At 45.3% G+C, this 143,374-nt stretch overlaps 3 protein-coding genes and 1 pseudogene across 9 annotated transcripts in view; 1 reads left to right on the forward strand and 3 right to left on the reverse strand.

The window, feature by feature from the left end:
* Positions 1-4,108: 4,108 nt before the first annotated feature.
* On the reverse strand, positions 4,109-49,239 carry Pde6d (phosphodiesterase 6D). Its single transcript, XM_036173258.1, has 5 exons — positions 48,747-49,239; positions 8,760-8,848; positions 7,894-8,019; positions 6,838-6,943; positions 4,109-4,680 (listed from the first exon to the last, which is right to left on the reverse strand). The coding sequence occupies exons 1-5, from the start codon at positions 48,794-48,796 to the stop codon at positions 4,599-4,601; spliced, it is 453 nt and encodes a 150-aa protein (XP_036029151.1). The 5' UTR covers positions 48,797-49,239; the 3' UTR covers positions 4,109-4,598.
* On the forward strand, positions 48,753-79,918 carry Cops7b (COP9 signalosome subunit 7B). Of its 7 annotated transcripts, XM_036173253.1 has the most exons (10): positions 48,753-49,540; positions 49,652-49,695; positions 50,167-50,221; positions 57,177-57,354; positions 61,125-61,200; positions 69,569-69,657; positions 72,208-72,264; positions 72,345-72,547; positions 74,776-74,881; positions 78,244-79,918. In XM_036173253.1, exons 4-10 carry the CDS (start codon positions 57,193-57,195, stop codon positions 78,400-78,402), a joined length of 852 nt encoding a protein of 283 aa, XP_036029146.1. In that variant the 5' UTR covers positions 48,753-49,540; positions 49,652-49,695; positions 50,167-50,221; positions 57,177-57,192; the 3' UTR covers positions 78,403-79,918. The 7 variants fall into 7 exon arrangements, with proteins under 7 accessions (XP_036029146.1, XP_036029145.1, XP_036029147.1 ...); XM_036173252.1 differs by having other exon boundaries at positions 49,652-50,221; XM_036173254.1 differs by lacking the exon at positions 49,652-49,695.
* On the reverse strand, positions 79,208-81,521 carry LOC118573359 (annotated as a pseudogene).
* A 58,934-nt stretch (positions 81,522-140,455) lies between these two features.
* Positions 140,456-143,374, reverse strand: part of Nppc (natriuretic peptide C) — a 4,279-nt gene continuing 1,360 nt past the window's right edge. The window contains exon 3 of the mRNA XM_036173496.1: positions 140,456-140,966. The gene's annotated coding sequence lies outside the window, so the exon portion shown is untranslated. The remainder of the gene's footprint in view (positions 140,967-143,374) is intronic.

Genomic DNA, 143,374 nt, shown 5'->3' on the forward strand with positions numbered 1-143,374 from the left:
TCTGTAGACCAGGCTGGTCTTGAACTCACAGAGATCTGCCTGCCTCTGCCTCCCAAGTGCTGGGACTAAAGGTGTGCGCCACCACCTGGACACTGTTTGCTTTTATAGCTCTTCATGCTTTTATTCTTTTATTTTTTATTTTTTTCCCTGCCATGTATGGCTGGCCAGAAGAGGGAGTTGGATCCTCTGGAACTGGAGTTAGAGAAGATTGTGAATCACCATGTAGGTGCTGGGAATCAAACCTGGGTCCTCTGGAAGAGCAGCCAGTGTTCTTAACCACTGAGCCATCTCTTCAGCCTTGGTTGGTTTGTTTTTTGAGACAGTGTTTCTTGTGGTCCAGGCTGGACTTGAACTCCTGATCCTTTTGCCTTTACCTTCTGAGTGACAAAGAACTGTCAATGTGAGACATGTGCTCCTCCCTCTCCCTCTCCCTCTCCTTCCTTCCCCCAACCCCCACAGGGTTTTCCTGTGCAGCCTTGGCTGTCCTGGAACTCCCTCTGTAGATCAGGCCGGCCTCAAACTCACAGAGATCCGCCTGCCTCTACCTCTCAAGAGTGCTGGGGTGAGGTGTATGACACCACTATCCAGCCAGCCAGTACCCTTCTTTCTAGGATTACACCTAAGTTTGTTTTTCAAAAATTTTTAGGTATTTTTTATGTGTGTTTTTTGCCTGAATATGTGTGTGTGTGTGTGTGTGTGTGTGTGTGTGTGTGTATCACATGTATGCCCTTATTTTTTTAAATTTTGTGTATGTGAGTGCAGGTACCTGTGGAGATCATATGCATCAGATACCCTGAGCTGGAGTTCTAGGCAGTTGTGAGGCGGCCAGTGCTGGTGCAGGGAAGAGAACTTGGCTCCTCTGCAAAAGTATTACTCTATTTTAACTGCTAAGCTATGTCTCTAGCCCTCTTATTTTCAAAAATATATTTAGGGCTGAGGCCGTCATTCAACAATTGAACACATGCTTAGCATAAGACCTATCCCTAGCATCTTAAAAAAACAAAACCAACCAACCAACAGCCATGCAATTTGGTGGGCTGAGTGAGCAGACAATCTCTCAACTCTGTTCGTCCTCGGGACATCTCTTCCTACAAATCCCCATCTTATGAAAACCATCTGTCACATTCTCCTCCTGATGGGGTTTAGTCATCACAGGCTGACACAGAGCACAGCCTCTTACCGATTTAATGGTCTCTGAGTGTGGCCTGAAGGTGGCATTCACTATGCAGGCCAGACTCAGTGCCTGGTACATTCATCACCACAAAAGACCACGTGGGGCCCTCAAAGATGCTTGCTGCCAAGCCAAACAATGGAAGTTCAATCCCTGGAACCCACTTAGTGGAAGGAGATATCCAGCTCACTATAGTGATCTTCTGACCTCCACACTGGTGCACACACACAAAATAAATGTTAAAAACTTAAAAAGAGCCAGGGGGTGGTAGTGCACGCCTTTAATCCCAGCACTCAGGAGGCAGAGCCAGGCCTCCTGTGAGTTCCAGGTCAGCCTGGTCTACTGAGTGAGTTCCAGGACAGGCACCAAAACTACTACATGGAGAAACCGTCTTGAAAAACCAAAAAACCAAACAACAACAAAAAACCCCAAAACAACAACAAAAAACCCACTCCCCCCAAAAAAAAACCTTAAAGAGGACAATTTCAACTGGTGTGGTGGCTATACCTATAATCTTAATAGGAGGGAGGCAGAGTTAGGAGGGTGATGAGTTTGAGGCCAGCCTACATAGTGAGTCTCTAAGACACTGCCCTATAAAACACAAAAGCAATACCCCCAAAACTTTTTTCAAAGGGCTTAAAATATTGGCAAGTAACATCCTGGGGAAAAAGTGAGAGGGTTTACTGCACGACACATAGTGAAGCTGTGCCAAATTTCCTCCAGAGATCTGTTCTCACCAAAATCTGCCCAAGGCAGTATGGTCTGGGATTCCCTCCTCTCAACAGTGGCCTGAGCTAATTCTTCTCCTCAGTTTGCACAGGACAGAAGTGGGTCTGCCTCTGCCCAGGAGCACACTGCAGAGACCTGGGCCAGCCTGGGGCCGTCCTCATGTATGCTTCTGTGTCTCTAGCAGCTCAACAGCTGCACTAGCATGTCCCACATAGTCTACAACTGTCTACACCAGCGACCAGCACGCTTTCTTTTTCCTGCAATGCTGGGCACTGAACCCTTGGGCTCTACTGTTGAACACAGCCCCAGCCTGAGGGGTGCTTCTATATGCAAGGGTGTCACATCACATACATCAGGAATCAGACTCTCCGGGAATCTGAGCAAGTAGCTACCAATTTTGACAAACCAGTGGCCACATTCTGTGCCAGGCTTTGCCTACATGTTTCTTCTAATAAAGTTTCAGAGTATCCAGAAAAAACTCAAGCCTTCAAGCAACTGGGTATCAATTCCAACCTCAGTCTTCACTCATGCTATAAAAGCTGACCTGGGGGCTGGGGAGGTGGCTTCCTGGGTTAAGAGTGCTCTTGCAGAGGATCAGAGTCCCATCCCCAGCATCCATATCAGGCCTGTAACTCCAGCTTCTTTTAAAGCTGATGCTGGGGTATAGTCCTGCAGCTCTCATGAGCTCACCCGTGGTCTGTGTTAGCCCCTCCTCTCCTCCACCCCTCATTGTCCTGCTGTCCTGTTGGCTCAAATCTCATCCCATGGTTGTGTCCCCACTGCTGTCTCAGGCTGTCTCTGAACATATATATTCTACCCTAGAGACTTTCAAGAATGACCGGGATCTAATTCTTTCTGTTTTTCTCAGAGAAGCCAGCAGAGGATTCAATTTGAATGTTTTGTCTGAATGGGAGAAAGGAGAGGCATTTTCTTTGGAGTCAGGGTCTCAAAATTGCTACATAGCTGAGGATGACCTGGAACCGATCTCTGCCTTCGCCTCCCATGTGCTAGGTGAATCATCATGCTGGCCCTGGGGAAGTATCTTCCAGGAATTACTCTCTCCACTGCCATGTGTCCAGCACTAGTAAGCGTTCCCTGAGGGAATTCTGGGGAGCGTGTATAGTTCAGGAAAGCAGAGGAGAGATAGGGTTTCAAGAAGACAAAAGGAAACCTTCATCCAGTTATCCAGTTTCATCTTTTTCCCCGTGTGTGTGTGTGTGTGTGTGTGTGTGTGTGTGTGTGTGTGTGTGTGTGTGTGTTGAGGGGACAGGTCTCTTGTACCCAGGCAGTCTTAAACATACCCTGTAACTGGAGCTGACCTAGAACTCCTGATCTTCCCATCTCCCACTCTGGAGTGCGGGGAATTAAGGTGTGTCCACCACACCTAGCTACATCCCTGGCCCCTCACCCTGTTTTTCTAATTTAGTTTTGGATATTTAAGAAAATAATTCACTAAGGTAGGGATGTAGCTCAGTTGGTACAGTGCTTGTCTAGCATGCACAAAAGCCTGGTTTGGAACCCCAGCACCCCATAAACTGTATGTAATATCATACATCTGTAATTCCAGTACAGAGAAGGTAGAGATAGGATCAGAAGTTCAAGGTCATCCTTGAAGCTACAGCCAGCTTGAGGCCAGCCTGGCACTGTACTGAAACCTTGCCTAAAAAAAGAAACAAAAACCAAGCTTCCCAAGATAATAAGACAAGAGAACTGTCCCTCAAAGTTGCTGCTGGCGCGCACAGAATGATGGTATCTCCTCCTCACCACTCATGAGACGGGGGCTAGGAAAGACGGTGGGAACCTGGGAACTAGGCTACACCAAAGAGCCAGGTAGTGCCCCCGGCCTCAGGTCTGCCATTCTGGTGTCCAGACAACTGGAAATGGTTAACATTTTGTAAAGGAGATTGAAGGTTATTGTGGCCCAGAGTTGAGTCTCTATCAAAGAACTCCTTCTGGGTTTTTGTGTCAGACCCCAGAGCACTGGAGAAGGATCTGTGTTCCTCCCACGCCGGTTTCCTCTGACGTCATCTTAAGCCTCTGAGCCTCGCGGTGTCTCCCCATCACCGTCTTCTGACGTCCACTTCTGGAAGCAGTGGAGGCTTTGGGAATGAGAGCTGTCTGTCTACTTCTGGAGTGAAAGAGAGTTTGTAATCCTATAATGTGAGATTCACAGTCCAGAAAAGAAGAGAGAAGGAAGCGGTGCCATGCTAAAGACTGTAGGAATAGTTTAATGCTTTAATTACATTATGTAATAATAATATCATCGTCTATTTTACAAGTTAAAGGTAGGAGAATGTATGAAATAGAAGTGGTAGGAAAAGAACTAAATGGGTCAGAAAGGTAAATTTTTTCAAAACCAGAGGCCAAAGAAAGCCTGTAGGGCCCAAGGAGGTGGGGCAGGTGACAGACGCAGTGTGGCTCCTGGTATGGGTTTGTCCCCATGCTCGCACCAGGAAGGAGTCAAGGCTTGTCCCTGCCCTTGGCTGGGGTTAGGAGTTTAGTCTTGTCAGTGAAGATGGAGGTTTTGGGAGAAAAAGCCAACTGGCTACCTATACAGAGCTGGTTTCCTGGTGCCACAGGTAGGTTCTGTATTGAAGGAATCAGCTGGAGTATCAAAAAAATCAAATGTGTGGAGGAAAAAAGTAATGCTTCCTCCTGCCCCCATTCCAAATTCTTGAAGTGCACACAAGTTCCTCTCTCAGACATAGAAAAGCCTCACCCTGGACGTGCTGACAAGGAGGTCGTCGTCAAAGAACTTTGTCTCTATGATGACATTGCCCCTGTGGAGAGAATCAGAGGGCAAAGACACTGAGTGCCACAGGCCAGGGCACCACTTCCACAGATGGTGTCTGTCCATCTGGGCTCTCTGGGCTGGGCACACGTACCACCTAGAGCCTTAGGTGGGCATCACAACTTGTTCAGAGTCAGGTGTGGTGGTGCACACCTACGATCCCAGCATCCACAAGGCCGAGACAGGAGGATCTGAGTTCAAGGTTAGTCTGGACTATACAGTGGGCTATCTCTGAATGGAAACAAAGCCAGGCATGGTGCTGCACACCTTTAATCCCAGCACTAGAGAGGAAAAGGCAGGGGGATCTCTGTGAGTTCCAGGTCAACCTGGTCTATATGGTGAGTTCCAGGCCAGCCAGGGCTGCAAAGTGAGACCCTGTCTCAAAACAAAAGCAAAGCAAAACAAAATTAAAAAGTGTTGTCTATGTGGGTTAGATTCTTACATGGTGTTTAACTTACGTGACTTGTTTGTTCCCATCAAGCGCAGAAGTCAGAAATAAGAGTATGTCTTTGAGCTGGGTGGTGGTAGCGCACACCTTTAATCCCAGCACTTGGGAGGCAGAGCCAGGAGGATCTCTGTGAATTCGAGGCCAGCCTGGACTACAAAGTGAGATCCAGGACAAGCTCTAAAGCTACACAAAGAAACCCTGTCTCGAAAAACCAACCAACCAACCAACCAACTAAAAAAACAAACAAACAAAAAAACAAACAAACAAACAAACAAAAAACCACAACAAAAAAAAACCCCAAAACCAAAAGAGTCTGCCTTTGTCTTGGCATATTAATGTCTTGGCAGAAGCTCTGCATACAGTTCCCATGGACACCTCTGGCTGGGTTACTAATGGGTGGCTGCAGGTCCTGGGTCGACCTTAGGGAAGCATTTTTTCCTGCAATACTAAAGCAGACAGCTAAGGTAGCTTGCCCTGCGTACTCTTCCTGACTTTGGGTAGTAGCACTCCGCTCTTCCTTTGTGAACAATCCCCTCTTCTAGTCTCTGGGTCAGCTGAGTGACCCCTCTCTCACCTTGCATAGGGGTGTCACAGCATTGTATCCATGTCATCAGAGTCCTTCCTGAATAGCACCCTCCCTCAGCTACTCCTTAGGAAGACATCACAGACACCTTCCAAGCTTCCAGGTCTCTGCTTGGTTTAACTCAAGTCAGGGTTTGTCTCTGTGGTTTCCAACCACAGAACCTTAAATGAGGCACCTGCACTATGAGGATGTGGCTAGATGGTTATTCCAGTGGCCCATTCTGTTTCCTTTTTCCTTTCCTGGCTGTGCCAGAGAGGGATCCTAGAATCTCGTGCATGCCAGGAAAGAACATTCCCACTGGGCCATAAGTGGCAGTACTCCCATTTATATTTGCCATACCAAATCACCTGAGGGTTTTTAAAAATATCTATCTATCTATCTATCTATCTATCTACCTGCCTATTTACTTATTTATTAATTATTTATTTATTACACATACGACATTCTGTCTGCATGTATCCCTGCAGGCCAGAAGAGGGCACCAGATCTCATTACAGATGGTTGTGAGCCACCATGTGGTTGCTGGGAATTGAACTCAGGACCTCTGGAAGGAATCAAACTTGGGTCCTCTGGAAGAGCAGCCGGTGCTCTTAACCTCTGAGCCATCTCTTTAGCCTCTATATTTTATTTTTAAAAATAGTTATTTTAAGACTGGGTGTAGGGTTGGGGTTTTAGCTCAGTGGTAGAGCACTTGCCTAGCAAGCGCAAGGCCCTTGGTTCGATCCTCAGCTAAAAAAAAAAAGACTGGGTGTGGTGGCACATGCCCTTAATCCCAGAACTTGGGAGGCAGAGATAGGTAGAACTCTGTGAGCTCCAGGCCAGCCTGGTCTACGCGGTGAATTTCAGGGCAGCCAGGGCTACCACAGAGAAATCTTGTCTCAAAAACAAGAGAAACAAACAAACATATTATCACCCAAAGACAAGTCTTCAGGTGAATTAGAAATTTAAAATGTGGTTATTTTTCACAGGACAAAAGTCAGTAACTTTTACACAGCCCTGGGGATTCTGCTCTTATTCTCTCTAGCTCTCTGCCTGAGAACAGGGCCAGGAGCCCCACCTGCCTGAAAGCCTGTCTTGGACACATTTTGAAGTTCCCTGAGAGAGACCTCACTCACGTTAGGACGCTGGCGGGCATCATCTGGGACTCAGGCGCTGCTTCTATCAAGGACTGCCAGGTGTTTGTGGAGTTAGGGATCACAAAGCCGAACTCGAAGAACCACTCTGGAGGAAGAGGGAGAAACCAGTGAGCGGGTGCTGTCTGTGGGCATGGGGAACCATAGGCTATTTGACCCTCTCCTTAGAGTGCCTCTTCCTATCCAGAACCGTGAAAGGAGCCCATCAGATACCTCCTAAACTAGAGACCTACTAAAGGACACAGGGACCTTCACACACTCTCTTCTGATTCATGCCATAGACTTCTTCTTCTTTTTTTTTTTTTGTTTTTTTTGAGACAGGGTTTCCCTGTGTAGCTTTGTGCCTTTCCTGGAACTCACTTGGTAGCCCAGGCTGGCCTTGAACTCACAGAGATCCACCTGCCTCTGCCTCCCAAGTGCTGGGATCACAGGCGTTCACCACCACTGCCTGACATTCTTTTTTTTTTTTTTTTTCTTAAGACAGGATTTCTCTGTGTAGTCTTGGCTATTCTGGAACTAGCCCTGTAGACCAGGCTGGCCTCAAACTCAGAGACCCACCTGCCTTTGCCTCCTGAGTGCTGGGATTAAAGGTGTGTGTCAGCACTGCCCAGCTAAGCAGTACTTTCTTAGGAGTAGCAAGCCGCGCACTAGAATAGAGGTAGAAAGCCTTTGGAATTTTAGCTTTATAGTGCCTACGTGTTCTCTTACATTTCGAGAACTGAATGCAGGGCGTCCCTACTAGTTACAGCCTATGATGTGTAGGTACAGCCCTCAACTGCACTTCATCATAGCTGTTTCTTCCAAGACCACACTGTAATACCACACCAGGTACAGGATAGGCACAGGCACTCAAGTTTCCAGTCTCAGAGAGCTCAAAGTCCCTTTTGTGTCCAGTCTTATTTTGTTGTCACTGGGGTCCCCAGTGTTGCAGAATGTAGAAATTCTATTAGTGATCAAATTAGTATTCTCAAAGCATTGCTTTGCCTTTTGCCCCTATTCTTCTACACTCTGGTTCTAGGTACACACGTAGCAGAATACCTTCTAGGCATTGCCCTTTGAAGTAAACTTTTTGTTCCAGGCGGAATTTTTCCATTTGCTCTGCAGAAGAAAAGTTCAGTTCTCGAGACACTGCCTTGCACTTGAGGATTTTCTTGGGCACACGGGCTGATGAGAGAGAGAGAGAGAGATTGGTACCCTTCTAAATGAGAGCCACAGGACTACGATGCTTTAGGTTCCCGGGAGTTCCTTTGGCTGCCTTAGAGAACGTGTTATGTTTATGAAATTTCATTAAATGCCTTGGTAACTGCATTACATTCCAGCTGAAGGCAGAAATCTAATGGGTCAACACATGACATGTTGCCAAGGAACACAAGATCTGGTGTCTCTATAGGCCTCACCTAGCTGGTCTTGGCAGGCTCAGGCTGGGAACATCCCCTTTCTATGCAGGCTGTGTGGGTGCCTTCTCTATATTCTGATTCCTTGAAATGCTTTACCTTTTCTTTTTTCCTCCAGAGAGATAAAAATGAAAATTTTCTTTTGGAAAAAGTTTAAATCTTAGCTTACAGCTTTTCTTTTCTTTTTTGAGACAGGGTCTCATGTGGTTCAGGTTGGCTTTGAATTGACTACACAGCGGAGGCTATCCTTGAACTCTTTATCCTTCCATCTCACTCTGCAAAGTGCTGGGATTACAGACAGCAGGCACCACATCCAGATCTGGGTGTGGTCCAAAGCTAAAGTGGATTTGGGGAAGTGAGAGAAAGCAATGTTGTAAAAGCGGAACAAGAAGTGTTCTTCCTGGTTGCCAGTGGGGCTCACCTGTCTACTGGCTGTTTACTTAGCTCCCTGATGCCAGGGTCTGTTCTGGCCTTGGGCACAGCTTGTGCACTCAAGGGGCTGCAAAGTACCTTCATGCTCCACACCAGGGACAGACAGGTCTTCTGTTCCTTGCCAGAGTATCTTCCCTGTTTCAGCATCCCGAAGGTTCATCCAATTTCTGATCAAATATGATTAAGGAAAAGTAAGGCTCCAAGAGTGACTGACTCTGACTGTGCAGTGGAGGGTCTCACTTTGCTCTATCAACTCTGTTTACTTTACAGCAAGTCTGTCAAACTTCCCATGAAAGCAGGTAAGTATATGCAGGAAAGTCCAAAAGATACCTAAAGGAAGAGACAGAGACCGCCAGAGAGATTTTTATCTATATCATCTCACATGAGGATTCAGAACAAAGGGCTTCGATATAGCTCAGTGGTAGAGAGCTTGCTTATTAGCATTTTCAAGGCCCTAGTTCAATCCCCAGTATTGGGAGGAAAAAAAGAACTCAAAGATAGCAATGAGAAACTGTAAGCCAGGGCCAGAAAAATGAACAATGAAAAAGAAATTGTAATGTGTCAAAGGAATCTCATCAGCCAAAATAGTAATAGACATACAAGGTCAGATAATAGGGGTCCTGCCAAAGACCTGAGTCATACAAACTATAATGAAGATCACAGCCCTAAGCCTCACTCACTAGCATGGGACTCTCAAATAACCTTCAGTGTCCTGCTTTCAAATGTGAGTGGACAGCCAGGGACGGGAACTGATTCCACAGGTCCAAGTGCTTGCTGCAGGGGCTTGACAGCTTGAGGTTGATGGCTGGATGTTAAGGTCAAAGTGCAGAACAGACTCCCCAAATCTGTCCTCTGACCTCTCTGACCTCCACAAAAGTGTTTTGGCATACGTGCGCATGAACATGAACACGAACACACACACACACACACACACACACACACACACACACACACACACACATACCAGCCAAGAACCATCAAAAAGCAAGAAGACAAATTTTACTATGAAAAACAAACCAAAACAATTAAGAGAGAACACGGACTACAGATTAAGATGAAAAAGAATATAAAAACTAATAAAAAGATAGCACTGGAGATGGCTCAGCGGTGAAGAGCACTGACTGCTCTTCCAGAGGCCCTGGGCTCAACTCCCAGCACCCATATGGCAGTTCACAACCGTTTGTAACCCATTTCTGAAACTTCCCATCACAAAACATCAATGCACATTAAAAAAAAAAAATGTTTGCCATTAAAACAAAAAAACAAACAAACAAACAAACAAACTTTTGTTTGCTCCCCTACCCTACCCCAAGACAGGGTTTCTCTGTGTAGCCCTGGCTGTCCTGGAACTCACTTTGCAGACCAGGCTGGCCTCAAACACGCAGAGATTTCTGCCTCCCAAGTGCTGGGATTAAAGGCGCATGTCACCAATGCCCAGTTCCAAATAATCTTTAAAAATGAGTAAGATGGCCGGGCAGTGGTGGCGCACGCCTTTAACCCCAGCACTCGGGAGGCAGAGGCAGGCGGATCTCTGTAAGTTCGAGGCCAGCCTGGGCTACAGAGTGAGTTCCAGGCCAGGCACAAAGCTACACGGAGAAACCCTGTCTCGAAAAACCAAAAAAAAAAAAAAAAAAAAAAAAGAAAGATGATGTAACTCAAATGATATAACTCTGTGGTTCATGGCTGCTACAATTTATAGACTAGTCAACTAATAATCTTAGTCAAAAAATGGCTTCTAACTTACACGTTTTCTATGTTCTGTGTTTGATAAGTTGAGTGATACAGAACAACAACAACAAGACCACTAGAAAACAAAGTTTAGTGCCAGAGTCAAGAAAGCTAAGGCAAAGGTTGGAAGAAAAGTTGAAGAAAGCTGAATTTGAATGTGACTTCGGTGTTCACAATTTTAAGTACTAAAATCTGCCTCTTATCCCTGTATACATGAGAAAGCGACTCCTTTCTAAGATGGGGAACAACTCAAACTGTTGTCCTGTCAACCCATTCTGAGCTCAGATTCGGCCTAGACACCTGGAGCCCCACATCTTCAGGAGATGCAAAGGCCACAGTCATGCTCAATGTACTCACGACAGCAGCATGCACATCAGACTGTCCTGGAAACTAAAAACACAACAAACACAAATAACAGTTATCTCTGCAATTCTTTTTTAAAGATTCATTTATCATGTACACAGTGTTCTGCCTGCATGTGTCCCTGCCAACCAGAAGAGGGCGCCAGATCTCATTACAGATGGTTGGGAGCTACCATGTGGGTGCTGGGGATTGAACTCAGGACCTCTGGAAGAGCAGGCGGTGCTCTTAACCTCTGAGCCATCTCTCCAGCCCTTCTCTGTAATTCTTGACTCACAGGCAGGAAAGACATTCTTAGCAAAAAACTACAGCCAGAAAAGCCTTAAAGAAATAGTCCCAGCTCAAGCTGCATCTGATGAGAATATACCCCTGGCTCAGGTCAGCAAGAAAACCTTGGGATGCAAAAGGTTTATTTCTACTATTTAAAAAAACATATCTATATCTATATCAATAAGGTTAAGAAAAAAGAGGCGCTAGATGGTGGTGGTGCACACCTTTAATTCCAGCACTTGGGAGGCAGAGGAAGGTGGATCTCTAAGTATGAGGCCAGCCTGGTCTACAGAGCAAGTTCCAGGACAGCCAGGGCTACACAGAGAAACTCTGCCTCAGTTAAAAAAAAAAAAAAAAAGAAAGAAAAAAAAGAAAGAAAGAAACAAAAATGAAAAGAAAAAGAGGCCATGAATTTGAAAGAGAGCAAGTAGGGAGGAACACAGGAAGGTTTGGAGGAAAGGGAAGGGAGACATGATGTAATTATATATAATGTCAAAAAATAAAATTGCTGGCTGGGCAGTGGTGGTGGCGCATGCCTTTAATCCCAGCACTCGGGAGGCAGAGCCAGGCGGATCTCTGTGAATTCGAGGCCAGCCTAGTTTACCAAGTGAGTCCCAGGAAAGGCGCAAAGCTACACAGAGAAAACCTGTCTCAAAAATCAAAATAAATAAATAAATAAATAAAAATAATGTGTATGTTTGTATGTCTGTGTGTAGGATATCTCCACTGGGGTTAGAGTTAAAGGTCACAGTGATCTGCCTGACATGGATGCTGGGAACTGAACTCAGGTCCTCTGGAGGAGGACACCTGTGCTCTTATAGTTTTGGTTGTGAGCCTAGTCTTTAATGGCTGAGCCATCTCTCCAGCCCGAAACCTGTGCTCTTAATGGCTGTTAATTCACCACACCTTACTTGTAATTAGGTATTTGTGTGTGGGCTTGTAATACAAGTGCAGGCGCCAAGATAGGCCAGAAGACATTGTCTCTCTTAAAACTTGGAGTTATAGGTGGCTCACAACTGCCTGTAACTCCAGTCCCAGGGAATCTGGCACCCTTTTCTGGCCTCCACAGGCACTGCACACACAGTATGCACATACATACATGCAGGCAAACACTCAAACACATAAAATATTTTTCTTGGTTAGCTCAATATTTCTTTCATATACCTACCCCAATCTGAAAACTGCCAGTGACTAGATCAAGTGTTTCATTCCACAGTCATGGAACTTGTTAGATTGAATCTACTATAAACAATAGAAACCAGAGAAATATAGGAGAGTCCTATCCAAGTTGGGCGGTGGTGGTGCACACCTTTAACCCCAGCACTCGGGAGGCAGAGGCAAGCGGATCTCTGAGTTTGAGACCAGCCTGGTCTACAGAGTGAGTTCTAGGACAGCCAGGGCTGTTTCACAGAGAAACCCTGTCTCAAAAAAGAAAAAAAAAAAAAAAAAAGAGTCCTATTCAAAGGTGGTAGAGTGGAAGCAAGTAAGGCTCCTTCAAGTTCTGTGGCTTTAGGAGTAAAAAGAAAGGCTGGGCCTCTGGAGGGCTAGTTTCTCAATGTCCTGGGTTCCCAGGGCTTGTTCTCAGAATTGATGGACACACACACAGACAGACAGATAGACAGAGACAGGGACAGAACTACCCCAACAAGCAAACACACTGATTCCCAGGCCTGAAATCTGAATGTGCAGAAGGCTGAAGCAGGATTGAGTGTCAGGCCTTGTCTCAAAAACAAAACAAGCTAAAATAAAAACCAACCAAATAAAAATTCCCCAAACACTGGCTTCCAAAAGTGAAAGACAAGATCTGATGACTGATCATCTGGTTGAAGACATTTTTGCTTTGGGGCTGGAGAGATGGCTCCGCAGCTAAGAGCACCGACTGCTCTTCCGGGGGCCTCAGGTTTAATTTCCAGCGCCCACGTGGCAGCTCACAACTGTCTCTAACTCCAGTTCCAGGGGTCCAACGCCCTCTTCTGACTTCAGTGAGTCCTGCATACAAGTGGTGTGCAGACATACATGTAGGCCAAACACCTATATGCATAAAATTATATAAAAAAACCAAACATTTTTGCTTCAACAGCATTTTGTTACGCAGAATTTTGAGAGACAAAAAATGACCTGAGTTTTAAGGCTCAAAGGTCATGTCACCTCCAATCTAGAGAGAGGATTAGGGGGACAGGCTTAAAGGAGGGGTGCTGGGTACTATTTATAGCACCACCCTCTGGGTCAGCCAGGCCATCTCTTTTAAAGGCTGCCTGGTGTTTGTAAGGAGGATGCGCAGAGGAGTACTCCTTTGCTACTGGAAGATCCTCTTGTTATTAGGACTCCCTTATTCGGGACCAGCCAAGTAAAATGCTCTCACATGTAAGTGCACTAACAGCTTTAAGATACGCTTCAGGGCTGGTGAAGGTGCTCGCCATCGCACTTGATGATCTGAATTCAATCTCTGGGGTACATACATACATATACAAACACAAATACACACACAAATAAAAAAAAACAAAACATTTTAAGTTTCAGAGTAAAATGATAAATTTCAGAGTGAAATCAAAGCTTGCCAAGTATTGAGCCTCCAGAAAGATTAAAAAAGAAAGAAAGAAAGCAAATAACAAGAAAGAGTGGGAGGCTCTTAGCTTAAAGGGAAGGTTTTATGAATCTTTTTATGTTAAGGAATCTATGTGGGGGCTGAACAGGTTGCTCAGTGGTTAGGTAAGAGAACTTCCTGCTCTTGCTGGGAGCTTGGGTCCTAGAACCCACATGGTGGCTCACAAACATCTGGAGTATCAGTTCCAGGTGCTCCACGGCACTCTTTTGGCCTCCACAGACACCTGGACACATGTAGTACACATGCAGGAACAACACTCGTGCATAAACTAGAAGCAAACAGGAACTTAGATGAGCTAGTACAGGAGCTGGAGGCAGAAGTGGATGCAGGAGGCAGTGATGAAGGAGGCAGAAGTGGATGCAGGAGGCAGTGATGAAGGAGGCAGAAGTGGATGCAGGAGGCAGTGACGAAGGACGTACAGAGTGGAAAGGGAGGCTTGGGGGCTGGGAGAAACCAGAGGACCTGTCAGAGGAACGGGGACCAGGTCCATTTCTTTGAGAGATGAAAATGAAGGGAATGAACTAAAAGAACTTAAAATATCATCTAGCAACCACGTAGAGGTTGGGGACGAACACTCTGGTTCCAGGAGTCTTAGTTTTAAATGGAAATGGTCAACATCAACTTCTCTATAGTAAGCAGATTGACTGAATATGCCAGAACCTCAGTGGCCAGTTGAAGAAGGGAGAATGAGAAGTTAGAAAAGGGAAGAGTAGAGCGAGAAAAGAAACATGCTCCACACACGAGGGAGCCAGAAAGACGCAATGGGAGGAGTGAGGGATGGAGGATTGGGACGATGAAGGCAGGACGCCCGTCTACGATTCAGAATGGAGACAGGGCCAGGACAGAAGAGAACCAAAAGGAAGTCTCGGGAAGTCTGCAGACCAGATTGCATATTTCTTGTTTATTTTTATGCTATTTAAGTATTATATGATTGTCTTGGTAGGTAAGATTCTTGGAATGGGCAGAGGACTCCTCAGAAAACCTTAACAGGCAGATACTCACAATTCCATGTAACTTATCATGTAAATTGTGCCACTTTTATTTTATTTTATCCTTGCTAGGTAGACCAGGCTGGCCTCAAACTTAATGATCCTCCAACCTCTGTCTCCAGGGTGCTGGATTATAGGCATGAATAACATTCAGCTAGAATTTGAATAGTAAGCTATCTCCTTAAAAGTATTTGAAGCTGGGGTTGGGGATTTAGCTCAGTGGTAAAGCACTTGCCTAGCAAGCACAAGGCCCTGGGTTCGATCCTCAGCTCAAAAAAAAAAAAAAAAAAAAAAAAAAGTATTTGAAATTGCCAGGCGGTGGTGGCACACGCCTTTAATCCCAGCACTTGGGAGGCAGACACAGGCCGATTTCTGTGAGTTCGAGGCCATCCTGGTCTACAGAACAAGTTCCAGGACAGGCTCCAAAGCTACAGAGAAACCCTGTGTTGGATCCCCCTGCCCCCTAAGGAGGAAATATCTACATAAAAAGTCTCAGGCTTTTATTTGTGTTAGGAGGAACAGATGGAGACCACAGGGTATGTTACTGTATAGTCACAAGCCAAGAGAGAAGTATGAGCGCACTACAGCAGAGCACCTGCCACACAGCAGTCATGGGGTCTTTAACCCAGCCTAGTTTTAGTGTATTTAAATACAGTAAAATTTAAATACATTATTTTAGTGTATTTTGTATTTAGTTGTAAATACAAGCAACATATAAAACCAGGGTCTTCAGGTTGGGACAAGATTACACAAAATGCTTTAAAAAGCATTTATATATTATAGAACACACTGCAAGTGTGGGATACTATAGTTATTTAGTATTTAAAACTTCCCAAAGAAGTCACCGAGCATAGTAGGCCATGCCTTTAATCGCAGCAGAAGCAGGTGGATCTCTGTGAGTTAGGCTAGTCTAGTCTACATAACAAGTTCCAGGACAGCCAGAACTATGTAAGAGGAGACTGTCTCTAATCTGCCTGTGATTTCAGCTCCAGGTGATCCAACAAGCACCAGTTGACACACATACACATGACTGAAAATAATAGTAATAAAAACAAACAAACGGGTTGGGGATTTAGCTCAGTGGTAGAGCACTTGCCTAGCAAGCACAAGGCCCTGGGTTCGGTCCTCAGCTCAAAAAACAAACAAACAAACTCAAAGCCCCCTCCTCAAGGAGATCAATTATTTTCAAATTCACCTTATTCTGTCTTTCATTTGCTGGGGATCAACGGAGCAGAAAATGAAAGGCTCTTGCTATGCAGTCTTGATTAGCCCAGAACAAGGGCTAGCCTTGAACTTGTGACAACTGTCCTGCCTCATGGGTGCTGAGGTACTAAGTGTGTACTAACATAGTGTGTACTAACATACCTGGGTTTAATCTAGCTTTAATAAAGTAACTAAAAGGTGATTTTAGTGTTTGGTTTTGGTTTTATGCATTCAGTTCCTCGCAATTCCCAGAAAACCTACTGTGGTCCTCCATGTTGTTCATGTTCGTTTTCATCCTGTCTCTCGTTCTCATCTACTGAAGAGTACAGGAGTACAGTTGAGAGACTTTGAACTTTTTTTTGATTTTTCGAGACAGGGTTTCTCTGTGTAGCTTTGCGCCTTTCCTGGATCTCGCTCAGTAGACCAGGCTGGCCTCGAACTCACAGAGATCCGCCTGGCTCTGCCTCCCGAGTGCTGGGATTAAAGGCGTGCACCACCACTGCCCGTAGACTTTGAACTTTTTAGAGACTTTATTTTCAGAGAGAGAGTTCTGAATATTTTAAAGAAACTTTGGACTTTTAAGTGTTTGAATTTTTAAAGAGCTGGAATGTTTTATATGTGGTGATGTTAACATCAAAATGAGATCTTGGGGACAAGAAAGGAAAGGGTAAGTCTTAATAAGTGCTGAGCTTGTGTGTCAAGCTAGTTTTTACGTCAACTTGACTGGCTGTACCTTGACCTCTGTACCTGAAAGGAGGAACTTCAGTTGAGAAATGCCTCCTTAAGACGGGGCTGTAGGCAAGCTGTAGGGCATTTTCTTTTCTTTTCTTTCTTTCTTTCTTTCTTTCTTTCTTTCTTTCTTTCTTTCTTTCTTTCTTTCTTTCTTTCTTTCTTTCTTTTCCTTTCTCTCTCTCTCTCTCTCTCTCTCTCTCTCTCTCTCTCTCTTTTTGGTTTTTCGAGACAGGTTTCTCTGTGGCTTTGGAGCCTGTCCTGGACTAGCTCTGTAGATCAGGCTGGTCTTGAACTCACAGAGATCCACCTGCCTCTGCCTCCCGAGTGCTTGGATTACAGGCGTGAGCCACCACTGCCCGGCCTTCTTTCTTTGTTTTTATGTGTATGAGTGTTTTGCCTGCATGTAAGTATGTGCACCATGTGTGCCTGATACCACAGAGGTCAGAAGAGGGTATCAGATAGTTGTGAACCACCATATGGATGCTGGGCATTGAACCCGGGTCCTCTGGTCTCAATCTTTCAACCACTGAGCCAACTCTACAGCCCCTGTTAATTAGCTAGTTCTCTTAATTAGTGATTGATTTGGGAGGGCCATCCCATTGTGGGTGGGGCCACCCTTGGGCAGGAGGTCCTGGGTTCTATAGGAAAGCAAGACATGAGGAGCAAGCCAGTAAGCAGCACCCCTTCATGGCCTCTGCATCAGGCTCTGCCTCCAGATTTTTGTACTTCTTGAGTTCCTGATCTGCCTTCCTTCAATGATGGACTGTGGTTCCAAAGTGTAGGTCCAATAAACCCTTTCCTCTTCAAGTTCCTAAACTGCTTCTGTTTTTTTTTTTTTTCCCCCCCCAGACAGGGTTCCTCTGTGTAGCCTTGGCTGTCCTGGAACTCTCTTTGTAGATCAAGTTGGCCTCAAACTTAGAGATCCACCTGCTATAGCCTCCCAAGTGCTGGGATTAAAGGCATGTGCCACCATGCCTGGCTTGGTCATGGTGTTTTATCCCAACCAGAGTCACCCTAAGACACCTGCGAAGGCCTTGTGGCTGATGCAGTTTAGAGACAAGTGGCATATTCAGGCACCAAACTCCTTAGCTCAAATGACCTCTCCATATGTCCACACTTTTTTTTTGGCGGGGGGCGGGAGGTAGTGGCTTCAAGACAGGGTTCCTCTGTGTAGCCTTGGCTGTCCAAGAACTTTCTCTATAGACCAGGCTGGCCTTGAACTCAGAGACTGCTTGCCTCTGCCTCCAGAACGTTGGGATTAAAGGTGTGTGCCCCCACCACCCGGCCTTTTTCTTCTACATTTATTTTTCCCATCTGACCCTTCAATAAATTGCATTATCACTGCTTACAGAGAGCCCTTTATGATAAGCACGCTCCTACTTTCAGGGTCTCCTTGTACAGCAAGACAGAACTGTCTGTATCTGAAACTACTTCCAGGATAACACTAAGCAAACGACCAAAAGAGCCCACAGGTCTATGGTAACTTCATGGTGTGGCCTCTGTCACTTTGTCATGTTATGTCCCTCTGCTGTGAGTCAGTCCCAGGGGAGGGCTATGGAGCTGGTTGCTTCTGACTGGAAACAACAGCAGAGGCTGTGGATTCCCTCCCTGATCGGCCCCTGGAAACAGCGAGCCAAACAGCAGAGGAACCCAAGCAGTTGGATAGGCCCTGAAACTGGCAGGTGCTGTTTGGCAAACATGGAAGTATCACTGAGAGAAAGGGAAGAAGGAAATTCTGTAGATCTGGCTTGGGCAGGGAACTCTACAGAGTCCCTTTCTCACTTATCTTTGCTCAACTTCTAACCCCCTCCCTTCTCACTTAACATTCTTTATTTAAAAGATCTACAGAAGCCAAGTCTGAGTCTTTCTCCAAGTCTGTAACCTGTGGTCACCAATGAGCGTGTGGGACAATGACAGGGCACGGTGTCATTTATTTCTCCTTGAAGCCAGGCGTGGTGGCAAAGGCCTTTAATCCTAACACTCGGGAGGAAGAGGCAGGAATCAGAGTTTGAGGACAGCCTGGTTGACAGATCGAGTTCCAGGATAGCCAGGAACCTTGTCTCTGGAAAAAAAAATTCTATGTGTGTGTATCTATATAAAGTTGCTGGATGTTGTAGTACATAACCTATATAAATCTTAGCTCTGGAGGTTACGTACGGAGATTATGTCTCAAACAACCAAAAGCTGGCCTGGAGAGATGGCTCTGTGGGGTAATGGTGCTAAGCTATGAAAGCCTGTGACCCAAGATCAGTCCCCAGAATTCACATAAACCTCGGAGGAGAGATCCGACTCCACAAATTGGTCATCTGACCTCTACAAGTATGTCCTACCACAAACACCTGAGCACATGCTTAAGCACACATGCACATAAATGTAATTTAAAAAGTTATGCTAGGCCGGGCGGTGGTGGCTCATGCCTGTAATCCCAGCACTCGGGAGGCGGAGGCAGGTGGATCTCTCTGAGTTCCAGGCCAGCCTGGTCTACAGAGTGAGTTCCAGGACAGCCTTCAAAGCTACAGAGAAACCCTGTCTTGAAAAAACAAAACAAAACAAAAGTTATGCTAGGTATGGTGGCATATACCTTTATTCCTAACACTGGGGAAGGCACAGCTGGATCTCTGGTTTACACAGCAAGTTTACACAGCCAGGGTGACATAGTGAGACCCTGTCTCAAAAAACCAAACAACAACAAGAAAGAATTTTGGAACCAGAGAAGAGGGCTCAGAGGTTAAGAGTACCAGCTGTTCTTGTTCCCAGGACCCATACACGGTGACTCACAATCATCTGTAACTCCAGTTCCAAGGGATTGACACCCTCTTCTGTTCTCCATGGACACCAGGAACACATGTGGTGCACAGACATACACAGAGGCAGAAAGACCCATACACAGAAAACAAACAAAAAACCAACCAAACAAAAACAACTAAAAATTTCCAAGGAGAATGTATTGGTTTATTACCTGAGTAGGCAACTTTAATTTTGAAAGTACTTCAGAAAGTAAAAACAGAAAACCTGTAAATTAAAACCATAAAGTTAAGTCAAATGAAAAATGAGACAAATATTTGGAACGTTACAGGCGAAGGGCCAGTACTTTACTGTGAGAACACTTTCATGAGAAAGAATAGCATGAACATTAGGCAAGACATGGGGGAAGTGCAATTTCTCCTGTTGCAGTGAGGGCGGGCAGGTGGAGCAGGACTTAAAATGGAAATTTTTGTGATGTGCACCACTGCCCAAAGCCACTTTTGGGGGAGTGGTATCAGAAATGACTGTGGCCTGGAGAGGCTGGCACCTGGGGGTATAGTAAGTTTATAGCAAGAGTAGTTATGATCATTTGTTAACTGTTCTTAAGGTGTCAGTTGACTAAAGAGAGTAAACTTACTTTGGTGCTGAACTTCTCTTTGTACTTTCTCTCTGGCTGTTGAATGACCTCCCTGTGACTTTCCTTCCGAGACAGTATCCCAGGTCCTGACATTTCTCCCAGAGAAATGGCTGTTACATTTCCATATCACCTTTGGGTTTTTGCAAGAACTCCTAACTGCTTTTGTTCCTTCATTCTTTCCATTTCAACCCAGTGCCACCAGAATACCCCTCCCCACCCCCGCCTTGGGACAGGGTTTCTCTGTGTTGCCCAGTCTGCCCTGGAACTCTCTCTGTAGACCAAGCTGGCCTCAGACTCACAGAGATCCACCTGCCTTTGCTGGAATTAAAGGTGTGAACCAGTACCACCCAACTCAGTGACAGAGGAGGCATCAGATCCCACTATAGATGGTTGTGAGCCACCACATGGTTGCTGGGAACTAAACCCAGGACCTCTGGAAGAGCAGTCAGTGCTTTTAACCTCTGAGCCATCTCTCCAGCCCCAGAATAGTCTTTCTTAATCATCACCTGTCTAATGCTAATTCAATGTTCAGATCCTTTCAATGCATTCCCTGGCCCTTTCTCTAGATCAGGTCTAGATTCCATAGGTCAATGCCCTTGACTAAGTTGTTTCTACTCAGCTCAAAAATTATCTGTTCTAGCCAAAGATGGCTAATCACTGAACAGTCTCTCTCTCCATGTGAGCTCCCTAATCCTTTTTATACTTTCTTCGTGGGGATTTCTCACCCTTTCTGTTCTCTCCATTCATATTCCAGGGTTCTTTCATGTTCAGCTCTACTTTATCTCTTTCATCAGATACAGCAAAATGTGGAGTTTTAGCTCTGGGTGCAATCATAGCTCCACCATTTAACAGTTTTGTGATTTGGGAGTTTTTTTTAATTAAAATTATTACTGTGTGACAACTTTATACTTCTCTCCTTCCACCTCTGTGAGGGTTAGAGGGACTGAACTCAGGTTGCCTGCCTTTTTAAAGCAAGTACCTTTACCCACTGAGCATCTCACCAGCTCCAGGCCTTAACTTATTTGACTTTTTAAAAAAGATTTTATGTGTATGAGTGTTTTGCATGCATGTGTCTTTGCACCATGCATGTGTCTGGTAAGAAGAATGCATCAGATCCCCTAGAACTGGAGTTAAGAATGGTTGTGAGCCACCATATGAGTGCTGAGACAAAAACCGGGTCTTCTGCAAGACCATCAGGTGCACTTAACCACTGAGCCACCTGTCCTGCCCCTTAACTTTTTGATACTTAGCTTGCCTAAACTCTAAAATATAATAAATATATGACTTTTGTGCAAATTAAACAAGATTCAATGTATTAAAGCTAATGAAAGTCTGGGGATGTAGCTCAGTGACAGAGCACTGCTCAGTATATGCTAGTTCTTAAGTTCCAGCTCCAGGACCGCACTGTTCAAAGCAAACACTAAGAGTGCCTGGAACACAGAGCGCACTCATTCACACTGTACCGAAACAAAGCCTGCCTTATTAGCTTGTCCAGTTATTTTTCTCTTACATTTAAAATCTAACATTTACATTCTAAATCTTGTTTCATACTTTATGCTTATCTCTTTAACAGATGCTGTACTAAACTCTGAATTAAATGAATTACAAACACAAAAATCTTTGAGGTTTTTATTACCTTTAGCTTTAATTTCTGGACAAGAAAATTAAGCTTTGGAGATATTAAAACTTTACCAAAATCTAGTGAGCAGTGGGAGGAAGATGAAGTGATACTCTAGGCTGATTTATTTCCAAGTCGAAAGTCCTAGGATCTCTATGAATTAGCGTCAGGCAATCCTAATGGGCCCGTTCTCTTATTCTTCCCTTCCAGGATTTCCTCAGGGAGAGCTGAGCACCGTCACCAGCTCTGGCTCCAACACTACTCCCCAGACAGCCAGAACCCAGGTTTTCCTCCAGGGAGTGCCATTAGCCTTTGACTTTCAGAAAGAAAGCATCCTGGAAGCCCTGCATTTTGTTCCGAGAAAGATCAGTTCAGGGTCAGAAATGCCACTGGGCATCAAGATGAAGCCCACGTTTCTATTGGCAAAGAGTGCTCTGTCCTTCCAGTTTCATGAGGGAAAGGGACAAGCCCTTGTTAGAGCCAAGCCTCCTGAGGATGGATGAGGCCAGCTTTCCCCAAAGCGACATCTCAAAGAACAAACCTCCAGAATCGGGCAAGCAGACCTGAAAGGCATGGGAAGAACGGCCTCCACTCTACAGAGTCTGATCTGACTCATAACTACATGTTCCTAGAACACTTTCTGAAATGAAAGGAACATGAAATGAAACTGTCAGATAATATATCTATGTTCGGGGCTGGAGAGATGGCTCAGAGGTTAAGAGCACTGACTGCTCTTCCAGAGGTCCTGAGTTCAATTCCCAGCACCCACATGGTGGCTCACAACCATCTGTAAGGAGATCTGGCGCCCTCTTCTGTATACATAATAAATAAATAAATCTTTATAAAAATATACCTATGTTTATAAACATATCGACTTCCAGTCAGAAGTCAATATTCGGGACATATAGATATATATTTATAAGCAGGCATGCCAGCCTAGCTCTCTCTATATATACCTATACCTATACCTATACCTATATATCTACCTATCTGTCTATCTTAGCCAGGGTCTTACTATGTAACTCTGGCTGGGCTGGCTGGGAACTCACTGTGCATAGCAACAAGCTGGCCTTGAATTTACAGAGATCTGCCTGTCTATGCCTCCTCACGGTTGGGATGAAATACACACACACCATCACACCCAGTTCAGGTACTTATAAATTTCCAAGCTTTGAAAAAAAAGTTTGGAAAAACATGGTGTCTGAGCTAAACCTCTCAAAATATTTGAAGTCTGAAGCACTCTTCCAAAACAGTCAACCAAAAGAAAGTAAACCACAGTAAGACCAAATAGCAATAAAAAAGTAAGATTTCCTTGTTGAGGAGAATCAAATGCTTCAGAGATAGAAGACAACAGGTTCAAGTTTTTGGGAATTAAATAAACATGGCTTTGATGTCCTGTTTCTTTTCTTTCAGTTTATTTGAGACAGGGTCTTTCTACAAAGCCCTGGCTGTCCTAGAACTCACTCTGTAGACCAGACTAGCCTTGAACTCAGAGATCTACCTGCCTCTGCCTCCAGAGTGCTGGGATTAAAGTTCTATCACCATCCAGCAAGAACTGTTTAAAAAAAAAAAAAAAAAAAAAAAAAAGAGCTGGGTGGTGGTGGCACACGCATTTAATTCTAGCACTCAGGAGGCATAGGCAGGCGGACCTCTTTGAGTTAGAGGCCAGCCTGGGCTACACAGTGAGCTCAAGGAAAGGCTCCAAAGCTTACACAGAGAAACTCTGTCTTAAAAAAAAAAAAAAAAGACAAACAACAAGCAGGTTATGTGTTGCACACCTTTAATCCCAGCACTAGGGAGGCAGAGGCAGGCAGAGCTCTGATTTTGAGGCCAGCCTAGTCTACAGAGGAGCTCCAGGGCAGCCATGGCTACACAGAGAACCCTGTCTCAAAAAACCAAACAGAATATCAAAGTTTTGACAGAATTTTAAAGTTCCAAATTTTCTTCCATTTTTTTCCCTCTTGAATTCCAGAATACTTGCCTACTTTACAGTTGTTAAACCCTTACTGGTATAAAACTATGATTGGTACAAAAAAAGGCAGTAGTAATCCTGATTTAAAATTGACCAAGTCGGGTCGGGGATTCAGCTCAGTGGTAGAGTGGGGGGAGGTTGACCAAGTCATGTTGTTAAAGATTAATTAGGCATTTCACTCATCGAGCATTTACTAAACAATTATGAACACCGGGTTCAGGACCAAGGCTGTGATTACTAAGGTATGATCTGAAAGCACCAGGAAAGAGAGTAATTACAAAGCGATGTGAGAAGCATGATCTCTAAGAGAGGCTCGCACAAAGTGCCATCTTTGGCTGGCCTGTGAGGAGGCCTTGTGAGATAACTATCAGTGTCTAAAACAGCCTCTGAGACTAAGTTTCCCCTCACTAATCTGTATCACCTTTCAGGCCTGTGCCACACCCGGGTATCTCTTCTTTTCCTGATTTGCATATCTGGACAAGATAGCCAAACTGATAGGGCTACAGTTTCAGGTAAGCACAAACTCAGACCAAGCATGACTCCAGCTCACATCTTGTCTACGCGTCATACAATAGGTACAGCTGGACAAGTCTCTCTGTATTAAAATGTAGACTCTTTCTTTAAAAAAGAAGCCAGGCAGGGTGGCTTATGTCTGTAATCCCAGCACTGGGGAGGCTGAGGCAAGAGGACTGTAGTGAGTTTTGGTTTTTTTTGTTTGTTTGTTTTTTGTTTTGTTATTTTTTCAAGACAGGGTTTCTTTGTGTAGCTTGGCTGTCCCATAACTTGTTCTGTAGACCAGGCTAGTCTCAACTCAGAGATTCACCTGCCCATTTCCTAAATGCTATGATTAAGGCATGGGCCACCACTGCTTGGTGAGGACTGTTGTGAATTTTTTTCCCCCACTTTGGTTTTCGAGACAGTGTTTCTCTGTGTAGCTTTGCGTAGGCTGGCCTCGAACTCACAGAGATCCTCCTGGCTCTGCCTCCCGAGTGCTGGGATTACAGGCGTGCGCCACCACCGCCCGGCGCGACTGTTGTGAATTTAAGGCCAGCTTGGACAGGGAGTTCTAGTCCAGTCTGCGCTGCACAGTGAGAACATGCTCAAAGCCTTTTACGCTTTTCTCCAACCCCGGAACGAGCTAAGGCTGCCAGCTGTGCTGACCATGCACTTAGGAGGCTGAGGCAGCAGGTTCCCAAGGTTCTGCAGGAGAGCTCTGGGACAGCTCAGTGGGTGAAGATGATTGCTGTGTAAGTCTGATGACCTGACTTTGGTCCCGAGAACCCATGTGAAAGGCAAAGAGAACTGACTGTCACGGGTGTGCTGTGGCACACCCTCACAATATACATAATGCATGCTTAAGTACACACAATAAAACCAATTTTCTGGAACTGCACATTTCTGAGAAGTGTGGAACCAGGGCTTGTATATACTCTACCACTGAGCTACACGCTCATCTCAAAATAGCTTTATAAGTAGATCATTGTTTCTTTTCTTTCTTTTTTATTTTGGCTTTTCAAGATAGGGTTTCTTGGGCCGGGCGGTGGTGGTGCACACCTGTAATCCCAGCACTCGGGAGGCAGAGACAGGCGGATCTCTGTGAGTTCGAGGCCAGCCTAGCCTGGTCTACAGAGTGAGTTCCAGGAAAGTCGAAAAGCTACACAGAGAAACCCTGTCTTGAAAAACAAAACAAAACAAAACAAAACAAAACAAACAAACAAAAAAAGGCAGGGTTTCTCCCTGTAGCCCCGGATGTCTTGGAACTCAATTTTTAGACCAGATTGGTCTTAAACTCAGAGATCTGCCTCCCTCTGCCTCAAGTGCTGGGATCAAAGGTGTGTGTCACCACAACTGGCAGCACATCAGTGTTTTTGAGGCTGACACTTATTTCTAAAGGTTTGCCAAACCCTTATCCTTAATTCCTTTTTTTTTTCCCCTGTGCCAGAGCCCTCTGCAAGTACTCTATCACTGAGCTGTTTTGATGTTTAGCATGGAATTTTCTAGATTTCTATGTTAGAACTCAAATTATGACACATTTCTGTTCTTGAACACTAAACTAAGGACCTAGAAGGGAACATTAGAAACACAGTTCCCCTAATGACACACAGGTGAAAATCTAAAGGTCATTAACCATACCTGGGCTGGGGATATAGCTCAGTGGTATAGCAGTACTTGCCTAGGGAGTGTGAACACCCAAGTTCAATCCTTAGTACTGCAAACAATAACAATAGAAAAGAAAAACTTCCAAACTAAACACTTTTGTTGGATGTAGTATAATACACTTATTATCCCAGCAGTTAAGGTAGAAATCAGGACTGCGAGAACATTCCTGCTTACATAGCAAGTCTGAGGCCAGCCTTGGTCACATGGGACATATTTAAAAATTTTGATGAATATCAATGGTTCAACCCTGGCTGCTTGTTACAATCAGAACTTTAAAACTCCCACTCAAACCAATCAAATTACAATCTCTGGAGGCAGAATGCAGGCATCAGTCGTTTTCAATATTTGCCATATAGAAGCTGGAGAGATGGCTCAGTGGTTAACAGCACTGATTGCTCTTCCAGAGCACCCGGGTTGATGCCTCTTCTGACCTCAACAGGCTCTTGAACTTACACATTCAGGCACATACACATACAATAAAAATAAATATTAGCTGGGTGGTAGCCTACATATACCATAGGCAGGTAGATCCCTGAGTTCAAGGCCAGCCTGGTCTTCAGAGTCAGTTCAGTACAGCCAGGGCTACGCAAAGAAACCCTATCTTGAAAAACAAAAAGCAAAACCAAATAAATACATATATTTAAGATGCCCCATATGATTCCACTGAAAGCCAGGTTGGGAACTACTAGTTGACAGGAGTTTTTCCCCTCTCTGAGCAAAGGTGATTTCCAGTGGGGCTGAAATCCCTTGAGTACTGGGGATTGATCTCAGAGTCTGCAGTATGCTAGACAGGGATTCTACCATTGACTGAGCTAGCAACCTTATCCACTTCTTTATCCTTACCCACAGTTTATTTTGAGACAGGGATCTCCCTAAGTTGTCCAGGATGGCTTGGACTTGTCACACTCCCGCCCCAGCTTTCTGAGCAGTAGTAGGTGTGTTACTGGGCTAGTGCTGGCTTTCTTAAACTCCTATGCTCATACAAATCACCAGATTCAGTGGGTCTCAGTTAGGAACCATGGTTCTGTATTTCCAACCAGTTCCCAAGTGAGGCTGAAGCTAATATCCCAGAAGCCAAATTCTGAGTAGCTGTGTGGTTCTGGAAGGAAAATTATCTTAAAGAACAGAAAGAAACAACATTACAGTCACTGAAGTCCATCCCACCGGACAGGGAGAGAGGTCATGGTGGATGAACAGAGTGGAGCTATGGAATAAAAGATGTTTCTAGGAAAAAAGATTTTAAGGGATCAGAAAAGTTTGGAAGGGCATATTTTTCTGAGGGAGCATAGAGAGCAGTCACTGTGGTTTTGTTTTTTTTTGAGCTGAGGATCGAACCCAGGGCCTTGTGCTTGCTAGGCAAGCACTCTACCACTGAGCAAAATCCCCAACCCCTTTGAGGGTTTTATACTTGTGTATAAAAAGAAGGGTAAGATGGTATGGGGAAGAGGAGAGATGGGCAGTGAGAGAAAATGATCGAATGTCCAAAAGCACAGAAAAATGCATGCCCTTGGTTATCAAGTTGGCAAGGTATAGAGGAGTCCTAACTAGTAAGGGGCCTGCAGGAACCTACTCCCTGTCAGAAATGTATCTGGGAAACAGTCCAGCTAGTTAATCAACTGAAGACGGGCTAGACTAGCAGCTTCTTCATTCTCCCTCCTGAGGACATGGAGACCCAGGAGCGTAAGTCCCCTGGCAGTGCTCTGGGAGCCAACAACAAACTGAGAACCACTTCTCTTTTGTGTGCAGAGAGAACACCCAGAAGCTCAAATGCGGGTCCCTTGGCAGCTTCCAGGCAACATGGCCTTCTGTGAGTCTCTAAGCTTCTAGGGATGCTTCACTGGACTACAGTAACCAAAAGAGGAAGTGCCCACTCTCTGGGCTTTTCCATGGAAATTGGGAATGCTTAACATACATGTATAGAATAACACATGGTGTAAAAATGCTTGAAAGTACCAAAGGTATTTATTCCTTTAATTTCTTCTTTCTTTTTTTCCCCTCAAGATGGTTTCTCTGTGCAGTCCTGGCTGTCCTGAAACTCACTCTATATACCAGGCTGGCCTCAAAGTCAGAGAGCTACCTGCCTTTGAGTGCTGGGATTAAAGCTGTGTGCCACCACTGCCCAGCTTCCCCTAATTTCTAAAACAATTAAGAAAACTTTCCTGAAAAAATATCCAGAGAAATTACATGACATGGTTAGCACATGTTATTAAATAGTCCTGATCAAATGGGCCACACCTAAGCAAATTTCTGTTTTTTTGTTTTTTTGTTTTGTTTTGTTTTGTTTTTATTTTTGGAGACAGGGTTTCTCTGTGTAACTGTTCTGGCTGTCCTGGAACTCCCTGTGTAGACCAGGCTGTTCTTGAACTCACAGAGATGCACCTGTGTCTGCTTCCTGAGTGTTGGGGCTGAAGGCATGTACCAGCACTGCTCAGTGCAAATTTCTGTTTTAATGAGCAGAAGAAACTGAAAAAGAGAAGGAATTCTGTTATCAGGTGATCTACCCTATGCATTTCTTTGATGATAAGAATCCTTGGCAGAAACAGACATCTTTCAAGTTTCTACTGACTATATAATGATGGTTAATAGGTACTTTATGTCAGCTAAAATGCTACAAGCTTTATCCATATTTATAAGAATCCTTAGAGTCCTACGAAATAGGCATTATTATTATTATTATTATTATTATTATTATTATTATTATTATCTTTATTTCGATGAGCTGCTTTTGGTTCCAGGATGAAAGTTCAAAGGTTTCAAAACTAGTTAGCAGTAAAATTTTACTTATTTATTTCTGGTGGGAGAGTCTCCCATAGCTTAGTCTGGCCTTGAACTTCTGGTCCTTTTGCCCCTATCTCCTCAGTCTTTGATTACAGGCATTAAACTACAACACCCAGTTTTAGGTGGTGCTGGGGACTGGACCCAGGGCTTCACTCACGCGAGGTAAACACTAAGGCAGGAGATTAGCTCTAAAGGCGGCCCTCACTCCTGACTCCAGCGGCTGTGTCTGTGTCTTTACACCACCAGCCAGCCTGCAGGCCACTGGTCCTGGAGAAACTACAGTGCAGACTCTGCTGCAGCAAAACCAGCACAGGAGGCAGCTAGACAGACAAGTCTGTCCACACTGAACACGCCGGGCAAGAGAGTGGCAGCTGCAGGGTCCTGGGTCCCTTGGTGAAGACAGGCCCCCAGAGCTAAAAAATTGATCCAAGTAAGAAATGCAAGAAGACCCCTAAATATACCATGGGAATGGTTCTCTGATCCTTCCTGATGCCATTCTTTTGGGATATGCTTAGTAGAGAATACTATGAAATTACTGAAGCTGTACAAATTCACACAGGTAACAAAATTCTACTCATGGCAATAAAACTTCCTTATTATAAGCTATACTTAAATATTTGAGTTTAAATATTTCAAAGTATCTCCTTTGAGTATTATTGTGTTTGGTGTTTAAATAGTAGTTTTCTGGCTTTTTATACACTGAATAAGACCATGAATTTATTTCATTTCAAGGGGATTCAAGAACTTACAAGTTCATTTTTAAACTGAAGATTTAATGTTGTAAAACAACTTGAAATTACTTTAGTTGACATAGAGGTTTGCTTATAACGAAGATTGTGGTGAAAATGACCTCTTAGTCTATTTGGATACTGTTATGAGAAGATAAAGAGAGAAGAAATCTCAGGAGAAAAGCATCTGGCAGAATGGTTCCGTATCTGAAGCCACGCATGGCCAATCGTAGGTCTGCCATAGAGAGCTAGTTCAGATAAGCAAGTGGGCTCTTTTTGCACTCACAGCAAGCACTGAGAACCCTAACTGCTTCTCAGGAATCCACACAGGGACAGACTGCATGTGTCTGTCTGGTTAAGAAAGTCACAGGGATGATGTTAAGAAGGATGAGAAAGTTTCCTGTGGGATAGCAGTCTGCAACCTTCACCTTCTCAATCATCTCCTCCCAGTCCACACTTCCACTCTCCTACCTGGTCCTCTACCACGGCCATGCTGTCTATCTCATTCACACATTCATTTCCCAGACATGGACAGTGATGTTGCTGTGCACTCAGATTGTCGTCGGTAGACTGGTGTTGATCTGGGAATTCATTTGCCACACATTTATGATTCGGGTTTTTTTTTTTTTTTTTTGGATTTAGGGTCTTACTATGTAGATCTGGTCAGCCTGAAACTTGCTAGGTTGACTAGTCTGACCTTGAACTCACTGCAATCCTCTGCTGTTGCATCTTGAGGATTGCAGACAAGGCAAGCAGTATTAAAAAAAAAAATGAATGGAGGGACTAGAGACAGCTCAGTGGTTAAGAGCACACGCTGCTCTTGCAGAGGACTAAAATTTGGTTCCCTAGTACCTATATCAAGTGGCTCAAAATTACCTGTAACTCTAGCTCCAGGGGATTCAATGCCCTCTTCTAGCCTCCATGGGTACCACACGCATGTGTATAAACCCACACTCAGACATACATGAACATATAACTGAAAATAAAAATAAATCTTTTTAAAAAATTAAAAATTGGGTGCTAGAGAGATGGCTAAAGAGTTTACAGCATAGGCTGCTCTTCCAGAAGATTCCTAACACCCACATGGTGTCTTACAACCATCTGTATCTTCACAAAGTTAAACAAGTGGCCAGGGCAGGTGGTGGTGGCGCACACCTTTAATCTCAGCACTTGGGAGGCAGAGCCAGGTGGATCTCTGTGGGTTCGAGGCCAGCCCGTCTACAGAGCGAGATCCAGGACGGGCACCAAAACTACATGGAGAAACTGTCTTGAAAAACAAAACAAGGGGCTGGAGAGATAGCTCAGAGGTTAGAGAGCACTGGCTGTTCTTCCAGAGGTCCTGAGTTCAATTCCCAGCAACCACATGGTGGCTCACAACCATCTGTAATGAGATCTGGCTCCCTCTTCTGGCTTACAGGGATACATGCAAACAGAACACTGTATACATGATAAATAAATACATCTTTAAAAAAAAAAAGAAAGAAAAACAAAACAAAACAAACAGAAAAACAAGTGGCCAGGGTCAATGGAGCACTGGACCAGACAGTACTCTGGATGGAGGAGATGGCAGAGCCTGGGCTCAGTGGCTTTCTCCATTATCCAGAGTGCTGTTTGTTCCAGTGCACCCCTGGCCACTTGTTTTAACTGCATTGTAACTCTAGGGGATCTGATGTCTTCTGGCCTCTGTGGGCACCAGGTATGCACATGGTTCACAGACACATATGCAGGCAAAAAACCCATACACATAAAATAAAATAGTAATTAAAAAAAAAAAAAAAACTAAAAACTAATAGAGCCGGGTGCTGGAGGTGCACACCTTTAATCCCAGCACTTGGGAGGTAGAGGCAGGAGGATCTCTGTGAGTTCAAGGCCAGCCTGGTCTACTGAGAAAGAGTTCCAGGATAGCCAGAGCTACACAGAGAAACTCTATCTTGAAAAACCAAGAAAAAAAATTAATGGAGACTTAGTAGAATAGTTGGAGATTCTAAAAACCCTTTTCATCTTTACTTTGTATGTTACCTTTTTAATAATTTGCCAAAAACATCAGCTTATGAAGGATAAGAAGTAAAAAGAAAAGCAGATTTTCCTCTAGCAATATGGTTTAAAGTAGCACTATTCTGGGTAATAGGAAAACTAAGACTTCTGTTCTTAACAAGGTCAGTCTAGTCTATGGTAGTATCTAAGGAACACACAGAGTTCAGGCTTTGTAAGTAGGTTGAGAGAATATTAACTAAAATTTATTTGCTTGTGTGTGTGCATATGTGTGGAGATTAGAGGACAATCTGCAAAAGTCAGTTCTCTCCACTCACTAGGTAGGCCCAGGACTGCTCAGGTTGTCAGATTGGCAGCAAGTTCCTTTACCTGCTGGCCATAAAGAGAATTGTATTCATTCATTTATTTTTTGAGACAAGTTTCTCTATGCAGCCTTAGCTGTTCTGGAACTTACTACATAGACCAGGCTAGCCTCAAACTCACAGAGCTTGCTTATCTCTGTTTCCTAAGTGCTGGGATTAAAAGCATGTACCACCATGCCTGACTTTTTTTTTTTTTAAACAAATAACCATAGGTTAAAAAGACAATACACAAGACAATAACGATAGGGAAGTAGTGCCAGTAAAAAAGAGGACAGAAAATCACAGGCAACAGGAGGGTAGCAGGTTAACAGGCCGCTATAAACCAGTGAAGGCAGAAAATGGAAGTCTGACTGAAGAAAGTCAGTGAGCCCAGGCTCCGCCATACACCCCATTCTCCAGAGTGCTGTTCCAGTGGTCTGCTGATTCTGGTCAACTGTTTTATTGCATTATAGTAGCTATCTGTGTGTTCCACCCAGGTTTATTGATCATCTTCACTTGTGGCTCAACACAGTAACACTCAAATTTGTGTTGAGCCACAAGTGAACATCAAGAGCAAGTCAGATGGCTGACGAGAATTCTTCTTTAGGTTAACAAGCAGAAAGCAAGGCTTACTAAAGAGTGTCTAAGGACCAGACCAGGGCAGCGGCTCACTGAGGGATCAGCAAATTGTAGATGGGACAATAAGACTGGTGTGCCATAAAAACTAACTAAGGAGGGATGGGAGAGACAACTTAGCAGTTAATAGCATACACTGCTTTAGCTAGGTGGTGGTGGCACACGCCTTTAATCCCAGCACTTGGGAGGCAGAGACAGGCGGATTTCTGTGGGTTCCAGGCCAGCCTGGTCTACAGAGTTCCAAGGCAGCCAGGACTACACAGAGAAACCATGTCTCGAAAAGACAGGAAAAAAAAAAAAAAAAAAGTGCATACTGCTTTGCAGAGGACCAGAGTTCAATTCCAAGCACACACATCAGGAAGCTCACAATTGCCTATAACTCTAGTTATTAGTTCTAAGAAGCCTCTTACCTTTATGAGTACCTATACACACATGTGCATGCACAAATACACAAAAACATTTTAAAGCCAAAAACCCTTGAACACTCACTGACTCTAAAGAGAAAGCCAAATAAGTCAGCTGAATTGTAGGTAAAACACATCAGAACTTAAAAGCCTTTCTGCATTAGGCCTGAATTCATGACTTGGCAGAGTACTTGTAAATTATATATGGGCATGTGGCTCTGAGTAATTTCAAGGGAAGTAGGTTTTTTAAGGCAGAATGGCTGACTAAGCATATAATGATATATGCTAATGTCTACCATTGCAGACCAAAGCAGTATGAGGCAAAGCTTCCACACCAAGGTCACTGGCCTGAAGAAGACCTTTCTGCCCATTTCTTTGGGGTGCAGGCAGCTGCACCAGCTGGCAGTGAACAAGGAGGCTTCCATCTGGTAGTACCCTGAGCATTTTCATTATAGGAGTGCTTTTCTTTGCTCTGCTTTTCTACTTTCTGGTGGGGAGGTTTTCTCACCTGAACTTCTTCGTTTTCAAGCCTGCTCTGTCAGTGCTTCATGCTGCTGCTGCCTCAGGGTTTGCTACATACGGCAGGCCCTTCCTTTAGTATAGGCTTTTGGGATTTATCTTGTTTTTAAAATTACTTTATGTGTAGTGGTATTCTGGTTGCATGTATGGCTGTACACCACGTGCATGCCCAGGGTGGTACCCGAAGAAGACTGAAATGGGTCGGATGATCTGGAACTGGAGGTGCAGATAGTAGTAAAGCTACCATGTGGAAGCTGAGACTTGAACCTGGGTCTTCTAGCAGAGAAGCCACCGAGCCATCTCTCCAGGCCCCAGTCCCACTTTTTTTTGGGGGGGTGGTTTCAAGACAGGGTTTCTCTGCAGCTTTGGAGCCTGTCCTGGAACTCATCTGTAAACCTGGCTGGCCTCGAACTCACAGAGATCCGCCTGCCTCTGCCTCCCAAGTGCTGGGACTGAAGGCGTGCACCACCGCCAACATACCTGGCTAATTGACACATATTTAAACCAATTTTTTCTAAATAATTTCTCAGCAGTGTTCACATTTATAGGAGACATGATGAGAAAGTATAACAAGGTCCCTGAGAACCCAGGCTTCAGCATCCTTGAACTTAATACCCAGTAACAAGCAGTGATATCACTGTGAAATAGTACTCTGGTTCTGGCAACGCTACTGTGCTTGGAAAAGAGACAATCAAAATCCAGACTGCCCTGGGAAACAGAGCAGGTAAGTAATTTAGTAATGAGAAGGAGATCACCACTTGAAACATAACATAGTCTTCTCAGTAGCAAAGTCAAACAAAGAAACAAACCTTTCTTTTTCTAGAGTCCATTATTGTACTGATCTGCAGTTAAGACCCTAACCTGCCTCAGACAGGCCAGAAGAGACACATCTGAAAGGCTTTTAGAGACGAACTTTGCCTTCTTTGCACCCAGCACCTCCTGATGAGAGAGACGACAGCGGGCCCCCTTTCAGGGGCATACCACCCAAAGGTTACTATCCTTTCACCTTATTTGGAAGCATAGAAATATATTATTGAATTCCATCAAAATCTACATTCAGGGATTCTTGAACTTCACCTAACTTTTTTTTTTTTTTTTTTTTTTAAAGGAGCTACAGTACTGAGAAGGAATCAATGTCCTTAAATTATAACCGTTAAAAAGATAAAAGGAGGGGCTGGAGAGAGGGTCAGTGGCAAAGAACATTGGCTATTCTTCCAGAGAGCCCGGGTTCAATTCCCAGCACCCGTAAGGCAGCTCAAAACCAGTATCTGTAACTCCAGTTCCAGGGGACCCAACATCCTCACACAGACATACATACAGGCAAAATACCAAAGTTCATGAAATAATAAATCTAAAAAAGACAAAGGAGAGGCCAGTGTGGTGGCTCACAACTGTACTCAGCACTTGGGAGGCTGAGGCAGGGGGATGCTGTTAGGTCCAGGCCAGCTTTGTTTCCCACCTCAAATAAATACAGAGATGGAAAGTGAAAGATGATCTTGTGTTCTTCTGTTTTCACAAAGACAATTTGTAAAAGCAATTCTAAACTTTAAAGCAAAGTTGAGTAAATGACTACTATGACAACAGGAGGCATTTAAAGAGCTATTGCTTTAGAGTGGGATGGCCTAAGTTCATAACATCCTTGCGAGTCAAATGGAGCAATCGTCAGCTGTGCTTCCAGATAATCAGTGGCCAACACACAACTGGACAGCTGAGAGTGGTCCTCCCTTTTCACTAGCCCTTTTGACTTCTTCAGGGAGGGCATCCCTGGCTTCATGCATGCTAGCGTACTGCTCTGCTACTGAACTTGACGCGTTCCCCACCCGCCAGTCACGACAACTTTATTTAAGCTACTTCCTAAACTTTGTTTTCTGTCACCAGATTTCTTTCTTTTTTTTCTCTTTTTCTTTCTTTCTTTTTTTTCTCTGAGACAGGGTTTCTCTGTACAGCTTTGCGCCTCTCCTGGAACTCACTTTGTAGATCAGGCTGGCCTTGAACTCTGCCTCTGCCTCCCGAGTGCTGGTATTAAGGGCGTACACCACCACCGCCTGGCCCAGATTTCTAGAATAATACATTTTTGCTGACTTTATTTCCTCTATTATCCATCTTCTAATATTGGCAGGTTATAGTTAATCTTGTTTCCTTTGATAGTATTTTTAAGGTCACTACTGATGTATAAGCCGTCAGACTCTCAGTACAGTCTCAAATATTCACTGAATGAAATTTCCAGCACTCCAAGGACTTTGGATTTTTATGCTCCCTTGCTCAATTCCAAGTCTCCTCCGAACTGTTCATGCCATTATTCTGCTGTTACTCCCCAGCATCTGAAAGACTGAACTCCTTAACACCTACTTGTATCTTTCAAGATTCTATTTAGATGACAATTCTGAAGCCTTCCACAATGCCCCAAAAGGAATCATTCTTCTGAGTTTTTACTGCACTTATGATAATACTCTGCACTTATCACACTGTATCCTAATTGTTATTCTTTCCATCTGCCTTATACAAGTCTCAAGGAGGTCAGAGGTTGATGTTAAGTATATTTCTCAATCACTTCATCTTATTTTTTGGGACAGAATTTTTCCATGTAGCCCTGGCTGTCCTGGAATTCTCTATGTAGTCAAACTGGCCTTGAATTCACAGAAATCTACCTGCCTCTGCCTCCCAAGTGCTGGGATCAAAGGGGTATATAATTTGCCTTATTTATTTATTTATTTATTTATTTATTTATTTAGGTTTTTCGAGACAGGGTTTCTCTGTGTAGCATTGTGCCTTTCCTGGAACTCACTTGGTAGCCCAGGCTGGCTTCGAACTCACAGAGATCCTCCTGGCTCTGTCTCCAGAGTGCTGGGATTAAAGGCCTGCGCCACCGCCGCCGCCACCACCGCCGCCGCCGCCGCCGCCGCCGCCACCGCCACCACCACCACCACCACCACCGGGCTCGCCCCCTCTCTCTCTCTTTCTTTTTTGTTTTTTGTTTTTCAAGACAGGGTTTCTCTGTGTAGCTTTGCGCCTTTCCTGGAACTCACTTTGTAGCCCAGGCTGGCCTCGAACTCACCTGGCCCTGCCTCCCGAGTGCTGGGATTAAAAGCGTGCGCCACTACCGCCCAGCCAATTTGCCTTATTTTTAAAGACAGTCTCTTCCTGAACCTTCTGGAGCTCACTAACTACCCAGACTGGCTGTCCAGTAAACCCAAGGAACCCTGTCTTTGCTTCCTCTGAGTAGGGACTACAGCTGTGTACTACTGCATCTGGCATATATATGGGCCCTGGGGATCTGAACTTAGGTCTTCTGTATGCTTATAGGATAAGCACTCTACCAACTGAGCCATCTCCCTAGCCCAGAGGCCATTTTGTTATGTTTGTTTGCTTTGTTCTGAGACAGAGTCTTAATTATGTACCACTGGATAGCCCAGAACTTGTTATACAGACCAGCTGGCCTTTACCTCTGGAGTGCTGATATCACAAAAATGCACACCACACCCAGCTAAGAAATCTTTGGACATGAAGACGTGTTTATGATTTTTACATTTCTTGGGTTCAGCAGATGACATGCCACTTACAGCTGCTGTAAACAAATGAAGCAGAATTCAGGAAGTGGCTACACAAAGACTTTCTCCACTTACTGTGTAGAAGACAGCTCAGGAGCAATGAAGGCTTACTTCTCACTTCTAGCTCCATGGCAGTGCTCAGATTGCTCTCCCTTAATCTTCTACATGGCATGACAAGAACCACGCCTCCAACTGAATTCTCTGCTACCCACTACTTACAAATATACTGTTGCCGGGCAGTGGTGTTGCACGCCTTTAAGCCCAGCACTCGGGAGGCAGAGGCAGGTGGATCTCTGTGAGTTCAAGGCCAGCCTGGTCTACAGAGCAAGATCCAGGACAGGCACCAAAGCTTCACAGAGAAACCCTGTCTTGAAAAACAAAACAAATATATATACAATTTTATATATATGAGTATTTCACTTGCATGTATGCATGTACACCACGTGTTGCCTGTGGAGGTCAGAAGTTGTCAGATTCCCAGGAACTGGAGTTACAGATGGTTGTGAGCCACCATGTAGGTGCTGGGAACTGAACCTAGGTCCTCTGCAAGAGCAGTAAGTACTTTTAACCACTGAGCCATTACTCTAGTCCTTACCACATTAAAAAAACAATCAGAAAATTATAGAAAGCATAGGTGTGGTAGCACATGCTTTTAATCTTAGTAATCAAGCTGATTTCTAAGTTCAATCTGATCTATACAGCAAGTTCCAGGCCAGCCAGGGCTATATAGTGAGACCTTATCTTAAGAAAACAAAACAAAAGGCTATGGTCTGTTATATTCTTATATCAACTGCTGTGGGATGTCAAATATGTTGCTCTGATTGGTTAAAATAAATAAAGTGCTGATTGGCCAGTAGCCAGGCAGGAAGGATAGGGTAGGTGGGACAAGGAAGAGGAGGAGGTGGAGAATAGGAAGGCTGGGAAGAGAGACTGCCAGCCGCTGCCCGGACAAGCAACATGTAAAGACACTGGTAAGCCACAAGCCATGTGGCAAAGTATAGATTAATAGAAATGGGTTAATTTAAGATGGAAAAAGTAGATAACAAGAAGCCTGCCACGGCCATACAGTTTGTGAACAATGTAAGTTTCTGTGTGTTTACTTGGTTGTGTCTGAGCATCTATGGGCCTGGCGGGTGAGAGAGATTTGTCCTGACTGTGGGCCAGGCAGGAAAACTCTAACTACACTCAACCTATACTTAAAGGAACCTTTTTTTTTTTTTTTTTTAAGAGTTTTTTGAGACAAAGAAAGTTTCTCTATGTAGCCCTGGCTATCCTTGAATTCAGAGATCCGCCTGCCTCTGCCTCCCAAATGCTGGGATTACAGGTGCGCCCCACTGTGACTGCCCATAAGGTAAGATTTCCGAGTGAAGTGGAGACAACATGACTGTTTACAAGGCCGTCTTCTAAACACTGCCGCTACACACTCATGTATTTACGCTGAGGCCCAAGGGGATCATGTGAAGCACTTTTCTTTCCCTTAAATAAGATGGTTTAGGTTGCACATCTGAAGACTACTTCCTTGTGGGATACATTCTGTGAGTAACTTTGCTGTAAAACCTAATGGCCTATATTAGATTTGAGTAACAACCTCCTATATATCATCATGATCCAACTTGCTAATTGTATTCCTGTGAGTAGTCATTTCTTGACTACAGAATGTGTAAGATGTGAAAAAAAAAAATGTGGAATCAAGAATATACCCATTTGGAGCTGGAGAGATGGCTCAGTGACTAAGAGTGTTGACTGCTCTTCCAGAGGACCATGTTCAAGTCCCAGCATCCAGATGGTAGCTCACAGCTGCTTGTAACTCCAGTTCCAGGGGATCTGACATCCTCTTCTGACCTCCACAGGTTCCTACATTTAGGTGTACTTACACATACACTCAGGTGTGTGGGCAAATACACATACACAATAAAATAAAATATTAAAAAAATATACCTATTTGCCACTTAAATACTTTCTGGGAAGTATCTTTTTTCCCCGTCAGGCAACTAGTCATTAAAAACCCCTGAATTTGAGAGCTGAAGAAAAACTAAAAACAATATACAGGATATAAGTACAAAAGAAAAGAATAATTCACAAATGGAATATGAATCTGGGGACGAGAGAGATGCCCAGCAGTTAAGAACACTGCTGCTCTTGCAGAGGCCCAGGCTTGGCTCCCAGCACCAACATCAAGTGGCTCACAACTGCCTCTAATTCCAGGTCCAAGGGACCGGACATCCTCTTCTGGTCTCTGCGGGTACCAGTATGCACATGGTGCACATATATACATAAAATATAAGTAATTTAAAGAGTGGAATTCTCAGAGATGGGGAGATAGCTCAGTTGGTAAAGTGCTTGCCAGGCAAGTGTGCAAGAACCACATAAAAAAGCTGGGCATGATGGCATAGGCTTGCAATCCAAGTGCTGGAAGAAGGAAAACAGGTGGCTCCTGGCCACCTAATGTATGCCAACTGGTGAGTTCAGATCCTGCCTCAAAATAAACAAGGTAGACTAAGCCTGAGGATCAACTCCTCAGACTGGCCTCTACCTGTGTTCACACACATGTATACCTGCATACTTGAACACACATGCACAATCTTGAGTAATACAATCAATGGAATTATAGTCCACTCATGACTAACAATTTCTCAGAGTCCATGCCTGTCCCAGCTAGTTTTATGTCAACTTGACACAAGCTGGAGTCATCTGAGAGAAAGGAGCAACAATTGGAAAAATGTCTTCATAAGCTCAGGCTGTAGGCAGGCCTGTGGCACATTTTCTTAATCCGTAATAGATGTGGGTGGGCCCAGCTCCTTGTGGGTGGTGCTATCCCTGGGCTGGTGGTCCTCAGTTCTACAAGAAAGCAGGCTGAGCAAACCATGAGGAGCAAGCCTGTAAACAGCACCCCTTCATGGCCTCTGCATCAACTCCTGTCTCCAGGTTCTCCCCTGCCTTCTTTCAATGTGGAAATTGGAGTGAAATAAATCCTTTCCTCTCCAAATTGCTTTTGGTCACTGTTTCATTATAGCAATAGAAATCCTAATTAAGACAATGCCTGAGGAAGAAGCTACCCATCATAATCTACAGAGAACACATGATTAGACAATCTGTGGTCAGTGTTCATTGGTTTTATGGCTAGTATATTTTGGTTGCTCTCCAAGAATTTGACAGATTAAAAAAAAATCGTTTTAGGAAATCATAAACATCAGTATTATTTCTAAAACCTGGACTAGGCAATTATTGTAGGCAACACTGACATGGGCAATGTTAACATTAAAGAGAAATAAAATATTCTACTATTTCTTTTCTTTTTGGGACAGGGTCTCTCTATGTAATCCTAGAATTCTGGAACTTGCTATGTAGACCAGGCTGGCCTTGAACTAAAGAGATCTTCCTGCCTCTGCCTCTGCCTCTGCGTGCTGGGACTAAAGGTGTGCACCACCATGTCTGGCTTTTATTTATTTTGAGACTGTCTCACTGTAGCCCAGGCTGGCTTGAACTTGCAGCGACTCTCAGCCACGCCAGTGTTACAGGTGAGAGCTACCACACCTACCTAAGAGTATACTCGACCTAGTAAGGAAGCCTACTGAATAAAGGGAAGACGCAAAGACGATTTTTGTTTGGTGGTAGGAGTTGAACCTAGGACCTTATACAGGCTAGGCAAGTGCTTTACCACTGAGATACACTACCCAGCCCTAGGCAACTCTTTTTGGCTGGAAGCAACTGAAGTCAAAGACCAAAGCATAATAAGAGGCTACAGAGGCTTCAAGACCAAACTCTGGGAGAAAAGCAAGGGAACAAGTTCAAACTGTATCATTTTTTTTTTTAAATTTTAGCTATCTGCCATCAATTAAAATGGCATTAAAAAAAAATTTATTTATTTATTTATTTATTAATTAATTATGTATACAGAAGAGGGTGCCATATTAACTAAATTATTTCTTCAGACCCAAAAGGGAAAGGTTATAGTTCCTTAGATCAAAGCATAACCGTAGTATAAAGACATTACTTACATTTCAGAGGATTAAGTAGCTTTATAGTCATATTAGCACTAATATTACTATTACTTTTTTGAGATTGAGTCTCTTGCAGCCCATGGTGACCTTAAATTCAATATATAGCTGGGATGATGACCTTGAACTTCTGCCTCTCCGTGCCCTCCCCCGCCACCGTCTGGAGGGGACTTATAGGCCTGTGCCACCATGCCCGGCTTTTGTGTATTGGAAATCAAACCCAGGGCTTCATGAACACCAGGCACACATTTTATTAACTGTGCTACAACCCCAGTTCACTACTCTTATTATTAATAATTATTAATAGATTGAATAACTGCAATTAATATTTATTACTATATGCTGGGTACTATGTTAAATTTAAATTTCATCTAATTCTTGTAACAATCCTCTGAGAATATGAGTTATGGAAACTGGGGCATAATGAGTTGAAGGTCATAAGGCTTCAGGTAGCATGTCTGAACCTACAATTTTACAGTTTGCTCTATCTGCATAGCAGTTACACACAAAATTTTGATAGTTGGCAAGTACTCTCTATAGAGGATACACACACACACAAGAAAGCAAAGCAGTGTTCCTCTACCTCCAAAGTTGTTCAAAATGAGTGAATGTTCAATAAGAAGGCAGTTTTAATAAAGTTGAGTATGCCAGGTGGTGGTGGTGGCGCACGCCTTTAATCCCAGCACTCAGGAGGCAGAGGCAGTCAAATCTCTGTGAGTTCGAGGCCAGCCTGGTCTACAAAGCGAGATCCAGGACAGGCACCACAGAGAAACCCTGTCTTGAAAAAAACCAAAAGAAAAAAAAAAGTTGAGTATGTCTTCATTTATTCATTTTTTTTCTTCTGGGAAGTATCAATGCATTCTTTTTCTACTCTGAGTCAAATGTTTATTTTCTTAATTCATATTCCATCTGAACATTATATTAATATCTAGAGTATAAATAAATGGAGATAATTAACTAACTTAAAAAAAACTACATAGTTGGGCATAGTCTTTTAATTTCAGCACTTTAGAATGCAGAGATGAGGCAGAGGCAGGAGACTCTCTGTGAGTTCAAGGCCAGCCTGATCTACATAGTGAGTTCCAGGACAGCCAGGGCTATGTAGAGAGACCCTGACTCAAAACAAAAACAAAATTCTATATTACCTTCTACACAGACTCTAAAAAGGAAATTCCCAGGGGATTAAAGATAATAAAATCATAAAACATAATCTTCTCTGGCAGTCTTTTTCCTTATATTAAAAAAAAAAACTTTAAAAACTCTGGTTTGGCAGCACTGAGCCATCTCACTGCCTCCCTCCATATTAATTTATTAAGGAACACATTTATGCCAATGAAAAAAATTACTCAAACAGGTAAAATAATATAGAAGCCATATGAGAAACCTAGTAGCATAAGAGTACTATGGTGAACTCGGGTGTAGTCTCAGCCATTTGGGATGCTTAAGAGGGAGGGGTGTCTTATGTTAGGACTAGCCTAGACAACAGAGAGACCCTGTCTCAAACAAAAAGGCACTATGATAAGTGTATGTCATTGAAGGCAATTGACAGTACCTATCTTTGGAAATTAAGAACATGATAAACTTGAGTAAAAACATTTCAAAACAATTCTCTACTTTTTTTTTTTTTTTTCTTTCAAGACAGGGTTTCACTGTGTAGCCCTGGCTGTCCTGGAACTCACTCCGTAGACCAGGCCGGCCTCAAACTCATAGAGATTTGCTTGCCTCTAACCTCCCTAAATGCTGGGATTAAAGGCATGAGACACCACTGCCTGGCTAATTCTCTAAGCTTTACAAAATCAAGTAACAGTAAACATTAGTCACATTAGCAAACTACACTAAATATATTAAAATACTGTAATAAAATGTAACAGTAAAATAAGACAATATTAAAACAATTTTTTTTCAGTGTTAACCCAGGCTTTTACTGGCCTCTTTTCATTTTATTTTAAACTTTACTTTGAGACCAAGTTGCCCTGGAAGGCCTTGAACTTTCAATGCTTCTGTCTTAGTCTCTGAGTAGCTGGGATTACAGGCTTGAACCACCAGGCCTAGCTAGTAATATCATGTTAAAAATACCTCTTCTAAACAGAAATAAAGGGGAAATCATTCATTTTGTAGCCCTCAAGTATCAAGTACCCTGTGCATAACAGCCACCCAACAGACCTTTGTTAGATGTAATAAATGGGGAAATGTGGGATTCATAATCTATCAGCTGTTTAAAACAATCAAATGCAAAATCTATGCAGAAGAATCACATAAAATCCCAAAATATTTTATTCATAATTTTCATTTACAATTAGGAAATGTTTTTTTTGTTTTTTTTTTTTTTTTTTTGGTTTTTTTCGAGACAGGGTTTCTCTGTAGCTTTGGAGGCTGTCCTGGAACTTGCTTTGTAGACCAGGCTAGCCTGGAACTCACAGAGATCCACCTGCCTCTGCCTCCCGAGTGCTGGGATTACAGGCGTGCACCACCACCGCCCAGTTGAAATAGAAGATTCTTAATGTGCACTGTATGAGCTGAAAACAGGTAAGAAGGGATGGGGTAGAGATGCTAAGAAAACGAAATCCTGGTATTTTACTTTTCAAGTAACATAACAAACCTTCCATGAATTCTCTCAGTTACAGCTGAGTTTTGCAATATTTATGCTTACTGGATATGTAAGTGGACATATGAGCAAAGCTTTGTATGAATAAAAGGGACACAAATATTTATGACTTTATAGATACATACTCATGTCATGACAAGCCCACTGAAACTATATTAAACCATACTGTGAAACTAGGTGATTATCCCAAGCACAGAGGTATGCATGGAGCAAGAAATAAATCAGTGAAACAATATTCTAAAAGTAAACCCATGTCTTATGGAAGTTTGTTATTTGACAAAGACTGTTCCAAAACAATGGAGGAAGAGTGGTCTAAGTAGCCAGTAAATAGTACTGGACAGCTGGCTTTCCAAACAGCTTATTCTTTTTGGTTTTTTGGGTTTTTTTTTTTTTTTGAGCTGAGGATCGAACCCAGGGCCTTGCGCTTGCTAGGCAAGCACTCTACCACTTTTTTTTTGTTGTTGTTGTTTGTTTTTTTGAGACAGGGTTTCTCTGTAGCTTTGGAGCCTGTCCTGGACTAGCTCTGTAGACCAGGCTGGCCTCGAACTCACAGAGACTCACCTGCCTCTGCCTCCTGAGTGCTGGGATTACAGGCGTGCGCCACCACCGCCTGGCTCCCCGCCCCCCTCCCCGAGACAGGGTTTCTCTGTGCAGCTTTGGAACCTTTCCTGGAACTCACTCTGTAGCCCAGGCTGGCCTCAAACTCACAGAGATCTGCCTGCCTCTGCCTCCCGAGTGCTGGGATTAAAGGTGTGCGACACCACTGCTGGGCAGGTAAAGTATTTTTATGAGCTGAACCAGAACATGAGGGAGATCTTCCTAAATAAGACAAAAATGCAAAAGTATAGATACATTTAAAAAAATACTTAAAAAGAATTCTGTTCGACCAACAAAAAGGAGATAAGCCAGACACGGTGCCACAGGCCTAGAATCCCAGTTTCCAAGAGACTTGCTGGGGCTATAGAATGAATCCAAGGCCACTCTGGGCAACTTTAATGTGACTTTGCCTGTAAGTAAAAATTCCAAAAAAAATTTTAGGGAGATACAATGGGCTGTTAGGGAAGAAGTTACTGTTTTCAGTGATGTAGTCACTGAGGAATTACTCAGACACCAGTGGACCAGCGGAGGACTCCACAACCATGCCCACTGGACAACCCTGGTTAAACCCAGTGAGTAAGTCACAAAGCAACTTGGTGGGACTTGATGGGAACAGGAGGGAGAAAAGAGAAGCTGGGGAGGAATGTGACTACTATGTATTCTATACATAGTATAAATAAATGAGCTGGGAGACCCTTAAATGGCAGAGTGTTTGCCTAGCATGTGATTCAAGTGTTGCAGAAACAAAAACCCAAAACTAAAACCACAAAAGAAGATCTGAAAAGTATACTATTACAAAATACTTACAATAGATACACTAGGCAAAAGTCTAATGTGAAAAAATATAAACAACATCAGAAAGTGGCAAGAAAAACAAACCATAGTAAAATGGGTAAACTAACCAACAGTTCCGAGAAGAAAATCGAAAACTGATTGGCAGCTTCATTGATAAAAACACTGCCAAGACGTAAGGTGTGCATTAGGTGCTTTTCCACAGGTTTAGCTATCAATTCATTTCATGTCACAACAGCTCTGAAGACAGACACTGCTGTTACAGTCCTGCGCTCTACCTAAGAAGGCTGAGGCGAAACTACTCAGGAACGCAGGACTAGAACCCAGGCAGGCAGGTGTAGCTCCTCAGCTCAGTATAGCCTTCCTCTGCCTTGTTTTGAGATGGTGCCTATAATTTGCTATCTAAATCAGGTAAACTAAGCTGGCCTCAACTCAGAGGTCTGCCTGCCTTTGCCTCCTAAGCACTCGGGCCAAAGGTATGTGCCACTACCCACTAGCGAGTATAGCACTTAACCACGATGGTGCATTATTTTTCGAGAGAGCTGGAGATGCAGGAATACAAATTTTAAAAAGATATACTTTTCTAATGAAACAAGATTTTCAATAAAAAAAACAAACAAGTCAATGTGCAAGACTGAGTACTGTTGGTGGGAGAATATATATGTTTTAATAGTGATGTGGCACTTTGAGAACAGCCTCCAGAAGCTCACATATTTGGTCACTCACTAGTTTGTAGAACTGTTTGGGAGGGTTAGGAGGTGTGGCCTTGTTAGAGGTGTGTCACTGGGGGTGGGCTCTCTCTGCCTAGTATTTGTGGATTAGATGTAAGCTCCAGCGCCATGCCTGAGTACCTGTGCTCTCTAAACCTCTATAAGCCCAACACCCTTTCTTTTCCAAGTTCCACTGGTCATAGTGACTCATCACAGCAACAGAAAAGTAATGACAAGTAGTAAGCACAAAACCTTTTTCAGAAACAACTGAAAACAGTTCAGAAAAAATTGCAACAAAAGCTGTCACGTGATCAAGTTGTTTCTAACATAAAACTATCTTTTAAAAAATAGGGGTTGGGGATTTAGCTCAGTGGTAAAGTGCTTGCCTAGCAAGCGCAAGGCCCTGGGTTCGGTCCTCAGGTGTGTGTGTGTGGGGGGGGGGTCGGCGATGACAGCAGAAGCCTGGGTGGAATGTGGTGGCAGCAGAGGCAGGCATATCTGTGAGTTTGAGGCCAGCCTGGTCTACAGAGTCTCCTGAAGTTGCCAGAAGCCTAAGTCACCTGCCTACGCATTCAGTTTTTAACCATACTTGGGCACAAACCCAGCCTGTGGAGGACAAATCACCATCCCTCACCTACCGCTATATACTCTCCCTGCTTTAGTTCAGGCGTGTAGCTTCTCCGGCCTCCATCTCTGGGACTGGAGAACTACCAGGAAGTTGCTTTGCTCAAATAAACCTACTGTTTATTTCGGCTTGATCTAGCTCATTGTGTCGGCAGCGAAACCTATTACTGGGCTACAGAAAGCCTATTACTAACTTCTACGTGGCTGCTTCACTTTGTTTTATAATTCAATCAGCTCAGGTCGAGCTCCCCTGAAAGCCTGTTCCCGAAGCACTAACATCACTACTTAGTGGCCAATTCACTCTTCTCTTTTCTTTTTGGTTTTTCAAGTCAAAGTTTCTCTGTGTAGCCCTGGCTGTCCTAGACCAGCTCTGTAGCCCAGGCTGGCCTCAACCTCACAGATCTGCCTGTCTCTGCCTCCTGAGTCCTGGGACTAAAGGCGTACGCCGTCACACAAGGCTTTAAATCTTTTCTGTATCTGCCCTTTAACCTTTTTCTCAACATGTCCATGTCAAGAGTAAAGGGGACATGTGCAATCTTTTCTGCTATGTTCATTTATTACAAACATTTGTTTTTAGCAGTGCTAATTATAATCTGACAAAAGCGTTGCTTCTGGAATTTAATTCCCCACAGCCTATGGTTTATTATCCACAGCATACACATTAATAATATAAATTATTTAAAGGAAAAATAAAGGTCATGTTATAGCTTTTCTAACACTTCAGTCATCCATATCTGCTTAGGCGTTCCATTATAAAGACAAACAGAACCGTACAGGAAGCTATAAAAAGTCCTACTAAACTTCACTATCTAAAACACTGAGGTGTATCATGAATGGCAATATGTAAGGAGATGCAGCCTTCTGTTTTTAAAAAGCACAGCGGGGCAACTCACTTTCCAGTCCCCTCCCAGCTGCAGGGAACTGTTTCTTTTTTTCTCAATACACGCTGCTTGCTTGCCCTTAACCAAACCAACGGAACCTCAGTACATTAGTTTTCCCTCCAAGAATTTTCATTTCTGCACCCAGAACTTCCTCCCTGGTGCTGTGGAAACCCAAGGCCTTGTCTGTGCTTCCAGTCCACTCCCCCACCCCTTTTAAGACTGTGGTGGGGTTGGTCCTTTTTCTTTTTTGGAGCAAGGGTCTCACTCTATAGCCTAGACTGGTCTTGAACTCAAGACAATTGCCTGCTCCAGTCACTAAGTGCTGGGTTATGAGCAGGATCTATCACGCCTGCTGAGCACTCTAAATTCTACTGTCACCCTGATGACACAGAGATCCACCTGCCTCTGCCCCCTGAGTGCTGGGATCAAAGGCAAGTGTCACCATGCCCAGCCACCCTTGGTTTCTGACTATGACAAAGCAATTAAATAGTGGAAGAGATGAAATGGGTCCTGTCTTTAAACAACAGGTTGCTCAGAGAACAGTGCTTTCCTAACCTCCAGGGGAGGAAGGAGCTCAGTAAGTGATGGCTACATTTCACTGGGGGAGGAACTTATGAACATTCCATACTGTATGGAAGGGGTGTATGCAGAAATTAAGGTCAGCAGAATGTAAAACTGGAACACATTTCACCTCGTTCTGAATCCTAGTACTTCCAACACTTTGGAGACAAAGGCAGGTGGATTTCTATCTGAGGCCAGCCTGGTCTGCAAATCGAGTTCTTGGTCAGCCAGAGGTGCATAATGTGACACTGTCTCCAAAACAGAACAAACCCTGCAAACCTTCCTTACGATAGAGAGAGGTGACCAAAGTCACACTACAACAGGCCCGAGGCAAGTGCTTCTTCTCTGCCTCCTCACTTTGTTCCTTTATGAAGGAGGGTCTCCCGCAACTCAGGCTGGCCTTGAACTCTCTAGGAAGCTGAGATGACCTGAATTTCTGACCCTCTTGCTTGTATCTCCCAAGTACTGGGGTAATAGGCATACAACACCATGTCCACGGAGGCAATTGTACCGTGTCCTCAACACAGGGAATTGTAAACAGCTCCACCATAATACAGCATTAAACACAGCATGCCAAGGAACAAAGCCAGTTTTGCCAGGAGTCAGGTCAAAACCAAAGTACCTCAAGGTATCTCTCACACATGCTCATGCTCCTCATCTTGCTGGAAAGAGGACTTGAGTGGCTGAGGAGAAAAGTGACCATCCAACGCTCCAAAGGCCAAGAAAGTGTTAAGGTGGGGGTTGGTCTTGGATTTCCCTTTCCCCACCTCCCCACTACTCCAGCCCTAGAAGGAGCCACAAGTGAGGAAGCGAAGTTGTGTTAACAAGACGGGGGGTTGGCGGTGGTTGGGTGGGGGTGTGTGTGGAGTGAGATGGGGAACCCAAGAGCGTGTACAGTTATCTCACACAAGGTCACTTGCTTGGAGTCACTTTCCCCTGCTCCCTGATGGGCTTCCCGCCAAAGATGCTCCAGGGCAGGCTCGGAGGCCAGCCCGCCGCACGCCCTCGGCCCCCTCCCAGCCTCGCAGCCCCGATCAGCCCCCAGGACGCTGGTTTTCGGGGCGGACACCTCGCGCAGCCAGGTCCCAGGGCTCCTCCGCCTCCGTCCCCCGGGGCTCCGTCAACGTCCCCTTCCTCCCTCGGGGCGCCCCTGTGCCCGCCTCCCGTCCGCAGTCCCTCCCGGGGGGCCCGGCACGCCGTTCCTCTCCTGCCCCCTCCGGCAGGCGAGGTGGCCGCGGCGCCCACCTGGCGCCCCCGCCGCGGCCCGGCTCCGCGGAGCCCCGGCCTCCTCCCCGGCCCGCCCCGGCCCCGCCCCTGCTCCCGGGCGGATACAGTTTGAAGCCTCTCAGGATATCCCTGGCCCGCTCGTCCTTGGCTGACATGATGCGGCGCCTGCCGCCTGCGGCCCTCCCACGCTGGCTCGGCGGGGCCTCGCAGACGGTACTCAGGACCCGAGACGGAGCCGCTGCCCGGCCGGACCCCTCAGGCAAGCAGCGGTGGCGGCCAGACCCGAACCGGCCTCTCCCTCCCCTCGGCTCCCGCTTCTGATCCCTTCGCCTTCCCTCTAGTCGTGGAGCTCCCGCCCTGAAGCCAATGGCAAGCCAGCCTCGGCGATTGGCATTCCGAATAGCCAATAGCAACGCTCAGCGGCTTCGCTCGGGGACGGAGAGCGTCAGTGGGAAAGGCCCTCCCGGAGGAGTCCCGGAGGACTGGATTTTGTTCCTGTTGTTGCCTAGAGTTTGTCCCAGCGGAGCGGTGGCTTGAAATCTTCAGAAGCTCGAGGCACCTACTCCGGTCGCCGGGCACACTAGCGGTCTGAGACTATGGCAGGCTGCTCTGTGCAAAGTGGCAGAAACTACATTTCCCAGTCTCCAAGGGAGTACGCTATCCCAGCTCACCGCTAGAAGCCAGGGACTACAAATCCCAGTACAATCTGCGCTCGGTCTTTCTAACTTTAGGCTCCAGTGTGCCGCGTAGTGTGCGCAAATTTGGAATCCTTTTTAGGGTTGGTTTCTGAATCCGGTTTCTTGAAACCCGGCGGGAAGGTCCTCTTTCTCCCTGGAGACATGACAGCCCACCGACAGTTAACTTCTGTTTACAAGGAACTCAGAAGTCGGCAAACCATGGTAAGACTGCAAACAACTAACGAACCACAGATGGAAAGATAATAGAACAAAATAACTTCCTCAAATAGTGCTAGTTTATTAGTCTGAGGTGCATTTTTACTTGTTTTACAGGGTTTATGTTGTGTTTCTGCTTCGGACTGGGAGAGCTAAGGATTGTATGTATACTCAACGTCAGTATAGGAAGACTTAAAAGAGTTTGCCAACCCGATAACTTTTTATCTTTAATTTTTTAAATATGAGGAAATTGAGGACCAGAGAGGCAGACTGGCCGCAGATCACAGAAAGTTGAGAAAGTTAGAATTTGGCTTTAAGTCTACTGACCTGTAGTCTAGTCTCTTTGCACTACACTGGGGAGGCGATATTTTTAGCAGCATGACAATGTGATTGTTTTTCCCCTTGAACAATTTTCCCAACTAGAGCAATTCAGAATAGATAAGCATTTATTTGGTGGGTTTCCTGAAAGGAGCAATAGTGTGAGAGTGTGATAGTCTCAGTCTAGATACGTCTTGCTATTTTAACTTGATTTTTTTGTCATTCAATTTAACATTTAATATGATTTTCCCAGAAAACAGGGAAAGTTGTTTTTATCCCTCTGTTTCTTTAAAGACGCCCATGTCCTTCCGTAGGCTTTCTTTCCTGTTCCTGTTCCCATTTGAGGACCCACCCATTTTTTCCTTTCAGGTAATTCAGCAAACTTCTTCCTTCCTTCCTTCCTTCCTTCCTTCCTTCCTTCTTTCCTTCCTTCCTTCCTTCCTTCCTTTTTTTTGTTCAGGTACTGAGTTAAGGGAAAGGTATGACACTGTCATTTGGAAGATACATAACTGTTTAGGGAGATAAGGAGATTCAAGATGGAGTTGATAAGTGGCACAAAAGAAAAGACATTAGCTGAAGTGGAAATGGCATTTTAACTTAAAGCAGTGGTTCTCAACCTGTGCATCAGTCACAGCCCTTTGGCAAACTTCTACCAAAAATACTTATAGCTGGGCGGTGGTGGTGCACACCTGTAATCCCAGCACTCTGGAGACAGAGGCAGGAGGATCTCTATGAGTTCCAGGTCAGCCTGGTCTACAAAGTGAGTTCCAGGACAGGCGCAAAACTACTCTCGAAAAACAAAACAAAAACAAAAAATACTTACATTGCACTTTATAACAGTGGCAAAATTACAGTTATGAAATAGCAATGAGGGCTGGAGAGATGGCTCAGAGGTTAAGAGCACTGACTGCTCTTCCAGAGGTCCTGAGTTCAATTCCCAGCAACCAAGTGGTGGTTCACAACCATCTATAATGAGACCTGGCACCCTCTCCTGTATACATAATAAATAAATTAATAAAATAAATAAAAAAGAAATAAGGGGTTGGGGATTTAGCTTAGTGGTAGAGCGCTTGCCTAGCAAGCGCAAGGCCCTGGGTTCGATCCTCAGCTCAAAAAAAAAAAGAAAAGAAAAGAAATGAATCTTTAAAAAAATGAAAGAAATAGCAATGAAAATAATTCTATGGTTAGGGGTCACTACAGCATGAAGCACTCGGAAGATTGAGAACCACTGACTTAAAGGGTGAGAGTTTTTCCCTCGTGTTACATTTTTTTAAATCCTGAGTTATCTTTGTTACTGAGCTGTGACATACATTCACAGAGAAGATATATATAACCATCAAAATCACCCAAATCAAGATGTAGAACATTTCCAGCACTTATTATGGCCTTTCCCGATCAGTACTGAATCCTCATATCTGGAGGTAATCAACCACTCTCTTGGTTTACGGCTCCTAGCTTTTTGTCTGTATTTGAATTTGTATGTAGATTTCACTTAAATGTGATTATACTGTGTGTATAGTATATGTCTGGCTATCTTGTTAATCAATATTTTTGTGTTTGTACCATTTTTTTTCAGTTGGTAAGTTGTATGTATAAACTCAGAGTTTGGACATCTGAGTTTTATCATTGACAGCGAAACATTCTGAAGTGGGCATTCTTGTATGCTTCCCTTTGTGGACATGTTGCATAGATTTTAGGGGAAAAAGTTGTTAATCTTGTAGACCATGCATATGGTCAGTGGTAGTAGATATTGCCAGTTTTCCAAACTGAGGCTTTTGCTCACTCTGTAGGAATGTTCTAGTTGGTGTTCATTCTTGTTAACACTGGGTGTTTGCCATAAGTCATTTTAATTTTAGCCATTCTGGCTAAATGTGGTATTTTGTTAAAGTATGCATTTCTATTTTTCAGATGTTGACGATCTTAATTGCCTATTCAAATGGTGTTTTTGTCAAATGCGTAAAGCTTTTGCCCGCTTCCCCCCCCCCCCCCCAGACAGGGTTTCTCTGTGTAGCTTTGTGCCTTTTTCCTGGGACTCTCTTTGGACAGCAGGCTGGCCTCGAACTCACGGAGATCCACCTGGCTCTGCCTCCCGAGTGCTGGGATTAAAGGCGTGCGCCACCACCGCCCGGCTTGCCCACTTTTTATAATTAGGCATTTGTCTTCCTACTGATTTGTAGTTTTGGTTGTTTTTTTTTTGTCGTCCCTCCCCCCCCCCCCCCCCCCCAGACAGGGTTTCTCTGTGTAATAGTCCTGGCTGTCCTGGAACTTGCTTTGTAGCGCAGGCTGGCCTCGAACTCACTGAGATCTGCCTACCTCTGCCTCCCAAGTGCTGGGATTAAAGGCATGCACCACCACCACCTGGCTGATTTGTAGTTCTTTATGTAGTCTTGTAGATTTCTTTTCCTGACATATACTTTGCAAATATCTTTTCCAAGAATGTGTCTTCATTCTCTTACTAGTGTCTTTTGAAATACATATTATCTCTTTCTGTATTAGTGTTGGGGATTGAACCCATGATCTTGCATGTGCTAGGCAAGAGCTTTACTACTCACTTACATTCCATCCTTAGTACAGATTTGAAAAAATGTTTTGGATTTATTTATTTTATTTTATGTGTGGGATGGAGAGATAAATGGCTCAGCCATTAAAGGCTAGGCTCACAGCCAAAAATATTTATTTTATGTGTATGAGTGTTTTGCTTGCATGTGGGTATGTGCACCATATGGGTGGTTGGTCTCCTTGGAGGTCAGAAGAGGGTGTCAGGTCCCTTGGAACTGGAGTATGGATGGCTGTAAACTGCCATGTGCGTGGTGGGAACTGAACCTGGGTGGAGCAATGGGAGCTCTTAACTACTGCACCATCTCTCCAGTCCCATTTTATTGTTTCTAGAGAAAGAGAAAGTTATTAAGTACATTGTAAGGGAGCAGCAGGCTGGCAATAATGAAAGTGCTGCCTGTAGCCAGACGTGATTAATATAATAGGGTAGTTTAAGTTTGCTCTTTCCATTGAATTTAAGAAACATTGAGTATATGGTTAATAGAATTTTTTACAGGAAAATATGAGAGAAAGACATTGTAAAAATAAAAAAGTATGGGCTGGAGAGATGGCTCAATGGTTGGGAGCAGTGGCTGCTCTTCTGGTAGACTTGGGTTCAATTCTCAGCACCCACATGGCAGCTTACAACTGTCCCATTTCCAAGGGAAAAAAGACTATTGGGCTGTCTCCCTCCAGTTCATAAAGTAACAAACAAACAAATAAATAAGACTGGGAGGAGGGGGACTAGAGAGATCCGCCTGCTTCTTGAGTGCTGGGATTAAAGCCACATTGCCTCCAAGCCTGGTGTCTTCCAGGGTTTTTTTGTTTGTTTGTTTGTTTGTTTGTTTTTCGAGACAGGGTTTCTCTGTGTAGCTTTGAGCCTTTCCTGGAACTCACTTTGTAGACCAGGCTGGCCTCAAACTCACAGAGATCCACCTGCCTCTGCCTCCCAAGTGCTGGGAATACAGGCGTGTGCCACCACCGCCCAGCATCTTCCACATTTTAAAGGTACAAAAGAAAAACCAAACAAACAAACAAAAACAAAACCAAAAAACAAACAACAACAAAAAACCCAAACCCAAATATCTAGTTTTTCTTCCCCAATCTATTCTTTTCTATGCTTCCAATCTTTCTCATGGCACTTGATAGACTGGAGCTTTTTGTGGACAGTTGGTTTTTGTGATCATATAACCTTCTGTAATTCCTGCTAGAACAAATAGATATTTAAAGTTATTTATTTGCCTGCATGTATGTCTGTGCACCATGCACATGCCTGGTGTCCCTAGAGACCCGAAGAGGGCACCAGATCCCCTGGAACTGGAGTTACAGATGGTTGTGAGCTGCCATGTGGGTGCTGGGAATGAACCTGGGTTCTCTGGCAGAGCGGCCAGTACTCTCTCTGCAGCACCTAGATGTTAATTTAAAAAAAGAATGAACTGGTTGGTGCTAGATTTCTTCATTCCTCTCCTTTCTGATGTGTGTATTCTAATGTGTAATAGGTAGAAAGGACTTTTCATGTCTTCAGGGTCTGAAAATCTGTGTCCGTGCACTCCGAAGAAATCTGTTGAACTATTTAATTTCATAGCAGCTCTTGGCTATCTCGGTACCAAATGCAATGCCATGAAAGATGTTATGCTTATAGAACCACTCATTGTTTGCCCAACTCAACTGCTTACAATTTATTTTTACTTAATTTTTTTTTTTTTTTTTTTGGCCGGGCGGTGGTGGCGCACGCCTTTAATCCCAGTACTCGGGAGGTAGAGGCTGGCGGATCTCTGTGAGTTTGAGGCCAGCCTGGGCTACAAAGCGAGTTCCAGGAAAGGCGCAAAACTACACAGAGAAACCCTGTCTCGAAAAACCAAAAAAAATAATAATAATTTTTTTTATGTGTATGGGTGTTTTGCCTGCATGCACGTCTGTGTACCACATGTGTACAGTGCCTGAAAGTCAGAAAGAGGGTGTTGGATCCCTTGGAACTAGAGTTCAGACAGTTGAAAGCCACCATGTGGATGCTGGGAATTGAACTTGGGTCCTCTGGAAGAGCAGCCAATGCTCTTAACCTCTGAACCACCACTCTAGCATGCATCAACTGCTTAAAAATTTAAAGACATATTTATTTATTTTTAATGTGCATGTGTGTGCTTGAGTGTAGAATGCACACCATGTGAACACAGTGTACGAGGAAGCCAAAGAGGGCATTGGATTTCTCTGGAACTGGACTTCAGGTGGGTGTAAGCTCCCACGTGGGTGTGTGCTGCCATGTGGGTGCTGAGAATCCAACCTGAGTCCTCTGCAGCAGCAAAGGCTCTTAACCGCTGAGCCATCTCTCTCTAGTCTTCCATCTGCTTATTTGTAAACAGTTTCAGAATAGAGGTTAAGAACATTATCTTTGGCTTCCATGAGTCTGCATTCCAACATTGCCACTTACTGACTTGAACTTGTTAGCCTTAGTTAGCATATCAGAAAATGAGAATATTTTATACAGATCACAGTTTTATGAGAATCTGGCAAGATAAATATGGACATCTGTCACATAGAAAAATAGTTCAATAAATAGTGTGTCAGAATGCCAGGCAGGGTAGCCGCAGTTGCCTGAGGGCTCACCTGTAAAGAAAGTTCAGCCAAAGGGGTGCAAAATTTTTGCCCCAGGGTAGTGATGATGACAGCCACTATAGAAGCCCTAGAATTACCTAGGCCACATTCCTCTCCGCGGGCGTTATGCTTTACTTGCCTTTCCTCCCAGTTCTGGGGCTGCAGCTGGGCAGGGACCCTCTTCTCCCGCTTCAGCCTCACTCTAGGTGGGAGGTTGTGAAAGGCTAGCGGGAACATTGTGTAGGCGGAACTCGAGTGCAGGGGTGGGAGGCTTCCGGGGGAACAGCACCGGTGACGGGTCGGCGGAGACAGAAAAGCGCCGGACGCCCGGCCGATCATGGAAGCTTGACAACCTGCAGGCAGGCTCTGGGAGGCCGAGACACCGGCGAAGAGGACAGAGAGTCGGCGCAGACAGGTAGGGGACAGCAAGGGCGCAGGCCCCACTGGTCTTGGATGGACCTCCAGCTTCGCTCCTGCAGGCTTTCCCAAGAAAGCCGATGGCCACGCCGCCCCGCCCCCGTTGCAGGACGCCGGGAGGTCCTCACTGTGCTGGTGGCTAGGAGCAAGCCCATCAGTCCTGACGTTCATTCTAGCTTGCGACTGTCATCTTCCACGCGGTAGCTGCCCTCGATGCGCCCCTTCCCACAGAGGCTGTTTCCTTTGACCCCTTTTGGCTCTTCAGAATAGCGTCTTCCCGAGACGGGCATTCATCTCCACTCCGTCCCTATCCGCCTCCTCGAGGAGCTTCCCACTTCAGAAGAAAAAACGTCGATCATCATCTTATTCCATCCAGGGTATCCCCACAGACATTGCTCTTGAGATTGAGATCTTTCAGAGGCACCTCAGTTTCTTCCCATCCCCAACACCCTTCACACCCTGCTCCTTTCACTTAGTCTCTTGGCTGAGAGTCCACCTGTCTTTTCAGTTGTGTGTGTTTGCAGGGTGGAGAGGGACCAGGTTTTGTTCCTCATTTTATAACTTAGTTTTCTTCTCATCTGTCTTCTTCCTGTCTTCCTCTCCTTCTCCTTTTCTTCTTCCATTCCTCAGCTTTCTTTTTTTCTCCCCAGGATTTTGTTTTCTATTCTCTCTCTTTCTCTCTCTCTCTCTCTCTCTCCCTCCCTCCCTCCCTTCCTCCCTCCCTCTCTCAGTTTTTCGAGATGGTTTTTCTGTGTAGTTTTGGATCCTGTCCTGGATCTCACTCTAGACGAGGCTGGCCTTGAACTCACAGAGATCTGCCTGGCTCTGCTTCCTGAGTGCTGGGATTAAAGGTGTGCGCCACCAACGCTAGGCCACTTTTTCTGTTTGTGACAGGATCTTCTTAGGTAACCCTGGTGAGGCAACATACTTACTTTTCCTAATATCCTGAAAGGGCTCGTCTTTGAGGTTTTTTTTTTTTTCTTCGTTCACACACACACACACACACACACACACACACACACACCTTTTCTTTCGTTTTGTCACTCTTCAGTGTGTATCATTTCTGGAAGAAAATTTTATTTGGGATTCCTTTAGTGCCCGTACACTTTCATCATATACTGTATTATACAGTTGTTGAACTCTTCTGTACCTAATACCTTGACGATGACAATACAATATCTGCATTGCAGGTGGTAGAAATGGTTCAGCTGTTAAGAGCATTGGCTGGCTGGGCAGTGGTGGCACACACCTTTAATCCCAGCACTCTGGAGGCAGAGGAAGATGGATCTCTGAGTTCGAGGGCAGTCTGGTCTACAAAGCGAGTTCCAGGACAGCCAGGGCTACACAGAGAAACCCTGTCTCAAGACAAAAAAAAAAGGAGCACTGGCTGCTCTTTCAAAGGACCTTTAACTCCAGCCTCTGGGGATTTGATGCCCTCTTCTGGCTTCTGTGGACACCAGGCGGGAACATGGTGTACATTCATATGTGCAGACAAAATGCTGTCATAGAAAAAAACTAATTAAAAAGCAATATCTGACAGGGCAGTGGTGGCACACGCCTTTAGTCCCAGCACTCGGGAGGCGGAGGCAGGCAGATCTCTGTGAGTTTGAGGACAGCCTAGTCTACAGAGTGAGTTCCAGGACAGGCTACAAAGCTACACAGAGAAACCTTGTCTCAAAAAACCAAAACCAAAAATGTCCTTGCGTCTGACCCAGCCTTAAATCCACACTTTGGAAAGGAGAAGGTAGTAGAATGACTGGCCTGTTTTCTTTTTGGACAGATCTCAAGACTGGAGAATGGCAGGTGAACAGAAACCTTCAAGCAACCTCCTAGAGCAGTTTATTTTATTAGCCAAAGGTACCAGTGGCTCAGCCCTCACCACTCTCATAAGCCAGGTGCTGGAGGCTCCTGGAGTATATGTGTTTGGAGAACTGCTGGAGTTGGCCAATGTTCAGGAGGTAAGAATAGTTTTCAGACAGTGTCAGTCTTCTCTATGCTATAGCTTTCTGATTCTCCAGGTTTCCAGCAAATTTCAGCATTGACTGTGGACTTGTTTGGTACCCTGGTAATTGGAATTGGTGGGGAGAGTCTTTATCCAGTGTTCCCTTAAACTTGGATAAAATCAGATTGTGTTGTTAGTTATCTGAAAGACAGTAAGAAGGTACGAATGATGTCGACACAAGTAGTGTTGTTTTATTGTTGGAGTCAGTTTTGGTCATTGTACATTAAAAATGAGATTTGTTGAAGAATAATGGGATGTAAAGCAACTTATGCTTCCCAGTCTCTGCTTCTCACTGTAGACACGGGTTTTGTTGTTGTTGTTTTTATTTGTTCTTTTGAGAAAATTACAGATGTATTTGTGCATTGGAGGGAGCTCTCAGAAGAGTCAGTGTGTTGGTGGGGCAGGATCTGTGCCCTCTGCCATCACAGGCTTCTGCCTGTGTAGGATGACACTCTCTGTGTGCATGACCACTGTCTGCTGACCTAGACCAAGATACTTCTTGTTAATCATTTGCTGGATGCAGCTGAGGGTGGCCCTAGTGTTCTTGGTGGTAGTTGTCTGCCTATAGGATGTGTTGGCATTAGTTAGGTAGTTTACCTTCATGGCCACATGACACCGTTGCTATCTATTGTCAGCTTTATCTCAGAGCCAAGTGTAAGCTGAGGTGTGAGCCTTCGGGTTACAGGGCTCAGTACTGTATGTTGGCTTATTTCTCTTGATCAGGAAACTGGAGTTACTGTGACTGCCTCACAGGTGGTTCTTCTTCCTGTGATGACCAGAGGTGGAAATGAGCCACTTTGTTGTTGTTGTTGTTGTTGTTGTTGTTGTTGTTGTTGTTTGTTTTGAGACAGGATCTTGTCTGTGTTGAGGCCTTTAAACTTAGCATGTAGCTTGAGATGAGTTGAAATTCCAGTACTTCTGTTCTGGGATTATAGGCATGTACTACCATATCTGGTTTTATTTGGTGCTGAGGATTGAACCTAAGGCTTCATGCATGCATGGTAGGCAAGCACTGTACCAACGAGCCACATTCCCAGCCAGCCTGACTTTTATTTTGTTAATTGTAAGAGTTTTTTGTTTGATTGGTTCATTTTTGTTTTTTTTTTTTTTTGTTTGTTTGTTTTTTTCAAGACAGGGTTTCTCAGTGTAATCCTGGCTGCCCTGGATATCACTTTGTAGATCAGGCTGACCTCAAACTCATAGAGATCTGCCTGCCTCTGCCTCCTGAGTCCTGGGACTAAAGGCATGCGTCACCTCTACCTGGCCCAATTGTGAGTTTTATTTAATGTAACTTGCTTGTTATACTAAGGTCTGTGAGAGTAAAATCTTTTGTGCTTACCATTGCTTCCTTGGGCTGAGGACGTAGCCTGACACATAGTAGACTTTCAGTAAAGATTCAATCAATAATTCTTTGAGGAAGATTTGAGAATTAGGCTTTTTGTTTTGGTTTAGTTTGGTTTTTTGAGATTGACTCTCATGTTTCCTAGGCTGGCCTCGATCCTGTTCCTCCTGTTTCCATCTGCCAGGTGCTGGGATTACAGGAGAGTGCCACTGTGTTTGGCTAAGCTCATTTTCCAGTAGAAAAGCTGACCAGCTGTAATTGTCTCTTCAGATTCATGAAAAACCTGAATGAGCATGCCAAGTCATTGTTTTTGTGACTGTTGAAAACTGGCTAAGAAGAAATGGATGAAAAGCAAGCTGGCGAGACCTTACAATTTAGCGAGTCAGGGAAGTTTTGGAGTGCCTGCACTAGAGGAAACAGTCTATTCCGGCTAGCTTTGCAGTGTGTGAAAAGTGGGGCTACATTCAGTGTTCTTTACTGACTTCTTCCACTCTGAAATGGCAGCTTGAAGTATATAGGGTGCTAACACTCTCACGTTGGTGCTTGCTGGGCCTTACCAAGTCACCTTCTCTGCCTACTGTTTCTGTTGTCCCTGTCTTGAGCCAGGAAGAAGCTAGTGGCTTTTCAGCATTCTGAAATGATGAATGTGGTTATTAGAACTCCTTTTTAAATTTATTTTTTATTTTTTTATTTTTTTACATTTTTATTTTTATTTTATGTGTGTTGGTGTTTTGCCTGCATGTATGTTTGTGTGAGGGTTTTGGATCTTCTGGAACTGGAGTTACAGACAGTTGTGAGCTGCCATGTGGGTGCTGGAAATTGAACCGGATCCTTTGGAAGAGCAGTCAGTGCTCTTAACCTCTGAGCCATCTCTCCAGCCCCGGGAACTCCTTTTTAGATAGCTAAAATAGAATAGTGTTGTTCCTGTTTTGCTTTATGGAATTTGGTAAGTTGGAAGACTTGGTGAGTGTGTGTCTCATTGAGGACTCACCTACGGTATTCTGCATGCTAAGCAAGGGCTCTGCCTCGTAACCATGTCCAAGCCCTCCTTTTACTTTTATTTTGAGCCAAGGTCTTGCTAAGTTTCCTAAGCCTGTAGCTCAGGCTGGCCTGGAGCTTCTGATCTTATTCCTTTAGCTTTACAAGTAGCAGAGATTACGGGCCTGTGCAAGGTGACTCAGCTGCTCTCTGCAATTTTTCCCATGGATATCATTTTGCCACCAACATAAGTGAAATAAATTAATGAACGTTTTTATTTGGCTCAGGATAATAACTCTGTTCCATTATAGCCTTTCTGTCACATGTTACACTGTGCTAATATTGCCAGGGTTCATAGTTCATATTTAGTGCTGAAACTTGGAACTATCTATACAGGTTGTTCAGATTTGATTGATAGTGGGTGTCATCGTACTAAGTTGGGGGCTGGCAAGATGGCTCATTGGGTAAGAGTGCCACAGAAGCCTGATGACCTGAGTTTGATCTCTGAGAACCTTTATAAGTGGTTCTCAAAGAAAATAGACTCCATAAAGTTGTTCTGTGAGCGTACACATGTGCATTGCAGACATGACCGCACACACATACAATACGCACATCATGCACAACAACAAAAGAAATAGACATGATACCAAGTTGGTATGTGGACGGGATTACCACACTCTTGGTTTTCATTTGAGACAGGTTCTCATTTGCAAGTAATCCAGGCTGGCTTTGAACTCAGTAGGTAGTTGAGGGTGATATTGAACTTTTGATCCTCCTGTGTCCACCTGCTGAGGAAGTGCAGGCCTGTGCCACCATGCCCAGTTTATGCAGTGTGGATTGAACCTAGCTCTGTGTGCATGTTAGGCAAGACTCTCCCAGTCTTCAGTATTTGTTTTAAGGCAGAGGACTTGAAGTGCCTCTAGTGCACAAAGCTTTGTGGTGGAGTGGCTGGCAGGGGCAGGAAGAGGGGGAGGAAGAAGAAGAAGCTACTTGAACATCATTTTTTTAAAAAAATATTTATTTATTATGTATACAGAAGAGGGCACCAGATCTCATTACAGATGGTTGTGAGCCACCATGTGGGTGCTGGGAATTGAACTCAGGACCTCTGGAAGAGCAGTCGGTGCTCTTAACCTCTGAGCCATCTCTCCAGCCCCCTGAACATCTTATATGTTGTGCAAAATGTCTTCCTGAGGAAGGAAGAAGATTCACTTTTGGACTTAAATAACCTTGTTTAGTTTTTCTCCAAGAATCAGAAGTGGAAAGGACCTTCGGAACTACCTAATCAAATAGTACAGAAGAAATGGCCATGACATCTTTGGCATTTGGTCACATGTCCTGTATCAGAATATTGAAGTGATTAGTGGAAATTTGTTGTGTGGTGAACTTTTCTTGTCCTTCTTCAGCTTGCAGAAGGAGCTAATGCTGCATATTTGCAGTTGCTGAACCTGTTTGCCTATGGAACATACCCGGATTACATAGGTGAGTTGGATAAGATCCTTCAGAAGATTTTAAGAAGTTTGTCTGAACTGTTGAGCTGTTTGTAGGGTGTGGGCAGGGTAGGCAGGTCTAATTATTGACTTGACTATATCTCTATCTTCTGTGCTCTGAAGGTAATTTCATGGAAGGATTTCCCTGAAAACCATGTCCTAGGCATAAAATGGGTTTTACGTGTGTGTGTGTGTGTGTGTGTGTGTGTGTGTGTGTGTGTGTACGCGCGCACGCGCACGCGCGCCTGTGAACAGAGCCCTTGTTTATTTCCCAGATCAGCATCTTGAGAACTAGTGTTTGTAGGACACTCACCTAGCAAAATAATCCAGTGTTTTGGTTTTTTTAGACAGTCTTACTATGTAGCCCTGGCTGGCATGGAAAACAGGCTGGCCTTGAGCTCACAAAAATATACCTACTTCTGCCTCCTGGAACTAAAGGCATGCTTCATCACACCTGTTCAGTGTTTTAAATATTAAATTCTTATTTTGCTGTATTTGTTTTTTGAGAAGGGTTATGTATAACAGGCTGGTCTTAAATTCAGAATATTCCTGCTTCATTCTCTTGAGTGCTGAGATTATAAGGATGAACCACCTTGCCCAACTTGATTGTTACCAAAATAAGATTACTATATTGTGTAGCAGGAATCTTAAAGAGTCTTATTAATAAAATCAAACCTGAGGCCAGTTATTGGGGTGAATACTGGAAGACAGAACAAGCCACAGCTTCCTCACCTTGCCAGTTCCTCAGCTGACCCTGTTTCCTCAGACTGTAAGCCTTTCAGTCCTCATCCAGAATGAATCTCAGCTGAACTGTGCTGCTCAAAGCCTAAAAGCTTAACTAGCCAAATGCTTCTAGTTTCTGGTCCTCATGCCTTATCTATCTTTCTGTTTTCTACCCATCACTCCCTGGGATTAAAGGCTCACTTTCTGAGATTAAAGGTGTGAGTCACCATGCTTGGCTGTATCCTTGAACACACACAGATCCAGGTAGATCTCTGCCTCTGGAATGCTAGGATTAAAGGCTACCACTGTCTATCCTCTGTGTTTAATATTGTGGCCGTCCTGTTCTCTGACCCCAGATAATTAGCAGGCACAATATTTCGGGGAACACAATACCACAACATTGAAGAGAATTTGAAAAATAATAAAATGTTATAGACCATGAAGTCACCATTAGCATTATGATGCTAGGTGTTTTCCCCCCTCATGCTTGTTTTGGGTTATATAGGATAATTAGCTTGTGTATGCAGTCTCATACTTTGCCTTTCCCAAGCCTTTGCCCAATCCATATTTAAGATACTTAATTTTGTTTTTAAGTCAGGGTGTTGCTGTGTTGCTCAGGCTGACTTCTAACTCTGGATCCTCCTGCCTCAACCTCCCACTTTCTTATCTTACAGATATGTGCCATCATGTCTACATTCATTTTTTCTATTTCATAATAAACCACTGTACCACTGAGCCCGTTTGCATGTTATTTATTTATTTATTTATTTATTTATTTATTTATTTATTTTTGGTTTTTCGAGACAGGGCTTCTCTGTGTAGCTTTGCGCCTTTCCTGGAACTCACTTGGTAGACCAGGCTGGCTTCGAACTCACAGAGATCCACCTGGTTCTGCCTCCCGAGTGCTGGGATTAAAGGTGTGCACCACCACCGCCTGGAAATGTTTTTATTTTCACTTTTTTTGGGTAATTTTTTTCATGCAATTTTTTTTTTTTTCTTTTTTTCAAGACAGGGTTTCTCTGTGTAGTTTTGGTGCCTGTCCTGGATCTTGCTCTGTAGACCAGGCTGGCCTTGAACTCACAGAGATCTGCCTGGCTCTGTCTCCCAAGTGCTGGGATTAAAGATGTGTACCACAACCTCCTGGCCGTACAATATATTTTAATCATATTTTTTCCCTACCAACTCCTCCCAGATCCTTCCTACCTCCCTATCTACCCAACTTCATGATTTCTCTCTCTCTCTTGAAAATAAAAAAATAAAAACCAAAGTAAAAACAGAAAACAATAAGACAAAAAATAAAAAGTAAAACAAGGGGGCTGGAGAGATGGCTCAGAGGATAAGAGCACTGGCTATTCTTCCAGAGGTCCTGAGTTCAATTCCCAGCAACCACATGGTGGCTCACAACCATCTATAATAAGATCTGGTGCCCTCTTCTGACCTTCAGGCAGGACACTACATATATAATAAATAAATCTTTTTTAAAAAAAAAAGTAAAACAAAACAAAAACAAAGCAAAAGGCTCTCATCAAAACCATGGTGTCCATTCAGTGTTGCCTCGCACTCCTGGGCATGGAACCTGCCCTGGAGTACAGTTGATGTGCTCAGCGACACGCCATTGGAGAAAACTGATTTCCCTTCCCCTGCAGGTGTCACTCACAAATAGCTTCTTGGTTAGGGGTGGGACCTTGTGTCTGTCTTCCCTCTCAGTGCTGGGATTATGTCTGGTTGAAGCTTGTGCATGTTTTGTGTCTGCTGTCACAGTCTCTAGGTTGATGTGTACGTCAGTCCTGTGTGTCTACTACTTCTGACTCCTGCAGTCGTCCCCATCCTCTTCTGCACAGATCCCTGAGCCTGGAGGAGTGATGGGGACCGTCTCTCTGGACTGTTTACACGCTGTCCAGCTGTGGGTCTCTGTGTTAATTATCGTTTATTGCAAGAAGCAGCTTCTCTGATAAGGGCAATTTTTGAATGGTCTTAAATTATAATCTTAAATCAGGAGGGGGCTGGCAAGATGGTTTAGTAGGTAGAACACTTGCTGTGCAAGGCTGACAACTTGTGTTCAATCCCTGGAAGCCAGAGTCAAAGAAGAGAGCTGACTCAGGAAAGTTGTTCTTTGACCTCTACATGCACACCATAGCATGGCTATGCTCACACTCACACATTATACACACACCCACACAATAATAGTCAATAAACGTTAGGAAACTACGTAATCAGGGGTGAGGTTCTTACATATGCAAATGTTACCTTTATTCAGCCCCGCCCTCCCCCCCCCCCCCCCCCCCCCCCGTTTCCAGTGAGTATGAGGCGGTGGTTTTTAGTGAATCCACAGAGGTATACAACCATTATCGTGGTATGACTTGGGAACATCTCTGTCAAAGCCAAAATATGCCCTTCATCCCTTAGCAATCAGTCCCTATTCCTACTGTGATCACAGGTAGCTGCCACTCACTCATTCTAGGTCTGGCTTCTGTACCCAAGCATGATGTCTGGAGGGTCAGCAGACCTCAACCCTTGGCACCATAGTCTTGCTCCACTTGATAGATGCACCATGTGATGCTCTTCACCAGCCAGTGGATCTTTGGGTTGTTCTCATAGTGCTTAAATAAAGGGATGGGTGTGTGGCTCAGTGGTGGAGCTCTTGCTTAGCATGCACAAGGTCGGTTCCTTGAGTTGAGGAAGCCAATAAAAGGGTTAAATATGATATGCCTGGCCTTTTCTTTTTTCTTTTTTGAAATTAAAAACAGGTTATAATTCAAGAGACCAAGGTTATTTGAAACTGGAAAATATTTTCTCTGTAGAAAATAGTAAAAATGATAACATTTCCCAATAAGCCCTTTTAAGCCAAATAATAGCTGAATTATACATATAAATATTGATTAGCTGGGCGGTGGTGGCGCATGCCTTTAGTCCCAGCACTCGGGAGGCAGAGCCAGGCGAATCTCTGTGAGTTCGTGGCCAGCCTGCGCTACCAAGTGAGTTCCAGGAAAGGCGCAAAGCTACATAGAGAAACCCTATCTTGAAAAACAAACAAACAAAAAAAGACCATTGGTTTCTTTTACCACATGGTGGCTCATGACCATCTATAATATTGATTAGATTCTGAGATACAGAAGAAACCTATCCTCATCTGTTCAGAGAGCTATGTTTTACTTAAGTTGTGTAAGTGAGATTCCTATTCATCTTCCCTTTCACTGTTTGATTTACGGCAGACATTTTTTCTATAGGCTAATCCATATTCTAAAAAGATTTTAGCCTCCCCTTCTGAAAGTACAGCCAGTGTTTTCTTTCATCAGCTTGATACGGTACAAATTCTTAGCCTAATAGTGAAATGCTCACTAAAGCTTGCCCAGTGGTTGGGCAAACCCAAAACTTGTTATAAGCCACAGTCATCCTAGGGTCCTCCTTGCTAGGTAGCTTCCCTGGATCTGTGGGTTGCAGTCTGATTGTATCCACTTATGAGTGAGTACATACCATGTTTGTCCTTCTGAGTCTGGATTACCTCACTCAGGATGATATTTTCTAGATCCATCCATTTGCCTGCAAACCTCATGCTGTCATTGTTTTTCTCTGCTGAGTAGTACTCCATTGTGTATATGTACCACATTTTCTTTAATCCATTCTTCAGTGGATGGGCCTCTAGGTTGTTTCCAGGTTCTGGCTATTATGAATAATGCTGCTATGAACATAGTTGAGCATCTATCTTTGTGGTATGATTGAGCATTCCTTGGGTATATGCCCAAGAAAGAGTGGTACGGCTGGGTCTTGAGGTAGATCGATTCCCAGTTTTCTGAGGAACTGCCATACTGACTTCCACAGTGGTTGTACAAGTTTGCACTCCTACCAACAGTGGAGGAGTGTTCCCCTTGCTCCACATCCTCTCCAACATAGACTGTCATTAGTGTTTTTGATCGTAGCCATTCTGACAGGTGTAAGGTGATATCTCAGAGACGTTTTGATTTGCATTTCTCTGATGACTAAGGATTTTGAGCATTTCTTTAAATTTCTTTCAGCCATTTGTGATTCTTCTGTTGAAAATTCTGTTTAGCTCTTTAGCCCATTTTTTTAATTGGATTGTTCAGTATTTTGATGTCTAGTTTCTTGAGTTCTTTATATACTGTGGAGATCAATCCTCTGTCAGATGTGGGGTTGGTGAGGATCTTTTCCCATTCTGTAGGCTGTCTTTTTGTCTTATTGACTGTGTCTTTTGCCCTACAAAAGCTTTTCAGTTTCAAGAGGTCCCATTTATTAATTGTTACTCTCAGTGTCTGTGCTGCTGGTGTTATATTTAGGAAGTGATCTCCTGTGCCAATGCATTCAAGAGTACTTCCTACTTTCTCTTCTATCAAGTTCAGTGTAACTGGATTTATGTTGATGTCTTTGATCCACTTGGACTTGAGTTTTGTGCATGATGACAGATATGGATCTATTTGCAATTTTTTACATGTTGACATTCAGATATGCCAGCACCATTTGTTGAAGATACTTTCTTTTTTCCATTGTACAGTTTTGGCTTCTTTGTCAAAATCAGATGTTCATATATGTGCAGATTAATGTCAGGGTCTTCAGTTTTATTCCATTGGTCCGTATTGTTGATTTTTATTCCAGTACCGAGCTGTTTTTATTACTATAGCTCTATAGTAGAGTTTGAGGTCAGGGATGGTGATGCCTCCAGAGGTTGCTTTATTATACAGGATTCTTTTAGCTATCCTGGGTCTTTTTTTTTTCCATATGAAGTTGAGTATTATTCTTTCCAGGGCTGTGAATAATTGTGTTGGGATTTTGATGGGGATTGCATTGAATCTGTAGATTGCTTTTGGTAAGATTGCCATTTTTTTACTATGTTAATCCTACCTTCCATGAGCATGGGAGAACTTTCCATTTTCTGACATCTTCTTCAATTTCTTTCTTCAGAGACTTAAAGTTCTTATCAAAAAGGTCCTTTACTTCTTTAGTTAGTGTTATCCCAAGGTATTTTCTATCATTTGTGGCTATTGTAAAGGGTGATGTTTCTCTGACTTCTTCCTCAGCCCTTTTATCGTTTGTGTATAGGAGGGCTACTGATATTTTTTAGTTGATCTTGTATCCTGCCTCTTTACTGTAGGAGTTTATCAGCTGTAGGAGTTCCCTGGTAGAATTTTTGGGGTCACTTGTGTATACTATCATACCATCTGCAAATAGTGAAAGTTTGACTTCTTCCTTTCTAATATCTATCCCTTTGATCTCCTTTAGTTGTTTTATTGCTTTAGCTAGAACTTCAAGTACTATATTGAATAAGTATGGGGAGAGTGGACAGCCTTGCTTGTTCCTGATTTTGGTGGACTCGCTTTGAGTTTCTCTTTTCTGAGCCTATAAAAGTAGCCTGGTACTCAAGACCCCTCCTGTTCCCTTGGCACTCCTTCCCACCTCACTGGCCTTGCTCACTTACTCACTCTGTGTTGCTGTCAGATGGAGCAGGTTACTGCTTCTGAGTGCATGGCACTTCTCTGACCTGCTCTTGGTTCTGATGACCATCTTTTGTCACTGTCTAAGTAGGCAGTATCACACAGATCCTGGCACCAGACTGCCTGCATTAGAGTCTAGATCCACTTGGACTAGTTGTCTGTCTTTTAGCAAGTTAAATAATCACGTGTGTACCCTAGTTTCCCTATCTGTAAAATGAGAGCAATTATACAAATCTTTTTGTTTGTTTGTTTTTATTTTTCAAGACAGAGTTTCTCTGTGTAGTCTTGACTGTCCTGGAACTCACGCTGTAGACCAGGCTGGCCTTAAACTCACAGAGATCCCCCTGCCTCTGCCTCCTGGTAGTTTTTCAAGTCTTTAGGCTAAATGTTTTCAGGATTTAGAGTTTTAGGGATTTTAATAGGTAACATAGGGCTGGAGAGATAGCAGTTAAGAGCACATGTTGCTTTTGCAGAGGGCTGGAGGTCAGTTCCCAGCACCCACACCAGGCATCTCAATACCACCTACAACTCCAGTTCCAGGGATCCAATACTTGTGCAGATACCCACACATAGACATACCCACACAATTAAATATAATGAAAATATTTTTAGAGAAAGATAATTTGTTATATGTGCCTTTTTCTGTAATCTCATGGGATGTAAGCAATAGCTGAAGTTAAACATATTCATAATTTTCCCACAAAACAAGTGAATATTCACAAGTAGGATAAAAAACTAGCCTCAGTTCAAGGTAGGAATTGTTGCTTGATAAATTTCAACATTCTGCTTAAGAAAAAAAAATTCACCTGGGTGGTGGTGTTGAACTCCTTTAATCCCAGCACTCAGGAGTCAGAGGCAGGTGGTTCTCTGAATTCCGGTCTAGCCTGGTCTACAGAGTGAACTATAGGATAGTCAGGGCTTCACAGAGAAATCCTGTCTTGAAAAACAAAACAAAACAAAATTCAGTGTTTTGGAATCCAGAATTATGGCTGAGGCCATTTGGAATCTTGTCTCGTGGAGTGGCTGTGAGGATGAGCTGCATGTGCATGCATGGCTCTGCTCTGTCACGGTAGCTGCTACCGTGACCATTGTCATTACTAAAAGTTTGCTCATTCCTCAAGGTTCGTCTCAAACTCTTCTTCCATGAAACCTTTGTTTAGTTTTTTTTGTGCCTCCCAAACGAGATTGTGTTTGTTTTTTCTCTCTCTGTGTCCCTTTCTCTTCTTGTCTTTCTTTAGTCTCTTCTCTTTGTCCTCCTTGCCTTCTGCGTATCTCTTCTGGTAGTTTGTAGATTTCTTCTGGTAGTTTGAACTTTGCACTTGTAGCTGTTGCTACATGTGATTGTGGGACTGAGGCTGGGTGGACATGGCGCCTTGCACCTGCAATCCCAGCACTTGAGAGGCCGAGGCCAAGGCAGGTGGATCAGGAATTCAAGGTCATCCCCGGCTACATAATGAGTGTCAGGTCAGCCTGTGTTACATAAAACCCTGTCTCAACTCCTTTCTCTTCAAAAAATTAACAATAAAACAAAACAAACTTGAGGACACATCCAGGGTTATTGAGCACCACATAGTTGGCGCTCCTGGAGGTGTGTGGTGCAGCCCCGACAAAGCCTGGAGTCTTATTCATCCTTGATTCCCTGTAAGCCGTGTGTGCGTTGCACACAACTTGCTCAATGAAGGATTGTTGAACTTAACTGAGCTTCACAAGGGGCACCAACAGTATCCCATTAAGATAGCTGGTCATGCCGGGTGGCAGTGGCGCATGCCTTTAATCCCAGCACTAGGGAGGCAGAACCAGGCAGATCTCTGTGAGTTCGAGGCCAGCCTGGTCTACAGAGCGAGATCCAGGACAGGAACCAAAACTACACAAGAAACCCTGTCTTGAAAAACAAACAAACAAACAAACAGACAGACAGACAGACAGTCCTGATATCTGGTCATGTAATTTTGTTTGTTCACATCTGGCTTCCAAACTAAACTCCTGTGTAGAGACTGAGTCTTTGCTCTCTGGAAGCATCTGATCTTTCAGAGAAGGTAGGGACTGCTGATGGAGTGTTTGCTGAGTGAGTTAGAGCACAGTCGTGACAGTGATCCAGTAGTAGATCTGGTGGGGGAGTTGATGAGCTTATCATAAAAATAAATCCTAATTTTATTTTGTGTCTTGATTTTTGTGGTGGGTGGGACTGAGCAGCCAACAAGGAGAGCCTGCCTGAACTGAGCGCAGCTCAGCGGAACAAGCTGAGGCATCTTACCATCGTGAGTTTGGCATCAAGAATGAAGGTACTGTCCCAAACCTTTCTTGTCTTCATCTGAACCCCAGCTCAGGTGTCTTATTGCCTTCAATGAAAAAATTTGCAGCTACTCGTATCCTACATGCATGAAATGTACTTGACAAATAAAAAGATAACAACTAAAATGTGTGGACAGTCACTCCCCGCTCTGTTTTGGAAAAGCGAGCCCAGCAGTGATTGCCTGATTAATCAGGTCTCTGTTCTGGCATGCTGTGGGGCTTCATGCAAGGGAAGCAATTTGCCAGGTTAGGAGGAGCCTGCTACTTAAATGCTCTTTAAAAAAAAAATACATCTTCTTGATACAGCAAGGTATCTTTTTTTGACTGTTTTTGTTACAGTGATACCGGCTCTCACTATGTGGTCCAGGTTATCCTCAAACTCACTGTTTAGCACAGGTTGACGTCAGAATCATGGCAGTCCTCTTGCCTCAGCCTCCCACATGTTGGGTTACAGGTGTGTCACGCCATACGCGGCCTTAGTAAGGTTTCAACAACTTCCTGAGTTTCCTAGAGTAAGAAATTCATTGCCCTCATGCTGGAGGAAAGACTTGCTGTGTTGGGCTAAGTGGATTTTTACTTATTTTGTAATACTGGGGATTAAACTCGAGGCTTGTACATGTTGGGCAAATACTCTTATCATTGAGCCACAACCACCAGTCCAGAGAGAGGTATATCTTTTTCTTTCTTTCTTTCTTTCTTTCTTCCTTCCTTCCTTTCTTTCTTTCTTTCTTTCTTTCTTTCTTTCTTTCTTTCTTTCTTTCTCTCTCTCTCTCTCTCTCTCTCTCTCTCTCTCTCTCTCTCTCTCTCTCTCTCTCTTTCTTTCTTTCTTTCTTTCTTTTTCCTGAGACAGGGTTTCTCTGTGTAGCCCTAGCTGTCCCGGAACTCACTCTATAGACCAGGCTGGCCTCGAATTTAGAGATCTGCCTGGCTCTGCCTCCCGAGTGCTGGGAATAAAGATGTGCTCCTTTCCCTGTCAAGGTAGATATCTATTCTGTTTTTCTTTGGGATTTTCAGGGGTAACTGCATTAATTTTTTCCCCTCATCTGCTAACTTTGTTTTTATTTATTTAATTTTCATATGCCAGTGTTACGGCCTATCCTGTCAAATTCCACTGCATAATTAATAGCTACAGGTTCTCTGGCTCAGCCAATTTAGAAGAAGCCTTACAGCCAGTAACTTACAGCTTTTAGCAAAGAAGGGCCAGACTCCATTAATTCATAGTTGGTTTTGGCTCACCTCTTCCTCACCTGTGTCTGTTTCTATGAGAATGTGCCTTTGACAAGTTTGCTTTTCTCGCCTGGGATTAAGAGTTGCGGATTTCTTCCTTGATGGTCTTTTCATTTGTTCAAACAATTGTATCTGATCTAGTCACGGCTTTCTAGTGGTCAGCCTGTATCAGGTGGGAGGCTCCTCCCCTTTTCGTACCCCCCCCCCCTCGTTCTGAAGACTAAACTGAGGGATTGGAACTCAGTGCGTGTCTGTCTGGTGCTCCGCCACTGTGCTGCCCTGGTGACCTAGTCAGCCCTGCTTTCTGGGGGGATAGGGTCCCAGGACCTTTTCTTTTCCTAATCATAGACTTCTCACGTATGGTAAGGAGTAGGAAGACCGTTTCTTCTTTTGAGGCCTATCATTTTACACCCATCCATCACCCCTAGAGAGCATGCTTTAATTCATAGAAAAGCCTTCTAGGTATGCTTGCTCTGTTCTCTTCTGTGTTCATCTTCCTCTAGTCTGTTTCTGTTTACTTAACCACTATTTCTAAACTAGTTCTGCTATCTCAGGATTTATAGAATACATGTATTTAGATACTCTGTCCCCCCCACCCCACCCCAGACAGGGTTTCTCTGTGTAGTTTTGGTGCCTGTCCTGGATCTCTCTCTGTAGACCAGGCTGGCCTTGAACTCACAGAGATCCGCCTGCCTCTGCCTCCCGAGTGCTGGGATTAAAGGCCTGTGCCACCACCGCCCGGCCTGATAACTGTTTTTTAGTACAAAGGCCTGTTATTGGAGATTTGATACTGGCTGAAGAGTTTGAGAAACAAACACAAACTTGAGGATAACCTGTGAGTTGCCCAGCTCTACTGGCCACTGTAGGTAGTAGATATGCTGGCCTGAAAGGTGATTGGGTTGTTGTTGTTGTTGTTGTTGGTGGTGGTGGTGGTGGTGGTGGTGGTGGTGTGTGTGTGTGTGTGTGTGTGTGTGTGTACATGCACATGAGTGTATTTTTTGTTGTTTTGTTTTGCTATGCCTCTACTGGGTAAGGCATCTATTTAGTGTCTGGCTTCTGTTTGAGGCTTGCAACCATTCAGCGTTTTATGCAAAGTCTTCAAGCCTCCATAAGGTGGCAGTGTAGCACATATTGAATATCTCTCTTTCCTGTGGAAGGGAGTGTTTCGCATCTGTCAGAGTATGGATGTGGAAGCTGAAAGCTGGGTGAAGACCAGGATATAGAGAACTAGGAAGGTGCTTTCTTGGGTGCTGTAGGATCTTATTGGGTGTCACAGGTTCCATAGTTTATTTATCCATCTCCTGTTATCTTAGATATTGATGATTACCCCTGGCCTGCATTGCCTAAGCACAGAGACAGCTGTTGCCTGTGTGGGTAATATTTGAAATTTTTTGTTCTTTTACAGTGCTTGCCAAGTGGTTTTTATAACTGTCATATGACCTATCCACAGTGTATCCCCTACTCTGTGCTGCTGAAGGACCTGGAGATGAGGAATCTCCGGGAACTAGAAGACCTTATCATTGAGGCTGTCTACACTGACATCATCCAGGGCAAGCTGGACCAGCGAAACCAGCTGCTGGAAGTGGATTTCTGCATTGGCCGTGATATCCAAAAGAAAGATATCAATAATATTGTCAAGACCTTGCATGAGTGGTGAGGCTGGGAGATAGAGGGGGCTCCGAGTTTACCCTTTGTGCCTCTCTTTGCAAAATTGTGACCTTCAGAAGTCAGCCAAGGGTTTGTGGTAGCCCTTAGGACATCAGAAACAGAGACCAGGGCTGCATTTGTAATTCCAGCTGTGTGGCCTTAGGACTATCCCAGGCTTCCTTGTGCCTTGTGTAAAACTGACTGTAAATGCAGCAGGGCTGTCTAATAGCGGGCTATAAAATATTCATGGGGGCTGGAGAGATGGCTCAGAGGTTAAGAGCACCTACTACTCTTCCAGAGGACCTGAGTTCAATTCCCAGCACCCTCATGGTGGCTCACAACCATCTGTAATGAGATCTAGCACCCTCTTCTGTGTACATAATAAATAAATAAATCTTTAAAAAAATATTCATGTGGAGATGCAGGTAGAGTCTTTGTATCCTAGCTGTGTGGCACTAAGCCTGCACCTTCCAAACATAAACTCAGTTTAGCCAAGCTCAGGAAGGTAATGTTTGTCAATAACATGTTAAGCTAGTTAGTGCTGGCGAAGCATTGTGAGGGATACATCATTGTGAGTGAATGGGCTTTTGTGACTTGGAACACAGACACATAGAATATTTGACAATTGTCTGAGCATACAAAGAATTGGGTAACTGGGTTTGGTGGCACATGCCTATAATCCTAGCACTCAGTGTGCTGAGGCAGAAGGATTATGAGTTGGAGGCCAGTTGGAGAATCTAGTTCCCAACAGACCCCCTGCCCAAAAAAGTAAATAAATTTAGTAAAAGAACTGGGACTTTGGGATATAGTCTTATTTTAGTGGAATTTGATGTTTGCAAAAGTGATTACATGTTCTACAAGGGTTTGCTATGAGGTTTAAATGATTTGGAGCTTATGAAGCCAGATCTTAGGGAATCATGAGGAAGTTTTGAGGGAGAGACCATAGTTGGGAGTGAGGAGAGTATCCCACACAGGCTCATAGCATTCTGTGTGCAGAGTGGACAGCTTTGTGCTTGGAGGTAGGGAAACTTGCTTTTTGGGGAGGGTAGCGGGGACAGGGACTTGTTCTCTAGCTCAGGGTTGCCTGGAACTATGTATCCCAGGTTTGAGGGATACATAGTTTAAGGTTTGCTCTAAACTCTGATTTGCCAGACTCTGCCTCCCAGGTGCTACCATACCCAGATTTTTTTTTTTTAAGATTTATTTATTAGTGGCACACCACTTTAATCCCAGCACTCAGAAGGCAGAGGCAGGCAGATCTCTGTGAGTTGGGAGCCAGCCTGGTCTACAGAGTGAGTTCCAGAATAGCCAGGGCTACACAGAGAAACCCTGTCTCAGGACACACACATGTATTAATTTTATTTTATAATTGTCTTACTTGCATATGTAGAAGTGCACTGTGTGTTTATCTGGTGCCCACAGAGGTCAGAAGAGGCATTGGATTCCCTGGAACTCGAGTTATAAATGGTTGTGAGGTTGTGCCTGGGTGCTGGGAACTGAACTTGGATCCTCTGTAAGAGCAACAAGTGTCCTAACCATTAAGCTATCACTTCAGCGACTAAAAGAGGCTCTCAGAACTCCTAACTAGGTGTTAGAGGTAAATTGGGAACAGAATTATTATCCTGAGAGAGAGTACAAATATAGCAAAGTGTTGACCATATTGAATAGTAGTGTATGGTATGTGAATATTCATTACATTGCTCTTCCAAAACTTTTTTATTTTTGAGACAGACTCTCAGTTTGAGACCTGGCTGGTGTGGACCAGTCTAACCTTGAACTCAGGAATCTGTCTATCTGCCTCTTGCTTCCTGAGTGTTGGGATTAAAGGCTGTGTCACCAGGCCCAGCCTGTTTTTTAAATTTTTAAATAAAAAGTGGGAACATAAAAGTGAGAAGTTGTTGGTAACTAGGAAACAACATCAAATTCTGAGGAAAAAGGCAATCTCTGAAAGAATATCCTTTTAGGAAATGTATTTTTTCCTTTGTGGAAAGGGGTCAGCCAGTGTTAGCTGTAGAGTGTGTCCTCCTTCAGTCTTGGTCTGAACAACTGTTTCTTATGGGCGCAAAGATGGCAACTGAGCTGTATTCCAAGAAACTCCCACAAGCCGCTGGATCTGCGGACTTGTTTGGAAGGAGAGCAGACTGGCGCAAGCATCCGGCAGTGGGGCTTGTTCAAGGAAGTCCGTCAGGTGCTGCCGGAAGGCTTCTGCTCAGACCTGGGTGTTTCCATTGCAGGTGTGATGGCTGTGAGGCGGTTCTGTTGGGCATTGAGCAGCAAGTAATGAGAGCCAACCAGTACAAAGAGAACCACCACCGGACTCAGCAGCAGGTGGAGGCAGAGGTAAAGAGGGGGGGCAGTTGTTCCCCTCTTTAGGCGTGTCTACATAGTTTGCAGTGGCTTGTTACTGTCATGTGCTTTGTGTCCTTACCCTTGGCTTGAGGTCACTACTGGATTTAGCAGAGAATTCGAAGGCTTAGATCATGGAATGGGTAATTCGCCAGTGTACGCACACTGTGCAGCTACTGAGGAAGAGAAATGTTGGAGATGTATTTTAAAACCGGATAGAAGGGGCGAGAGAGATGGCGTAGCAGTTAAGAGGACTAGGTTTGACTCTCAGCATTGACATGGCAGCTCACAAGCACCTGAAACTCCAGTCCCAGGGGATCCAATGCTGCCTTCTAGCCTCCATGGCTACCACGTGTACATGATGTCTGCCAGGCACATTCACATACACGTAAAATAAAATAAATATTAACAAGTACTGAAATTTGAAAGAAATGTGAGGAAAGGGCAAGGTCATGACCAGTTAAAACAACCTACTAATTACTGGCTTTCTAAGAAACTTAGAGCAGACTGATGTAGAAGAGAGAACAGGGCTATATAGAGCCTTGGTCATGGTCCGGTATCAAGAGCAGATGCTCATCATCCCTGGCTGAGCGTGCTGACTGCATCTTCACCTAACCAGAACACACATGGACGAGGGCAAAGGTGACGCTGTCATACACCTCCTTGTGCTGTGCTCCTCTTAGGCTTGCCTCAGATTTCTAACCATTTTCTCAACTGAGGAGGCGAGGTATATTTTTTCCCATTTGTCCTTAAATTATGTTGCTCTTCTCAGAGGGGATAAACTCAATATTTTCCTTCCAAATCTTAGAACAACAACTTTCTGGTGAGTTGTGCCTTCCAGAGCCTCCGTCTGAGTTCAGTCATCCCTGTGGCCTGAGAACTCTCTCATTTTAGCTTTTCTAGAAATAGCTTTATTTAACTATAGTTCAGCGAACCTGGGGGAGACATAGTACACAACAGGAGCATTCCCAGGCTTCGCTGCATCTCTGCAGGCACTCTGGTGGGACAGAATGACGGCTTGCAGCACCGCAAAGCTTCTCTTCCTTACATTTGCTTTTGGAATCTGTCTCTATGTAAATGTGCCTGTGTGTGTGGTGTTCTGTGGGATGTTAATATATAGGTATTGTTACACAGTCACAAAACAGCCTGTGTTCCCCTCATGTGGGTAATAGAACAAGAGTAAGCGCTATTTTTTATTGTGTAGAAAATCCCTCAGGAGTTAAGTTGTTACAGTGTGCTAAAACCATGCCTCCTGGGTAACTCATGGAGAGCAGTTTCACCATCTTTCATGTCTCTGTCGCATTTCCTGTGGGCTTGATTTCTGTTTGCTCTTTTTGCTTTTGCTTGCTTTTTAAAATTCATCCCAGGCTGGCTGCACACTTTCTCTCCTCTTGCCTCAGCCTCTAGAGTACTGGGACTGTACTTACCACACCTTCTGTCTCCCACACCAGCCCTGGTTCTCCCTCCGAATGCAGTTCCTCCCCTGGGGAGCTCTTCTGTCTCCTGCTTGTCTTTAGGGTCTCTGATCTCTGCTAGTACTAGGCTACATTTTGTGAACGGGAGATTCCTGATGCAGACGCTTTGAAAAAGCCCCACAAACTCTAGGTTCCCCGGGTGGGGTGGAGCAGAGGCAGCCTCTAAGGAAGGCCCTGGTCAGATTTAGGCCAAAGAAGACACACTTGTGGGAGTACTTGTTATCAAATGAGTGCAAGAGTTGGGGTGCAGGTGACTGGGTACCTTCAAGTCTTTGAGGCTAAAATCGGTTTCACTGGTAGAACTGCCTGGGTAGCCATTCTTGAGTCCTGGTTGTGGGTACCCACACTTAGTTCAGTACTGCCTGGCAGAAGCACTGGTCATCATTGTCTGTCTTTCTGTCTCTCACCTGTTTTTCTCCCTTGTGTGTATATTTGTGGGCGCAGGCGCACGGGTCTGCGGGTGCATGAGTTTGCACAGGCATGTAGACGCCAGTGAACTACCTCAGGTGTCACTCCTTGGGTACTCTCCTTCTTTCTCTTTTGAAACCGAGTCTCTCATTGGCCTGCAAGTCTCCAAGTAGGCTGACTGGTCAGTGAGGACTAGGGGTCTGGCTCTGCCACCCGAGCACCAGGATTGCAAATGTCTTCTGCTGTGCTTGACATTTTGTATATGGGTTCTGGAGTTCAGTTCAGGGCCTTGTGCTTGCAAGGTAAGCACTGTGCTGACTGCACTGTCTCCTTAGCTTACTAGGTGGATTTTTAAAAAGCAGAGTTGTGATTCTTTTCTTTTGAGCTGAGGATCGAACCCAAGGCCTTGCGCTCGCTAGGCAAGCGCTCTACCGCTGAGCTAAATCCTCAACCCCAGAGTTGTGATTCTTATTAAAAGACTTTATTTTTTAGACATGGTCTCACTATGTAGTTCTGGCTAGCCTAGAACTCACTATGTAGACCAGGTTGGCCTTGAATTCACAGAGAGCTGCCTACCCCCATCTCCTCACTGTTAAGATTAAAGGTATATGCCACCATGTCTGGCCAAAGACATTTAAAAAAGATTTTACTTTTATTTTTGTGTCTATTGTGTGTCTGTACGAATGTATGCCACATGTATTTGGGTGCTTGAAGAGGCCAGATGAGGTTGTCAGATCCCTTGCTACTATGGGAGGTTGTAAGTTGCCAGATGTGGATGCTGGGATGAGCCGGCTCTCTAGCCCCAATCTGAAGAAACTTTTGAATATCAGTAAAATATATCCCCAAATCTATCTATCCCCAAATCTTGAAAAGCACTGAAATCTGAAACACCCCAGGTTTGAGTCATTTCAGATACTGGATACTCAATCTGCATAGTGATACTGATTCAATATGAAACTTGCATCCATTTTGATCTGGGAAGCTCACTCCAAGAATATGTCCTTCACAGATGCTCCCACAGTGTGCGGCGGTAAATAGAGGGCTGTTTATACTAGTACCAAACACTAGTTCTTAAAGTAGAAATGTAGGCTGGGGAGATGGCTCAGCAGGTAAGGGTGCTTGTGGCTCTTCCAGAGACTCAAGTTCAGTTCACAGCACCCAGGGTGACTCACAACCACCTGTGACTCCAGCTCCGGGGGAACTGATGGCCTCTTCCGGCCTCCAGCTCCGGGGGAACTGATGGCCTCTTCCGGCCTCCAGGGCTATCTTTGCAGCTCCAAGTTCCACGTTTTTGCTGAATCCATTTCCATTTCATCTGTGAGCAGCCTGTTGGTCTTCTCTGGGTTTCTGAATGTCATTTAGATTTTGTTGCAGAGGATTTGGGCTGCTTCTCTGGGTGGTCCTTATAGTGAGAACAGGACTTGGGTTTCAGGTGTGTTCAGGCAGGTCACACAGTTTTGTTTCTCCTTCCAGGTCAGCAACATCAAGAAGACACTCAAAGCAACAGCCTCCTCCTCAGCTCAGGAAATGGAGCAGCAGCTGGCTGAACGCGAGTGTCCCCCTCACACTGAGCAGAGGCAGCCTACTAAGAAGATGTCCAAAGTGAAAGGTCTGGTCTCCAGCCGCCACTAGGGCCGGCTGGGGCAGCTGGCACTCACCAGGCCTGGGTCAGGTGGGGAGGGGACACCCAGGGCCTATTCCTCCCCTCTCCACCTGTAGTGAGTTCCAGACCTGCCCACCCCTCACCAGTACCTCCCCCATCCCCCATTGGTACCATTGCGGAAAATGATTGCTCCTCCTTTGCCTCCTTTCCTAGTTGAACCCTTCAGACTCAGGGGCTCAACGGATGCCATCCTAACAGGGTCCGACACTGCCCAGCTTCCCTCCAGGGGTTCCTTTGCTCCATGTCATTTTGTCAGGCTGGTCCTAAGCTGGAGGTAGTTTCCCCAGCCTTGAGGGATGACTGTGGAGCAGGCTTCTCTCTTTGGAGTGAAGAGGAGCCTCGCTCTCCAGCCCCGTGTACTACAGTACCCACAATGGTGCAAGTGTCTCTAGTCAGGGAGCCACGTTGCCCCTCTCCTGCCTTACCCTGTTGGCAGTGCCAGTTCAGGCCGTGGAGGGACGTGGTGCTGGGCTCTGTTTACTAAACCTTTGGGTTTTCAGCCTCTTAAGCCCAGCTAGGATCTCACGTCAAGTTGGCTGACTAACCTCTGGTATCTGAGTACAGTGGGGGTGCTTGGGGTCTGTGGTTGGCAGAAGGTGTTCCTCCCAGCTTGGTGTCCTCTGCCGGCCACTCCTCCTACTCTCCCTGACTGCTCAGCCGCGATTTGGCACGTAGGCCCAGCTGCCCACTGGGATTATCTGCCGACATTTGCTCTCCCGAGATCTCTCATGCCTCCTGGCTGCCCCGGGGTAGGAATGGTGGTGCCGAAGCCCCTCAGACTGGTGAAGGACCATTGCTGCTTCTTTCTCCTTCCTTCCCGCCCTCCTTGGCTGGTGACCAGAGCCCTCTGATGACATCATATTCCTGGCCAGAGAAAAGGACTTGACTAGACTTTCTGAACTTGAACAGTTTCAGGTTATATTTTAATTTTTTTTTTTTTTGTACAGGTTGATTCTAATACATTTCAACATGCTTTTTTCTCCCTTTGTGTCAATATTTGTTACAGTCTAACCGCCGGGGATTTCTCACCTGGTTGGAGGGTGTGTGTGTGTGTGTGTCTGTGTGTGTGTCTGTGTGTGTGTGTGTGTGTGTTGTTATTTTCTCCTAAGGGGAGGTGAAGGCCTTGGACTGATTTTAAACTCTATTGAGGAAAAAGCACATTTTAGAAAAACAACAACAACCAACAAAACAACAGGAGTGTAGATTTGACATATGTGACTGTGGAATGTGGGGTTGTATAGATGGGTTTGGAGAGCAGTAATTTGGGTGGTTTAGAGAATGTGACTGTTTTGTAGCATGATTGAAAGTGGGTTGATCCAGTGTTTAAAGTATTCTTGGTTTCCTATATGGTTAGGCTCATATACCACTGTGCCTAACCAGAGGTAAGGTTTGACTCCCAGAGTGTGTCTGATGAGTCTCTGGATCACATCTCTGTGGAAGAGGGCTCCTGTTGTTAAATAAATGTGGAACTCCCTGCACTCTAAATCCTCACTGGAAATTGATTACTAAGGTCTTGGAGGCATCCTGGGGGTAAAACCCATGCCCACATTGATTTCCCCACCAGATCCTTTTGGGTATTGGTATTTCTAATGGGATACATTTTGGGTAAGTTTTGGGAAACATGTACTTCTCAAAAACCCTAAGAGATGCATTACATCTCCCTATTTCATAGATTTTTTTCCCCCATTACTCTTTCTAAACCCCAGACGGATACATTGTGAGCAAGCTGCTGTTCATCCTTTTTCCCCATTGGTAAGCCTGTTAGGAAATGGGCTTTGTTTATTTTTATTTTCATTAAAAAATTTTTTCAAGACAGAGTTTCTCCGTGTAGCCCTTGGCTGTCCTGGAACTCGCTCTGTAAACCAGGCTGGCCTTGAACTCAGAGATTCACCTGCCTCTGGGATTAAAGGTGTGCAGTGCACTACTACTACTGCTGCTGCTGCTGCTGCTGCTGCTGCTGCTGCTGCTGCCATCACCACCACCAACGCCACCAACGCCACCACCACCTCCACTGCCACCGCCACCACCACCAGGCAGGACATGGGTTTGTATGCCACAGGTGTCCATTTGTTTTGGCAGTCCATCCCTCTAAGGGGTGTCTTCCTGGCTTGCTGCTTCCTGGAAGGTGATGCTAATGACAGGACACTGGAAGAGTTGTGCCAGAATGTTCCTGACTCCAGCTGGTCCTTGTCCAATCCTTAGAGACCAGTGAGGATATTATTTCCACGGGAGGAAACCCAAAGAGTCAAGGGCCCTGCTGGTGAGTGACACAAAAGAGGACTCCCGGACTCTACACTTCATGGGTCCTGCCATTACCTTGGTGTGACATTTTGGTTACAGCCTGCCCTCCAGCTGGCCCCCGGTCTTGCCCGTCTCGCTTGTTACTCTGAGGACTTGTCTTTTAACTGGCACCAGCCTGAGAGCCAGAGTTCTGTCTTCAAAGAGGCGGCATTGTTGGAGTTTTACTCTCCCTAAGGTATCTGAGTGTCAGGTCTGGCAGCAGGCTTTGAACAGTCTGGTTGCACCTTCGGTTTTCTGGGGTTCTTTGTGTAGCCACGAGTGTCTGTCCACTCTGTAAGCGTTTTACTAGAAGCTTGTAGTTGTCTTTGAAATATCTCCTTTATAGACTTAGAGCATTAAGTGGCTTTTTAAAAACAGTAACTTTATTTAGAGTGAGACATCTACAGAGCAAATGATTCTTAAATTGTGGTTCAGGGTAAACTGAGTTCATAGAAACACACTGAGACCAGGCACATCCACAGACCGCAAGCCCTTCTGTCTCCTTTCTTTACCAAATAACCTCTACCAGATGTGGCTTAAGGTAGAATTTGTCCTCCTCATATTCCGTCCAGTGTTTCTGAGGTAAGAGCTGATGCCTCATGATGAGGCCCAGGGCTGTCTTAGTGTGAAACATTCTGTCATTGCAAATGTTCTCAGGAAGCGCCCTTATTGCTTCTTTCACACCTTCTGTCTTGTATATCATAGGATCTTGAATTGACCTGTTTTGTAGTCTTACAGCATTATAATATCATTTTCCCATACCCACCAGCTATTGGCTGGATGCAGCAACAGCAGGCCTGCCCACCATTTTGACCTCATTGAGTAGATTTTTGGAAACAGGATCTTACCATCCTCCTGCCTGAGCCTCCCTTCCGAGTGCTGGGGTTGCAGGTGTGCACCACCGTGCACCGCTGTGCCGTGTAGAATGGGTCTCTTAGCTTTGTGTTTACTGAGTAGGTTGTCTTTGACTTGACCTGTGACACCAGCACAGCTAATGTAACCAGTTGGCCCTTACCATGAGAGGCGAGCGACACTGTCTTTGAGAATGAGGTTGACATTGAAGTCAGTCATGGGGAAGCAAGATGAGGGCCCAGTCCTGGGGTCCTGTGTGCCCACCTGCATCCTCTGCAGCACATCTCACTATGGGCCAGCACAGGTTACCACCTGCCATCCAGTGCAGATTTGCCCTCCTCAGCCTTGGCTGGCTCCTCAGGTTCCTGTGCATCAATGCAGTGCCACTAGTCAGCTCCATCTCCTTCCCTGAGGCTGTTGGGAAGTTTCCCTGGGCATCGAACCCAGGTCCTCTGGAAGAGCAGCCAGTGGTTTTAATTGGTGAGTCATCTCTCCAGCCCTGTTCCCCACCGTTTTGACAGTGACAGTGGTTTGTTTGATCACACTTGTCTTGCTGTTGATGGATGACAAGTCTTTTCCTACTTCATTGGGATAGTAGAAAACATTGGCCAGGAAAGCCCAGTTTCTTTTCTTCCAGCTGCAAATGCAGCTGTCTCTTGCCTCCTTGGTTCTCACTGTGACAGGAGACTCTGTGGGTCATTTTCTCCCCCATGCCTGTTCTTCCCCACCCCACCATTTCCTGCATGCCTGCATCTTCCGTCTCTCCGAGTCCCGTACGTGATACGTAGTCCCAGGTGGATCCTTTCTGGATCCAGTATCCCTTCCTAGCCACAGCCTTTCTCTGTTTTAACAGCTAGGTTTCTTGACTCTTGTCTTTTTCTGTCTCTGCTTCCCCCTCACTGTCACCAGACTCTGAATAGCCACCTTTCCCCTGATTTTTCCTTCTTTTTGGTCAAGGATACACTGACCTCCAGCTTTCTGACAATGGCAGACCTTAAATCTTTATGTGATAGTTAGCACCAATGAGCCCACTTGCTCTGGTGTTCTCTCAGCCTGCATAGCATTAGTATTCCCAGGCCTTCCCTATGTTTCTCTGCCTGCTCTAAATTTCTGCAGGATTATGTTAGTTACTTTCTGTTGCCATGACAAAATAATAATCCAAGAAAATCCAAAGCTTCAGTCCATGGTCCCTGTTCTCCATCGTTTCTGGGCCACGGTGGGGTCGAGGGTCATGGTGGAGCTGAATTGCCTGTTTCTAGGCCACTGTGAAGAAGGGCGTGAAGGGAAGGGGCAAGATACAGAGCCTTATCTCCAGGCAGCTCTCATCTAGCATCTCCACCACTCCTGGTATCTCCCATCCTGGACCAAACCACAAGCCTTTGGGATGGAGAGGGCCTTACCAATTCCAGCTCTGACAAGAAGCACTTTCTTTGGAGTCCATTGTGACCTTATTTTGCTTGTATCCATAGGTGTGTGGTTCTTTCCCTCTGTTCTGGCTTCACTTCTAACACCCAGCTTTCCATCTGTGGCCAGTCAGTGTGAAAACACAGCCAGTTGGCTGTTTCTCAGATCTGTTGTCAATAAATGAAGGTCACCATCCAAGTTTCTTCTGGTTGCCATAACAAAAGATCTCAGGCCATGTATCTTAAACAACAGAAATTAATTTTCTCACAGTTCTGGGGGCGGTGAGTCCAGGGTCAGTGTGTTGGCAGGATTGGTTTCTCCTGAGGCCCACTTCCTCCGTGTGCAGACACTTGTCCTCAGGTCTTCTCTGTCCTCACAGGACCTTTTCTCCATGTGTACAGATTGAGTCCTGTCCTCAAGAGCTCATTGAACTTTTACCCCCTTAAAGGTCCCATTTTAAAATGCATTCACACTGGGGTGTAGGCCTTCAAAATGAATTTAGACACAGTATAGACCATAATAGCTGTTACTTGATGAGAATTTGAGGTTCATCCTGTTGCGTCCCTATACTATTATTTGATTCGCATCCTGACTTGTATTTTCTTTATTTGAACTAACCTTTTCCTATCCCCCTTGCCACTTCAAGCGTTTGAAAATTGGTTCAGTAACGTCCTTTTGGGGTAGACATTATTATCTGTTAGGAATGCAGCTGAAGGTCAGAATACGTAAGATTACAGTAGATGAAGCCAACTGTGGTCATTGATGCTTGTAATCCCTCCACTCAGAGTGAAGCAGGAGACTAGTTTAGTGATAGCCTGGGCTACATAGTGAGTTCAGGCCAGCCTGGGTTACAAGTGTGAGACAGTCTTAAAACAACAACGGAGTAGATGGAAAGAAATTATAGATGAGCAGAAGTAAGCTGCAAAGTCAAAAGTATAAATCCAAGCTCTTTTTTTAATTAAAAAAAAAAAAAAAAGGAAAAATACCTACCAAACCAATTAACAAAAACAGACAAGCAAGAGGACCACCAAAGTTTAAGACTATTAGTTTAAATATCAATTTAAATTAATGACAGTTTTCTGGAAAGAGATGAATGATTGTAATTCATTCATGTAATTCATTGCCTGCTGTCAAGCCAGACGACCTGAGTTCATCCTGGGACTCACAGTGCCAATTCCTTCAAATTGTTCTTGGACCAACACATGTGCCTCGTGACATGCAGGCATATATGTATTTGGGCGTGCGTGCATGCATGCGTGTTCCCTCTCTCTCTCTCTCTCTCTCTCTCTCTCTCTCTCTTATTAAGTGTACTTAAAAAAAAAAACAACAACAACCAGGTTTAGTGGTGCACACCTTTAATCCCAGCACTTGGAAGGCAGAGGCAGGTAGATCGCTGAGTTGGAGCCTGGTCTACAGAGTGAGATCCAAGAGAGAGACCTTGTCTCAAAAAAGAAGAGAGACGAGGAAATGATGATGCTGATGAACGTTAGGGCAGGGAAGTAGCTCACTAATAAAGTACAAAGCCCTGGTGTGATGCTCAACATTGCAAAACCAAACAACAAAAAGTAAACCTATGAAGATGCACCTTCTGCAGGCTCCGGGCTCATGTTCTGTTTGTTACTAAGGTCAACAATTCCTTTCCATCCTTAGCTAAGTAGGTGATTTTACAGAAAATTCAAAGTTTCTAGTTGAGCCCTACTATCAAAATCCAACAAAAGTGGTTTTTCTTTCAAAACAAAACAATTATTTATGGGTCAGGGTGGGTCAGCAGGTGAATGCACTGACTATGTAGGCCTGGTAACCTAAATTCAATCCCTGGAACACACATAATGTGGAAGGAGAGAACCAACTCCATAAAATTGTCCTCTGACGTTTGTGACGCACACACATGTTGTACACACACCTTTGACAATAACCCCACTTGCTTATAAGTATAGACGAAAATATTTATAGGAAGCCAGACACATCTGTCTCATGGCATATCCTAAACTTAAGCAAAGGATGCTTCCTTGAGATGATAAACATCCCAATGCACATTGCCTTTCAGTAAAAATATTAAAGACCTTCCCATCAAAGTGGTGGTCTTGATGTGCTTCTGACTTAATGAGGCCTAGTCCTGGACGACTGATGTTTTTAGCAAGAACTCTTTCTCTCAGAGTTGCTGTAGCCCCTGGAAGATGCTTTCCCCATCGGTGCCCCTTTGCTTTGGTGCACCGTGCTCTTCCTGGCTTATCCTTTCTGATTTACTTGGCAAGCACTCATCCATAAATCCAACCTTGCTGAGAATTACTTCTCCTTTGTACTTTGCTCAGCTCCTGTTACCTGCATGACCCTTGTGGTGGTTTGAAAGAAAATGACCTCCAAGGGGCATAGCAATATTAGGAGGTGTGGCCTTGTGAAATAGGTGTAGTCTTTTGTTTTGTTTTTTTCAAGACAGTTTTCTCTGTGTAGCTTTGGAGCCTTTCCTGGAACTCACTCTTTAGACCAGGCTGGCCTCAAACTCACTTAGATCCGCCTGGCTCTGCCTCCAGAGTGTTAGGATTAAAGGCATGTACCACCACCACTGGGCTTAAGTGTGGTCTTGTTACAGGAAGTGTGTTACGGTAGAGGCAGGCTTTGAGGTCTCATATATGTTCAAGATACGGCCCAGTGTCTGAGACCACTTCCTGTTGCCTGCAAGATGTAGGATTCAGCTACTTCTTCAGCACCATGTCTGCCTGCAGACCTTCAAGTCCCACCATGATGATAATGGACTGAATCTCTGAACTGTATGTGAGCCACCCCAATTAAATATTTTCCTTTGTAAGAGTTGCCATGGTCACGGTGTGTCTTCACAGCAATAGAAACTCTAACTACGACAACCTTCTTGGGAAGTACTTGTCCCCCTGCAGACTGTGGCTCTTGGAAAGCAGTACTGTGAGTCTGTCTGTGTCTGCAGCATCTTGTGAGGTGCTTGGCAAATAAGGCATTCCTGAATCTAAGTAGTCTGAGCCAGGGTGGGTGGAGGGTGGCCTCTGTGGTTCCCTGGAGCTTTAGGGTATAGCCTTATCTGGGATTACAGTAATTGCCAGAATCACTTGCCCTTGCCAGGAAACATTCACCAGGGCCTCATCTCAAAGTGAGTGAAATGTGCCACTTAGACTTTGTCAGGTCAGGCAGCTAGTCCGGGAATGCTCACTATGCAGGGTGAGCTGCGTCTCAGCACTTGAGTGAGGATTGTTAAACTGAGCTGCTTATTAATGAGGACACAAATTGTGGTGCACTGTGTGCTGAAGCTGGGATTTAGCCCCAGGTGTGACTTGGGCTCAGTCTGTAACCACTTTTCGGCAGGGTTTGAAATCCTGTGCAGTGCCTCTGGGAAATGTCTATGGTAGGGGTCAGGGCCTAGGTTTAGGCCTGGATTATAGATGAGCTAAGGAGTCAACAATCAGGCTCTTCTTATTTCTCTTCATTTTCTCAGTATATTGTGAACATCTTTCCATGTTGTGATTTAAAATTTTCCACAAATTGTTGGGCACTCCCGTGAAAGGTGAAGCTCAGAAGCAAGAGAGATGGCAGTTAAGAGCATATTCTTCTCTTGGAGAGGATCCAAGTTCAGTTCCCAGTACTCAGGTCAAATGGCTGCAACTGCTTATGACTCCAGAGGATCTGACACCATCTACTGGCCTCCATAGTCACTGTGTTCATGTGCATAAACCCACACACATGCACATAGTTAAATAAATACATGGATATAAAATCTTTTATTACTGTGATGAAACACCATGACTTGGGGAGGGAAGGGTTTATTTGGCCCACACTTCCACATCACAGTTGATTGTTGAAAGAAGGCAGGGCCAGAACCTGGAGGCAAGGATTAAAGCAGAGGTGATGGAGGGGGCGTTTACAGGCTCGTTCCTCGTGGCTTGCATAGCATGCTTTCTTACAGAACCCAGGACCACTTTTCCTCCGGGGTGGTCCTACTCACAATGGACCTCTCATGGTGCCACACCTCAGCTGTTCTCCATGACCTCTTCATGCCTTCAAAACCAGTACCACCTGGGAGACTTACACATTATCCAGTTTGGCTGCCAGCTCAAGGCACAAACTTGGCCACCTCTGTCTGGAATACAGCGTCTGTGCATTAACACTGAGGAAACATTTTGAAGATTTCATCTCAATGATGCTGGTCTCTTTTTAATCACTGGTAATTTCTCAGTTCCAGCTGACCAGTATCATTTTCCCAGTAAAGCAAAGGTTTCACTTCCATGGCATTGGTCTCTTGTTAATCACATCCAACTCTTCAGTTTTAGCTGACCAGATACCATGGATTCTTCACACAAATAGCCTGCTAGATATTTGCTTCCCTCTGAAACTTCACAATCCAGGCCTTCATCATCCACGTTTTCACAGCTCTTGTCTTCCAAGCACCTACAGAAAGGCTCACCAAGCTTTGAGCACTCAGTGGCTTTTTCAGCTCAAAGTTCCTTCCACAATCCTCCCCAAAAGACATGGTCAGGTTTGACCCAGCAATGCCCCACTATCCTGGTACCAGCTTCTGTTTTAGTTAGGATTACTATGGCTGTGGTGGATACAGTGGCTAAAAGCAACTTGGGAAGGAAAGGGTTTATTTGGATTACACTAACACTTCACTGTTGATCATCAAAGGAAGTCAGACCAGGAACTCAGGCAGGACAGGTGCCTGGAAGCAGAGCTGATGTAGAGGCCAGAAGGAAGTGCCGTTTACAGGTTTTCTTCTCGTGACTTGCTCAGCCTATTTTCCTACGGCACCCAGGACCACCAAAGCAGGGACGGCCCACCCACACAATGGGCTGGACCTACTCCCTGAAATCACTAGTTAAGAGAATACCCTACAGGCATGCTGACAGCGAGAACTTATGGTGACATTTTCTCAATTAAGTTTCCCTTCTCTCAATGACTCCAGCTGTGTCAAGTTGACACATAATTAGCTGGGACAACTACAGAATAAAGATGGCCAACTTTCAAGATGGCCGGCTTCTTCCTTACCCTCCTGACCTGAGACAAAAGCCTGGCAGCTTAAAACAAAGGCCTTGTAGGCTTTTTTTTTTTTTTTTATCCTCTCTCTCCTGCTAGTGGGGTCCCTGCTGATGGATTGGCTCAAGAAGTTCAAGGCTGGATCAGGACATGTATGTATTTCCTCACCCACAAACAAAACAAAAAATGAACACAAACAAACAAAAACCAACTTCTTTAGCTACTGAGTCTGTCTGCTACTGTTTGCTGTGTTTGAGATTTCTTCACTGATACCTGTAGCACTGGAGATTTTTCCTGCCTTTAATTGGCAGAGAAAGTAAACCTGATTAAGACTCCAGATGGTAACATTTTCACTTCTGTAGGCAGAGGTGCCCACAATCAACAGTTAAGATACAGAACGTTTTCACCACTGCAAGGATCTCTTTTAAAAAATTGTTATTTTATGTATATGTGTGCTTTGCTGACATGTTTGTCTGTGTACTGTGTGTGTGCTTGGTGACTGTGGAGGCCAGAAAAGGGCATCAGATCCCCTAGAACTGGAGTTAGAGATGGAGTTAGAGTGAGCCACCATGTGGGTGCTGGGACCCAACCTGGGTTCTCTGGAAGAGCAGTTAGTGCTCTTAAACCACTGAGCCATCTCCAGCCCTGTCTGATCATTTCCTTAAGAAAAATTCCTATAAGTGGAATGTTTGAGATTTTGGAGTAGTTGGAATTTTACCTATCTATCTATCTATCTATCTATCTATCTATCTATCTATCTATCTATCTATCTGCTTTTCAAGACAGGGTTTCTCTGTAGCTTTGGAGCCTGTCCTGGATCTCACTTTGTAGACCAGGCTGGCCTTGAACTCACAGAGATCCGCCTGCCTTTGCCTCCCAAGTGCTGGGATTACAGGCGTGTGCCACCATCGCCCGGCAGAGTAGTTGGAATTTTAAGGCCATTGGTACCTAGACATTGTCATCTTTTCCACTCATACTCATCTGTGATGGTTATTCCTGTGTGTGTGTGTGTGTGTGTGTGTGTGTGTGTGTGTGTGTGTGCTGGGATTAAAGGTGTGTGCCACCACTGCCTGGCGTGTGATGGCTATTGACTACATATGGAATTAACTAAAACCAAAGTGGCTGGGTACACCTGTGAGAGATTTTCTTAATTAAATCATTCAAAGTAGGAAGAGCTACTTTTAATCCATATCTTTTGAGGTGGGAAGATCCACCTTTAATCTGGGCCACACCTTCTGCTGGGAGCCTATTTCTAGCACACAGAAGAAGGAAGCTTGCCCTCTCTTCCTGCTTGCTCTTGCTGGCAAGTCCATTCCTTCACTGGTATTAGAGCGTACTTCTTCAGGATTCTGGAGTATACTGGAGACCAGCTGAGACCAGCATTATGGACTGAACAGCTTCTGGATCCTTGGGCCTTCTCTTGGTAGACAGCCATTGTTGGATGAGCTGGGCCGTAGCCTGTAAGCCACTCTTTGTATATATAAATTCATTCTATCAGTTCTTTCCTCTAAAGAACTCTAATGTACCTTCTGACTGAACTTCCCTTGGAGTTTCAGTTTGCAGTTTTTGAATTTCAATGAGTATTGACTTTTTTTTTTTTAACCTGAAAAGTCTTTATTGATCCAGTTACATGTGTGTAACATGTAATGGCATTAGTCAAAAGTTTCTGCTTTCAGAGCCAGCCTCTTTGTGTGCCATTTCCTTCCCATGACATTTCCCCAGCTGTAGACTGCATCATCGATGAGGCCCCTTCACTGGTTCCATAGCTCTTAGTCTAATGAGCAGAGACAGAAACTTGGGGTCAACCTTCAGAATGAGAGCTTGGTGTACAGAATGTGTGACTCAGGTGAAAGGCTTCTGGCCCCACTTCTGACACATGCATAGGAAGGGCAAGTGGCAATTGTAGGCACTGTGCTGACCTGGGATGTCCAAGTCTCTCCAGTTGGAGAAGAATGCAGTTGGAAATCCTATGGTATGGCGGTTTGAAAGAAATTGGTCCCCAAAGGAAGTGTCACTGTTAGGAGGTGTGCCCTTGTTGGATGAAGTGTGTCACTGTCGGGGCGGGCGTTTGCTCAAGCTTTCCTCAGTGTGACAGTCAGTTGACTTCCTGTTGCCTAAGTCAAAATGTAAGGACTATCAGCTCCAGCACCACGTCTGCCTGCCTGCACATCTTCATGCTCCCTGCCGTGATGATAATGGACTGAACCTCTGAAACTGTAAGTGAGCCACCCCAATTAAATGTTTTCTTTGTAAGAGTTGCCATGGTCATGGTGTCTCTTCACAGCAATAGAAACACTAAGACACATGACCACAACCAGAAGTATTAACTTTAAATATATAGACAAATATGTGTGTGTGTACATATATTTTATCTCATTGCATTTCTTCTTGACTTGTTCTCTTACACGTTTTGCCATTAGGGTTATTTTTTAAATGCTGTCTTAAGTACTACAAATGGCCAGCAGAGGTCAGCAGTATACCATGATGACATGGGCTGGAATCTGAGGGAATCTGGATTTAGAAATCCAGAATAAGTGCTTCAGTTCTCCAAATTAGAGTCTATGCTGTGGTTTAGGATCACAGAGATGACTTTGAAAGGTCAAGGGACCAGTGAAATGGCTCAGCAGATAAAAGCACTTGCTACCAAGTCAGACAGCCTTAGTTTGATCCTTCTTCCTTGTGGTCGAAGGAGAGAACCAGCTTCAACACATTGTCCTCTGATCTCCATATGCACACAGTGGCACACACACACACACACACACACACACACACACACACACACACAAGAAGTTACAAAAAGAAAGGCCAAGCCTATAAATGCCAGAGAGATGAATGAATTCTGTCCACAGAGGTATCGAAGATCCCTCAGCTGTAAGTCTCTTCTCATGTCACTATGGTACTGCCCAAGTCAAGATGATGGCAGAGTATGGTGTGTGTGTGCATTTTCATCTTATCTAGACTTGAGTGACTCCTGACACACCCATTTGCCCATCTACTTCCTGCCAGCCTGGCCAGAGCTTCTGGCAAGAGACTTGCTGGTATGACTCGGTGTACCATGGCCGGCCTGGTGACCTGCTGGGCTCTGATGATACCAAGAAATTCTAAGTGCTAAGTAACTTCCCTTCTGTCTTAGTTAGGGTTACCATTGCTGTGATGAAATACCATGACCAAAAAAACTTGGGGAGGAAAGGGTTTATTCAGTACTGCTCATCATTGGAGGAATCCAGGACAAGAACCCAAGCAGGGCAGGAACCTGGAGGCAGGAGTCAATGCAGAGACCAAGGAGGGGTGCTGCTTACTGGCTTGCTTCTCCTGGTTTGTTCAGCCTGCTTTCTTATAGAATTCAGGACCACTAGCTCAGGGATGGCATCACCCACAGTGGGCTAGGCCCTCCCCCATCAGTCACTAATTAAGAAAATGTCCTAAAGCTGGATCTTATGGAGGCATTTTCTCAGTTGAGGTCCCCTCCTTTCAGATAACTCTAGTTTGTGTATCAAGTTGACATAAGACTAGCCAACACACCTGCCTTGTAGCTTTGCCACCCAAATGTGCCTCCTTGGACACTGGTGTCCTGCCAGCCATAAAGACCCATCTTTTACCTCTTTTATCGCATGGGTCCTCCTTTTCCATGTCTGTTGTAGATCTTGCATTTCCAGTGGGTTTTGCGGGCTGCCTACTCCTGGGCAGCTGCAGTCCTCTCAGACCCATGCTCACCTTTAGCACCACGTGCTTTTTTGGACAGGCTGCTGTGTATTCGGAGCACTACTGGTTTTGGCAGCCTGAGGCTTCTCTCTAATACATTTTTCAGGAAGATCTCATGTAAAGAATGTTCTGAGACATAGATGATAATTTGTATGAAAGTCTGTTTTCCTGGATATCAAACATTTGACCCACATTTAACTCCCTGTGTTGATTAGTTTTTATTTAATTAAATTAATTAAATTTTTTGAGCTGTTTTATTGTGTTACCTTGGATAGCCTGGAACTCACTGTGTAGACTAGAGTTGAATTCCCAGAGATCCTCTTGCCTTTGCTTCCTGAGTGCTGAGACTATAAAGACATGCGCCACTGTGCTTGGCTGTGCTGACCAGTAGTTACTGTCAACTTGACACAAACCTGGAGTCATCTGGGAGGAGGGGATTGTCCCATGGCCGCGTCTGTGGGTAATCGTCTTGACTGTTGATTGGAGATTGTGGGAGAAGCCAGCCTGCTGTGGTCAGTGCCACCCCTGGACAGGTGGTCCAGAGAGCAAGCCTGTGAGCAGCATCCCAGTACAGTGTGTTACCAGTTCCTGCCCTGAATTCTCTTCACACTGGATTATGACCTGAAGTGTAAGTCAGCTAACCCTTTCTCTCCAGTTTGCTTTTGATCGTGGGATTTCTCCCAGCAACAGAGAAGTGGCCCCCTGAGACATTTCCACTGCTTTCTTTTGCTGCACAGTAATGCTGCTGAGGACTCTGGGGCTCTCTCCTTTCCTTTGGAAGTCACTTGCTTTTTCTTAAGGATTTTCACCCAGTAAATTTCCTAAAATATGCCTTGTTGTTTTCCTTTTGGGTCATGTTCTCAGGCATTAGTATATTCAGTATTGCATATATGTACCAGTTGTTAATCTTACATATGTATGTAACTCCAGATCTGTTGTTTGTTAAAGAAGTCATCATTTGCCTGCAGGCCTGATGTTCAACTCTGTCTGTAGAGGGCACTGTAGGAACACTGGAATGGCAAAGTGGCCTTGATTCATCCTGCTTTGCTATATAAGTAGGGCTTCTTGCAGAAGGACTTCCCTTTGACGGTGCCTGGTGGCCAGCTAGCAGCACACACACGTGAACAGCTGCCCGTATGTATCACCCTCCCGCAGGAGGCTGCAAAAACCTCAGCCAACTTCACCACCTAATGAGTCCGGGCCTGAGTCTGCTTTGAGGTCTTGCTCTTAATCTTGGAGCGCAGAGACTGTTAGTTAGGCTGTCTCAGCCATAGCTGCAGAGGTGTCTCCATTTACTCTTCTCCGATCATTTTCAGAGGTCTTACTCGTACTAGCCATCCCCCACCCTGCAGTCCATTAAAGTTAGCAATTCATTCTAAGTGTTTCTCCTGCTTTGTGATTTTCTTTTCCTAAATAGACCCTGAATAATGTGTAATGTGTAATTACCCCTGCCCCACACACATGTCTGTGTCCACATCTGTATGCAGGTGCATATGGGAACAGAGGACAACCTCTAGTGTTGTTCTTCAAGAAACCTATCTGCTGTGGAATATTATTTTAAGATGTGTTGCATTTGTTTATGCTGTGGATCATCTGTTTAATGATGCAAAGATGTGTTGCGTTCTTTTATGCTGCATTTGTTTAACTCTGTGAAACTGTGTTACTGTGCTTGTCTAAAACACCTGATTGGTCTAATAAAGAGCTGAATGGCCAATAGCAAGGCAGGAGAAAGGATAGGTGGGTCTGCCAGGCAGAGAGAATAAATAGGAGAAATCTAGGAAGAGAAGATCAAGGGATGAGAAAAGGAGGAGAGGAGGACACCAGGGGCCAGCCACCCAGCTACACAGCCAGCCAGAGTAAGAAGGAAAGAAAGGTAAAAGCCCAGAAGCAAAAGGTAAATGGGATGATTTAAGTTAAGAAAAGCTGGCTAGAAATAAGCCAAGCTAAGGCTGGGCATTCCTAAATAATAACAAGTCTCTGTGTGTTTATTTGGGAGCTGGATGGTGGGCCCCACAAAGAGTAAAGAGTAAAATCAACCAACAACATTTTGGTGTTCCAACATGAGGTTCGGATTTCCATGGGGCCTGAGAAAGCTTATTGGCTTCACAGAGTTAAACAAATGCAACATAAAAGAATGCAACACATCTCTGCCTCATCAAAACAAATGTTCCACAGCAGAAACGATTGTAACACATCTTTACCTATCCACCTTGTTTTGAGACAGGTCTCTCATTGGTCTAGAACTCACCAGTTAGGCTAGGGTCCCAGGGAGACACCTGTCTCCTCTCACCTACATTGGGATTACAAGCATATGCGTCACACCTAGATTTGTTTCTGCTCATGTGTGTGGGTGTATGTACACGTGTGTGTATGTAGAGGCCAGTTGTTGACCTTAGGTGTCTTCCTCATTTGCTTCTACACCTTATTATTATTGAAAGTCCTGTGTGTGTGGGGGGGGGGCGCGCGCATGAGCACACTTGTGGAGATCAGAGGACAACTTGCAGGGGTCCATTCTCTCCTACCGTCATGTGGATTACAGGCCTCAAATTCGGGTTGTCAGGCTGGACAGTTAAGAGCCCTTACCCACTGAACCATCTCCATAGTCCCACATTTTATTTATTTATTTTTGTTTTTTTTTTCAGACTGGGTTTCTGTGTGTAGCTTTTGGAGCCTTTCCTGAAACTCTGTAGACCAGGCTGGCCTCAAACTCACAGAGATCCACCTGCATCTGCCTCCCAAGTGCTGGGATTAAAGGCATGTGCCACCACTGCCTGGCAAAGAATTTATGATGCCTTTTTTTTTTTTTTTAAGATTTATTTTTATTTTTATTTTTTATTTTTTTCCACATTTTATTTTTTGAGACAGGATCTCTCACTGAACTTGGAGCTCACTGATTGGCTAGACTAGGTGGCTAGCAAGCTCTTTGGATCCTCCTGTCTCTGCCCCTCCTCCAGCCCTGTGATTACAGGCTTAGGGAACTATATGCCCTCAGCTCCTACCTTTGACACAGGCTCTCATGTAGCCCAAGCTGGCCTCAAATTCCTTATATAGTTAAGGATAACCTTCAACTCTTGATCCTCCTGACTGTCTACTTCCCAAGGCCTAGAACTACATGTCTACCTGGTAAGGTTAGTGATTTTTTTGCAGTGCTAGAATTTGAATCTAGGGCCTGGGGCTTCATGCATGCTAAGCAGCTGGTCTATCACTGAGCTCTCTCCAGCCCTGATTTTGGGTGGTACTGGAACCTGTCTCCTGGCACCTGCTAGGCAGCTCCTCTGCCACTGAGCCACACCTCAGCCTTCTTGTTCTTCTTGATTTGGAAAAGTTGACACTGTGATCTTTATCTTAAAGACATTTTGAATGGGATTTAAATTTATATTCCTCATTTTGAAGAAATGTAAAATCAATTCTGTTGAATTTTAGAGGTAGATGGGTAGAGGAAGCTCTTCTGACTTCATAGTCCTCCTGTTGCCATGTGGTCAAACAAAATAAAACACCTACTAGGACATACCATAGAATTAACAAAACAGTTCAGCATTCTCACAGGATCATATTCAACACAATTGCATTTCTACACATTTTTTAAGGAAAAAAATGAAATTAAGAAATAGGTTATAAGAAAAAAAATCTTAGAGATAGCAGCACAAGTCGTTTGTCCCAGCACTTGGGAGGCAGAGACAGGCAGGTCTCTGGAGTTTCAGCCTGGTCTGCATAGTGTGTTCCAGGCCAGCCAGGGCTACACAGTGAGACTCTTGACGCAAAAATAAAATACCACAATGCTTAGAAATAAAGCAGGAGGGCTGGAAAGTTGGCTTAGCAGTTTAGAGCACTCACTGGCTGTTCTTCCAGAGGACCTAGGTTTATTTCCCAGCACCCACAAGAGCCACTTGAACTCCAGTCCCAGGGGATCCAATGCCCTCTTCTGGCTTCCATGGACACTGCATGTATATGGTGCACAAACAGGCAAGACACCCATAAAATAAAAATAAGAAAGAAAAAAAATTTAAAAAAATAAAACAGAATTGTGGATTATACTCTCTATAAAATATTGCCAAATTTCATTTATTTATTTATTTATTTATTTATTTATTTATTTGGGTTTTTTGAGACAGGGTTTCTCTGTGTAGCTTTGTGCCTTTCCTGGATCTCACTTGGTAGCCCAGGCTGGCCTCGAACTCACAGAGATCCACCTGCCTCTGCCTCCCGAGTGCTGAGTGCTGGGACTAAAGGTGTGCGCCACCTCCGCCCGGCCTAAATATTTATTTATGTATTTATTTATTTATTTAGATTTATTTATTTATTACGTATACATTATTCTGCCTGCATATGTCCCTGCAGGCCAGAAGAGGGCACCAGATCTCATTACAGATGGTTGTGAGCTACCATGTGGTTGCTGGGAATTGAACTCAGAACCTCTGGAAGAGCAGCCAGTGCTCTTAACCTCTGAGCCATCTCTTCAGCCCTTAAAACTTTTTTTTTCTTTTGAGACAGGGTTTCTCTGTATAGTATTGGTGTCTGTCCTGGATCTTGTACTGTAGACCAGGCTGGCCTCAAATTCACAGAGATCCACCTGGCTCTGCCTCCTCCAAATTTTAAATATTTTAATGAGTAGAAATATGTCTTCTGGTCAGTGATAGAACAACTTCATGTTATTACAAATAACAATAGTTCCCAAACTATTGATTTCGTACATTCCTTCCAGAATCCTGGTTGTTGTCTTTGCAGACATTGACAGGCTGACCATGAAATTCATGTGGAAACCCAAAGAGCCTATTACAGCCAAAATAATCTTGGAAATAAGACAGTTGGAAGACTTCTGCTTCCTGACTCTAAAACATTAGAAGGCAACACTAAGCAAGTCAGTGTGATAAAGGCATAAGGTTGATGTCATAGATACTTTCCTCATGGCGATGACAAAAATAACTGACAGGATCTAGTAAGGAGTGTTTGCTCCTGGTTTCAGAGATTGCGGCTCCAGGTCCTTGGCTCCTTTGATTCTGAACCTGTGCCAAGGCAGAGCATCATGCAGAAGATGAGGCTGTTTGCTCACGGCATACAGGAAGCAGAGCAAAGGGACAGAGACTGGGTGTCCCCTTCAAAGATGCCCCTACTGGCACTTCTTCCAACCATGCCCCAAAATTTCATAAAACTTCAGAACCTCTCCAATGGCTTCTCCAGTGGGGACCAGGCATCCAGCCCATGAGCCTGTGGGGTTATTTCCTATTCAGGTCCTAAGTCTTTGGCCCCCAAAGACTCATGGCCATCTCAATGCAAAATGTATTTGGTGTATTTCAAGGAGCCCCCAAATCTTAACAATCCCACCCTTTGTCCAGGAGTCCAACTTTTAAGTTTCTTCTGTGGTTAAAGGCAGACTCTTCACTGTGAGCCCCTGTAAAATACAAAGTACGTATTCTCAAGCTACAGTAGTGCAGAGTGGGCTAGAAAGGAAATCTTCCAGTGTACAGCTGAGACTAAGGGGCAAGCACTGAGTTCTCTACCTCCATGTCTGGGCTTACATGCCATGACGCCAGCTCCAACAGGTGTGGCCAGCCATTAATAACCCACATGGCTCTCTCCTGGACTGACTCCTCTTGGTGCCTGTCTTCCGTATTCCTGGCATCTCCAAACACCCTGAAGACTCTATGTCATCTTTGATGTTACCCTCACAGCTTCATTCATAGCCTCCTTAGGAGATGTTGCAAACATTTCAACCTATTGTATATTGCAGGGCCTCCCAGACTTTTTGCAGAACTCTTGTGGAAACCTCCAGGCCCCTATGCTTTTTCACTGTGAATGCTGGCAAGACCAGCGCCACACGTACATGAGATCAATGCATCAACCCCCAAATGCTAATACAGTTGACTGTGTTGATGAGAAATGTTAGTGTCAGAGGAACTGGAGAGAGCTCTGGCCCCATAATCTGTGAATTGCTTTCTCTGTGACTGACTAGAATTTGGAAAAGTAGTCCATGAACAGATTATCTGAGGGACTCTGCTGAACGCACAGCTAACGACATTGGCTCAGCGTAGAATCCATACTTTCTCCAAAGGCTGAGGACTACAGAGGTTGTAAGCTGTCACTGCCCTCCCAGGGTGTTCCCTGCCATTCCCCACTGTGGTCCATGGCCATGGCCCTCCTGGTGGGTGTGATCTTTTTGAGAGATGCTCTTCAGTCCACAGAGCAGAGTGTAAGAGGCCAAAGGAGCCATTCTAGGTCTGTGAGATGTATGCTTCCCAGGCTGTTTTGGTAAGTTTGGGAGAGCAGTCTCCCCACCACCACCACCCATCTTCTGTGTTCTTGGGGAATTTGGAGGAAGCCTCATTGCAACTGATGGGGTATGCCATTAAATACAGATATAACTAACTACTCCAGCAAGCCTTCTAGTATGAGACCTGGAGTATCACTTTGATCCTGTGAAGGTAGTAAGTTTGGCCTGGGCACGTGGACTCTCACAGGAGATACAGGTGTTCATGTGGCTTGGGCTGGCCTCAAATTCACTTTGTAGTTAAGCTGACTTTGAGCTGATCTCCTGCCCCTAACTTATGAGTGGAAGGAGTTTAGCTGCATGCCACCATCCCTGAGTGTTTGAGATTAACCTAGACCCTCATGCATTCTAGGTAGGCACTCTGTTGACTGAGCTGTACCCCAGCTCTTAGGGGTACATCAGCACTCTTTCTGGGACATGAGGTGGCATTTCCAGAGGTCTTCCTCCATATTAGGAAGTAGATTTTCAGCAACACAGTTACTAGATAGCTAGGCACACTTGTTTTTTTTTTGTTTTTTTGTTTGTTTGTTTTGTTTTTTTTTCCTTTCAAGAGGCAGCTAGGAAAGGGTTAAGTTCTGTGTGTGAGATGCTTACTCAGAGACATTATTCAGCCCTGATACTATGACCTCATAAAAATGCAAACACTCATTTCATCAGCCATATGTAACCCCAGGAAAAATTAACCTGGCCTCAATCCTAATTTATATAGGGATATAATACTCTACTTATGCCTTCACACTGTCATCAAAAAAACTCCCTCGTCTCTGTCACTAAATGATACCCTGGAAGTCCATTACCTGTTATTCTGCTTTCTTTTATGACTCCTAGAAGAAATATGGCCCCCAACTAGAGGCAGCAGAGGCAGGCACTGCCGAGCACTGCATGACAGCTGACTTCTTCAGAAGCTAGGGGTGGGCCCTGGTGCCCTTTTTCTTTGCTGCTGGCCCCATGAGTCACAACACTCAGGCCCCACAGTGGAAGCAGAGGCAGGACTTGTGGGATGTAGGCATGTGCATCTGCAAGCTCCAGAAGCTTTGACTCCAGCAGGAAAGGGTTGTTTCTTCTGTGTGCTCGGGGCCTGAATGTGAGCTTTAGCCCTCCTCTATAGCAGTTACCTTTCTTGTTACAATGACAGAAAAAATGGACAAAGGCAATCTGAAGAAGAATATGGAGTTTTTTTGAAACAGCATCTCATATGCATCCTTGGCTGGCCTGGACCTGCCTATGTAGACTAGGATGGACTCAGACTCACACACATCTGTCTTTCTTTGCCTCCCAAGGGCTGGGATTAAAGGTGTGAGTCACCACTTCCAGACTTGCTTCCTCCTCCTCTACCTCCTCAGTTTATTTTGGCTCATTGTTGAAAAGAACTTAATCCATCATGGGAAAGACATGGCTGTGGCGGCTTCATGGTGATTGGAATATGTGACTGGTATTCCTTACTTCTACAAACTTCAAGAGTGGCCCCATCCAGGCTCCCAAAAGTTCCATAAGCTCCCAAAACAGCCACCAGCCACCAGCCAGGAACCAAATGTTCAAATCCTTCAGGGGACAGTCCACATTCAAACCACAATAATTACAGACTTGTAGAATTCTTCATTGTAGGAGAGAATTATTTATCTTTCTAAGATTTGTACTTATAGTCTGGGAATATAGCTCAGCTGGTAGAGAGCTTACTTACCTAGCAGTCACGGTGCCCTTGGTCCCAATCCCTAGCATCATATATGTTGGGTGTGGTAGTTCGAATTCATAGCTACAGCACTAGGGAGATGGAGGCAAGATCAGAAAGGTCACCTTTGGCCAGATACAGAGTTTGAGGCCAGTCTGGGATATATGAGACATGTCTAAAAAAAAAATTATCTTTGGGGCTGAAGAGATGGCTCAGAGGTTAAGAAGGCCTGGGTTTGTTTCCCAGCACCTACAAAGAGGGTCACAGCCTCCTGCAAATCCAGTACCACAGTATCCAGTGCCTTCCTTTGGTCTCTGTGGGCACTAGGCACACATGTGGTGCACATACATTCTTGCAGGCAAAACACTCATAAAATGAATAAATCAAGTTTTAAAAGCTATCCTTTTGCATAAACACTAGAAGTTGCAGGCACATAGTAAGTGTGCTGGCTAATTTTATGTCAAGTCAACACAAGCTGGAGCCATCTGAGAGGAGGGAGCCCCAACTGAGAAAATGTTTCCATAAATTGGGCTGTAGGCAAGACTGTAAAGTATTTTTTAAATTAGGATCAATGGGGGAGGGCCCAACTCATTGTGGGTGGGGTCATCCCTGAGCTGGTGGTCCTGGGTTCTAAAAGAAACCTGGGAGCAAGCCAGTTAGCAGCACCCCTCGACATCAGCTCCTGCCTCCAGGTTCCTGCCCTGCTTGAGTTCCTGTCCTGACTTCCTTTGAAGATGAACAGAGACATAGAAGCGTAAGCCCTTTCTTCCCCAAGTTTCTCTGGTCATGGTGTTTCATCATACCAATAGTAACCCTGACTAGGGCAGTGGGTGTTTGGGTAGTGAATTAATTAGAGCAACCCTTCCTTCTGGAATACAGAATGCCCCTGGACTGTTCACATGCCAGCACCAACCTCCCAGCTACCCGGCCACAGTGGGCTGAGTTACTTGCTGAGGTGCTCTGGTCTCCTTCCTGCTTTGTTTGTGGCTTTTCTGTCAGTCCCCTGCCATGCAGAAGGTGAGACTAGTGGGTAGGAAGGGGTCTTCCCCTTTCAGAGTAGGGGCAGAGTCTGGAGGATGTGGCTGGGGGCCTCTCCACAGGTCTGAGGGAGCTGGTGGCATTCCAGGGTGGGCAGGTTCAGATCTGGGCTGAGAAGACCTTGTTGCCTCTTCTCTGAGAGTCTGGTCCTCAAGAGCCCCTTTGCTGGTCATCTTTTCCTCCTGCACCCCCTTAGGTGGTTTGCTTGCTTATTTAGAGACTGGATCTCGCTCCAGCCCAGGCTGGCCTTGAATTCAGCTTCCCAGGTGCTGGGGTTGTTAAAGGTGTGAGCTTCCAGGCTGTCACCCTACAGTCTTTTGATGGCTACAGATTTTCAGTTGTCACTGGGACCAGGAACAAACAAACCATCAGGCCTTGCTTGGCACTACAGGATACTGGGATTTTCCACCCAGATGTTGATGGTGGTTTCTGTTTGGGTCAGTATGAAGATGGAAGGCTGCCTTGGAATATTTTCTTCATTGCTTAGAGGGGCAGTGAGTGTGAAGTGGCTTTGTGGTGACAAAGCTGAATTAGTCACTTAAATCTCTTCGCCCCATCAAGTGCATGCGTATGTACTTGCACCACACACACACACACACACACACACACACACACACACACACACACACACACCCCTTATCAGTCCAGGATTAGAACTAGCAATTCTCTTAGTAACCATCAAAACCCTATAATTTCCGTGCTTGCTCAGATAAAAACTGTTTTCTAAAATGATTTCATTTCCATATTAAATCATTAAGAGCATGTCAAGGCAGAAAACAATGTGGGGTTTAGACAGATGGTTTTGTTTGTTTGGTTTTTTTTCTCACTATGTACGTGGTATCAAACTCAGTATTTTCTTGCCTCAGCTTCCTGAATGCTCTTAACTGTAGGTGGGAACCAGCATACCTGGTTAGATGTATTTCAAGTGGTTTTTTGAACTCATGCTTTTGGCTATAGGTGACCCCACCATCACCTCTACATCCGCTCCTGCCTTGAACCAACATACTCAGCTTCATTTTTTTGAGATAGGGTCTCAAGTCTTATAGGCTGGTCTTGAACTCATTGTAGCTAAGGATGACCTTGAACCTTCTGCTTCTACCTCCTGAACACTGGGATTCAGGTGTGTGCCACCATTCCCAGTTTACATGGTACTGGGGATCGAACCCAAGGCTTTGTGTGTGCTAGGTAAGCATTCTACCAACTAAGTTACACCCCTAGCCCAAGTAGTCTGCTTTAAATGAGGGTTCTTGTTTTTTGGTTTTGTTTTGTTTTGGTGGGGAAGCAGGGAAACATAGCTGTCTGGTCCTTGGGACTCCGATGGGTAGGGCCTAGGGGCTAGAGACCTGATCTGCTTGTCTGGAGATGTGGGCTCCCAGTCAGCTTATGATTCTGGTGATGTGGTTCGGTGGCTGGGCGGCGCCTTTTGTGTTCTCAGGTCACGTTTTGTTCCTTTGTCAACTCCTCAGCTGCTCTTGTTTCCTCAGACTGCAGACTGTAGGATTCTGAATCCTCTCCCGAATGGATCTCAGCTGAGCAGGCTGTTTAGTAGGGTAATCTCACCAACACCTCCAAGTTGTTGGGTTTCGCAGGATCACAGCTGGGCCCTGGGTTGGCCTCAGACAGAGTGTTCAGATCTGTTCTGGTCTCGTCCCACGGAGAAAGCTCCTTTCCCGGGTGCTGGGATTAAAGGCGTCCCTGTCCCAAGCTCTTAATCTCCTTGTTTTCACTAACTCCTCAGCGGGTAAAAGCTCAGTTTCTGTCTGCTTTAAAGAAATGGCTGGGCCTAGTAAGCCGGCTTGGCGGTAAGAATATGTGCCGCACAGGTCTGATGACTAATCAGACCTCAGGAACCCATGGGGAGGGGAGGAACATCTCCTAAAAGTTGTCCTCTGACTGCCATATGGCATACATGCCTGCATTCACACACACACACACACACACACACCTGTATACACACACACACTCATATGCATGTGCATACCTACATACACACATCAGCATATGCGCCCACCTGCATACACACACCTGTATACACACATACCTGCATACACACATACCTGAATATACACACACGCCTAAATATACACCTGCATATACATACACACACACACACATCAGTATATGTGCCCACCTGCATACACATACCTGTATACACACATACTTGCATACACATATACCTGTATACACACATACCTGCATACACACATACCTGAATATACACACACCTAAATATACACCTGCATATACATACACACACACACCTAGATACACACATACCCACCTACACTTATATCTATACACACATACCTGCACACACACACACACACACACACACACACAATTAAATAAGTAAATAAATGAGAAAATGGTTTTTTTCGGAGTGCCTCAGCTTCACTGTACCCTGCTGACCACCCATTGTACTGGCATAGACACTTGCCCCTCTTTGGTGCCAAGGGGACAGTAGAATCATCATACAGGCTGGGCATGGTGGTACACACCTTTAATCCTAGCACTTGGGAGGCAGGAGCAGGTGGATCTCTGAGTTCCAGGCCAGCCTTGGCTATATAGTGAGACCCCCGTCTTAAAAAGAAAAAAGGAATCATCAAAAGGGACATTATTGAATGCCTTTCATCACTGTCTCTTGGAGGGTCTGCTAATAGGAACTGAAAGCAGAGGAAGTAAGAGGAGAAAAGTCATGCAAATGTGTTTAACTCACAGGGAAACCACAGGACAGTGGGTGCCTGCGAAATCAGGGGGAGAAATACCTTCCTTCGTAAAGCAGGGGAAGGTGGGGAACAGAAGTGATTTTGAGGGTAGTAAATGATTTTAGGGGAGATGAATGGACTCAGGAGGCAGAAATTAGCTTGTAAATGATTCTCTGGAAATTTGAATGAGCCCCAGAGAGAGATAATATCTTGTAAATGATTCTCTTTGGAATTAGAATGAGCTAGAGGGACTAAAATGATTCTCTTTAGAATTGGGATGAGCCAGAAGAACAGACAATATCTGTGACAAAGTCCATCCAGGTGTGCATTATTAAGCCTTCTTATCTGTGAGATGGTGTCTTGGAGAGGAGGGAGGCGGCTATGTTTTCTTTGATGGGTCCAGTATGAATGACATGTTCTGTGGGGAAAGAGGTTATGTGAGCTTTTATAGCCACAAATCAAAGGCCACAAGCCAATACATTTACCAGACTCCTCGGGGGACTGCAGCGAAGCAGCTAGCTCTCTCCCCTCTCCCTGTCTCCCCCATTGCCTCTCCCCACTCCTTCTCTAGCCTTCTCCTCCGTTTCTTTGTCCGTCCCACCTTTTCCTCTTGGCTCTTTTATTTCTCAAGGTAGGGTCTAGCTATCCAAGCTGGCCTCAAACTCAAGAACTCCTGCCAGGCTCCTGACTGACTGGGATTGTAGGTGGGAAATCTTTATATAGGTTTCCAGTGTCACATTGTTGCTTTGGAGTTGGCAGAGGCTAGCTCAGTGACACGTGCTGAGAGGTTAGCAGAGGTCTGCTCAGCTTAGTGATATATTCTGACTAATAGTCCCAAGGGTGGCAGGTCAGATCCAGAGCCACAAGTAGATGACGATCACAGGGCTGAAGCCTAGAAGCATTGTGGCTCTTGATCAACCAGTTCTGTTGTTGAAGGACCTAAGCCTGTCTGTCCTTTGCTCAACAGTCAAGATGAGAGGTAGTAGGAAGAAAATAGGTTTATCCAAGGGCTGGCATCCTGGGAAGATGGAGGAGTTAATGCATCTGTTCCAACCCCCACCCCCACCCCCCTTCTCAAATCTTAAGGATGTTGGTCTATGAAAGGGCTTTTATAGTGGGGAAGAGGAGGTGCTGGAGCCAGTGGACAGGAAGACCATATGCTGGGTGGTGGTGTGTCATTCAGTGCTGTGTTGCCTTTTTATCATCTCTTTGCAACTAATCTTGACCTCAGGGATAAGTAGTTCCCATAGTTCTTTAGATTGCTAAAGTGCTTCAAGTTAAATCTCACAGCAATTTCTGTTCTCTGTGTTGGGGGGTGGGGGTGGTTACACAGTCACATTCTGATGTCATCAGAGGGTGCCAGATGTTTTGGGTTCTGTAGACCTAAAGAAAGGTTTTTAGTAGTTAACACCGTAACTATTTAGGTTCATCCTTTCTCTGGAATTCAGGATTCAGGCACAGGGAGGGGATGTCGGAGAAGAAACCACCAAGGAATAGCCACTATTAAAAACACTGTCTCCATAACCTTACTCAGCCAAGATCTGGTAGTCTGCAGAGTCTCTAATGGAGATGCAGCTTCTTCTGAGAATGTCAGGGTCACACTGCTGTGACTTGAGCCTAGGCTCAGGTGTTGGGCATGGGTCCACAGGATGGCAATGTAGAGGCAGTGGGAACCTTTATGGAATGTAGTCCAGGGGCTGTAGGGGTGCCTCAGCAGTTAAAAGCATTGACTGCTCTTCCAGAGGACCCAGATTCCATTCCCAGTTCCTACATGGTGGCTCACCACTGCCTGTAACTCCAGTCCCAGAGGCCCTCTGGCCTTTGAAGTTACTTCATAGACACACATGCAGGCAAACATGCATACACACAAAACAAAAAAGGTTAAAACAAAACAAAACAAAACAAAACAAGAGGCCGGGCAGTGGTGGTGTACGCCTTTAATCCCAGCACTTGGGAGGCGGAGGCAGAGGCAGAGGCGGGCGGATCTCTGTGAGTTCGAGGCTCGAGGCCAACCTGGACTACAGAGGGAGTTCCAGGAAAGGCACAAAGCTACACAGAGAAACCCTGTCTCCAAAAACCAAAAAAAAAAAAAACAAAAAAAAAAAAAACAAAAAACAAAAAAAAAACCCAAAACAACAACAACAACAACAAACCCAAGAAGAAGCTGGGTGGTGGTGATAGTGCATGCCTTACATCCAAGCAGGCAGACTGATCTCTGTGAGTTCAAGGCTAGCCTGGTCACACAGTGAGTTCTAGGACAGCAAGGGCTATACAGAGAAACTCTATCTCTAAAAACAAACAAACAAACAAATGAAATGTTGCAGGTCTAGAGCCAGATCATCTTGGGAATACATGGCTATTAGTCTGTTAAATAGCCATGTATTCTCCATATGTGTTTAACTGACATCCTTGTGGCCAGTGGGTAAGTCTTTTTGGAATATTCAAAGAGAAACCCAGCTGCTATCAACTCAAAAGCCAAGAATGCCCTTTGATAACATTTGAGGCCTATAGCAGAATGGAGTCTAGTGAAACTTATGTAGATCTCTGTGGGAGAGGGACACTATGGGACCCCAATATCTCTGCTTTTGTGGTTTGTTGTGTTGGAAGGTTATGAGAGGATGGGGTGGGACCTCTAGAAAAACCTGCTGTTTGGACTTTCAGCATCTAAAACTATTAGCCGAATAAACACCAGGAATGTCTGAGAGGCCAAATATGAGTGGGCATAGCCCAGATCATCTTGGGTCCATTTTTGTTCCTGGGCCATGCCCACTCATATTTGGCTCCATAATAAACTACCTCTTATTCCCATAGACAGGAGAGCTGTGTGTTTTTTAAATTTTCATATTGATATAGTAATGAACAGAGACTAATACACTGACCTGTGAGGATTTGAACAATTGCTTAGTGAGCATTCGAGAACAGTCATGGCCTCTCAGACATTCCTGGTGTTAGTCCAGAACATCATTTTCCTTGGGGAGCAGAACCATTTTGACATGATGCTTTAACTGTTTGTTCACTACTTTCTACAAATTCTGTCCTCAGGAAATAATCCTGAAGATGGTAAACACTTCATGCCCAGTTAGTACCATTGCTGGAGTTGGTAGATGAGCAAACAAGTTAATTGCATGTTCCTGGGGTTCCTGTCCTCAACATGGTGTTGAGGAAGAGAGACTCACGTGAAGATTCTTCTGAGGATGCTGAAGCTTGTGATAGAGAAGCTGTCTGGACTAGGGGCCTGGGCTCTGCCCTTCCTCCAGGCTCTGCTCAGGCCCCTCTCCAGGACTACTCTGCTTTCCTCCTCTTTTTTATTTCCTACCATTTATTTGTTAACACTTTAAAGATTCATTTTTATTATTTTTTAATTATGTGTATATATATACATGGGTATATGCACATTAACGTCAGATCCCCCCAGTGCTAGAGTTATAGGCAGTTGTGAGTTGTCTGATGTGGGATTTGAGAACTGAACTCAGGATCTTCTGCAAGAAGAGTATATGTTCTTAACTGCTGAGCCATCTCTCCAGCCTTCTACTTGTGTGTGTGTGTGTGTGTGTGTGTGTGTGTGTACATGTACATGCCATGGCATGGCATGCATGTAGAGGTCAGAGGACAACTTTTGTGAGTTACTTCTCTCCTCTCATGTGAGTTCCACCTTTACCCTCTGAGCCATCTCTCCAGCCCCAACACTTTCTTTGTGGGCCTGTGCTGATATCTGCTGGCAGCCTTCGCACACAGACCCAATGCCTAGCATCTCCCATGCTAACACCCCACCCCAGGCTCACTGCTCTGAGCTGCTTGCTCTTCCTCTTGTTTCCTCTCTCCCTTCCAGCTGTGGGACAGAGGCAAACTGAACACACACTGAAATACCGTCTAAAGACAAAACCAGAAGTGCTACTTTTAAATTCTTTTAAAACCATTCCATAAAATACAGGTTGCCTGTCAGCGCTGTAGAGGAAGCAGGAGGCTGGCTCATCGTACATTTGCTAAATTCATCAGGCTGGTCATTCAGAGAAACTGGAAAAGAATCTGAAAAATGCTCAGTGTTAGCAAAATGGAAAACAAGTTTTGAAAGAAGTCAAGAGAAATCTGTGTCAACTGAAAAGCTCATCCGAGACCTTACAAATCTGGAGTACTGTTGGATAAAGAGTATGCCAGAAGGGGACTGAAGTGCCCTTTCAGGTTTTAACTGTTTGAACACGTTTTAAATTACTGGTGAGAGCTGAGGAATGCACAACATTTAAAAAGATAGTCCCTAAAATGGTGTTTGGGAAACCAGTGTCCTGGCTAAGTGTGCTAAGTTGGTCATTTGGTAACCAACTGAGAAAAGGTGGGTGCTCACAGATCCAGAGATGTGTGATGTATGAAGGCCCCGGAAAGTCCATCCCTGACTCTGGACAGGCCTGTCTTGCCTCCTCTCTACCCCTTCTTGGCCCATCCCCCTCTCTACATACCTACTCCTGCCTTCAGCCTTGGACCCCAGCCCCTCAGACCTAACTCCCCACTTCCTCACAGTCCCCCTTCTTTAGATCCTTCCAGAGTCACTTCCTGTCTGGGCTCAGCTCGGTCTCACTGATCGATCCACGAGGCTGAGGATCGCCTGCAGAGGTGTGGGGTAGTGTCTCAGCATGACCCAGCCCTGCCTGACGCCTTTCCTTTCTTCACAGTTTTGACCCCACACTGGCCGACCGAGGGACCTCTGCCACTCAGCTCTCTGCAGGCAGGGAGCACCTTTCTCATGCCAGGGTGCTTCAGTCCTCCCACAGTACCCACCTGTGCTCACACGTGCCTCCCATGTCCTGGAGGGCAGGGTTCTTCGTCCTCTTGGCTGCCCTGGCCCTGGGTCCCACAACCAGGCCTTGTATCTAGCAAGTCCTTGCTGAATGACTGGATTAGACTCAGGTCCTCCCCAGTGAGAGATGCCCAAAGCCACATGGAGAACACAAAGCTCTGGGTGGTGGCTGTTTCCTACCTGCCTTCTTCCCAGCCAGCCATACTCCTGTCCCCAGTCCAGCCCAGACCTCCACCACTTCCCTAGGAGTGAGCATGGATTACAACTCATCGGATTTTTGCAGAATTACGCAGGCAACGTTCCCTAAAAGCTTCATTGATTTTGTTTGGTTTGCGAATGTTTATTTTGTATCTATTCACTTTAAACGTTAATTACTATTTTTCTTGAGATGTCTCACTGTGTTGCCCTGGCTGGCCTCAAATTTAGGATCCTCCTGCCTCAGCCTGTGAACTAATGACATCACACAAGTATGTCACCTTGCTTAATTCAAGAAGCTTTCGTTTGATATTGTGGTGTGCAATTGGTCTCAGCACATGACAGTGGTGTCTCCTTCCTGCCCTTCCTGGCCCTGCCTCATTTTCAGCTGTTTCTCATTGCGGTGGGCGGAGCGGATCCTTCCTTAAATAAACCTTTCATTAGGGAAGGCATTTGGGACTGCACAGAATATTTTAGAACACAACCATGAAAGTGACACATCTCCGCTTCTGGGATGCTGCCAGTGCAGTACTTAGAGGAGATTCATTGCTCCCAGGGCTTACATTAAGGAGGGGAAAAAGAGAAATAATAAATCAAGTCCATGCTTGATGAACTTTGGTCCCTTTAAGCTACAAACCGAGGGAAAGGAGAAAAAGGAAGTAATAAATTTAAACAAGATGGAGGAAGAGCGAGCTGATAAACTTAATCAAAGGCACCTGGAGGAAATGACCTTTGTGCAGAGTGGGGCAATATGGGATAGGGATGGGGAGGGCAGGGTCGGGTCTGCCAGGCATCCAGGTTCTTCCTTTTATATATCTGGGGGTAGATGGCTTTGGAGGATGGAGCTGCTGTTGGCCCTGTGGTCACCCACTGGCCATGGACTTCAGACTGGAGTTCTGGCCCCAGCCAATTCCTCAGATATATTTGGGGAGAGAATAGAATGCTCACACCAGGAACGCACCCCAGCAAACCCAGCATTAATGGAGAAGGCAGGGCAGGGCTTGGGGAGAGTAGTGAGACCCTCCCCATGAGTCTCAGATGGGTACTTTTCAAGCCTCCTGTTGTCCCACTACTTATGTGCTCTCCCCACCAGCACACCCCAAGTCTTTAGTCAAATTCCTTTGCAAATTCCATGCTGATGGAGAAAAAGGCAAGTCCTTGCTTTTGTCTGCTCTCAGGCCAGTGCAGACAATGAAGTGGTTAGGCTGGGGTGTAGGTGACCAGTGTGGGCTCACTGCTTCTGCTGGGCCCACAAGGTTTTGGGAGGTTGGCAGCTTGTAGGGCTTAATATTATGCTCATTTGAAGGGAAAACTCCCTTATAGGCATTGAAAAAAATTAATAAGCCATTAGCTAAATTCTAAAAAGGAGCAAATGCAAATTAATACACTCTAGAAGAAGGAATGAACTAATGCAAAATATGTTTTACAAGCAAATGAGAGGACTGGATTCTCAGCAGTCCGCTTGTATGTTTTTGTAACAAAATGGAAATTAATATCTTCCCAGGGGCTCATCATCTATTCCTCTCAACTCAATGTAATCTGCAGTGATTGTTTTTAATAGAGAAGAAAAGCGCCCAGCTGCTCTTTTGAGCAAGCCAGCAGAAGGACATCTTGGAGCAGATCTGTGCGCTGCATAAAGTCCCTGGGTGGCCTCTTTGTTTTACTGTAGAAGGAAGGCCAGCTCCTTTTTTCCAGATGGGGGTCAGTGCAGACCAGGCATAGCAGGTGCTAGCCTCCCTGGTGAACAGAGATCTGGTGCAAGCCAACTGGAGCCCCCTGGAAAGAAAGAATGGAGACCCTCAGCCTTCTCTGAGACCTGGGCCAGGAGACCAGCAGGTTCATCCAGAAGGCCTTGGGCAAGCTCTCCTGGTTGAAGCTAGTGTTCTGGGGGCACAGCCACCTTGCCGGCACGGGGTTTGGGACAGCCATAGAGGCTACCTTAGAGGAGTCCAAATGAAGGGAACTCCTGGGCTGGCACAGCAGAGGAACAGCACAGCAGGCCATAGGCATACTGCTGTGAAGACTAGTCTTTATCAGGGACAGAGTGTCAAGGGCAGGAGAGACAAGTGTGTCAGCTCACTCCCTGCATGTTTGGGGACCTTGTCAGCGTGAAGCCTCCTGATGGGAGGAATGGACTTCCTGGTGCAAGAACTTGTCAGCTCGTCGTCGTAGAAACCCCAGGGATGCACTGTGGCTCCTTGTTTGTTCTGATGGCAAAGCAGGTCACACTCTTCCTCTTCCTGAGCTTAGCACTGGGTGTTAACTTTCAGTACTTTGCAAACTCAAAATATCTTGGGCAGCCTTAAGAAAGGATATATTTATCACACATATTTTTGATGTAAGTTTCAAAGCTTACAGACAGACAGACAGACAGACAGACACACACCAGGGAATTTTTCAAGGGCCAGGTACATTCTATTGGCTTGAACTCAATCATGTGGCTGCACGGACAGCAAAGGAAGCTGGGAAATGAAGTCCAACCATACTGAAGAGAAACAGCTTTGGACTGTAGGGGAGGAAAAGATCCTTTCCCTTCTACCCAGACTAGCTTTTCTCTGTGGTTTAGATTGACAGGAGAGGATGAGAGAAAGACACAGACAAGAGGCTGTTAGCAGGTGGACTCGCACAGGAAGCTGGGTGAGTGCAGCTCAGGACTGTCGGACAAGGGAATCTACCCAGTTCTTAACGGAAGGCGGGGTGGGGGAGGAAGGGCAGGGGAGGGGGAGGAAGGGCAGGGGAGGGGGGAGGAAGGGCAGGGGGAGGGGGAGAAAGGGCAGGGGTAGGGGGAGGAAGGGCAGGGGAGGGGGAGGAAGGGCAGGGGAGGGGGAGGAAGGGCAGGGGAGGGGGGAGGAAGGGCAGGGGAGGGGGGAGGAAGGACAGGGGAGGGGGGAGGAAGGACAGGGGGGGGGGAGGAAGGACAGGGGAGGGGGGAGGAAGGGCAGGGGAGGGGGGAGGAAGGACAGGGGAGGGGGGGAGGAAGGGCAGGGGTGGGGGGAGGAAGGGCAGGGGAGGGGGAGGAAGGGCAGGGGAGGGGGGAGGAAGGGCAGCGGAGGGGGGAGGAAGGGAAGGGGCAGGAAAGCAAATGGCCTTTTGGAAAGCTAAGTCACTCCTGTCCTGGCTAGTTTTGTGTCAACTTGACACAAGCCAGAGTCATTTTAGAAGAGGGAGCCTCAACTGGGAAAACGCCCCCACCGAACTGACCTACAGGCAAGCCTAAGGTGCATTTTCTTGAGTAATGAGTGATGCAGATGGGCCCACCCCACAGGGAGTAGTGCCGCTTTTGAGTGGAGGTCCAGGGTAGCGTAAGTAAGAAAGTAAGAAAGCGGGCTGAGCAAGCCAGGGGAGTAGTTAGTAAGCAGCACTCCTCTGCGTAGAGTCACTGGGTGGTCTCTGTTTTACTGTGAAGAAAGGCCAGCTTCTGCATCTGCTCCTGCCTCCAGGTTCCTGCACTGTGTGAATTCCTGTTCTGACTTCCCTAGAAGATGGACCACAGCTGGAAAATGAAATAAACACACCCCCTAAGTGGTTGGTCATGTGTTTTATCACACAATAGAACCCTTCATTAAGACAGCTCCCTTAGGAGAGGAGATGGGAGATGGGATAGTTTGTGACAGAATAACCCCCAGGTAGGGCCAGGTGATGGTGGTGCACACCTTTAGAACTCAGGAGGCAGAGGCAGACAGATATCTGTGAGTTTGAGGCCAGCCTGGTCTACATAGCAAGTTAGGAAGTTAAGTTAGGAAGGCTAAATGACTGACTGGCATGATCTGCCTCCTTTGCCTCTGAGGATATTAGAGGTGCTCTGGGAGGGGTGGCAGCAGCTTTGTTCTTTTGGGGGGGTCTGCTCTATGCACAAAGGATCATAGGTACTGGACGGCAAAGATAACTCCACACCAAAGTGACATATGCTTTGGGGTGGGATGTCTTGATCCCTTCCATGCTCCAAACCCCTTCACTCTACAGAGTTCAAGAGACCCAAGTCCCTTTCACAAAAGTTTTTTGGAAATGGCAAGTTCAACGTGAAATTGCCCATAACCCTCAACGTATGTTTGTACAAAGGGCCATGTACTTCTCTTGTAAGGGGTGCATTTGAGGCCATGATTCACAGACCTAACTCCGCAGTGGCGCTAAGTCTTACTTCCAGTTCCTGCCTCCACAGACTTTCAGTTCATCTGAGTTTGGAACAAGGAGCAAAATGACGTATTCTATAGCCCTCTTGTCTGGACTCTTATTTTGGGTTCCCCTCTTCTTCTCTTTGAGACAGGGTCTCATAAGTAGCCTTGACTGGCCTGTAACTTGCTATGTAGATCAGGATGGCCTCAAACTCACAGAGATCTGCCTGTTGCTTCCTCCTGAGTGCTGAGACTAAAGGTGTGTACCATCACACCTGGCCATATTCTGGGGTTCCTCTGTCATCTGCTCAGTGACAGCACATTTTTGCTGTTGTGACATCCAGGGTACATGTGATAGTTAATCTTAATTATCAAAGTGGCAAGATTTAGAATCACCATGGAAACAAATCTCTGGACATATCTGTGAGGGATTTTTTTAGATAAATTAATTGAGGTGCTCTGGGATAGTGCTTTTGTACACTGGTTTAATAAAACACTGATTGGCCAGCAGCCAGGCAGGAAGTATAGGCGGAGCGAGCCGAGGAGAAGATTCTGAGAAGAGGAAGGGTTGAGTCAGGAGTCACTAGCCAGATGCAGCGGAAGCAAGATGAGAATGTCTAACAGAGAAAAGGTACCAAGTCACAAGGCTAAACACAGATAAGAATTATGGGTTCATTTAAGTGTAAGAGCTAGTTAGTAATAAGCCTGAACCAATGGCCAAGCAGTTATACATATTAAGTCTCTGAATGATTATTTTATAAGCAGCTGCAGGTCTGCAGGGGCCAGGCAGGACCCGAGAAATCCTCCAGCTACATTGAGGTGTCATGACTCATCTTAAATGTGAGCAGTACCTTTTCATGGGCTGGGGTTTCAGACCAAATAAGGAAAAGCAGGGGGTGAGCAACAGTGTTCTTTACTCTCTGCTTCTTGACTGTGGACCCAGTGTGACCAGCTGCCTTCTGCTTCTGCCTCCTTACCACCCCACAATGATGGACTATATCCCCCCAGTCTGTACGCTGAAATAAACCCTCTGCTCTGGAGCTACTTTCTGTTAGCATCCTGGTTTGAGTGAGACGTCCTTCATAGTCTTGAGCATTTGAACACTCGGTACCCCAGCTGATGGTGCTGTCTGGGGAGGCTTAGAAGGTGTTGCTTTGTTACAGGAAGTAGATCATGGGGGCAGGATTTGAGGTTTCAAAGCCTCATGCCATTCCCAGCATGTTCTCTGTTTTCATGAGTATGGTTCAGGAGGTGAGCCTTCAGCTCCCGTCACCATGCCTTCACCCTACCATCACAAACTATAGCTCTCTAGAACCACACGTTAGTCCACATTAACTCTTTCTCCTGTACGTTGCCTTGATCATGTGTTCTATCATGGTAATAGAGAAGTAACTAAGGAGGTCCAGCATTTTGTCACAGTGACAAGAAAGGTAGTGTATTCAGCATGGAAGGCCATGCTAAAGGGTGATGCCAGTGCTGGCTGTCACACTCCCTGTGTAGCAGACTGGGATTTTCAAAAAGTTCATGAGTGCTAACCTCTGGGATCTCCCCCAAAATTCCTGGGGTGTTGTCCATCTCCACAAAGGTCCATGTGTTCTGTCTTTGGTCCATTGTGAGTTAATTTTCACGGTGGTGTTTGGTGAGGGTCATTGATCTTCTTTCATAGTAGGAGGAAAGAGTTGTGTAGCATTTAGAAGCACAGGCAGGGCAGGTTCCTGACCTCTGAGGATGAGCTTTGGAGTCAAGGCAGCCCTAGGACCAGGACTGGACCGTGATTGGTCAAAGATGAGCTGAGTAGTCAGGCACACCGTTAATCCTAGCACCCAGATCTCTGATTTAAAGGCCAGTCTAGTCTACATAGTGAGTTCTATGACAGCCAGAGCTACACAGTGAGACTCCTCCTTGAAACAACAACAAACCCCAAGCCCCAAACTAAACCCCAAAACAACGATGAGCTGGGGACTTCCTCCCAGGCTCTATTACCACCTACTTTAGACACAGCTGTTTGCTAGTGATTGGGCCCTGCTCCACCCCCTGCCCAATGCTATTCACTCCTGATTTCTGACTATTTGGAATCTTCAGAGATTCTGATTGCTTTAGCTACTTTCCATTTTCCTTTCACATGAAGCTTTAAGAAATTATATACTATGAAAGGATAGTACAGAATGTAGAAACTGGGAAAGCACAGAGGGTGTGACCCTTTCTGTAGACCAGGACTCCCTGCTGCTCCTGGAATAGTGTGTCCAGTGCTGTCCCCTAGTTTGCCCAAAGTCATAGGGCTGTTAAATGTCAGAGGCAAACTTCAAATTCAGGTCTGTTATGCCAAGCCACTACTTAGCCCTCAGTCCCTTATAATATACTGGCCTTTCAAGGTTAGCTGTGGGAGGCCCAAGAGGCTGGAAAGGAATTCTTTGGCTAAGACCAAATGTAGCCAGAATTATGGGAAGGAGAAAGTATTTTTTCATCACCCCTTTAGTCAACACATTTCTAAAGCCCCCATGAAACAGTTCTCAATCCTGAAAACTGGCAGAGTGGTGCACGGAGTGAACTCGTGTATCATCACCCAGGGTTTCGACAAGTGTGTGGGTCGCGTACGAGCAAGTTAAGAGAGTGGGATGAAGTCGTCATAAAACAACAGAAGGCCCCCCAAATGAGAGCCAGCTGTGCACAGGCTGTACACCTGGCCCCACACTCGGGCCAGTCCACATGAGAGATGAGCCTGGGATGGAATACAAACCATCCTGGAACCCACAGGAAATGCAAGGCCCTCCTCAGGTAGGAGGACAGTAGGAATGCAGTGGTATTCGCAGCTCTCCAAGCCCCATACTCCCCTCAGCCCCATACTCCCCTCAGCCCCATACTCCCCTCAGCCCCATACTCCCCTCAGCCCCATACTCCCCTCAGCCCCATACTCCCCTCAGCCCCATACTTCAGAGGAGTCCTCAGGGTTTGAGAGTTCTGCCTCTTTGTTTTACTTTATGTACTAAAAAAAAAAAAAAAAAAAAAAAAGCAAAAAACTGTCTTCTTTTAGTATCCTTCTTCTTCTGTGTTTCTCACGGTTTCTCCAAGCACCTGAAAAACAGCCCCGTTTTCTCTTGTTTAAAACTCCCAAGTATTTATTCTAAGTCCCTCCAGAGAGTAACCCAGACTACCTGGCTTTGAATTCCCATTCTAATTCTTACCTGCTGTGTGGTCTAGAGCCTGTCCTGTAAGATGGGGTTAAGAATAGGAAATACTTCAAAGCCAGGCATGGTAGTTGAAGCCTGTAATATTAGCACTGGAAACTGAAGACCAGAGGATTGCTACAAATTCAGGGCCAGCTTGGGTTACAGAGTGAAATTCTGTCCCTAAACAAACTAACAAACACAACCTAAACCCCCACAAAGTACACATAACAAACACAACCCTGCCAAAGAACTGAACCAAACAAAACCAAACCTGTAAGAGGAACCACTTAAGGTGAGTTTTGTCAGGATTAAGTGATATGATTGACTTGTAGAATAGTACCTGGCATGTTGTAACTGCTGGATAAATACAGCTTATTTGTGTTATAAAAGACAGGAGAGAATTTGTGTGACATTTTGGATTAAACTTTAGCAATTTTGATGCCAGTGATGGCGCACGACTTTAATCCCAGCACTCGGGAGGCAGAGCCAGGTGGATCTCTGTGAGTTTGAAGCCAGAAACCTGTCTCAATAAATAAACAAACAAACAAATAAATAAAACCAAACAAACCCCCAAAACTTTAGCAGTTTTGGCCATTCCAGAAAGGCATGCATAGGAATGTCGCGGTCATGCAGATGTTCCTATTGCCGTATCACTTTGGGCCTTAGCTTTTCTACAAGCACCATGGAGCTCAGGGGTCCTGTGAGCTGTTCTCCTCACGGTATGTGACCATGCTAGCCTCACTCTGTTGCTGGGATACACACTTGGAATAAGAGTAGTGTGGAGAGGAAAGGTTTTGTTTCAGCTTGCAGGTTCCAGTCCGTTGTTGAGAGAAGTCAGGGCAGGAACATTGATCTGTTGTTCCTAGCCAAGAACCTGCTGGGAGAGGAAAATCAATTTATTTTTTTCAATGGAGTGACAATGGGTATATCAGCCAGACTCCAGACTCCATGGTTTTTAGTGGCTTTTCCCCCTCTTCCTTTTTTTTTAAGAGTGTCTTGCCAGATGGTGGTGGCGCACGCCTTTAATCCCAGCACTTGGGAGGCAGGGTCAGGCGGATCTCAGTGAGTTTGAGGCCAGCCTGGGCTACAGAGTGAGTTCCAGGAAAGGCAGGACTGTAATACAGAGAAACCCTGTCTGGAAAACAAAATGAAACAACAAAAGTGTCTTAGAGTGCCTACTGCTGTGAAGAGACACCATGACATGGCAACTCTCATAAAGGAAAACATTTAACTGGGGTGGCTCACAGTTTCAGAGGTTCAGTCCATTATCACCACAGTGCAACATGATGGCATGCAGGCAGACATGGTGCTGGAGAGGGAGCCAGAGCCCTGTATCTTGACTTTCAGGTAACAGGAAGTAGACTGGACACTGGGCAGGATCTTCAGCCTACAGGAGACCTCAAAGCCCACCTCCACGGTGACACACGTTCTCCACAAGAGCACACCTAACAGTGCCACTCTCTTTGGGGCCATTTTCTGTCAAACCGCCACAAAGAGAAAGAACATGAAATTGCTTGGTTAGAGAGGTCGGGAGGAACTAAAGGAAGAGAAAGAATACGATAAAAAACACAGAATGAAATTCTCAAATAATGGTTAAAAAAACTGTAAGCTTTCAATTCATTGTCCTTAAGAGCTCATGTTAATATCATAACATAAACACAATACAGCTTTAAAAGTCCCACAGCCTTTAAAAATTTCATCACTGAGGGAAGTCAGGGTATGAGCTCAAGCAGGAGCTGAAAGCAGAGACCATGGAGAATGCTGCCTAGTAGCTTTCTCACGGGCTCAGGCTTCGTTAGCCTTCTTGTGCACCCAGGACTGCCTGGGTGTGGGGTGGGGATGGTGCTGCCCCAGTGGGCTGGGCCCACCTCCATCCATTAGCAAGACAGTTCCCCACAGAAAGTCCAAGGCCAGTCTGAGCTGGGTAATCTCTATTGAGACTCTTTCTTGGGTGACTCTAGGATGTGTCAACTTGACAGTGAAAGCTAAGTAGGACGGGGCTCTTCTGCCACCTATCATGGGCACTAGTCTGTGGCCATTAGACTGTCATCCCTTTTTAAAACAGTTCTTGCAATCTTTGGGGAGCAGCCTTTGGCAAGCAGTAGATCAGAAAGCCCAGCTTCATTGCTGAAGAAGTCAAAGGGAACGTCAGAGCCCAGCGTGACCCTCGGCACTGCCATGGGGTGCTTGGGGCCCAGGACGTGAATCCTATGTGTCAGGCTGGCCTAAGACTGAAACGTAAGTGGAGAGGCGGGCATAGGAAAGAAAGGGTTACAGCGTGGTCCTGCCCCACCTTTTTCTTCGCCTGGACCACTTTCCACCCTCCCATCGGCCCCTCCGTAGACCAGCCTGGCCTCGAACTCACAGACCCACCTGGCTCTGCCTCCTGAGTGCTGGGATTAAAGGCGTGCGCCACCACCCGGCTGGCTGTGCGTCTTAATAGTCGGCTTCCTCTCTGTCAGCTCTCTCAGGGCTTTGTTTGTGGCTGGAGACTATGAGAGCTGTTCAGTTTCACAGCTCTGACAGTGAGCTGGAGATTTGAAGGCCATTATCAGTTCAAAATAGTGTCTGATCCACGAATAGAACACAGATGAAAGACGGAAATAACAAAAAGTCCACAGAGTTCTGTTTGTATTCTGATTAAGCATTTTTTAAAATTACATTTAGCGTTTGTGCACACACGTTACTCTCTCTCTCACACACACACATGAACATGCACTTGAGCACGCATGTATATCGTGGCCTGCATGTGGGGGTCAGAGGACACTTACAGGAGGAAGTGTGTTCTCTGCTTACATTGTGTGCAGACACCAAACTCAGTTTGTTAGTTTGGTGGCGAGGGCTTTTCTTTATCCACTCACCCATGTTGCTGGCCCTGTATTGTGATGATGGTGATGATGATTCCTCTCCTCTTCTCCTTCTCCTCCTGCTCCTCCTCCTTCTTCTTAGCAGCTTTTATCTATCTGTCTATCTATCTATCTACTTATTTATTTAATTTTTGAGAGTTTTGTTTTTTCAAGACAGGGTTTCTCTGTGTAGCCCTGGCTGTCCTGGAACTCACAGAGATCCGCCTGTCTCAGCCTTAAGTGCTGAGATTAAAGACATGCGCCAGCACTGCCGGGCTGGTATTGTGATTCTTACTAACCTGGCCAGCTCTCTAAAAACTTTTTCATGTCACACAGTCCTGGTTAGGACTGCATTCATTGGAGTATAGGACACTGCCAATAGATCAGAAGTGTATTCTACTATGTTGCCACTTGTGAACTATAGACTGAAATGGTTGGTTCTTTTTTTTTTTTTTTTTTTTTTTGGTTTTTCAAGACAGGGTTTCTCTGTGTAGTTTTGTGCCTTTCCTGGAACTCACTTGGTAGCCCAGGCTGGCCTTGAACTCACAAAGATCCGCCTGCCTCTGCCTCCCGAGTGCTGGGATTAAAGGCATGCGCCGCCACCGCCGCCGCCGCCACCACCACCACCGGCAGTGGTTGCTTCTTGGGGTAATAAAATGATGGTTTCTAATAGTATATCATGACTTCCACGGCAGCACTCTAAAGTGCCCTTTCCTGGATTAAGCAAGTGTTTTTACCCTCCGGATGCCAGGCTTGGCCATGTGATTTACTTTGTCCCCCGAGAATAAGGCAGAAATGACAGTGTACAATATGCTCTTCCATCACCCCACATATGTGCAGCCACCACCCCGCCTAAGCTCTCTATTCTCAAGGGACAGCTACACCCCTGGTAGCCACTGGTCCCTGCCCGAGAAGCACTCGGTGAAGAACGGAGCTCAGCCCAGCGCACCAGCCAGCAGGTGTGCCTGTGAGTGTGGTAGCTGATTGCTGCCCTCTGCTTTTGAGACCTGTTGAGTTTGTCCCCAGCATGACTCAGCAGACAGGGACGTGCAGTGTTCTCAAGCTCAACCTGATTGTCACTATGAAAAGTACGATACAGTCCCTGTGTGTGTAAACCCATCTTTTCATTTCCTGAGGCTGTGTAAGTGTATGCACACCGTTTTCACTCTCGCTACAGTGAGTTATACGGGATGGTCAGCAGTTCATTATTAGATGGATTTGGTATTCAATGATTTTGCCCAACTGTGGACCAATAGAAGCATTTTGAGCACCATTATAGGTGAACTGGGGTGTTCCGCAGGTTAGGTACATTAGATGCGTCTAACTGGCTTTTCAACTTCTAATGGTTTCACTGGGACCTCACATCAACTTGAGGAGACTTTATGTGACTCCATACATCCTATACACTGTTATCTAATAAACTTATAAATCACCCTTTTCCCTAGAGCCCACTTTATTAATTCCACTCTCTTTAGCTCTGCAGAGAAGGCTTTCTACATTCACCTGCATCCCATTCATCCTTCAGCTTCACCTCCTTCCTTGTTCCCTTGACCAGCCTTTCATCCCAGGCACTCCTCTAAAAGAGGCTTTCAGATTTGTTTATTTTATGTGTATTAGTGCTTTGCTTACGTGTGTGTGTGTGTGTGTGTGTGTGTGTGTGTGTGTGTGTGTGTGTGAACCACAAGCGTGCTGGTTCCTAGAGAGGCCAAAAGAGGGCATCAGGTCCCTTGGAACTGGAGTTACAGATGGTTGAGAGCCAGCTTGTGGGTGCTGGGAACTGAACCTAAGTCTCTGTAAGAGCAGCAAGTGTTCTGAACTGCCAAGCCATCTTTCCAGCCTGGATTCCAGTCACTTTTAAAACCATGTATAAGGCCGGGCGGTGGTGGCACACGCCTTTAATCCCAGCACTCAGGAGGCAGAGCCAGGAGGATCTCTGTGAGTTCAAGGCTAGCCTGGTCTACAAAGTGAGTTCCAGGAAAGGTGCAAAGCTACACAGAAAACTTGTCTCAAAAAAACCAAAAAGAAAAAAACAAAACAAAACAAAACCCAAACAAACAAACAAACAAAAACCCATGTGTAAATTTCTGTTCCGACCTCTTTTCTCCACCAAAGTTCTAAACTTCATAAAGACAGCTGGTCCAGTCACACCTCCTTCCCCAACACAAGGTGTGGGCGAGCAGAAGCTCACTGATGTTCTTCAAGCCCACACTCTCCTCGCCACTGCCGGGTCTCCCTCCTGCCCAGCTCCATTCACATGGGTTTTGAATGGTGTCTGGTTTGGTCCTACCTTCTTCTTTCTTGGATCTCTCTAACACGAAGACCTGGCTGCCCTGGCTGACCACGTCTGAGCATATTCTTTGGACCATCTTCTTGTTAACAAGACCTGCCTGACTCCTGGCAGGAGAGACCTTGAAGGAAGGGAGGAGAGCAAGATCTCAAAGGGGCAGCAGAGACAAAAGGAAAAAGCCAGGCGGCCTTCGGGCCAAGCTTGTTGAGAGAATCTGAGAACCCCTGAAGGAGGTCCATGAGGGTCTATCTTGACACCTACTGGCCATGAGCTCTTGAGGTTCTGCCAGGTGACCTTCGAGAACTGATGACCGACACATTCAAAGAAGTTAGGGAGACTTCCTGTTTGATAACGGTAAAGGAAAGAGATCTCCTGCTTTTCTGCCCAGAGGTTCCCTCAAAGTATTTTACTGAATAAAAGTTTCCCTAACTGGCAAGAACAGCGTAGAATGGATTGCTGTAATAATGCAGGAAGCCCTCTCGAGGCCAATACTGTTACTGACGCCCTAACTCAGAATGTCAAAACCACCATTGGAAACCTGAAAGCTAGAGACCACAGCCTCTGATTCAGCACACAGGACCTGCAGCCCATTAGGGCCCAAAGCCAGAGAATGTGCCGGAGGAGAGGTTTATTGCAAAAACCTAAATTTAACCAGCTGGAACTCTTTTCAAACAATCATTCTATTCATATATTTAAAATAAATTGTGCATCTTTTAGCAGGCAGTCAGCGGTTCGGTATTAAGATGGAAGAAGGGACACAGTGTTCTTGGCTGTGTTGATCCTAGAATCCCAGGCTCCTTTTCAGGATTGCTCAGCATGTGGTAAAAGCATTTATGAAGGTAAATGTGTTTCAGGTCTGACAGATTAGAGGCCCACATAACTACACAGCAAGTGGCTGCCAGTCATCTGAGTGGTGCACACTGAAACCTTTCCAAGGTGACATCACTCTCCCCTGACACTCTACCAAGCGCCTATAGGGAACGTGGACATTAGAGAGAAAAGCCTCAGGGTGCTCAGTGGAATCACCAAAATCTCTTGGCCAAAAACATTAAAGTGCCTCATAAAGCTACAATAGTTAAAACTGTGTGAAATGTGAAATGGTCACAAACTATTTCCAATAGTTTAATTTTTTTTTTTTTTTTGATGACTAGGCTTTGGGATACATAGGGAATCAGCATATATAATGAGAGGAAGTACTCATTAAAGACTGATAAACCACAAAGTCTTCTTGTGACATATTTTAAGGTGAAAGTGCACATTCAATTGGGAATAAATATGGAGAAATAACTGCACATCATCCCCGGACACCCAGAGCTGATGGGTCAGTGCAAGAAGGCTGACTGCATGGATCAACCTCCCTCTGAATGCTGGAGACAATATCCTGAATAAAATATTGATTGACAAATCTGACTCAGGGCACTAAGTCAGAGGCTGATTATAGGAATGCAGAGATGGTTAAAAATGGGGGACACTTGCTTACAATTCATTGTAGGATACTAATTACACAATTACCTTTTTTTAAAAAAAGATTTATTTATTTATTATGTATACAGTGTTCTTCTGTGTGCCAGAAGAGGGCACCAGATCTCATTACGGATGGTTGTGAGCCACCATGTGGTTGCTGGGAATTGAACCCAGGTCCTCTGGAAGAACAGCTAGTGCTCTTAACTGCTGAGCCATTTCTCCAGCCCACAATTATCTTTTATGTGCCTTGAATTTTACCACATATAGTCAACTGAGGAGCCTGGGAAGGTATAGATTCTGATCAAATATGTCTGGTATTTGATAGTCCTCAAATATGAGATGGGGTCCAGTTTGTCTCTTTTCAACAAGCTTCTGTCTACTGCTGATACTGCTGGCAAATGACTGCAGTAGCCGGAAATGCCCCAGACCTGGGCTCCTTTTCCAGAAGATCTCCAGGAGACGCAAATGCAAGTTTGAGAGGCAGTATGTTGAGATTTCCTAACACCGGGTGGGGAGCGCCATTGTTGTTTTAAGAAAGCGCCTGACTTCCACCTCAGTTTAGTGAAATTGCCAAACTAGGCAACTTAGGACTGCCCTCACATTGAACACATCAAAATAAATTCAATGTAATTCCTATCAAGAGCTCAGTGTAGTTGTGTGTTTGCTTTGTGGTACCAGTGATTGAACCTAGGGCCACTTAAATGCTAGGCAAGTGTTCTACTGCTGAACTACATTCTCAGCCCCTCAGTTCAACTGAAAAAAAAAAGAGAGAGAGATTTTATAGTTCATCTGGAAGAATGTAAATATAGAAAAGCAATTTTTGAAATAGCTATAAAATAAGGGTGAGGACTATCAGATATTTTAAATGGAGACAATTTGCATAAAGTAAAGCAATCCATTAAGAGGGTAGGCTCTTGGGTAGTAGCCACCACCAAGTCAAAATGTAGATATTTCCAATCACAAAGATGGTCACTACACAGCTTTGTAGTCGGTCTTCCTGCAAACCTCCAGCTAGCCCATGAGCAGTCCTGACCTAGGCTGCCGTAGATTTTACTATTGTTTTCTTACTATTTTATGTATATGAACGTTTGCCTCCATGTATGTCTGTGCAGCAGCTGTATGCGTGGGGCCCACTGAAGCCAGTAGAGGGTGTCAGACCCCCTGGAACTGGAGTTAACAGGTGGTTGTGTGGTGCCATGCACGTGCCAGAAGTTGAATCTGGTTTCTCTGGAAGAGCTGCTGAGCCATCTCTCCATCCCCTGGTCTCTAGGCGTCGGTCCTATGTGTATGTGTCATGGTGTGTGGTAAACTTGACTTCATTAAGATCCATGACAAAAAACCTACACTGAAACATAGAATATCCACATTTGTTGTGTGAAAGCAGATACCGGTGAGGGTCTGGATGTCCCCACCTCCAGCACTGCAGACTTAATCCATAGTTTGCATGTCAGTGGCATTCAGAGGGTGCCTGGGGCCATAGCTAGGATTAGATAATTTCCTGAGAATGAGGTGTCTGTGTTGGTACTGGTTGCTTCATAAAAAGAGGAAGAAAGGGCCAGGTGTGGTGGTGTACGCCTTTAGTCTCAGTGCTTAGGAGGTAGAGGGAGGTGTTTGAGCCAGCCTGGTTTACATAGTGAGTTCTGGGACAGCCAGAGTTACACAGTGAGACCCTGTCTTGAAAACAAAAAACAAAAAGAGGAAGAAAGATTGGAATCAAGATCTGTTGTGCCAATCATGAAAGGACCCCCAACATCATCTTAGACTTCCCAGACTCCAGTGCCAAGAGCTAATTGAACATCCATTCTTGTTTATTTTATTTTATTCCCCCAAGACAGGGTTTCTCTGTATAACAGCCCTGGCTGTCCTGGATCTCGCTCTGTAGACCAGGCTGGCCTTGAACTCACAAAGATCTGCCTGCCTCTGCCTCCCAAGTGCTGGGATTAAAGGCATGTGCCACCACCCCTGGACTCTATTCTTATTTTAATTGCTATTGTTGTTGTTGTTTTTTTTTTAATCTTTCTTTCTTTCTTTCTTTCTTTCTTTCTTTCTTTCTTTCTTTCTTTCCTCCCTCCCTTCCTCCCTCCCTCCCCCTCCTTCCCTCCCTCCTTCCTTCCTTCCTTCCTTCCTTTCTTTCTTTTTTCTTTCTTTCTTTTTGTTTTGTTTTTTGAGACAGAGTTTCTCTGCTGCACAGAGCCCTGCCTGTCCTGGAACTCAGCTTTGTAGACCAGGCTGGCCTCAAACTCACTGAGATCTGCCTGCCTCTGCCTCCCAAGTGCTGGATTAAAGGTGTGGTCTCTAAGGTGACCTTCCAGCCTCAACCTCCTGTGTACCGGGATTGCAGGCATGCGTCACTACATTGGTTTAAACATCTATTCTGTATTAATCACTCAGCAGCAGAAAATGAACTAAAATGTGCTCATATATGTAGTCTTTAGGAAGTCATAGTTTTGCATGATATTATATAAAAAGTTATAAAGTGTCATAATCTGTGATTCTGCCTAATCTGCATAGTAATTCCATGACAGAGGATGGTGTGTTATTTTTGATTTTGCAGGAAAGAGTTTGTAGTCAAGGAAATGGAAGGTGGAAAAGTTGGGGATTAATGTGTAGTTGGCTGAATTTTTACTATACCTTGGCTTTCTTCTCCAGTGAGTTTCCACGAGTCCTAAATTTTCATACTTATTAGTGCTAATGTGTTACGCTGCCATCCCAGGGAAAGAAACTTAATGCTGTAGGGATCTCCAGCCTTTTTTTTTTCTCTTTGAGACAGGGTTTTTCTGTGTAACAGTCCAGTCTTGTTTTAAATGAAACATTAAATCACTAAATCTATTTAAGGTAAGACAAAATTCACATATTAGATGTTCAAAAGTAATATGAAATGGTTGTAATGAATATTCTTAATTTTTGAAGGAAGCTGTCAGTTATAATACCAAAGATATTTTATCATATTTAAGTTTTTGTGAAATTAATAATTTTATCATTTTTAATTTGTGTGTGTGTGTGTGTGTGTGTGTGTGTGTGTGTGTGTGTGTTATGTGCACGTGTGACTTCAGGTGCTCACAGACTCCAGAAGAGGAGGTCCTCTGCAAGAGCAGTGTGTGCCTTTAACCACGGAGCCATCTCTTTTCTCTTTTAACATTTAACACGGCCTACATTTTCCTCTTTTAACAAGTACAGATTCCTACTGTGTGACAGATACTTACTAACCACGGCAGCCAAAGAGATGAGCAAATCATTTTAATTTAAATCTTAGGATAATTTATTTTTATGTGTATGGGTGTTTTGCCTGCGTGTGTATCTATGCACTGCTTAATTGCTGAGCCATCTTCCAGCCCTTAATCTTAGTTTGACATAAAATAAAATAATGTTTGTGCTAGGTGAAATCTCAGATATATGACTTTGCAGCCGATGTTTGATATAAGCCAGTAGATGATTTAATAAACATGCATTGTGATTTAATGTACACAAAGGTATTCACTATCTTTGCCTGAAAATTAAATTGAAGATTATAGGTATGTCAGGGTATTCTGTTAGAGGCTAAGTTTGTATTTTATTTCTCTTCTTAGGAAAATGCCTCAGATCGTTTAGGGCAGCCCTGTCTACCTTAGCACAGTTGGAAGGCGAAGGCACACCCTGTGCTCAGGGACTGATCTGTATTATTAAGTGTTGGGGGAGAGTAGCCACAACGATTGAGGAAAAATGTGACAGTGGCTTGCTCTCAGTGGAGGTCCTTAGACCTTCTGTTTGCAAAGGTTTTAAAAAAATATCTTGAACGGCCCATTGGAGAATGCCTGAGAATAGCTGAGGACCTTCCTTGTTAGGACTTTGGCATGCTGACCTGAGTCACCTGGGGATTTAGGAAGATTTCTGCCCAGCTGGCCAGGGCAGCCTCAAGGAGGCCAGCGGAGGAGCCTACCAGAGACCCTTGCTCCACGACAGCTTCCCACGCCATTCCTGCCGGCTGTGCCTGTAACCCTGGCTGCTAACGCAGGACGTGATGCCTCCCTGGCTCTCACACTAGTGATGGTCACTCTGGCACATGAGAGACAAAGGTTCCAAGGGGCGGAATGTTTAAGAGTAAGTGGTGGAGACCTCAACATCTGTCCACTGTATAGGAGGTGTCAGGTGGATAGGAAGACCATGGTTAATTGTCAATTTCATTTATAAAAATTTAAATCATATTTCATTAGTTAACTAGTGTCTGTGCGCGTGCGCGTGCGCGTGCGTGCGCTCCGCAGCATGCTTGCGGAGGTCAGAGGACAACTTTATCAAGACATATCAGTCTGGGGGATTGAACTCAGGTGAGGTTTGACTTCCCCCTGAGCCACCTCACTGGAGCCAAGTATCTATCTTTTTTGAGCTGAGTATGGTGGCATATGCCTGTAGTCACAGTGCTCAGGAGGCAGAGGCAGGAGAATCACGGCTCATAGTCCTCCATAGTGATTTTGAAGCCTGCCAGTGGTGATAGTCAACGATGATCGGTAACCCGGATGGATCTAGAATCGCCTGATATTTCTTCGAAGGATTATCTAGGTTATGTTAAGCCGGTGGCACCGCTCTAGGCTGAGTAACAGGGAGAGTGTGAGCTGAGCACCAACATTCACCCATCTCCACTTCCTGACTTTGCCTGTTCCGGCTGCCATGCACCTTCTTTTTTTTTTTTTTTGAGCTGAACCCAGGGCCTTGCGCATGCTAGGCAAGTGCTCTACCACTGAGCTAAATCCCCAACCCCGTGCCATGCACTTTCAAACTGTGAGCCCAAACAGACCCTTTCTCCTGTAAGCTGGACAAGTTGCTTCTCATTAGCTATTAGTCACAACCATTGAGCTACATAAGACCCTGTCTCAAAAAGACAAAATAATATAATCTAATAAAATACACACTTTTTGAGGTGAGTACTAATCACTGACTTAAGTCAAGGGCATTTCAGATCTTTCCCTATCTGAGTATGAGGGAATGTCAGCTTGGTGAGTGTGTGTTGGTTTGGATGGGTTTCTGCCCCTTGGTCCTAATGAAATATCAGCCTGGTTTTCCATTCCATACCCAGAGGGGTTCCAAGTCCTGCCCATGATTTTCAGTGTCTGGCATGGCTTGCCCTTCCCATCACTGCTGGGTGTGGCCCCTCTTCTACAAGCAAGGATAAAGGTGTAGGACTCAAGCCTGTTCTTGACTCCATCTTCTCCAAGCCCACCCAGGCAAGTAGAGGGACTTCTATCCCAGTAAACTCAACTCCAGGTTGTCGGTCGGATGTGCTCTGTGTTAACATCACACTTCTTCCTCGGCTGACCTTGGGTGACTCTTGGCCTCAGCCATTTTGCTCGCTCCCTGGCAGCACAGTTCCCGATCTCCTCATCCCCAGTCTCTCTGGAGCAAAGTGAATCTTCCCCCTCAGCTCAGACAGAACCACTAACTAGCTGACTAGTCAGATGATTGTCCCCTTCCACAACAACCTATTGGTATCTGCTGTTAGTTATCAAAGAAACCAGGACGGATGGCTAACTGAGGTGTCCTTTAGCACATCAAAGTGGATGTTGGCCACCAGGCTCTCAGCACTTGGCTGCCAGAGTCACCCTGGCTGGCATACCTCACCCCTACCCTAAACCTCTCCAGCCTCTGAGCTTCCCTCCCCTTCCCCCAGCTCCTCTGACGCCTGTATTACCAGCTATCCTGGCGATGTGTCCTCTGTATACCCAGCTATCCTGGCCATGTGTCCTCTGTATACCCAGCTATCCTGGCCATGTGTCCTCTGTATACCCAGCTATCCTGGCCATGTGTCCTCTGTATACCCAGCTATCCTGGCCATGTGTCCTCTGTATAACCAGCTATCCTGGCCATGTGTCTTCTGTATAACCAGCTATCCTGGCCATGTGTCCTCTGTATACCCAGCTATCCTGGCGATGTGTCCTCTGTATAACCAGCTATCCTGGCGATGTGTCCTCTGTATAACCAGCTATCCTGGCGATGTGTCCTCTGTATAACCAGCTATCCTGGCGATGTGTCCTCTGTATAACCAGCTATCCTGGCCATGTGTCCTCTGTATACCCAGCTATCCTGGCCATGTGTCCTCTGTATAACCAGCTATCCTGGCCATGTGTCCTCTGTATACCCAGCTATCCTGGCCATGTGTCCTCTGTATAACCAGCTATCCTGGCCATGTGTCCTCTGTATAACCAGCTATCCTGGCCATGTGTCCTCTGTATAACCAGCTATCCTGGCCATGTGTCTTCTGTATAACCAGCTATCCTGGCCATGTGTCCTCTGTATACCCAGCTATCCTGGCCATGTGTCCTCTGTATAACCAGCTATCCTGGCGATGTGTCTTCTGTATAACCAGCTATCCTGGCCATGTGTCCTCTGTATAACCAGCTATCCTGGCGATGTGTCCTCTGTATAACCAGCTATCCTGGCGATGTGTCCTCTGTATAACCAGCTATCCTGGCCATGTGTCCTCTGTATACCCCAATGTGTCCTCTGTATAACCAGCTATCCTGGCGATGTGTCCTCTGTATAACCAGCTATCCTGGCGATGTGTCCTCTGTATAACCAGCTATCCTGGCCATGTGTCCTCTGTATAACCAGCTATCCTGGCCATGTGTCCTCTGTATACCCAGCTATCCTGGCGATGTGTCCTCTGTATAACCAGCTATCCTGGCGATGTGTCCTCTGTATAACCAGCTATCCTGGCCATGTGTCCTCTGTATAACCAGCTATCCTGGCCATGTGTCCTCTGTATACCCAGCTATCCTGGCCATGTGTCCTCTGTATAACCAGCTATCCTGGCCATGTGTCCTCTGTATACCCAGCTATCCTGGCCATGTGTCCTCTGTATAACCAGCTATCCTGGCCATGTGTCTTCTGTATAACCAGCTATCCTGGCCATGTGTCCTCTGTATACCCAGCTATCCTGGCGATGTGTCCTCTGTATAACCAGCTATCCTGGCAATGTGTCCTCTGTATACCCAGCTATCCTGGCCATGTGTCCTCTTGGTTCTCCCATGTTCTCTCTTTGCTCTCTTTCTCTTCCTCCCCTGCCACCCCTGCCCTAGGGCCCAGTTCACTCTGGACCCTTCCAGATGCCTCTGGCTGTGCTCAGATCTACAACAAACCTCCTCAACCACACCTTGGAGCATCATGTCCTCCTTTTTCATCCATCTACCCCCTATGTTCTCAAATCTCATGTTTTTAAGGGGTTTTTCTCTACAAAGACAGCCACCCTCCTAAGAGGGTCCTTGCCTCCTGCTGGTACAGTTGCTATGCCAACTCCCTTCCCTATCACTGAGCATCAATTTTGGAAAAAGTCTGTCTAGATAAGAGCAAGTTATTTTTTGTTAGTTGTTTATTTAACTGACACTGATAATATCCACAGATATTTCCCATGTGTCTCTAGGGATGTAGCTGGAGGTTTTCTAGTGATGTCAGAGGTCAAAATGTTCACACCCTGATCCCCGATGGTAGAGCAAAGTCCACATCCAGTAGGGACAGAAAGGCAAGCCACACCAGACACTGCAGAAATCACAGGGAGTGGTTGCATTTGATCATACAAAGCAGTATGTTCATAGATTTTAGGATTGGAACACAGATTTCTGGGAGCTAATTCTCTGCCTCCAAACCTTGGTTGGGCTGCTGGGTCAATCTGCCACATGGCTAGGGAGACAGGGGATGTTTATAATCCCTCCAGTCAACTACATTGGAGACCCAGCTCTTGGGGGTTGGTCTGTGATCAATTGCCCCAACTGTGGATATTACTTTTCGGTTTCTAGAATACGTAGATGTCTCAGGGGCCTATAGCTATGGACCCAGCCTGAAGGAGAGGCTGCAGTTTTCCAGGCCTGTCTAGGGGAACAGTTGGTCGAGGTCAGCATCCATCTGTTGACATGTACCCCAGGGTTCTGTGGGTTTGTGAGCCCCTGGGTTATGTTAGGATGTCTGTAGACAGAGCTCATGTGCATGAGGGGGACTTGGGATGAGTGAGGAGCTGGATCCCATGGGAGGACTGCTTGGCAGAGATGTGCAGGGCTCACCTTCCTGTCAGGGAGCAGGCTGTGTCTCAGCACATTTTCTGCTGCTATAATGAAACACCTGAGTCCATATAATTTGTGAAGAACAAAATTCCATGGTTCTGGAGCACAGAAGTCTCAGCTCAAGTCTGTGGTAGATTTATTTTCATGGCAGAGTCCTGTCTTTGTTTATTTATTTTTTACTTTTTTTATTTTTTATTTTTTGGAGCTGAGGATTGAACCCAGGGCCTTGTACTTGCTAGGCAAGAGCTCTACAACTGAGCTAAATCCCCAACCCCTGTCTTTGTTTATTTTATTTTATTTTATTCTGGTTTTTCAAGACAGGGTTTCTCTGTGTAGCTTTGCACCTTTCCTGGAACTCACTTTGGAGACCAGGCTGGCCTCAAACTCATGGAGATCAACCTGGCTCTGCCTCCCGAGTGTTGTGAATTTTAAGTTTTTTTTTTTTTTTTTTTTTTTTTGGAGCTGAGGACCAATCGCAAGCACTCTACCACTGAGCTAAATCCCAACCCCTGTCTTTGTTTATTGTCATGACAGAGTCTATCTCCAAGATGGTGCCTTGAACATTACATCCATTGGAAAAGAAAGTTGTGTCCTCAAAAAGGGACAGAACTTCCTCTGGAAATCCCTTTATAATGGTATCATTTTATTCATGAGAAAGAGTTCTCATGACCTAAAGGATACCCAGAGGTTCCACTTCCTAACACATGAATTCTGGGTGACACATTCAGAAAACAGCAGGCCAGAAACCTCTGAGCTGCTGTTGAGGTGTAACAAATGATTGCTCATTGATTTCCAGCATGCAGTTTTGTACCAGGATAGGCACCAGTGCCTGTCTACATCACCAAATTGATTATACCAAGAGAGGCAGCAACAGAGTCTCCTAGGAACTTTATTCTTTTCGTTCCTGGGAAATTTGAAGACATCCTCTCAGGCCCATCTCAGACTGCCCACATTAGAAACTGGTTTAAAAGCAAATCTGACTGGTATGTGCCCTTGAGTACCAAACTTGCATTTTGGTACTTCCATGCAGTCACGACACCTCACCACCAGAGGGCGCCATCAGGCTGTGGTTCACCTGTCATCGCCGGCTTTCCGATTCCTTAAAGGCCGGCTGCAGGGGTCAGGCCTGCTCAGACCCGCTAATGTCCCAGGGAGGACTAGCTCGCAAATGCGTTCGTTCTGTTGGTCTAGTCCCTGCTCAGCTGTGGAACCAGTGTTTCTGCGGTGGTAGAACCTACTCAGCGGCGCTTCTTTTGTTTGGGATAGAAAAGAAATGGACAAAACAAAACACAACGGAAATATGGGTCAGAAATAGACACGACGTTCCATCAGAAGACAGGAGTCTGAAAGGCGGCAGGCAGCTCCCCTGCGTCCATTGTTTCCCTTCTCTTTTCCCTCTTTTCCCGGCAGCCCGTGCTTCCTTCCACTGAGAGCAGGGTCCGCTGCTCGGAAAGCCTGGCTGTCCTCAAAGACTCCTTCCTTCCTCTGCCCCATCCTCTCTGCAAACACTTCCCCTTTAAAATTTCAAATAAGCTATAGTTAACATATAAGTGTACCTGTTGGAAGTGTTTGACGTGTTTTAAGTTGGATGGATTTTGACAAATGTAGACACCATCCCACTGACTTAAAAAAAAAATCAGTATAGCTTTCATTATTTGAATTTATAATTCCTGTCTCATGTAATAGTCAAGATTATTCTGGTAAATAAGCCAGAGTAATAACAGGAGGAGACAGTGTAAATATCTCACATAATATTAAAGACTAAATATTTTTCCGGTATCATGCAAAGAAATATTGCTCAGACTGTAATTGCATTGCTGTGAATCAGTTCACATCTGCCTGCAACTCCTGCTGCAGTGAGCATGCTTAGTGAGGGTGCTTAGTGACAAGTAGTTTGATACATAAACATTTAAAATACATACTTAATGCCAGTCACGGAATTCTTGGTATAGCTGGATTTTTGCAGTTCTTACGGTTGACTTCTGCAGGTTGTAGTGGACTCCCAGGTATGGCCGGGTGAGCCAGGCAGTGTGGTGCTGTGCCCAGTTCTAGCCCCAACAATGGCTGGGTTGCAAGTGTTTACAGCTGGCAGGTCCAGGCCATCTACAGGCATGGCTGGCGGGTATGAGGGATGCAGGTTTGGGCAGCAGGTTGGAGTGTTTCTTTCTTCTTGCTTGAACACATTTGGCTGCTGTTTTAGTACCAGAGACTCTGAGGACTTCTCTAGAAGTGGGTTCTGGGCAGGAGAGGTGGCTCAATTGATAAAGTTTTACAAGCGTGAGTGTCTGAGTTCAATCCCCTAGAACCCATGTAAAAAAAAGCCAGGCCTCAGCGTGTGCCTGTCATTCCAGTGCTGGAGAGGTGGGGACAGGATCCCTGGGGCTTGCTGGCTAGTCAGTCTGGCCCAACTGATGAGCTCCAGATCAGCAAGAGGAGAGGGAGGTGACACTCCTTCCATCCTCTCCTTCCTGGACCTGAGTTTTCTTGCCTGAGACACTTAGACCCCGGAGGAGGTTTGGAGAGCCCTAGGCAAGCCTGCCTGCCCGGGACCTCCCTGATTGCACAGGTCATTTTTCCTGCCCACAGGGCTTTGTGGGAATTTTATATGAGTATTGTGAAAGGACCGATTTAAGTTTTTAGAACTGACTAAAACTCACATCCATTACTTCTACGTTTGTTTAGTTTAATTCTGCTGATATTGAAGACTTGGCTGAAACCACAATGCTTTATTTACTCAACAAACATTTTATTGAGTCTTTAAAAGGTCCCGGGGCTGAGGTGCTAGACATTCATTGCGAACAAGTCAAAATTCTGCCTCATGGCATTTCCACAAGCAGAATGTACCATACAGAGCAGAGAGAAACCAGAGCCACAGACAATGGTACCAGGACAACCTCAAGATAGCATGGGTAGGGAAGGCCCGATTGAGAGACGTGCATTTGGATAGAGAGAGATGTGCATAAAACAAGTTGGTGGATTTGTCCGTGGCAGAACACTTGAGACCGTGCACTCTATCAAAAAAGGGGGTTTATGCTGTTTGTTTGTTTGTTTGTTTATTTAAGACAGAGTCTCCCAGAGCCAAAGATGAACTTTTGCTTAAACTCCTGACCCTCTTAACTTCTCCTCCCAAGGGCTAGGATTACAGGCATATACCGCCACACCCAACTGAAAAAGGTTTATTTATTTGTTCTTTTAACTCACAGTTTCAGGGACTGAACATCTGGGATCAGTTGGGCCCTACTGTTCAGCCTCTTATGAGGAACGCTTTGGCTGTGACACAGCAGGGTAGGGAGGGAAACGGGGAGGGCTGCACGTGGAAGGGCCAACTTCGTAGGTGGGGCGGCCTTACCTTTTAATAGCTTGCTGTCTTAGGAGTGGGAGAGAAGCGCTGGCCTCTATGAGAGCAGCGGAAGGTAAGGCCTAAGCACCTTCCTGTATCACGCGGAGGTCCCACCACCTCTTACACTGCCACACAGGGGACCCACCCGGAACATCTGTTCTTTGGGATACCTCTGAATCATCACCAAGACACAGCAGTAAGTGACTGGATCATGATAGTGTCTGAGGAAACAGCTGCCCGGAAGGGGATTGACAAATGCAGAGGCTCTAGGTGGGAGGGGTCACGGCTTCTACGTGGAGAAAGCAGGGAGAGCAGGTGGACGAAACCTGAGCAATGGATGGTCAAGCATGCATAGGGACGGGACATGCATAGAGTCAGGATGGACAGCACCAACAGTTTGCATTAGATGAAGGGAGCAAGTAGAAGAGATGGCTTCTGGTTTCCTGCTGTGGAGACACAGATGGCCTGAAATAGCTGGATAATCTGGGGGTAACCAGAGCGTCACAACTCTGGCTTCAGCACCCTCTGCAGAGCAGCCCCTCATAACCTTGTTCTTCACTTCCTGAGTATGCCAACTGACAAGGTCCATTAGGGCAGCTGACCCCCTGCAGTCCTCTGACTGACCTGTCATCCTGTCCTCTGAGCGATAAACTGCAGCCCAGAGGCCGGGATATCTGCCCCGCCACACAATCTCCAGGTGTTGGTCTTAGGGGCAAAAGGTCACAGAGACAGTCTCATCGCAGCAAAAGGCACAGAGTCGGGTGTGTGGCTAGGAGACACCAGGGCACAATGCAGGCTGGGTCTAGACCTGTGACTTGAGACACAAGTCACACACCACGTATTTTTCTTGCTTGAAGTGTCCATATTCAGTAAACTTTTCTCGGTATCGTACAGATCACCACAGTCCCGTTTACGCTGGATTCCATTCCCCACACAAAAGAAGTTCCATATCCGTTCGCAGCCTCCCTGCTTACTGCCCTCCATACCGCCCTCCGTGCTGTTGTTGGACTCTGCGTGGGTTTGCCGAGTCTGGCCTTTTCTGTAAAAAGAGGTATAGACCAAACAGACTTTCATCCTTAGCCTGATGTTCTCAAGGTTTATCTCTGCAGTAATATAAACCATTTCTTTAGATTCTTTAATTGCCAAATGCCGTTCCTTTGTATGGATGCCACACATTTTATTTATCTATTCCCTAGTTGATGATTGCTCAGATTTTCCCCACTTTTTAATGATGAACAATGCTTCTTGGGATGTTTGTATGTGTGCATATATATCATAGGTCCTACCGGAAACATACAGGAAATCAAAAAGTCGTAGTTGCCTCAAACGTGTGCTCTTGAGGGAACTGCCACTGTTGGCAGACATCCTTCCAGGTGTCTCTCCAATTCCAGCCTCAAAAAATGATCCAAACCTTTGCCTTGAGGAAGGCCCATGTTCCTCAGTCCTCATGGATCCTGGGAGAGGCATTGGCAGCCCCTGAGAGGAGTTTCCCAGAAGGTAAAACAAGGTAAACTAAAATAGCAGGGTGACCTTGGGAGGCAGAGGCAGGCAGAGTGCTATGAATCAGAGGCAGTCTGGTCTACATATCCAGTTCCAGGCCAACCAAGGTTACATAATGAGACCGTGTCTCAAAAAAAAATTATGAAATAAGATAGATCTGACAATGTCCATATCAGAAAACAATTGTCTTGAGAGTTAGGGTGAAGGAGAGGGAGGCTCAAAACACCGGGATTCTTCCAGCAGTGACTGCACCAGGTCTGCAGAGACAAGACACAAATCTTTAATTTTGGTGTTTGTTTTGTGTTTGGAGACAGAGTATTGCTATGGGTTTGAAGTTGGCTTTGAATTCACTTTGTAGATCAGGCTGGCCTTGAACATGCAGCAATCCTCCTGCTTCAGTCTCTCAAATTCTGAAATTACAGGTATGTACCAGCAGGTGTGGCCTAAATCTTTGGTATTTTTCAGTCTGTGAGAACTGGGGATTGCTTGTTACCATACCATAACTTTATATATCTTTTCTAATACATGTGTTAATATCAAATATTCATTACTGACTATTAATATTAAAATACAAGTCTAGTATATAAAAACCCTAAAAATATAATTTATTTTCCCAACATCATTATTAATCTTCAGAAAATCAGAAATGGTGAAAAAGGATTAAGATTTGTAATACAAAAGTCAAAATTTATCGGATATTTACAGTGTTCTCATCCTATATAAATAGGCATTAATCTTATTTTCAAAGCATCCATGTTCCTTTATACAATCGATGAAAACATAGAAACGGATGGTTTAGTGCGGTAGGTAAGTACTGAGACCACACGCCATAAACTTAACACCACAAAGAAGCCAAAGTGACCCCCTGATAAGGTGAGGTAGTGAGGCTACCACAGGCCCACATTCTGGGGTATGGATACAGCCTTACTCAGAAAAAAGCATTCAACCCTGCACATGGATTAAAGCGGCAGAGACAGTAAGTACTAGGTAGATGGTTCATGCTGATTGTCACCTTGACAGCCTAGGAGACAGCACAGCTGTAAGGCTGTCTAGAATAGCATGGCCTCTGGGTGTGCCTGTGAGGGATCATCTGAATTGAACTGCTCGGGGCAGGAAGACTCATCCTAATTGCCTGAAAAGAGAGAAGGGGCGCTCATCATTGTGACCACTCTCTGCTTCCTGTCTGTGGATTGATGCTTCCAGCTGCTTCAAGTGTTTGCCATCATGCTTTCCCTGCCATGATGGACTGTACTTCAACTGTGAGCCACAGCAGGCCCTTCCTCAAATCGCTTTTGTTAGTTATGTTATTGCAGCCTCGGTTTCTGATTCCTGGACCTGATGCCTTAGTGAGACTTCCATTCCCTGGGAGGAGGAGGGAGGGGAGAAGGAGGTGGGGGAGGAGGGAGAGGAGGAGGGGGGAAGGGAGGAGGAGGGGGGAGGAGGAGGGGAGGGGAGGAGGAGGGGGGAGGAGGAGGGAGAGGGAGAGGGGAGGAGGAGGGGAGGAGGAAGGGGGAGGAGGGGGGGGGGAGGGGGAGGACAGACATGAGTTAGCTTGCTTGCTGTCTCACCATCTGGTACCCTCAGTACGTCACAGTGATGCACAAAGGTCCCAGGTAGATGCCATTTCTATGTCCTCAGACTTTCCACACCCTGCAATAATGAGCTAAATAAATTTCTACTCTTTATAAAGTAGAACTCTGCTTGATAAAGCAAAATACTACTCAGATGTTCTGATGTAATGACGGAAAATAGATTTATACACCCAACCAGTACAGTTTTCTCAAACTAGATGTGGGTACTCAGTCTGCCATCCTGCCTCATTGCCTTGCCTGGGACCTCTTTTCAAGGCTCTGACTGTGTCTAGACATTGTGTCCTTGCTGATCACCTCCATGGCCTCCTGGCCAGCACAACCTCCTTTCCTACCACCTGTTCTCAGGGGTGTGCCTTGCGAAAGAAGCAAGCACTGGGAACCAGTCACTTGGCTGGGGACCTAGAAATGTCTGTCTCCAGCACCTCCCCTTCTATGCCTCGGTACCATGGAGTGCCACATTTTAGAATTACACCTTCAAAACATTGGAATCTCAACAGATACAAAAACATTGGAATAGAATTACACCTTCAAGAAGGTCTGATTGGCTGCGTCTCTCTTTCAGATATTTGGGGAGCCCAAGGTCAGATTCCTGGGCTTAGTCCTGCTTCTGCTGGGACCAGGGACCAGGCAGGCTTGGGAACTTCTCTATTGTGCACCCTGACTCCCTTCACATCTGAGGGCTTCAATAAAGACTTTGGTCTAGGTTTCTCTACACTGGTGCGTGTGCGTGCGCGTGTGCATACCTGTGCATGTAGGCCATAGGATGTTAGGTGTCCCCATCTACCAATATGATGTTCAGGGAGGGTCTTTCATGAACCTGGGGCTAGACTGGTAGTCCACAGCCCCAGCAAGTCTTCCTGCTTCAGTTCTCCGGAGCATGGAGTTACAAGTCTGAGTGAGGTCATGATTGGCTTTAAGGTGGGTGCTGGGCACTTTAACTCTGGCCCTTGTGCAGCAAGTACCCTTGCTGGTGGAACCCTTTCCCCAGCCCTGCAGACAGATTTCGAAAGTCTACTCTTTAACTGTCCTGAAAGCAAGTGTGAGTGAACACCATACCTCACTCGCCCTGTGCGTTCACCTCCTGAGAGAGAGCCTCTGCAGAAGGTGTCCTCTGGTACACCAGGAGGCCTGAGGCCTTTTAGAACCGGAACTTTCTGGTTTTCGGCTGTACTTTGGGCCACCTCACCCAGCTGGCCCTGCTCAGGGGTGTCTAACACTGCCAAGGGTCCCTCCTTGTCCCAGAGGTCCAGGACCCCAGCCAGCCCCATGGCTGAGGCCATGTCTTCAGATACTGGCAGTTACTGTCTCCCATGTGGGAGAGAAGCCGCAGGTCTCCAGGCAATATGAGGTGGAATGCTGGGAGCCAGGAAGGAGGCAGGACCCAAATGGGAAGCTTAGAGCTCTTGGGTTAGCCCATCAAGGAATACCTGAGCCTTCCCAACGTCTCCAGTTACTTGGCAAATGCTTGTCCATCCTTCTTGCTTTCTAGCAGAATTCCCAGGCTGGAATGGTAACGTCTCTCTTGCTACAAAGGAAGCAGACTCAGGACTTTAATTTACTCCCTCTTTGCTCTGACAAAATGCCAGCCAAAAGAACCTTGAGGAGACAAGGGTTTAATTTTGCCTTACAGAATGAAGGTTCAGTCCCTCGTGGGATTCCTTAGGGAGCAGTCAGGAAGCCAAGAGAGATGAATGTGGGTGCTCAGCTCACTTTCTCCTTTTTCATGTGTATGTATGTGTCTGTGTCTGTGCGTGTGCCTGAGGAGGACAGAGGGTGTTGGATCCCCTGGAGCTGGAGTCACAGGAAGTAAGCCACCTGAGGTAGGTACTGAGAATCAAACTTGAATCCTCTGCAAGAATAATATACACTCTTAACCAATGAGCCATCTTTCCAGCTCCCTTTCCAGTTTTTTTCCATCTGGAAGCCCAGCCTGTGGGTTATCCCACCTCACTTAACCCATCTAGAGACTCACAGACATGCTTAGAGGTTGATTTCCTAAGCGGTTCTGTAACAGATCCTGTTGATACTAACCACCACGGGAGAGCAGTTGTCTAGTGACATCTAGGACCCATGGCAACAGGTTGAGGGTCTGGCCTCACTCATGAGGGTTGACATTGCCAACTGTGGGCCGTGCCTATTGTTTGGGGGTGACACACGGAATGAGGACAGTATTTGTGGCTATGACTCAGCGCTTGCAGTCCTCAGTGACTGGCTGTCCCCAGGGATTTTCATTGGAAAGCCCCTTTTGTCTCCAGTGGTAATTCCCTGGATCACAGAATTCCTGGCTCCTTCTGTCTGGGTTTGGAGAAGAAGCACCTGCATCATAACCACGGAAGCCAAAGTACGGCCACCTGCCTAGCTAGCTCTTGTCACCTTCAAGGCTCTGGCATACCCCTCTGCCTCTTCGGGTAAGAGGTGCCCACCTGCATGGCTAGCTGAGGCACTGGTAACGGCTGGGATGCTGCAGCCCTCACCCTGACTGACACCAGTACTGGGTCTCTAGCCCTAGATGTGGGAGCGAGATAGCGGCAGGAAGACAGCCACACCCATGATGGTCAGTTGGCCCCCAGGAGGGGATTGGGAATGTCCCCTATGGCCCTGGAAATTGAGAAGATGGGAAGGGCTCCAGCCTTCTCCAGCTGGGCTGCATCTTATTTTGTTGGCCACCCAGATCTGTGAGAACCTGCTGCTGGAGGGCCACCTAGGAATGAAGGTCATGGACCTGGGTGGCTGCAGAAAGATCAGGTGTTACCAGGTACTCCCCCAGTGACAGTAGTCTCCTGGAACTTTTTGGCTAAACCTGCTGATCCCATGGCACAGGGCCACACACGTTCCCAATCCACCTGGTATCATGATGTCACAAAGAGGTTTTTGCTTTTTATTCTTTCCCCCTAGGTCTTGTTCTGTAGGCCTGGCTGGCCTGGAGCTTATTCTGTACACCAGGCTGGACTGGGGATACAGGACTGGGGATACAGGAATGTGCCACCACACTCAGTTTGGAGGCGCTTTTATGCCTCTGCCTTCCTCTTATGGGGTCAGACATCAGGGAAGTCGGCACAGCCCTATCTTTGAACAGAGAATGTAGTGAGATTGCCACTGAATTATTTAAAGGTTTCCTGCTGACTTCAGGAAAAGAGATTCTAATCTAAATTATATTCATAAATTCCAAGTCATTATTCATAATTTCACACTCAAAGCTTAGGAACTGTGATTGTTAGCAGGCTCCTCACAAAGCACACCCCACGGAGCACGTGTGAAATCTGGCCATTCCTGCTCATTCTCAGTTGTGTGGCCTAAGGTACCATCTGGCCACCACAGTCCTTATGGGGTTCTAGGAAGCTGCCCACCAAGGCTTTGGAAGCACATCTATAGAAGAGGCTTGTAGATGGCAACTTGAAAATCCCATGAGGCAATAGAAACCTCACCCCCAAGACAGAGGGCAAAGTTGGTGCAGTTTCTTCTCACAGCAGAGAGAAGGTGGGATGGAACTGGGGACCCTAAAGCGGTTGAACCGACTTCAGCTTAACTCCTGACATCAGCTTCCCAGTCGCTGGGGCAGAGCTGGCACTTAGCCTGCAGTGGCCCACACGGCCAGCCCAGTCCTGAGAAAACAACTTCAGTAGATAGATGGTAGCTAGAAGAATAAATCTACATTTTACCAGCTTCACTGAGGGTTTCCGACACAAAGAAACTCGGAGTTGGGGACCTGACTGGCAGATCTATTTGGAGGCCCTGACTTCACATTCTCCCTCTGCTCAGCCTAATTTTGAAATGAAAAGCAATGAATAAATAAAGACAGTTTTCAAGATGTTCATGGAATGGCTTTTTTTTTTTTTTTTTTACATTTTTTTCAACTAGTTAGGACAAAACATTACAATGGTTGCCTTCTTTCATTTAGTTACATAAATAAAATTTTATAAATATCTCTTTATAAACAATATAAATAGCTTTACAACATAAATACATTTATGCATGACGTGAATTTACAAACAGCAATGGTTTACAGCTGGTTTTGTCAGTCACTTTAAAAACTGTCCCTTGTCATCAAGTCGGTGTAGGAGCGTGTGTTTCATGTATATAATATATATATAATATATAACTTTTTATTTTTCATTTTCAAAAAACCCCCAAACAATAAAATCATACCCTCCCCTCCCCAAATAATAATAAAACAGCTGGTGTTGTGTATTGCCAGTACCAGGAGGAAAAAATAAAAAGAAATGTAAAAAGCCACATTGCGTTGGAGGTGTTTCCAGATGCTGGAGGCGGATGACCAAGGATGACCTCAGCGCACAGAGCAGCTCCCAGTCCTGAAACACAAAGTGGACACAGGGCACTCAGTTCTGGCCTCTTACAGGCTAGTTCTAGAACCTTCACCCATTTCTTACAGTGGCATGAGGCAAAGCACCTGTGCCTTTGATCTACAAGTCCTTGATTGACACTGGCTGGCCCAGCACAGGTGCAACCATAATGTCTGCCAGACCCCCCCCCCCCCCCCCCCCGCCCACCAGCCACCCCAAGCTCTAACTATAGGCTTTGCCCTCGGCAACGGGTGAGACACACTGAGGAATCGTGGGGCCCTTTTCCAGCTCATTTTTGCTATAACATAAAGCCTCAGGCAGTTGCTTTCATCTGGTTTTGTGTCTGCTTGGCCATGTAAGGGCAGAGAAAAGAATATCTCAAGGAGAGTGATGGTTGTCCTATTCTGGGCTCAAATCCTCGCTTGGATTTGACTTCCTGGATGGCCCTGAGTAGCTTTGAGCTCACCCATAAAATGGGTAATAGCCACCTCTTAGAGCTGGCGCTGGGATTGAACAAAGGGCTACATATTAAGCATCTGCAGTGTCTGGGTCACAGCTACTAAGCTATGCAAAGAGCACTCCTTTCCTAGTTAGTTTTGTCTTGGAAACTGGATGCTTCAAGGTCCCCTTCAATAGCAGGTGAGCTGGTGTCTAAGCAGCCCAGGCAAATGCACAGCCATGCTGGGTTGCTGGGTTTGAAGGATGAGACTAAGGTGATGAGCACTGTACTCAGTCTCCACTAGTGGTTATGCAAGTAGCCCATGTTCTGAAAAAAGGCAGACAGACATGCAGGGCCCTCCTGAAGACACCACTCACAAAGGAGCCTGGCTGTAATGGTCTGAGAAACTCTCTCTACCTGGCTTCTCTGTTTGTTTCAAGTGTGATGCTCCTGGGGCCCAGGGGCAAAGTGTCCGTTGAGGTCTTGGCCACACCCGAGACTCTGTCAGTAGTGTAATCAAAACCTATAACCATCAGCGACAGTCATTATGATGGTGCTTGGAGTCAAAGTCAACCTTAAACCTAGGCGCTCTCCACTGCTCAGTTCTACTAAGAGACTGCAGGGTTCCAAAGGGTGATCTCTCTGCCCTCTCACTGGGGATGGGATAGGGAAGGCCAAGAGAACTTGTCGGAGGCTGCTGACCTCCCCTAGTTGATGGGGTACAGAAGCCTTAATTGTCTCAATTTCCCCTCAGCATTTCTCACCACCCTGTGCCCACAGATGCACAAGACTAAACCCAGGTACCTTCAGGGAGTACATCTCAGGCTCTCACCCAGAGGTTAACTAACTCTGAAGTCCATTCATACAGAGCAGAGCAAGAGGTACCACAATGGCAGCTCCAAGGCTTGCCCATATGCACCAGAATCACTTCTGTCCCTGAATAAAGGAGAGTAGAGATCCTAACTCCCTGCAGAACTGTGGCAAAGTATGAGGCCTGCTTGAGCCTGGGTGCAGAGAGGAGAGGGCCTGACATCTAGAGCCAGGGGCGCTTGGTAGAGCTCTGAACTGGGGCATGTGTTTCTCTGGTCATTGACCAATATTTCAAGATCTTTCTGGGTATGATGTGTGTTGCCAAGGGCCTGTTCCTAAGTTATTCACAAATTAATATGGGACACAAACCAGTTCATAAAGTGCTATACTTCTATGAAGGTCTCTCGTGCTGGAAAAAAGGCTCCTGTGACATGCCAAGGAGCTGTTCCTGGTCCCTACGGGGGAAAAGACCGGCCACTGGCCTCTGGGTTGAGGAGGGCAGTCTGGTTGAGGACAGACAGGGTATGGGACAAGCAACGGCAGCTGGTGAGCCAGAGCCAAATCTAGAAAGCAGTAGGGGCCTGCCTATCAAGCGGTCATCTAAGCGAGGCTCTGCCCTGTCACACCATCAGGGATGGAGAGAAGGAAGAAATTCAGTAGATCTTTGGTAGTAAGTCACGGGCCGCCGCACATGGGGATGTTGGTTAGATGAAAGTTTCCAGTCTGAGTGAAGGGTAAGAAGGCCTGAAACAGTCCAGAGCGCCATGTAGGCGGGGGGGACAGGGTTGATAAAGAACTCATCTAGGGCAGACCGATTTTGAGGTTAGAGCAAGAAATAAGATCTAACTTGTTCCTTTGCCTCTTTTTGAAACAGGGTCACAAACCCCAGGGTTCATCTCGGAAGCCCCAGGGCTGCAGTATCAGGACCCTGGATAGACCAGTTTGCCCACAGTTGGGTTTAGAGCTGGGGTAAGATTCAGAACACCCCGGGCAGAACGGTATCCTGCTGCTGCCCACAAAGGCTCCTCTCTCCACTGTGAGGAGCAGGCCTACTGCATGCCTGCCTCACTTCAGGGACACTGCAGGCTCAGAAAGGCGTCCTGGCACTTGACGGCCTGGCTGCCGGCGGAGCTGGCAGATAAACTTACTCTGGGTTGGTGGAACCCCT

The sequence above is a fragment of the Onychomys torridus genome, chromosome 23 (assembly GCF_903995425.1).
Source record: "Onychomys torridus chromosome 23, mOncTor1.1, whole genome shotgun sequence".
In the NCBI taxonomy this organism is placed as follows: domain Eukaryota; kingdom Metazoa; phylum Chordata; class Mammalia; order Rodentia; family Cricetidae; genus Onychomys; species Onychomys torridus.

Coding starts and splice junctions, on each gene's coding strand:
- Pde6d (XM_036173258.1), bottom strand. CDS start 48,796: ATGTCAGCCAAGGACGAGCGGGCCAGGGATATCCTGAGAGGCTTCAAA. Junction 8,020..8,759: donor CCCTGGTGTGGAGCATGAAG/GTACTTTGCAGC, acceptor CTCTCTCATCAG/CCCGTGTGCCCAAGAAAATC. Junction 6,944..7,893: donor CAAAGGGCAATGCCTAGAAG/GTATTCTGCTAC, acceptor CTCTTCCTCCAG/AGTGGTTCTTCGAGTTCGGC.
- Cops7b (XM_036173252.1), top strand. CDS start 57,193: ATGGCAGGTGAACAGAAACCTTCAAGCAACCTCCTAGAGCAGTTTATT. Junction 61,201..69,568: donor AACATACCCGGATTACATAG/GTGAGTTGGATA, acceptor GGGACTGAGCAG/CCAACAAGGAGAGCCTGCCT. Junction 72,548..74,775: donor GTCAAGACCTTGCATGAGTG/GTGAGGCTGGGA, acceptor TTTCCATTGCAG/GTGTGATGGCTGTGAGGCGG.